This window comes from Centroberyx affinis, unplaced genomic scaffold (genome assembly GCF_046629955.1).
Source record: "Centroberyx affinis isolate AG114_WGS23_722 - 3 ecotype Tasmania unplaced genomic scaffold, CSIRO-AGI_Caff_v1 ptg006246l_1, whole genome shotgun sequence".
Lineage (NCBI taxonomy): Eukaryota > Metazoa > Chordata > Actinopteri > Beryciformes > Berycidae > Centroberyx > Centroberyx affinis.
Genome location: NW_027283178.1, coordinates 1 through 119,735, shown reverse-complemented (window position 1 = coordinate 119,735; position 119,735 = coordinate 1). Strand labels below are relative to the sequence as shown.

Here is a 119,735-nt window from a genome sequence, read left to right as displayed (position 1 = left end):
GGGGAATGCAACAATAAAAAGGGACATTGCAGTGCCTTCCATTACAGTGAGAAAAACATTATTTTCTATTATATCATAAATGAGGTAAATACCCGGTTCCTATCTACAAATTAGGAATTAGTAATTATTATGATCTTTCTATTATTATCACTCCATCCTTCCCCGTTTTTATCAATCAATTAATAAGAAAAATGCAGCGTAAAAGAGGTAATTTGGTCGGGACTAGTAGTAGTTAATCAGTATCTTTGCCAAAGACAACATAAAGCTATCACTTCATATTTGAAAACTATCTTTCAGCAAAACATAAAATCTGTTTGGTTATCAGTTATGTTATTTTCATATCATACTATCAGTATTTCTTAACCTCCCATTGAAGAAAAGGCAGATTGAAAGGGTTTTAAAATATTGTAACGCAAAAATTAGGATCTCATAGGACCAGAGTTAAATATTCTCCAAGTAAATCTTTTTTTGCCATATCACATATCACACCACAAGTGATGCCATATGTAATACCCTCTAATCTCTCTCGATGACATCTTCATTAAAACAGAGATTCTTTTACCCATCAAGTTCTTTGACTTGTTTTAAGAGCAGGAGACGCAGCTTCAACTGCAACTCAAATTTGTTCTGACAAATCATGACTGTGTGTGGGAGGAGCTCTGCTAGACGTGCACATGCAGCAGGACTTCAAAATCAGAGCAATCAAAGAAAAAATGCTTTAAGACAGTGCAGTGCCTCAAAGCGCTGGACTGAATGTAAATGCGAGGTAAAGCAGTTGAATGAATGCAAGAATAGGCCTGGTTCTTCCTGTAAGCAATGAAATGTAACTAGTCTGCTGAGAGCTTTATCCACTGGTGCGTATTCTTACCTTCTGAGAAAATACCAGGATGTTACACTGTTCTCTGAATTTGAACAAAAACATTGTGATGCTGATCAGTGTTTGACTTTAGGATTTGAATTTAGTATATTGAAATTGTCATACCCACTACTACCATGCTAGTTCTGCATGCGGGTCCATCATTACAAACACATGTTTCGCAGCCAAGCTTTGTTCAAACCCACAGAAGTTTATTTTAAATTGTAGTCAAGACCCCAAGGTTTCCAAAGATACCAAATATGTCATGCTGAATTACAAGGAAATGTGTATAAAATGATGCACAAACATCTCAGTTTTTTCTGATTTGATGTAATGGTGCAGCCACATAAAAATGACGCCTTGGGTTTGAATATTTCAGTCAATATAAGTGTGCTGTAGCTTGAAATGAAGCGTTGGAATGAGCAGATTCAGAATATGCATGTGACATTGTCGTACAGTATGGAAAAATGTGGGTTTTCTAACTTTGAAGCTACTTAAGAGGAAATTTAAGGGGAAACAGGGTCCAAGGGGATACAGCATGCTGACAACTTTCACATAATCTTTGCACTTACTGTATGTAATTACGCTATAAAATACAGTTAGTATGGATAATATTTACCGCAGCTTTAGCATTGAGTTTTTCAAACATTGCTGAAATCCCCTCTGGACTGAGAGGTTCAGTATGAAATCCTGTGATTCCGGATGATTCTTCAGTTCTGGTGTAACCAAAAGGAGTCCAATCTCACTCTAGTACATTGCTGGAGAAATGGATGGATGGATGGAGAAGCTGCACAGAGGGATACGGCATGGTAAGCAGGACTGAGCGTGGCAAGAGGAGGACAAGTCACTGTTCATCAGACGGGGGGATATGCTGCTTTTCAGCTTCTCATCCAAGTGCAAGTGTCAGAACGCATTCCATCTCTATTTTCCGCTCAGAAAACCAAAATGCGCCGTGCTCACAGCACTCAGTGGGACACAAACCCAGTTCAGCACTTCACTGTTTTACTGAGAGAGGATTGCTCTGAAAAACCAACAGTTACCACCTCCACCCCCCCTCCCACGATCACTTTGAGGAACTTTTGTTGATTACCTCTGTCATCAAATGGATGATGTCAGCCTGTCTTGAACACAGTGAATGCAGACTGAAATGCTATTACAGATGGACTAGATCAATACGCTTTTCTGCTCTTTTGCCCCCACTTCCTTTCATCTCCACTCTCTTCCAAGAATCTCACCAAGGCTTTCAAGTAAACAAGCGGCACTTAGGGCTGTGTGCCATCCAAACTCTCTCTCAGTTTGTGGTGAAATATTGGCATTGCAATTCATAAACTACTCTTATTAAATGTCAAACACCAGACATTTCAGTGAAACATAAATCTGTCTGTGGCTTCACCTTTCTATGTCTGTGTGAGTGACTGTTCTCATTAATATCATAATGTGATGCAAGGGTTTGGGTTAAATTGAGTGTCTATATAAGAGTGAAATTAGCAACTTAGGTTTTTCCAACAACCACTTGGTTTGCTTCTCTCATCCTCACTCATCCTTTCTTCTCTCCAGTCCATTCTCTCAGTCATTTTTTATATTCATCTCTTCTTATACACTGTTTTCCCTCTAACTTCTTCCCCTGTTCTTTTTTCTCCCTAGTGTCTCCTCTCTTTTCCTCATCTTTCCCTCTGTTCTATCCTTGCTTGCCCTCCTACCATTTTTTGCTGATAAGCGTGAGAGAACCAGCTGGTTCCTGGTTAGTCTGTGTGATTATCACAAACACCAAGTAAACCAATCGCATTAGCCATTTGGGCGGGGTGACAGTGGTGCGTGTGGGATTAGGCTTTCACACACACACATACACACTTGCACACACACAAATACCTCCAGTGGTCCAACACAACACACAAGGTCACGGCATTTTCATGTCAGGACAGGATGAAAATAGAAAGAGGGCCATGAGCTGGACGGACTGAGGCACAATGAGTCAGTGGGCTGATAACACAGACAGACTGAGTCAGTGGGCTGAAAGCAGAAGGCAGTTTGTGTGTGTGTGTGTGTGTGTGTGTGTGTGTGTGTGTGTGTGTGTGTGTGTGAGCGGAGAGAGAGTCAGAGAGAGACGATGTTCCCAGGTTGTGTAGGGGGAAGGCTGCAGGTGGTTAACACCGGGCCTGCAGGTCCCTCTGGACTTCAGCAAACTGTTCTTCAACCCCAAACACATGCTCAAAATAACTCCCGTCCCTTTATCCCAATTACCTCCATTCTCTCTCTCTCTCGCTCTCTCTCTCTCTCTCTCTCTCAATATCTGTTCTCTCTCCACTCATGGTCTTTCATATACCATCTGTTTTTCAGTTCAAAATTGTTTTAACACTCAAGAGTGTAAAAGGTGAGTTAAGGAGATGTACTTGTTTGATGTTCCTTTTTCTTTGTCATTGTCTGTTCTCAGTAGCAGTTTAAGTGGATTTTTCTCCTCATGTCATCATTTACTATTATGCATTGTGCTGTTTATACATTTGGGCTTGGAATATATTGCAATTTAATGTGCAAATTCTGGTGATGTCTATTAAACAAACCCTGCCTACTGCTCTGTTAAAGCATCTAATCTGCATCAAAGTGGCATCTAATGGCTGAGGTATCGCAATAGCCATTATAGGTAACAGCCTCTGAGAGGCGGAGAGGAGGAGAGGAGAGGAGAGGAGAGGAGAGGAGAGGAGAGGAGAGGAGAGGAGAGGAAGTAGGAGAGTAGAGGAGAGGAGAGGAGAGGAGAGGAGGGAGCAGGCTATAGCCTAACATTGTCACCAAGGTTTGGCAGCCATGGCTTTTCCAGTGGGAAACACTGACCTCTTGTGGTTCATGCATTGAGATGAGACATTAAATGAACTTAAAGCTACATCATGTAACTTTTTCATGGTAAAATATTGCCTTATTTTCAATCTAAGTAATATGTTGGGGCTCAACAAGAGAAAATCCACTCATCAGTGTTGCATGAGACACCACAGTTTGTCCCATTCCAGCCCTCATGATTGGTCTTGACCAGTATTTACTCAGCACACAGGAAGTGATGTGTTTAATTTGATTTTATAGGTAAACAAGAAAGAGCATTACACCACAGTCTGCAGACGACTTTGGGTGGTAGTGGGTGCAGTGTAACATGGCAGAAGCAGCTCTGCAGGATTAGCTTCACCGCCTCCACTTCCACCTTCAGCCGCCCAGAAAAAAAAAAAAAAAATTAGATCTTTGGAAACTCTCCAGGCAAAAAAGGAGACTGATAAGCAGTGCAGTAAAATATGAATAAATATCGGCCTACCTTTACTCAGTGGAAAGACCTGAAGGAGCGGTACGGCAACAGAAGCGATCAGAGCAGAAAAGCAGAGATGGCTTGTTTTTGATGGACAAGTAAAATATGTATATACTATTTATTTGTTTATTTATTATTTATTGTGACATTTTGATTAATATCAATCATTACTAGCAGTATGAATGATAAGCTGTTAGTCTTTTCGAGGAGCCAGCTGTTTTGGCTCGGTTCACATAAAGAGCCATTTGTTTGGTTCTCATTTGGCTCTTCATTCAGTTTTTTTTTTAATAAAAGTGGTTTGATTGCTGTTTGTCTGTTTGTGTTTTTTTACTTGCTAAAAAAAAGCCAATTCCACAATCGGCCAAATATCGGCTGTAAAAACAATATCAGACCAAAACCTATATTAAGCTACTTTTTAATGCTGAATCAGCCAGCCTGCTGATACATCAGTGCATGCCTAATTTTTGTTTGAACAGATCAAGTTCAAGTTCAGGTTTATTTATCTACAGCCCTTTATCACAAGCATGTCTCAAAGGACTTTACAGAGAATGAGCCAAACTAGATCTAACTGATCAGAAATCAGATGGCTGCCACTGTCCCTGAAATAAATACATACATGGCAAACAGGCAAAACATGTGATAGCCTTTTGCTGCAATCTACTTTGCTGTACAGTCATCTTTCAAACATGGATCATTAGCGATTGGGGAAACATTTCAATAGCATTGCAGAGTGAAGCTGGCAAAAAGCAATAGACTGGGACAAATACTGGGTTCTAGCTGTGTAGCTGTATACACTCCAGATCTGTGGGTGGCAGTAATGCGCCATTTAACTTTAAGCCAACCACCATTAAACAAGACTACCGAAGAAGAAAGAACACACTGCAAACCCCCAAGCCCTCCGTGTGTTGTATTATGAGTGAGGAAGGAACGTAAAACTCTCACACAAATCACAAATAAGATTCAGCCTCAGAGTGGAGTGGGGGCTTTGAGTTGACACACTCGTGAAATGAGATTCAGCAGTAGACTGTCTTCCCGGAAGTCACATGTAATCACTGCTAACGTCACATTTCCCTCAGCGCGAAAACTGTCGCTGTACTTTCACTCTTCAGCGGCACCATAACATCAATACTGACTAGGAAGTTAACTTCAGTTGAATTCAGCCACGGACTTGTCTGCAGACAGTTGATTCAGCGTAAAGAATCGCTGCTTTGTTTCACTGAGGTAACGCTAACGTTACATTGTCTTAGCTGGCTAACCGCTACCTGTGTAACTTAGCAGCAGGTCGTAGCACGATAGCCAAACTAACGTTAGCCAGTTGAGTTGATAAGGTGTCTGCCTTCAAAGTCTTAACATTCAGTTACATAAAATCAGGACATTAAAAGGTCTTAAATATACGGTTAACTTTTGCCTTTAAATGCTGTGTCAGAGGTCTTAAAATGTTTTTTAGCTAAGTAAGTTAGTGTGAAGTCAACTCTGTCATGCAGACCTAACGTTAACTTATATTCTGACAGGTCGACTGTGTTTTCTACTCTTCAGCTTTATATTTGTTGCGAAATTGGTTTCATATGTTACAAATTTCGTTCTGTCATAAAAAAAACTGTTGAATTAAACTTGCTGAAACTTGCAATTTAAATTTGACAGCATTGCGTGCTAACTGATAAGTAACGTACTAGCGGGATGATGCACGCGTCGTAAGCAGGTAGATGTGCAAGCGCGTGCATGTTTAACGTTGTGCTGCTGTGCAGACGTCAAGTCAAGAAGGCAGACTGAAAATTAAGACTTACTACCTGGCTACACACAAAAAGTTTGGTAAAGTATACTGTGCCATCAGTGCAATTCGTGTCTTTACATGACATATCGTTTACGGTCAGTTTTGCTCCAAAGATTTGACAGTGTAAATAAATATGTAAATGTGTGTGCACACAACTTTAGCAACCAGTCTCTGGATTCAGCGGGTCATCTGATGCTAACTGCGATCGCCCTGTTATTTTGTTGCTATATATCCCACCTGTTGCTGCAACCACTGGAGCAGCACAGTCATGTGGTTGCTAGTGAGATGAACACCTAGTAAAACTCATCATATTTCCATAGGTTACGCTTACTCCCGATCATCAGTTAGTGACATGCTTTGGCAGTCCTGTCTCAATTTTTACTGCCTCCTAATTTAGGTCATGCTCTCTCTCCCTCACTCTCTCTCTCACTCTCAGCTAAGCCTATCCAAGAAGCAAAAATGTCAAAGATAGACAAGATGAGCATCCTGGGGGTGAGGAGTTTTGGGGTTGAGGACAAGGACAAACAGGTCATCTCTTTCTTCACTCCTCTGACTGTGCTGGTTGGACCCAACGGAGCTGGGAAAACGGTATGGTCAGCATTAGTCTCTTCACACACGTATGTCTTTGTATTTCAAATGGAAAACAAAAAAAACTGCCTGCTGTTCTTGGGCAGCATCTCTTTTTGTTAAATCAAAAGGGGTAAAGTGTTCCAATATGAAAGCAGTTCACTGAATTTTCTTTTTAAATGTGAAAAGCAAAGTGAAGATATATATATTTTTCCAAATGCAACTGTACTATGGTTTTGAATATATATGGTGTAGTGTTTTGTTGGTATAAAAACGTGCATACTCCTAGCCCTCCATGGCACACGGCTGCCTATCCCTGGTCTACTCTGGCCTTTCCTGTAGAGTGCAATTGTGTTGTCAGACCGGTCCAATTTGTTGTGAATATGAATCCCCAAGAACTTGTAAGCTCCTTGGTTTTACCGATATTGAGCTGCAGTTAGTTCTTTCAGAGAATGAACAAGAAAGGTGACAGTGTGTCTTTAAGATGACACATATGCAAGGGGAATTGGGGTAGCTGGCCTGGAAAACATGTTTAACTCAATTGCTCTGTTAGCCTCCCTGTTGCACATGATTTGTTGATATCTACACCCCCATTTTGTTTTAAGCCTTATTTATTGCATATAACCCTTTCTCTCTTTTTTTGCAGACTATCATTGAGTGCCTGAAGTATGCCTCATCAGGCGAACTTCCCCCTGGAGCTAAAGGAGCGGCTTTTGTTCATGATCCAAAGGTGAGCTTAGTCTGTTATATCAGTGTAGGCATTGCACACTAAGTTAGTTGGCATCATCACTGCTTTAGAGCTCATTTCTGAAGGTTGTGATTTTTTTCCCCACAATGTCTGTTTTGCTGAATGTTTTCCTGCTGTTTTTTTTAATTATTCAGTGACTTTACAACTTCACCTCCACTGTACTCCATTCACACTCTAAAAAAAATGTCCCACTTCTCTGCACATTTGCAAGTTTCTCATCATGTGGTTTCATGTTTGGAAGCAACAATAAAATGTAAACAGACCATTTATTGATTAAATACTTCTGCATCTACTTCTGTTTCACTGTCAGATTATAAGTTATTCTATTTGAGCTGGTTAGTTTATGGCTTTGACCTTTTCCTGAGTAGTCCTCTTCCCAGGGACAGAACATTTACTTGAAGTGAAGTGATAATTTTTTTTTTTAGAAGTTAGTGGTTCTATCACTTATTGCTGCCGTTCCCACTAAATGGAGCTAGGCCAAGTTCTGATGGTCTTATTCTTACAACAAGCCCCTTTTTGTCCCGGTATTATCCTTTTTTTTATTTTATTTTTTTTTATTATCCTTATCCCGATCACATCACAGAACATTGAGTAGGCTACAGCAGTTTAAATGCTTGTATTATCAATAAACCTAAAAAAATACTCTGCTGTTGCCATGGCACTGTGCGTCAGTCAAAGAGAGTTGGGGGGGGGGGGGGGGTCAGGGGGTGAGACACTTCACTCCTCTATACCTGTGTGCTATCAAACTTCATCTGCATGTGAGAAAATCATTTTCTACAAATCCTCTGTTCTTAAATGAGCTTTGTCTAATTAATACAATTTAAATGTTATTGTGAAAATGTGACTTTAATTATCAATCTTCACACTAGCTGTATATTTTCACATATCTCCCATGATGGTTTTCTTGTATTCAGAAAGAACTATAAGTCATCGCCACAGGAACTGCATAATGTGTACTTGTTTGAGATCTGGTTAGCGCTAACAAATGTGCCTGAGGACCTCTTCAGGTCCCCATCAGATGAGGATTATTGAGCCCATCTGTGTTAACCTAAATCCTTAGGTAAAAAGTTTAGAGTTTAGTCCTTACTCTAAACTTTGGGGATTGCTTAATTACCCAGAGTCCCACAGTTAAAAACCTTGGCGTTACTTTCGACTCAGCTCTCTCATTCGATGCTCACATTAAGGAAATCACTAAGATAGCATTTTTCCACCTTCGCAATATCTTGAAAATTCGCTCCCTGCTAAAGAAGGCGGATGCTGAAACCTCAATACAAGCTTTTGTTTCATCAAGACTTGATTATTGTAATGTCTTACTCTCTGGCCTACCTGCAGTATTAAAAAACTACAACTCATGCAAAATGCTGCCGCTAGAATACTAACCAGAACTAGAAAATTTGACCACATTACTCCAATCCTAACCTCCCTTCACTGGCTCCCAATTCAAGCCAGATCTGACTTTAAGGTGCTTCTGTTAGCTTATAAATCGTTACATGGGCTTGCACTATCATATCTATCCGACCTCATCATCCCTTATATTCCCATTCGTGCCCTCTGATACCTTTCTGTCCCTAGAATGGGACATCTCTCTAGAACCAGCTACCTCTTACAGTCAGGGAAGCTAAGTCAGGGAAGGCAAGGTTTCTTCCAAGTTTTCCTACTAAGGTTTCTCTTGGGAGTTTTTCCTTGTGTGCATTAGGGTCTAAGGCTGGGGGTGCCGGGGAGGTTAGGCTATGTATAGGTAGATTGTTTGTTAAAATCTGCTCTTGCCTACCCTGTGTTTTTCGCTATGCTTGTCCTATATAATTTTGTTCACCATTGATTGTGTTTAGTATGATCTAGCTAGACACATCCTCTGTAAAGGATGAGACATGCTTGTGATAAAGGGCTATATAAATAAACAAACTTGAACTTAAATGAATGCCATCTGCTTGCAGGACGCCCATGAGACGGACGTGCGAGCCCAGATCCGGCTGGTATTCACTGACGTCAAGGGAGAGAAAATTGCCATCCAGCGCTCCATGACTTGCACTCAGAAGGCAAAGAACTACACCTTCAAAACCTTAGAGGGCGTCATCACCAGAGTGAAGTAAGTCCAAAGTCGAGCCTCTCCTCACTCATTTATCACTGAAACTACAGTTCACCTACTTATGATAAAGCATTCTTTCTCATTCATTGTTTGTTTAATATTGATGAAAATCTGATTGTGACTTGACACCCCCCCCCCCCAATCTCCCCAGAAATGGTGAGAAGGTGAGCCTGTCGTCTAAGTGTGGCGAGCTGGACCGGGAGATGATTTCTGGACTGGGCGTATCCAAGCCTGTGCTGAACCACGTCATTTTCTGTCACCAAGAAGAGTCTAACTGGCCGCTCAGCGAAGGCAAAGCGCTCAAGGAGAAGTTTGACTCCATCTTTGCCGCCACCAAGTAAAGCCAGCACCTTCCATCTTTTTTTGTTTGTTGGTTGTTTTGTGATGTTTTGTTGTCTTTTGTCTTGAATGCCAGCTTACAGCATCACAACACCTAAAATTAATCTAAAGCAAAAACATACTTGGGCAACTATTAATTTACCTGGGCAGGGGCTGAAAGATATTGACAAAAAATCTAATTGCGATTGACAGAATATTGCAATTACGATTTAAACTGCGATTCAGTTTTTCTCGTACATTTTTTTAGAACTGTAAAATTGTTTAAAGAAAAGTGATTTTGTTAAAAACATTTACTGAGTTTGAGTATGATGAAAGGTTTTCACCAATATTGTACTTGATTCATAGACCAAAGAAGTTCATATTGCGATTTTTTTTTTTTTTTTTTGATTAATTGTTCAGCTCTACTGGGCAGGCCGCTCAGCTGTTACCATTATATGGGGAACACTGTATTAGCATCTCTCTCTCCATCTCCCAGGTATATCAAGGCTCTGGAGACGATGCGTCAGCTGCGTCTGAACAGGGCCAGACGGTCAAAGAGTGTCAGGTGGAGCTGCGCTACCTGAAGCAGAACAAGGAGAAGTCTCAGCAGATCAAAGAGATGCTGGGCGCCAAGGAGGCTCAGCTGGAAGCTCTAAAGACAGCGTCCAACAGATAGAGAGCCAGGTGGAGCCACTTGAGGTGGGTCAGTGGTGTGTGTGTGTGTGTGTGTGTGTGTGTTCCTTGAGAAAACTGTGTGGGCTTGCTGCCAAGCAGCTGGAAGTATAAGAACACCAAAGTTAGACAGGTCAGTCAGACAGGACAGTGAGTTAGGTCTTAGACAAGTGTTCATTTATACAGGTAGTTAGACAGTTGGTTAGTTAGACAGGTAGTTAGACAGTTGGTTAGTTAGACAGATAGATAGCTGGTTAGTTAGGTGGTTGGACAGGTCTGTCAGTTAGACAGGTTCATTCAGTTAGATGGTTAGTTAGACAGGTGGTTAATTAGGTAGTTAGTTAGACAGGTCTGTTTGCAGCAAGCCCACTAATTATTTGTCTATATACAATACTACATGAGCCAGGGGAGGATGGTGTGTGCGTTTGTGTGTGTGAGGTTTTTCACACAATTCACTAGTTCTGCTCTCATATGCAAATAAATTCAGATGACATCACAGGATGGGAGAATGTCCTGCAACGTTCCTCATCTATTAGTTTGCATGGACTGATGCGATACAGTGATGTACGTCGGTGTATATAGCTAGATCTTTTTATGATCCTACGACAACATACGCTGGCTTTAATTAGGTCTATACATCATGTTGTAAAAACCACTGGAGGCTGGTGTGCAGGTGTGTACATAACTTGGCATGTGTCTGTGGGTGTGTGTAGGTGTGTGCCTGAATGAAGTATAGTGTAGTAGTGGTAGCGTATCCTTGATTTTGTTCATTTTATTTCATTTTCAGAATCGACAAATGGACATTGATGAGAAACTGGGCAAGGTGATGAAGCTGGACAGCGACATTAAGGCTTTAGACAGCAGGAAGAAACAGATGGAGGAGGACAACAGAGAGCTGGAGGAAACGATGGAACAGGTGAGAGAGAAAAGTGTATTCATTCACATACATGAACATACCATACATTTTTCTTTTACTATTTTTCTATGAAAATGTGCAGTCGCCAGTTCTCTGTCTGACTGAGCAATAGCAGGTTATTTCTAATACAGGGGAAAGAAATCATCTCATTAGTGCTCGCTGCCATGTTTTTTGTTGACATCAAAATGTAGCCGTATCCCTGTGTAATTTTGCACAGACGGCAAAAAACAAAAGTGAATACGGTAGGATGTTTACATGCCACAATAACCTGTTTAATATTGGAGTAAGCCAGGCATCTTAACCGGGTTTCTCATAATTGGAGAACAAATGTAAAGCTGCCTCTGCTGCAAAAAAATAGTGAAAATTCATCGGTTGGGCTTATTGCTCACAAAAGATAAACAAATAAAGGACAGTTTTAATAATTATATATATATATATATATATATATATATATATATATATATGGCCGGGGTTAAAAGATGTCTTATTATATACATCTTATTCTATACATACACACACACACACACACACACACACATATATATATATATATATATATATATATATATATATGTGTGTGTGTGTATAGAATAAGATGTATATAATAAGACATCTTTTAACCCCGGCCAGTACTGAAATGACCCTGTTTTATTATGTAGCAGGACAGTAAAAACAAAACGGTAATAGGCCTTCTTATCTCTTCCACCTTTCTCCACCCTGCCATCTTTGTATCTTTGTCTTTGCTCTTTTCACTGTGATTTTTCTTTTTTCTTTTTTCAAAATGATTTTGTTCAGCACTTTGTGTTAGAAATGGATGTGGGTGAAATCATGGCACCAAAATTACCACTCGCCCTCCGCAGATACCAGCAGTTCTGGAGGCAGCAGGGGATAATATGTTTTGGGAGAGGGGATGACAGAGGCTTAAAGGATGATTAGAGAGAGGAAAAAATTAATGCAATAGAAAATGAAATAGGTGCATAAGTGAAAGAGGGATGAGGTCAAAAGAGGAAAACTCTGTAAGTCTCTCTTTATTTTTCTCTCTGTTTCTCTGTCTTTCTCTCTCTAGCGAAACACCTGGTAAATAGGACCCTGAACTCCAGTCTGTTTGGAGTGTAATTAAACTGGGAAACTAATAAGAGCAACACAGACTGCAGATGGTGAATGAGGCTGTTGTGATTATGTAATGACAAGCCAGTTCATCACTAGTCTGTATTGATATGAATGTCTTTTACGACTGTTGGATTTCTGAGTGGTTACATCTATCATCCAAGGCTGTATTGACTGCTACCTGTCTCACAGTAGCCTGGGATCTCTTCCTTCCCATCTGTTTGGTGCTTCTCAGGTGTGTGTGTGTGTGGTTTTGTGACGGGGAGGGAGAGAGTGATCGTGTCACAGTGATTGAGTGACTTGGTTAAAGTACTCTTTTGTGTGTGTGGGTGTATGTATTTGAGTGACGAAGAGAGAAAGAGTGTCAGTGTGGTTGCGTGACTTGGTTGGAAATTAAAGGTGCTATGTGTAGTGTTTTTGAGACCTCATTTCCCATAAACCCTATTACTTCCTTTGGCAAAGAGGATGTGTTTACTTGCCCCGCCTCCGCCTCTGTGGCACTCCACATGTGTTTGTTTTGAAGAGTAAGATGAAGGATCAGCGCTAATAATGACCCTTGATAACAGTGAATAAGCATTCCGGCAAGGTAAACTAAGTTGAAGCTGAAAGTATGTAGTTGGAATAGTAGAACTGGAGTAAACTTCTTTATCACTTGCAATGTAAAGTAGTTCCTGTTTTGTGCTATAAAGCAATCCAAAAAAGTTCCTGTGTAATCCGACCTGGTTGTGTTTTTTAAGGTAGTTATACTAATGTCTGAAACTTAATGTGGTAATGATGTATCTTTAATGTTCTTATGTGTACTCACAGGTGGTTGTGCGTGTGTGTGCAGGTGTGTATATGTTGTATGTGTATAAGGTGCCATTTGGTGGACGTTTTATCTAAATCACTGTGCAGTACCATGAGTGCATACTTTTTTACCTTGGGAGGCCCAAGTGGGAATCAAACCTCTACACTCCTCTCACCGAGCTGACAGAACCATGCTCATGCTAAGCCGATGTTTTGTGCTGCAGGTGTTCCAGGGTTCAGATGAGCAGCTGCAGGAGATTTACCAGAACCACCAGCGGACGGTGAAGGAGAAGGAGAGGAGGCTGATAGACAGCCAGAAGGAGCTGGATAGAGCCGGCCGGGAGTGTCAGAGACTCAACAGGGTCAAGTCTGATCTCCTGGTGGAGCAAGGTGCACACACACATCTGCACACAGACACACTTGCACACACATCCGTATCCGTATAGAGATTTATTTAAAGGACAATCGTTACCGCTGCCTCATTGCGTTGAAGATGCATTGTGTTGCGTTTAAGTGTTGCCTGTGTTGTGTGTTGGATTTATTCTTATATGTTGATTATGCATAATCGAGACCAAATGTTTTACCCCATTTTTGTTAGCTGTCTCTGATAAGTTTGTTTTGAAAGCTTTTAATCAGTGTTGCAATGAAAACTTATACCTACTAATATACCTAAATATATACTACTATATCTATATTGTAATAAAATAATCAATAACTGCATTGGATCAGTTTCATCTCAATACATGTAAGTTGTTGCTGTACTTTATTGGTAGCATAATTTTCTGTGGGCACATTCTTTCCTTTTCGGCGAAGTACTCTGCAGGTTTGGCTGATAATTATGTAGACTTGGTTTTGAAGAGCAGAGATGAACTACTCCACAATTCCCCACATAAACATACACAAAGTCAAACACACAACTGAAGACAGATCTAAAACAGCTGGACTAGGGGTGTCCTTGTGGCACAGTTGTCATCCTTCCTTTCTCTCTTTACTGTGACTAACCAATAAAGCAGAAAGTGCATAATAGTCAGTGGTTGGACTAGGCACACATGTACACATACACACATTATAGGCTTATATTCCGTCAGGTCATTGGGTGAATGCATTTCTGTATAATCTGAACTGAACTGCTTATAATGTTGATAGCGGGACATTTAATTTTCCAAAATGTCACGGCTCCCATCTGTGGCCATTTGGTGGCAGCTGTTCTGTGTCCCTCCTGTTACGCATTAGCATCAGTTCATTTGTGGATGACAAATGACACAAGTGAAACCAAAGTGCTTATCAGTAAGAATTTGTCAGCTGACCTGCCAAGAAAGAAAGGAAGAAAAAAAGAAAGATTGTTGGGTAGATGGATGGATAGGTGGATGGATAATTGACGGATGCATGAGAGAGGATTTCCTTCAGAATAAATGAGCTGCTAAAATCCCTTTCCCTCTTTCCAGGCCGTCTACAACTGGAGGCTGACCGCCAAACTCAAAACATCAAGAACCGCGACGCTCAGGTGAGACAAAGGCAGCGGGGAAGCTGGCACAGTCTTGACTAATGGATTTTGATTAATATTTAGCGTATATATTTAGCATATATCCACACTAAAAATGAAATATCCTATCTAAACAGAAAATGTAGTGGTTTGCATTATGTTGAAATTCACTGTCAAGTATCAGAAACGTTTTTTTTTTATTCATATCAATTAAAAGTATGCATTTATTTTGGCATTTTTCTGACCCAGTAAAGACTTTTTTTTGAAGATTAGCGCACACTCAAGAATATTGATGGCTTACAATAATATGATGTATACTATTTTATGATTTCAAAAATTACCAAAGAACATCTATAATCTTGATAGCTGCATGTTTTATTTACATCCAACTGCTCTTTATTCTTCCATCATCCTAATATTACCTCATTTTAGTCTCTCTCCCTGCCTCTCTCCATCAGGTACGCTCTTTGTCATCCTACCTGGAGTTGGAGGGTTATGACCGGACGCCCTTCACTCAGCTGCAGCTGCAGAGTTTTCATCGCCACGTCACCGAGAGACTGGACCAGGAAAAAGAGACTGCCAAACAGATTATGGTAAGAGATGAGGCTTTGTGCTGCTCTGTAGCTGACCCTGACCTCTGACCTACCTGTGAAGGAGGCAATTAAAAAGAGAATTTCAATAAATATATTATAGGGCTTCCCAAAAAATTATAACCCTGATTATTTTGCTAAATATTGTGATCACAATTCACCATAACCATTGCCTTGGCTTCAGGAAACAAAATTATTTTATTGCTCTTTTGTATCTTTAACATATTTTAAATTTTTATGTTTTTCCAAAGATGGAAAACAAACATTAAAAACATTACAGTAGGGCCTGCAAGAAAGGGTTTCAGGCAGGCAGACCTGTCCATGCAGAAATATGCGGCAATGTAATGCAAATTTCTCCTTTTTGTCTTTCTATTCTCTCAGGCGGACCTGCAGGAAAAGGAGCAGCAGAAGCAGCAGTCTATCGATGAAATGAGGGATAAGAAGACTGGCTTGGAGAGGACAGTGGAGCTGAAGAGAGACCTGCAAGGAAAGAAACAGCAAGAGATGAGGAACATCAGGGCGGAGCTGCAGAGGCTGGAGGGCTCCTCTAGCCGGCTGCAAGAGCTGGAGAATGAACTGGCTAAAGCGGTGAGCACACACACACACACACACACACACACACACACACACGCACGCACTGGCTAAGACAGGATTTGCTTAGGTGTCGTGAACGTGCACAAGTAATTGGTGTCTAATTTGTGTCTGTGTGTGCGTGCATGCCTGCATGCGTTTCTCCCTTTCGGAACATGAAAAATGACTATTTGTATGAAGTTGTTTTTCTATTCCTTCATTCATTCATACATTCATACATGCATTTATTTATTTTTTTTATCTCTTTGTCTATTCTATTGATCAGTCTTGGACTTCAGATCCACTGGATTAGCTTTTCGAACATACAACTCCCATTAATTTTTAATGGCAGATAACTTCTTTCTTTTTGTGTTTATGGTCATATAACTGTGTGTTTTTTTGTGTTTGTGTGTGTGTGTGTTTCCCTCATCAGGAGCGTGAGTTGCAGAGTGTGGTGCAGAGCTCCAATGTGGAGGAGCTGAAAGCTGAGGTGGTGGAGCTCCAGAGAGAGAAGTCTGAGCTGGACCGCGCACAGAGACGGCTGGACCAGGAGATGGAGACACTCAACACACACACCACCGCGCGCACGCAGATGGACATGCTGAAAAAAGACAAGGTAATGTGTAACCAATGGTGACCGGCACGCACTTTGTGATGAGCGCTTGCTTCCTGTCTCGCCTCAAACTGTGAGCCTCCCAACCCCAATGACCACAAAATTTGAGTAATCTGTCTTTTCTATCTGGTTCACCACTTAAAATAACAGTCTGCAACAATTTCATATAAATAAATGTCAATTTTGCTACTCTCCTTTGCCGATTAGTGTAACGCAGTAATGATTCAACCTATATCCCGTTCATAAAAGCTTTTACATTTGCTGTTCTAAACTCCCAGTGTCTGGTCGGTCTTTCCTGGGGAAAAAGAATCCTCTCATTCTCAATAGCGAATTGTTTTGAATAAATAGACAAAGAAGAACTAGGCAGTTAGCATGAACAGCGATAGCACATTTGCTGAAAAACAGACTAAGTTATGAAAACAGATACACAGATCTTTCTCCCTCTCCATCTCTCCCTTTCTCACTCACACACAGTCAGAGCCAGCTGACCAGGCCATTCTAAGTAGAGCTGTTTGAGTGACCCTTGTTAGTGGTAATTTAACCCCCTGGACCTGTTTACTCGTCTCCTCTCTCTTTTCTCTTTTCCTCTCCTCTTTCCCCTCTTCCTTACCCGCTCCTCTCTCTTCTTTCCTTTCTCTGTTGGCTCTCCTCTCTTCTTTCCTCTTTCTTTCCTGCAGACGGAGAAGGAGGAGCAGGTACGTAAGATCAAGTCTCGTCGCAGCGAGGATCTGGTGTCGCTGCTGGGCCATTTACCCAACAAGAGAGAGCTGGAGGACTGGATCTATTCCAAGTCTAAAGAAATCAATGGCACCAGGGACAAACTTGCCAAACTCAAGTTAGTAAGATTTGTTCACACACACACACACACACACACACACACACACACACACACACACACACACACACACACACACAGTATATACTGTGTGCAGAAAATGTTAGGAACACCTACTCTTTCCGTGGCATTGACCAGGTAAATCCAGGTTAAAGCTACATTATGATCCTTTATTGGATTGTCTTCAGTCATGAAGGGGAGATCTAGATGAAGAGGGGAATGAAAATTTTATTGTTACAATGTTAACTCTTCCTCCTTGGATATCGTAATGGCATAATAAATCAACATTTTCTGAGGTAACTTTTTGACACGCATTCCTTTGCAGGAGCTAATAGCTGGATTTATAAAAGTCAAATAGGTAGAAATGTTTTAATCTGTATCAAAACAAAGTATTGGAACAAAGCATCAAATTAACGATATTGGTATTGGTATCGAAATTTTTAAACATGGACTGTGGAATTGATAAAAACAAGACTTTAAATTTTGCTTACTGATAATAATGATAATAAACCTAATCATCCAGTTAACAGAATGTATCTTTGTGGATCAATGAAGTATCGCATTGTTATTATTTGTTATTCTCAGTAAGGATCTGGCATCAAGTGAGCAGAATAAGAGCCACACTGCTGCTGAGCTGCGTAAGAAGGAGCAACAGTTGGCCAATGATGAGGAGAAATTCTTCAACGTGTGTGGTAGTCAGGATCTGGAGCAGGACCTGGGCAAGCTGCAGGAAGAGCTGGAGAAGTCGTCCAAACAAAGAGGTGAATGCTACAAAACAATGGAGTTTCAAGTGGAGGGATGAGAGATTGTGTTGTTATGAGAGGATAGCCTGACTGTGAATGGATCTTGATATCAGACTTTAATATAGAGGAAATTGTCAGAAACCAAAACCCAATTTTATCCTGGTATTGCACCTATATCTGGTATCAGTATTGGTAGTGTTGTATCCCTATAGGAAGATCTGTAAGCTGAGAGAGAAACAACTTTGAAGCTGACAAATACACAGTATTGCAGCGCTAGGTCGAATAGTAGTTGTAGCCGTAGTTGGTGCTTGTTTTAACCTGCTGGGAATACAGACGGGTGGGAGTTACTGCATCAGGGCAATTCACATACATTCAAATACCTTCCTGTGACTATCTAAACTTTCTAGCACTAAATGCACCATGCTATGCAGCAAACTCCACCCATTTGGCACCTATGTAGGCTAAAACAGTTAATAAAAATAATGTGCAAATGCTTTGGTCTCTGTCCAGCCATGCTAGCTGGGGCCACGGCGGTGTACACTCAGTTCATCAGCCAACTGACGGAGGAGAGGGAGCCCTGCTGCCCCGTGTGCCAGCGGACATTCCCCTCGGAGTCTGACCTGCAGGAAGTAATCAGCGACATGCAGTCCAAACTGCGCCTGGTGCCGGACAAGCTGAAGAACACAGAGCAGGACCTGAGGAGGAAGGAGAAGAAGAAAGATGAGATGATGGCTCTCAGGCCTGTCAGGTATGGAGCTGGTGGGTGGTGGTGAGAGAGGAACATCAGAATCACTTTATTCTCCCAAGTGCAGTAAATGTACAGGAATTTGTCATGGTGGCATTGGTGCAGACGCCAAACCAAAGACTAACACAGTACATACTTTCAGACATGGCACAGGGACAATAGGACTTCAAATACAGTGCAAGGGGAAATGCAAGATACACAATAGGGTTGGGCAATAGTGCACATTCTCCTATCAACCAGTTGTCATCACATACTGTATATGGCCAGGCAGACACACAGCGTGTGCGATGTAAATGTGATGACTTAAATGACTTAAATTGAACTGTAGCTTTGAAATGCTCAAGGAAGGGGCATTTGTACATTGTGGTATGAGTCCTTGCAGTCAAGAAAAAACAACTGATGGTTGTGGTGCATTTCCACAATGAAGCAGTAGCACAAGATACAGCAGAGGATAAAACAAGCGCACCCCGAGGAAGGCTCTGTGACATGTCGGGTGTGTTTAGGCTTGGCTACGCTCTGTTCTGGCTCTAAATAAATTTTAAATGAACTTGAGCATCATTTTTGCCTCTCTCTTGCACTAGGCTACATTCATTACCAAGGATCAAGGTAATTTCAGCAGAAAATTGGCAAGGGATCCCTGGTGTGTTTGTCCAATCACCCAACCCTAATACATGATAGACAGTAGACTATAGATATCACTCTAAAAATAGACATTAAACATTCAATTACTGTGTTTATTTAGGCAGCGCGGCATACAGTATGGTTGCAGCTGTAGGGGAAGTTTCCACCAGCATATTGAAGCTGTGTACCGCAAGGTTGTTTTACTGAATAGAATGCGTGAAGATAAATCATCATGGTAAATGCACAAATGTGAAATTCATCCTTTAAAAAGAAGTGTCTGCTACTTCTGTTCTGACATTTAAAGATGTTATTTTTCGTATAACTTGTTTCATAACCTTCCTGGAAAATACAGCAGTCATTGTTTTTGGTGATTGGCCACTTTACACCTGCCGTTCACACTCATGTGTACACCTATTTCCCAGTGAGTTTCACAAATTCACCCCATGAAGAATGAACAGTATGGACAATTGAATCAAGCAAACATTGCCATTTTTCCTCCCACCAATGTCTTTAATGGGAAGAATTGGTCTGCCTAAAAGTGCTCTCAAATCCCTTGGGTAAATTTGTGTTTTATTGTAGGATCAATAGTATTAACAATCCACACTTTGCCACCTCTCCTCTTCTTCCTTTCTGTTCTCTGAAGGTTTACACCACTAGATGGGGCTACATTCTCATATGACAGAGATGTTTCCCCTGGGTCTCCTCACACTCTCCATGCCCTGATAAGACACCCCCCCCCAGCGGGGTGTTCAGAGCAGCCACTCTCTTGTTATTTTTCAAAGTAGAAACTTTATTATCTGAACTTTTCAGCACGAGGGAGTGAAACGTTCAGAGCAATGGAATGTATTGAAATTGCAAAGCTCACTCAAAAGAAACAAACATGCAGACGCAGGGCATGAAAATAGCGTGCAATAACAGTGCAATACCAGATGCCAAATTTGGCCTGGTGGCAGTTGTTAATTCCAAGCCCTGTGCATGCACATTTTCAGTGCTCTGTACAGTGTGTCTTGCAATTCAAATGTTTTTGTTGCATGTAATGAGAAAATCTCTATACATTAGCGTAACATATTTTTGCATAACCTGCATTTTTGGTTGTTTTACCCACTTAGAAAACAATTTTGAAATCAATTTCCCTAGAGATGGCAGAGAATTAGAAGAAGCTCCTTAAAAGGAGGCACTGAATACAGTACAGACTGAAGGGGCATCTCAGAGTAGGAGTGAGGATCTCGTAATCGGTTTTGGCTTTCAGATCATAATAATTTCAACAGTAAAGCTTTTGCACACCTGAGTAAAAGGTGCATAGGAAAAGAACCTGGGTTGAGAATTAAAGAAATGGCTCCCCGCATAAAGTTTACTGAATTTTGCAATTGGAGCATGTTTTTTTTTTAAAACAACGTTTCGGTCTTAGGACCTTTGTTAGATGGTTCTCTCCCATTTCATGAAATGAAATCCCATTGTGTTAGTCTTGTTTCACTTTCATGTGGATACAGTAACCAGCAAAATCAAGATAAAAACACAATGCTATTCATTTCTGAATGTGCTAAAAATGGAAAACTAAAGCACCTTGGTTATGTACAGTATGTATTACAATTGGGGGTTGCAGTTGTGTTTAAGATTTAACAAATACATTCCAAAACATGCACAAAACTAATTAGCCTTCACATGAACAGATCAATTAAAACCAGGATTTCACTGAAAGTTTTTTGTTGCATGTTTTGTCAGTATACAGAGAAAAGCATGGGCAACCAGGCACTAACACAAGATGTTCAAAGGTTCAGATTAGGAGAGGCATATAAGATATGTGTCAAAGATCTGACGCACAGTGTGAGCATATTGAAACCCATCATCAAGAAGTGGAGGAAATATGGCATCACCAGGAGGAAGCTCATCAGTGAAGCTACCAAGAGGCCAACAGCAACCTTAAAACAACTGCAAGGCTGTATGTTTGAGTCTGACTACTGCAATTATACAACAACCATATTTCATGTTCTCTGCAATTCTGGGCTGTGAGGGAGGAAGGAAAGATAGAAGCCAGTTCTCACAAAAATGACATCCAGTACTTTCTTAATAATGCAAGACACTGGGGCGCCCTGGTGGCTCACCGAGTAGGGTGCGTACCATTTGGCTTAGGCCTTCCCGCAGCGACCCGGGTTCAAATCCAACCCGTGGTCCTTTGCTGCATGTCCTCCCCTCGCTCTCTCTCCCATACCTTCCTGTCTCTCTCTCACTCTCTCTCTCTCTCTTTAAAATAATGCAAGACACTGTCAATCTCCCAAAACCATGTGAGAAATTGTCTCATGGTCTGATGAAACCAAAATATACATTTTTGGTCTATTATATTTGGTGCAAAGTCAGTGCAGCCCGTCACCCAAAGAACACAGTGCCTACTGTTAAGCATGGTGGTGGCAGCATCATACTATGGGGTTGTTTCTCTTCAAAAAGAAAGAACATTTCTAAATCCAGATTTACTAAGTTCATAGAGACTTATCCAAACAGACTTAACTAGTGTTATCAAAGCAAAAGGTGCTTCAACTAAGTGTTGATTGATAGTTGTCATTTGTAATACATTGTCAGAAATCTTTTGGTTTACCTTGATTTTGCTGGGTGCAAGAAAAAGTCTGATTTAATGGGTTTTCGGGTCAGGTCTCATTACAATAAATCCTAGATAATTTGAAAGGGTGTGTTGACTTTTGATATGTCTATCTATCTATCATCCATCCATCCATTCATCCAAAGCTGAGCTTCAGAAGAAGGAGCTTGCTGAATTGAGAAACGGACTGCAGCTTGTCAACGCAGAGAAGATGACATGTCTGAGTTGCCGTGACATTTGTCTTTACTCTCTACTTCACATCAGTCCCTTTTCTCTTACCTCTCCTCCAGGCAGTCGATATCACAGCTTCAGGAGAAAGAGTTGCCCGAGTTGAGGAACCGCCTGCAGAGTGTCAATAGAGACATCGAGAGGCTGAAGGGAGACGTGGAGGAGCAGGAGACTCTGCTGTCTACCCTGATGTCCGAGGAGGAGACAGCCAAGGCCTGCCTGCCGGACATATCTCTCATGGACAGATACCTGGTACCATATTCCTGTCTGTCTGTGTCTGTCTGGCTCTTTCAGCCCATCTCAGTCTTTTTCCACCTTGGACTGCTGAATTTTCTGATGTCTGTTAAAGACGTAGCCAATACCTGCCAATGTTTTTTCTTTCTCTCTCTCACTCTCTGTCTCTTTGTCTTTCTATCGATCTCCCTTCCTGACTACTTAATCTATATCCCTATCATTTCACCCTGTTTCTCTTTTCCTGATATCTAAGTTCCAAATAAAAACAGTAGCTAACCAGAAAAAGTGTAGGTTTAAGTTAAATTTTCGGCAAATAAAAACAACAACAAAAAAACATTATTTGAATGTAAATGCTGACAAATCTTGGTCATGTAAAAACGGTACAGGTAAGGCATTGAAACGTCCTTGAAATTGATTATGTGTATTACCCCTGCCTAATGCATCTTTCTCCCTCCCCTCTTTCCTCGCCTAACTGTTGTGCTGTTTTTTTTCATCCAGATGGACCTTAAGGACGTGGAGAGGAAAATAGCTCAGCAGGCATCCAAGCTCCAGGGAGTGGACCTGACCAGAACCATACAGCAAGTCAGCCAGGAGAAACAAGAGACCCAGCACAGACTAGACACCAGTAAGACGGCATCACACAGGCACACACACTTAGGCAAAAGTCTTAGGCACCCAAGAGTTTTTATATAAATTGTGTCTTAGATGTTTATTCATTTTTTTTCTGCATTAGTGTTTCAGTAGACTGGTCTTTATAGTAATTTTTTTGATATTTAGAAACTTTTCATTTAATTATTTTTGAAAGCATCGTCGCTTTACTTTTTTTCTTTTACATGTGCCTAAGACTTTTGCATAGTACTGTACATGCACACACATATACATGAACACATGCACATACATGCGTACATACCAGGAAAAACAAGACCCACTATTGTAAACCATCATTTTTGTTGTTCCCCATCTTGTCCTATTAGATGGAATGATAAACTTTCCAATAATAAACTCCATTTGTATAGCGGTTTACAAATTTGCTTTACAAAGACAAGACAAAGATTTAATAAAAACAAGAAATTACATAAGATTTTGACAAAGAATTAAGAATGTAAGAATTGTTACAGAAACCAAGTTTATAAAAAATGGTCTTCAAAGTGATGTTGAACTTTGGTAGTACCTTAGGGTGTAGCTTCCTGGACATGATAAAACCTCCAAATCAGAGATTCTCTATTATCTGTTGCTCTGCTAGAGGAGTTTTGGTAACTGCGTTTTTTTCTCTCTCCATTCACTGCCATTGTGTGGTGAAACAGGTCTCAAAATCACACTTCTAGCACATAAATGAATGCAAACAACGCAGATTCTGACAGTATTTAAAAAAAATAGTCATTCTGCTGAAATGTTTTGTCGCTTTCTTTATGTTTATTAAACCTTTCAGTTTGAGCAAGTGTTACACCGAAATCTTAGTTTATAAAAGTTTATTAATAAAATGGGCTTTAAGAAGTGATTTAAAAGTCTGATTTAGCTAGCCTAAGCTCTTTGGTCTGGTTGTTGAACATTATAGGGGCCCTAATGGAGAATGCTCAGTCCCCTGTGGTCCTGCGGTCTTCAGTCTAGACAGACTGTGGGACCGACTGAAGTGCTCTGCTTGGTTATGGGTGCACCCTGAGCTAAAAGGTTTGTATTGTAGCTCGGGGCCAAGCCATGCCATGAAAATAATGTAAAATTAAAATCGACGATAAAACTAACAGGCAACCAGTGCAGGGAGTCTGTAATTGGAGTGATATGATCTCTACACTTGGCACCTGATTGATCCCTTGTGGCAACATTCTGCATAAGATACAGACATGACGGAGACTTTGGAGTGAGGCAGGCGTTAAGAGAATTACAATAATCTAAGCGAGAGGAAATTAATGTGTGAATGACAATGTCCAAATCACTCGGTCCTTCTCACAAGATTTTGTACTGTATTGTTTGTTATTGTTGTTTTTTGTTTTTTTGATTGATGTGGTTGTGGACTGCTCGGTTTCCTGTAGCTGTAAACCTAATTTCCCTTAGTTGGACAATAAAGTTTAAATTGAATTGTAAAGTTTAAATTGTTTGGTTTTTTAAATAATTCTCAGCTAAAGAAGACATGACTGCAGAACCCTTTTCACCTGATTGTCAAAGGTTAAACTGGGATCAAAGAAAATCCATCGGGCCTCAGCAACAGGTTTCAAATTTGAGGCCAAGTTCCCCTGTTGACTGCAGATTATACTCAAAGAGTCACATGGACTGAAAAGAACAATTTAAAATTTGTTGTCGAATTGTAGGAAATTATCAGGCATTTAGTATTTAATGTCTGAGAGGAGCTCATACAGACTGTCAAGACAGTTGGGGTTGCTGGTCTCTAAAGGGAGATACAGCAGGGTGTCATCTGCAACAATGGAGGTACACATTGTGTTTGCAGATAATATGACTGAGGGGGAAAAATTTAACTGAAGCGAGTGCAAAATTGCCTGTGTTTGTCTCTCTGTCTGTTGTGTCTCTCTGCATGTCCTTGTAGCGTCCAGTAAGATGGAGCTGAAACGTAAGCTGATCCAGGACCAGCAAGATCAGATCCAGACCCTGAAGAGTGCGGTGAACGAGACTCGGGCAGAGAAACTCCAGCTCAGCAGCGACATGCAGAAACAGCAGCAGCTGGAGGAGCAGTGTGTGGAGTTTACCACCGAAATACAGTCCTTAACCAGGGACATCAGGGTAAAATGTTTTTGTGGTTTTTTTGTGGAGGAAGTGCTTGCTCCAGGTACTCAGGGTTGTGACCTAGACCCAAGACCCACAAAGGGACTTGTGTGGGAATTAGCTCACACACAACAGAGACATTTACCAGTATACAGGATCAGATGTTTGCTAAAACTGCAGCTGAATGAATGTAAAAGAAACACTGGGCTTGATAAATACTTTGTGTTCTCCCCACTCCTCTCTCTCCATCCAACCAGGAGGCAAAGGAGCAGCTGTCCCCCATGTCTGCCACTCTGGAGAAGCTGCAGCTGGAGAGACAGGAGCTGGTGGAGCGAAGGAGACAGAGGCAGGAGGAGGGGCAGGACAAGGTGCACACATTCACACTTTTCTTTCTTGTCATTTTCTCTCTCCCTCTTTTTCTTTTCTTCTCCTGTTTTCTGTCTCCCTTCAAACTTCAGGACAAAGGGCCAGAAGCAGTTAGATTGGAAAAAAAAGATATAACCAGTGGAGATACTTTGTGGTGAAAAATTCACTTTTAAAATTGTGTTTATGTGAATCCTCTATTCAAAAAAGCCAAAACGGGTACAAAAATTAAGAACAAAAAACAAAAAAACGTTATTATCGTGGCTATGTAGTTAAAAACAAATGACCAACATGTGTCAAACAGATCTAGTCTTTGTCAGGGTCAAGATACAAATGAGCACCTTATATACTAACATGGGAATTTCAACAATTGGAGAATTGGGCATACCACAACAATGTCAATGCAGTGATCCTGGTCTCACACCCAACAAATGCTGCACAACAAATTAGGCAATGAAAAAAACAAACAGTAAAATAGATTAGGTTAGAAGCAGTAAGATAAACTTTTCTTTCTCTTTGTATTTTTCTTTCTCCTTTAACTTCCTCCTCCTCCTAGAAATTACAATTATTGTCATACCACACAATGCATACTGTGGTTATTGTGCATACTCATTTGTCTACTCATCATTATTCAGTCCCTTTTCTAACTCCCTGCATCTTTGACAGATCAATGCCATCAAAGACAAAGTGAAGACCATCACCGCCTTGGAAACAGACATCACCAGATACGTTGAAGAGGGCAAGGAGGAATACAAAGAGGTAAAATATAGACCATTATCATGGATTTATCTGTCTGTCTGTCCAATAAGGATTAATTCATGGGTAATTTTGATCATGCAGTATGTGTTGTCTTCATTTGCATCAAAACACCAGCTTTCTTTTTGCTTTGAATAACTTTGTCAGTGTCTCCTTTTGATATTAGCTGCAGGTGTTCAACTTTAGTTGTGTTGGATTGACTGACTTTTTGTTAAGATTGAATAACTTAATTGACACTGACTATTGTTGTTGCAGCAAAAAGAATCTGAGCTTCAGGAAACCAACACCCAGCTCCATGAGGCTGAGAAGCATAAAGAGAAGATCAACAAGGAGATGGGAAACATCCGTCAGGACATCGACACTCAGAAGGTACAGCACCCCCAATCATCATCTTCTTTTTCTTCTTCTTCTTCTTCTTTTCAAGGATAGTTGAAAGTCCACTCATCTTAGTATGTTTTTTCATTATTGTGACAGAGCCATGAAGCCAGGCACTCAACTATTGCACAGTTCCAGTTTCATTGTACCAGTTGGTGCAAATAGAGCACTCACACTCTTTCTCAGTTATTTACTTTAACTATTTGTGTTTCATCAAGTTTTAAATATAACTGACAAAATAGTGAAGCACTGTGCTGTTTTACTTTCACATTAAAACACCCACACAATTAAATCGTCCAACACTCTTGATGTCCCTTGCTCTTTTCTGCAAGTAGTCTTTCTGAAAATCGGTGCATTTAGTTTCATTATGACGTGATGCGTTACCACAGGATTAAATCCCTCATCGTCTTATCTGTCCTGTCCTGTATTTGACTCTTTCGAACAATGTGAAAGCTCAGCAGAATTGGCTACAGGTTTACCTCACCGAAAGAAATACTTTGCTGTCTAAATTGTAGGTCAGATAGGATCTAGTGACTTGAGATCACATAATTTATTATAAGATTTCAGTCTTACTTTTTACTGTTATCTTTGAGATCTGCATTTTGATTTACACTGGGATTTAGACTGGGACATTGCACTTTAGAATTTGCATTGTAATTGTAAGAGATTTCAGTCTAGAACAGTGTTTCTATTCAGTTCAAGACTTTATTGTTGACAAGGTTTTCAATAAAAAACACACAATAAAAACACATAACACAATAAAACAAATCACCATAACACATACCATAAGGATAAACATCAGACAGACCCCAATTTTTCCTTTGCCAAGAAGTCACACAACTTTTTTTTTTTTTTTTACTCAGTTCATCTAAGTTGCTTTTTGGCTACGACACTATCAGAACACCCAGCGGCCCCCTGTTGGGGCCCGATCCTCTGGTTGAGAAGTGCTGATCCAGTAGTTGAATTGTGGTCTTGAACTTTTTGTGTTTCTTAGGTCCAGGAGCGCTGGTTGCAGGACAACCTGACCTTGAGGAAGCGCGTTGAGGAGTTGAAGGAGGTGATGGCTAAACGGCAGGCTCTTATGAAAGACATGGGCAACATGCAAGTCATGCAGCTACGCCAGTAAGGCCACTACACTTTTATTAATAATCGCATTAATTGTCAAACCAAATTCCCTTTGCATGTTTTTCATTTTTTTCCTGCTGTGATTCATTACTTGTTTGCCACTTTTGTTTATCACACCATCATTACTGTTGCTCTTGAATTTTTTTACAAAATCAATCTCTTGCAGTTCTGGCATTTAGTTCTCCATAAATTAGTACTTTGCCTTTTGACTTTCACTTTCTCTCTTTCTATTATTATTATGTAATAATAATAATAACTTTATTTGTATAGCACTTTTCAATACAGGTAGCAAAGTGCTTCACAACAGTCAATATAAAACACACAAACAAATCAAAATAAAATAAAAAATAAAACGGGGAACTGACTCTGCAAGCCTGATCTCCTCTGGCAGGTTGTTCCAAAGTCTAGGGGCCCTGACAGCAAAGGCCCTGTCTCCTTTGGTTTTCAACCTAGACCTTGGAATGGCTAGCAACGCCCTACCAGAGCATCTCAGTCTGCGTCCTGGCTCATAGGGGGATAAAAGGTCAGAAATATAGGGAGGGGCCAGCCCATGCCTGGCCTTAAAAGTAATTAAAAGAATTTTAAAATCAATCCTAAAATAAACAGGCAGCCAGTGCAAGGATGCAAAAACAGGGGTGATATGGTCACACTTTTTGGATTGAGTTAAAAGCCGAGCTGCAGCATTTTGAACTAACTGGAGGCGGTGGATTGATTTCTGACTGAGACAGGTATATAGGGAGTTACAGTAGTCGAGGCGGGAGGAAATAAAAGCATGGATGAGTTTCTCCAGATCTGTGACTGAAATAAAAGACTTAACCTTGGCTGTATTTCTCAAATGATAAAAACAAATGTAAGAACACTACATCTTGGCCGATGCTCCAGTGTCATCAGGATCAGCCTGGTGGTGATATTATCAGTTTTCCTCTTTCATAATCTTTTCATCTCATCTCATCTCCTGTGTTCCTTGTGTGTTTGTCCAGAGAGCGACGTGAAGTGGAGCGCAAGTTGGAGGACTTGAAGAAGAACCGCAGCATTGCGTTGGGCCGTCAGAAAGGCTTTGAGGAGGAGATTCTGCACTACAGGTCTGACATGAATATCAAATACAGTTGCGGTTGTTACCTGGAGGCCTTGTCCAGCACCCCAGACCAAGCTGAACTGAATTCAGCTGAAATGTTCATCGCCATGCCAACCTAGTCTCTCACCACAATCTGATCCATGTCAATGCACCTGAACTGTTCATTATACTGCTCATAACGACATACTATGGAAGTTCCTTTTTGTATGATCACATTCTGCATGCGACTATATGTAACACATGTCACCTCCATCTTTGAGCCTGAAATGCATATAATAATAATAATAATAATAATAATAATAATAATAATAATAATAATTAATTATAATAAAATTTATTTGTATAGCACTTTTCTAAAAACAATGTTTACAAAGTGCTTTACATGCAATAAAATCCAAAAGCAGCAATAAAAGAAAATAGGCATAAAAGGTACTATATGAGGTAGACAGGTACAACTAAAAATAAACAAACAAACAGAGATACAATTAAAAACAGATCGAACTTTACATAAAAGTGTGTGCCGAAAAGAAATTCTAAAAAAATAGGAATAAAAGGTAATACAAGAGATAAACAGGTGCAACTAAAAATAAACAAACAAACAAACAGAGATACAAGTAAAAAGTTAATTATGCACATTATAGTTAATTATGCACATTTGCTATGCCCACTAGGGTTGTCGCGGTCTTGGAGTCCACACCGGTGTTATTAGCCCCACACCGGGAATACCGTTATTTTGTATTTTGTAAAATAAAAGCACATATTCAGAGCTTCCATGTTCAAGTTAGGCTACTAAATGATAAATGGACATACTAAAAACATACTGATCATTAATATCTGATCACTAATATGACAGATTAGGATGAATAGGTTTAATTATTTGTCCTTACCTAGTGACAGTAATGTGTCCAGTACAATCTCATGGGAGCCTAAAGAAGGGCAATATGCCAGAATCTGCACTGCACTCACATTAACTCTCTGAGTGTTGAGCAGTGTTATAAATCTCTTACGTTTACAAATGCCGTTAATACAGTTTGGAGAGGAATTTTAAGTTTCACTTTCATTGTAGTGACGCTGACTTTGCTAGCGCTTAGACCCCCTAGTGGCGACAGGCGATGTGGCAACACCGGTGTCAAAATGGCACCACCGTGACAACTCTAATGCCCACCCTGCACATGTGCTTTTGCAGTGGACTCTTTACCTGTGTGAATCTTCTAACTGCAAACATCCTTGTGTCTATAAAATTATTGGCAGCAAGGCAAAAGTGCTGCTTATCCTTTTTACCTTTTATTTATTGATTTATTGTTTGACCTTTATTGTATTGCTATTTATATTCTACTCTGTTTTTGCTATGTCTGTCTATATCTTCTGTATTTTTGATTTGTTTCATTTTTGATTTTATGACTTTTCCACTATTATGCTGCTGCAACAATGCAATTTCCCCACAGCAGTCATTATAGTCTTGTCTCGTCTCATCTCGTCTTATCACATCTCATCTCATCAGTCACTATTGGCCTGGTGGTGACCTAACCAATTTCTCATTTGGCAAACCAAACCAGTGATAAATCAAAGACAGACTTGTTATTTAGAAAATTCTCTTAGAGAATTAGAAAGCTCTTTCATCAGTTAACCACTGAGCGCTTAAAAGATAACAGTAACAGTTTCTCCACTGTGTGTCCAATAATTTTGTCAGTACGGTATTTATTGCTGATGAATGCTGTTTTGCATTGATAATTTGGTTGATGAACTGAATTTTCTCTTGATTTGATTATTTGCAGAAAGGAGTTGCGAGAAGAACAGTATAGCAAAGCTGATGAGCGCTACAGAGACAAGATGATCAAGATGAGGACAACTGAGCTGGTCAATAAAGACTTGGACCTCTACTACAAGGCCCTTGATCAGTGAGTAGTACACACACACACACACACACACACACATATGAAATTAATGTATTCAAATACCGCTCATTGTAGATTTTATATGGGCAGAGAGAATAGTGCCAGCAGAAACTGTGTTTTTATTTATTTTATTTTTTTTTCCTCGGTGCATGAATTGAATCATGGTTTGCAGAAATTGAAACTGATTGCATTATTTGAATTTGTATTGTCAAATTTGAAACTGACTGTAATGGATTGAATTTGAATTTGGACATTATTGCTCTCAACTTTAAACTTTTATTTCAAACTAGTGTAAGGTAAAAATTCAACCCTCAATATTCTTTCAAATTCAGTTCTTACAATTCAGTTTAAATTCTCTGAGACGCACATCCAGGTATTCAGGCAGGCTTGGCTAGCTAGACAAACACTGCTGGAATGGTACAGTAGGTTGCTGGAGATGTGATTAGGACAGTTTTATCACATTTTGTATGTGACTTTCTAGTTTTGTATGTCACTATCTAATATATCCAACTTCTGTAGCTAGCTGTTTATAGCTAGCCTGAAGCTAACTGCTAATGCTTGGTAGGTATGCTTGTAGATACTTGTTGACATCTTAAAACAGTTCTTTGGCGAGGCAAAAGGAGAGAGGGGAGCAAAAGGGAGAGGAAATGAAAAAAAAAGAGAGATGGGGCAGCAAGCAGAATGCAATACTGTATAAAACAACAGAAATCATACAACAATTGACACATGAAAATAAAAAGGATCATTGTGGTGGTGGAAAAACAGTTGAATGTGTCAGTAAGAATGTCCATGATAGCATAAAGCTGTTAATGAGACTAAATTGCCCAGTGTTAGTGATTATTTATGTTAATTGTCCAGTGTTAGTGATCAGATCATTGCAGTCATTGGGTGCAGTACAAATGCATCAGACAATAACACAACACAAAATCATACACAACAGACACCTGTGTGAGAACAGTAAAATCATAGATTATTGTGAGGGTTGAAAACAGTTGTTAGTAGTGGTGGTAAGATTTTGTTTGAACTCTATCAACCCCTTTGAAGTTCATCTGTAGTCTGAGATGCGCACCACAAGGTTTGTTAGCTTGTTAGCTGAGGTCATCTGACTCATGGTGGGGAAACTACATCTGTACCGTCGAAAAGCAGAGTCTGAGCAATAATGTCAATTCTGTTCTACAGACTGTTCCAGGCAGCGGTATCCAGTGTTTTTGAAATTAATCAGCTTAAAGGAGCTACATGTAACATTTTAACAATAAACCATTAGTCCAAAAGAACCCAAATGTTTCTTTAGTAAATGTTTTTAAAGTCACCAAGAATGTTTGTCGTTTTTGACAAAAAATATCGTCTTTGCAAAGACAGCATGTTGGTTAAGGAATGATTTCAGCAAATACGAAAAATCGTTGCACGAAATGCCAATGTAAAACCGTTGCAGAACAGTTCAAACACTGATTGACCCAATTGTTTTTCCGATCGAGAAATCTCAGAGCAACAGAGCAACACCAGACTCTCTGAATCGCTTGACCAAATCTGAAGAGTTGGCGGGACGCAATTCAGGAGTCTGGAACCAGGCTATGGTTGACGTACAAGATTATAGATGAAGGCCGCACACAGTCTATACAATTGTTGAATATTTATTCTAACAGCTCTCTCTTTATCATGTTAAAAGAGAAGGAAATTGAATGTTGTTGATATTTGATGGGATCTGCCTTGACAGGACCTGCTGAAAGGACCTAGTGTTGTGTTATTGGTTACAAGAAGAATAAAGGTAGTTTTTGTCATTGAAACATTTTGTGTTTTCCCCAATAATACGAATCAGAAATAAGATTCAATATGATCTGGAATCAAAAAGCACAATCTGAATCAGAACCAGTGAAATCCAAACGATACCCATATGATGTGTGAAAATTGCACTTAATGTGCTTGGAGGCACCTATCCCAACACTTTGAGAGAGTCTTATGTATGAGATACCATCCATTAGAATGAAAGTGAAGCACATAATGGGTCACTATGTTATAAGGTTGTGAGTCATCTTCTTTGCTTAAGATGTTTTGCTTACCTGTATTTTTGAGATATTGATTTGCTCAATTTCCGGTAGAATTATTTCCCAAAAAGGATACAGCATTTTGCTGTGAAAGCCCTCATATGCGCCGTCACATCCGGTGGCCAATAGTTTTGATTGTCATCTGAGGTGAGGATAAGACTGTAGCAGAGGTTGAAAGGCATCAGTGAGTCTCGGTAAGGAAGTGTGTGCTCACCCTCTGGTTTTAGATACCATCTCTCCATGAGAACAGAAGCATCATTTACCCATGTATGTGGGTGAGTTAATGCATCTGTTTCTGCACTGTTGCAAGCAGGCCTTGGAGGCCCAGCAGACCGTACACCCAGGTCACAGTTTCCAGTACGAAGAAAGAGGTTTCATAATAACATGCTTTGACTTGGGAGGGAGACTAAAGGTTAAATTACTCTTGTGATTGAATTGCTTCCATGACTACTATGCACAGATTTTCACAAATGTGAACTGGTATCTATTATGTTAAAATATGTCAAAGAAATGGCAGAACTCACTATCTCAGGCAAAAGCAAGTATTGCATTGTTGCAAGTGTTGGAACAAATGACTAGGGGTCTAGAAAACTAGAAAATGTCAACACATTGCATGTCACCATGTAATACCCAGCTGCTTTCTAGCTGACCTGGTGGCTTTCCAAAAACTGCACCTGATTCACCTTTAGTAGAGATTGGTCTCTCAATTTAATAACATAGCAAAACAAATCAATCCCCTAATTTATTGTTACAACTCAGTCAACTGTAGCTGAGCTACAAAAAGCAACAAGCAGTATGAGTCTCCAGCTTTTGTTTATTGCATTTAAACCCATTAGAAATATTTTCTTGGAGTCTCCTGTGCAGTCGGAAAACTCTTCATTAACCACACAGCTATCCATTCATTCCACTCTGTAATGTGGTCAAGTTCTCAAAGGACTCAATCACAAAACAAAATGATGCAAATAAAGTAAAACAAAAGGAAACCAAACAAAGCACAAAATAGCATGTTGGAAAGACAGCAGGCCTACCTAATCTGCCTAGGCAAGGCAAGGCAAGGCAAGGCAAGTTTATTTATATAGCACATTTCAGCAACAAGGCAATTCAAAGTGCTTTACATAAAACATTAAAAGCATCGAGACAAAATGAAAAGGATAAAATTCAAATAAAAGAAAATAAAAGAAAAAAAGAAAAATAAAGTTCATTAAAGAGCTAAGAGAATAAAAAAACAAAAAAAATAATAAAAACAAAAAACAACCCAAAAAGTAGGCTAACCGGCACCACCAAAACACCACCAAACAAAAAAATTGAAGAAACCAATTCAAAGAGGGATCCACCACCAGGACGGCTGAGCACGTAATGGGCATAGATGATGCAGACAGATCAAGAGGCAGCCCTACACTGGGTTCCCAACAGCTGGTTCCCATATTAATGCTGTCTGAACTAAAGTAAACTTGGAAGTGTGAAGGGAGGAATTGGAGGGAGCCGTAAATGTCTGCCTGTAGCTTCTCGTAGCATTCAACGTCTGGAGGGAGACAGCACCTTACCGTGGCGGCCGGCCACAGTAGAGAATATACAGGGGAAACACTGGGTTTATGTGACAAGCTCAACAAAGCCAAAAAACAAGCTGCAAAAGCCAAGGCGAGTGTAGCCGCAGGGGGAGAGATACAGCTGCCGAAGTTAGAGGTGAAGCTGCCTGTTTGACGGACAGCCTGCAAGCATATCTCCTACTTATCGAAACGTTCTGAGAAACCATGAAGGTTCAGGGCTTTCAGAAGTTTGTTTTGGGCGGTTCTCAGAAGCACTTCCGATGAAGCACATCCAAGCCTTTAGAGAGAAGACCGTGTCAGTCCTGAACTAGATAGGGCTAGAGTTGGTCATCTGATAGTAAGAATAGATACAGTAGGTTTTGAATTTCGATTTGGACATTTGCAAAGAATTGGCCTGAGTGCAAGTGGAACTTGAAATTCCATTGATATATTTAGAGGATTGGTACCTCAAAGCAAGTTACAGTACCAAGATACTCGTAATGTTAATGGGTCACAGACAGAATGCATTCAGTATAGGTCAGGAGTGTGTACCTAGTGTTGTCACAGTAACCAAAATTTCAATAGTATGTCAATACTGTTGCGAAAAATTTAATTCAGTATTAAATTTTCTAATTTTGCTTGCAGAGCTGACAAAGATGGAAATTTCAAAACCCCCTGTGCAAAGATGTATACAAAGCTGTCCAAGTTAGGTAAAAAGCACCTCAGTGACCATTGTTCTGACATTGCTTGATGGTCTTTCTTGTTTGGTATCGCAATTGGACATTAAAATTGGTATTGAAAATTCTGGTATCATGACAACACAAATTTACCCCACGACTTTAATTTATTTGTACTAATATTGGCCCAATACTTGTTCTCACCTAAAAGTTCAGTGTATAATAATAACTCCAATATGATGACTCCATGTCAAACATGTAAGCAATATATCTCATAAATATAAAACTTTATTCAACTTTTGATCATAATCCACATGGATTAACTTCAGCATAAAAAGCCAATTTCAAACCACTGTTCTTTTGACTAACATAGTACTAAATGCTGTTGTATTTTTTATTTTTCACCTTTTTGTGTATTCTAGTCTAATACCTTTTCCTTAGTAAGTCCAAAGTCATGATCTGTTTCTACAGTATAAGCAATTATTTAAATGTGATATAAATCAGATGGGTAGATAAGGAGTGCTCAGCTTTCTTTCTTTTTTTCTCTTTTTATGAACCATATATGGTTAAACTTTATCACTATGCTGCTCAGGAACCACACAGCAGTTTTTAATCAGAGGTCTCATCAATTACCTAGATTATGGAGGAAATGCTTCTTAGTTTGTAGGGAAATAACACCGAGCCAGCTGTCTCTTCATGTCTATGTATGTCACCATAGTACTGCAGAAATGTATTCAGACCGAAATGAATGCTGTCATCATTTTATCGCCAGATTTGCAGACATGGGGGCTGGCAGTAGTTTGTTGACTAATATTTTCAACCATAGGCCACAGAGCCTGGTTGATTCCAAACTCATCCCATTCTTGCTGTTTGATGTAGCTAATTTATTTTCAGAAGTCCTAAAATAAGAGTTGGTTGCCTGCTAAAGTGTCTGATACAGACGCCAAAGTCAAAATATACCAGCTGCTGGCTGGTGTTAATGAAGGTGTATACAGGATCTAGTCTAGGTTTGTACCCGAGTTCCTTTTGTTTTCCTCAGAACCATCATGAAGTTCCACAGCATGAAGATGGATGAGATCAACAAGATTATCAGAGACCTGTGGCGCAGCACCTACAGGGGTCAAGGTGTGTGCTTTTTTTTTTTTTTTTTAGTACCCAGTATCCCATTCAATTCACTTGATCCATCCATTCACACCTCCCCATCTCCTCTCCCCTCCTCACATTTTCCCTCCTGGCCTCTCTCCAGACATAGAGTACGTGGAGATCAGGTCTGATGTGGATGAGAACTCGTCTGCCGGGGTGAAGCGGCGGACTTACAACTACAGAGTAGTTATGGTGAAAGGAGACACGGCTCTGGATATGAGGGGACGCTGCAGCGCCGGTCAGAAGGTAACAGAGAACACACTTGTAAAGATAAACTCCAGATTTTGAGTCACCATCTGATCAGATCTACTGGGTGTCAAGAGTTTGACTTGTGATTGCTTTTTGGAAATGTTTTAACCTTGTTGACATTTCATTTAGCAAGCCCAGTATCTTGTATTTTTCAGGAATTAGCTAAGGAAATTGAATCCAGTAAATCACAAGTATTAAAGCAACATTTCTGCAACAGGGAGTGCCATACTGCAATTTGAAATTGGGTCTTTAATTTGATTAAATGTAAAGGTATTATAGACAATTGGAGCATAATGTATATATTCAAAATATTTTATAGATAGATATATGGAAATGTCATGCGTTTATTTATTTATTTTTTTCCTTTTTTATTCATTTCATTTTTTCAAATGTGTGTGTGTGTGTGTGTGTGTGTGTAGGTGTTGGCGTCCCTGATCATCCGTCTGGCTCTGGCAGAGACTTTCTGTCTAAACTGTGGGATCCTGGCCCTGGACGAGCCCACCACCAACTTGGACCGAGAGAACATTGAGTCGCTGGCCCATGCCCTCGTAGAGTCAGTACACACTTTTTGTTTATTTGTACATTAAAAAGACATTAAATAGTACATGGGCAAGGAAAAGGCATATTGGGCAGGTGAGGTTTAAAAAAAAAAAGCTTAAAGCAAAACCTCACCTAAAACATAATAGAAAACAGAAAATACAGACAGAAACAATGGGATTTAACAAAAAGACACAACAAGTAACACTGCTGACACAAAACAAGGTACAAAGAGAATAAAAAAATTGAATTCCAAATTAAACAAACAGAACGAAACAAAACAAATGAAAGTCTCCCACACACTCACACACACACTCTTCACCCCATCCCAGGACTGGTTTTGGCTCTTGCTGCAGTACTTTCCTATAGCAGCAACTGTATTTTGGGTTACGAGCAGATGTGAACTCTCTATTCTACAAAGTCATACACATACAAAAACAGGAGCAACCAATAAAGCATTTCTAGCTCTGCTTTATGGGAATTATCAGCACAGTTGGAATGGATGTTTGACCAGTCAGACACTTAAAGCTGAAGCTATCTATGGAAAAACGTTGCTTATTCCAGTGTGACACTGTATTTGTCAGTGTCCCTCCTCACACTGTTTTTTCATCTCCCTTTCCTCTTGCTCACTCTCCCCAGAATCATCAAGAGCCGCTCCCGCCAGCGAAACTTCCAGCTGCTGATCATCACCCACGACGAGGACTTTGTGGAGCTGCTGGGACGGTCCAGCTACGTCGAACACTTCTACCGCATCCGTAAGAACCAGGACCAGAACTCGGAGATCACAAAGTGCAGCATCACCTCCCTCTCCTCTTATCTCCACTGAGGCGGGCAGCAGACTCTTTAACTAAAAGCCTTGGAGAATACACATTATTTTCTAATCTTCTTGCCTTCATAGCAGTTGGGTTTAGTTCATGTTCAGTTCACTCAGTTCAAAATTTTGATAAAACCTGGAATTCAAATATTAATAATAATAATAATAATAATTAAAAAAAAATAATAGAACTGTCATTTTCAACATTTCCTGTTTTTGAATTTTGAAGGAAATCCACTTTCAAATCAGTCCATCTATTGATTGATTTGAAATTGAGTTAACTGTCCATCACAGTATTTTTGAGCCTACCCACAGGAAAGAGACTGACAAATGTCCATGATGCAATGGGCAACATTTTAGATTACACATGTACAGTGTGGACTAACTGTATTCATCACAAAACACCAAGTGCAGTGTGTGCAAGTGTCTCTCCTGACTGTCTTTTCTCCATCCAGCTGGAATGGAAACTACTGAAGGCTCTAGAAGCATCCCATGTTGATATTGTGCTTTTATAATTACCCTGTCAAAACACCAAAGCTGCTTGTGCTTCCTGGCATACTGCTTCCTCCACACTGCCAAGAAAGTACTCGGTAAAGTGGATGCCTCAAAGCAATCCACTAGTCCAAGTGGGACCTGTGATCTCTCTATCTCCTCCTGTGCATGTTTACAACTCTGCAGTGTAGAGGTTATGTGTTAAGATGGTTCTGTTGTTGGTTTAGGACAAGACGTGCCAAATTGCTGTCAAAATCCTCTCATACACTGCGGTATTATTGGTTGAATTTTCTTGGCACAGATGATGCTAGTTTAATTGTTCCCAATGTACAATTTTCCCTAGGTCTGTTACTATTTGGATGGAGAAACCAAAGAGTGTACTGAGCAGAACACTTAAAAAAAAATGGAAAATAGAACACTGGAACCTCACATATGAGGATCTATTTACCTGTTCATGAACTCAAAACCTGAAAAACAAACTCTGAAGTCCACCTTTGGCTCAAAATAAAGAGATGCATACTTTAAAACCAAGTCACTGAGACAGAAATTTTTTTACTTTCAAAACGTTAACAGTGAAAAACAGTTTTTGACCATGTCATTTCAGTTCTCTATGGTTTTGTAATTATAATTTGTTAACTTATTTCCTTGCTTATATGATGACTTCATCATCCTGACTCATGATATTCAAACCTAATTGGCATACAAAAACTAACACCAACGCCCAGGCTCTCAATCCATATCCTTAATGGCCTAGACAATAGAGCAGCTTGGAAAATGTTGCTTTACTACAGTGTGTAGACATTAACATAGATCACAGTCTGAGGAAATGCAGTTATCCCAGTTCCACACCACTTGATAGTGTTGATCTCTTGATAGTGCTGATCTTAATGATACACTACAGAATACTGTTCTGAGATATCCACTTGTAAAACAAATTGTGTTAATTGCTATTGAAGTGTTTTTGCAAGCTCTTAAATCTTTTCATGTTGTTCAAAATCTCTGCTCCATTTGTGAGCTAATAAAGTTCAATCAATAAGTCACTTCTGAAGTGCCCAAGCTATTATCTCTGAGTGTCTCTTGTTCCAAGTATTAAGGATGCAGAGCAGTACGTGGTTGCTTGTTAGGAGAGAGAGATTATATTGCTGGTATTGCAACCGCTCTATAGATCCGCTATTCAGAGAAAAGTCGCTCAGTTTTGGTGGTGAACTGGTTAATCAACCACATCTTAATCAAGATATCCTTAACCTTGCTCACACACTGCAGACTGACTGCAATTTTTTTTTTTTTTTTTGAGAGGAAAAAACGTCAAGGCGTGGGCAAAGTCAGTATATAAATCTTGTGTTCTCAGCAAAGACATCATAACCAACTGTAAGCCAGCGACAGAGATCAGTACAAGGGCTTCTTGAAATAGCTTCTTCCAGAGCACGACAGGCAAACAAAGCAATTATCATGAAGACGATGATGCTTCTACTGGTCTCCACTGTGGCACTGCTGGTCAGTCCAGCAATTGCCAAGCCACATCACAACCCCCACCATCCTAAATTTACCAGTATTAACCTGGACAGGGTGTTCGATTTGGCTACAAACTACAGCACGTCTCTCCCTCAGGTAAGAGCTCATCTGTTAAATAAACGCAATTGCTAAAACTTGATCACCTTCGACATGGGGAAACCACACACTTTAAATACTGCATTTGCTCATCATTAAAACAGTTTGTAAGTCAGGAAAAAGTGTTTGAAGTGCAAATTTGTCATCTCGTTACGCATTGCCTCTTTTGCACTCCAGAATGTGAGGGATTCCTACCTGGACCGTGCTAAGGACGAGGGTCCCAACCCCTGCAAGGTGAGGAGAGTGATGTGTCTTTGCAACATTGTGGGTTCATGTCCATGTCTCAGGCTGTGAGGCAAAAGTAACAATAACAATAGCATCTAATTTGTACTTCATATACTCTAGTTTGGGAGTTCTTTGCCTCAGTTTGTGGCAGAATTTTAGAAATCTTTTTTTGGTAAGCAAGTAAGTTGGGCATAAAATGCAGTGGTTCAAGAAGGTTAATAAAATGTATGAAAAACATCAGGAAGCAGCTTAGCTCTGGTGTTCATTTGACACAAATGACAATGATATATGTCTGATATATATCTTTAAAAGCTAATACTTTCTTGCTTATATTCCATACAGCATGAGTTTTTCTGCAAAGTAGAGAAGATCCTGGCAAACAGTACGCACTTCGGAGGACAGCAGGAGATGGTGCGAAACCTGGTGGTCTATAACAAAGGACACAAAGTAAGAACTGGAAGCACTTTGTTTACTGTTTGACACTAAGGCTTGACTTAAACTGACTGACTGATTGATTTTACTTGAATATGTATAGCTGTCCCTGTGATAGTGACCGGTACCATGACATTTTATTTTATATAAGTTCCAGCCGAAACCAGATATGTTCACCAATGTAAGGGCACAGATCAGCGTTGGGTATCCGTAACTATCTTAGAACTTAGATCATCGTTATTCTGTTTGCTTACAATGGACAAAGATTGTCCTCATGACAAGAGGTATTTCAGAGACTGGGCCTCTGTCTCATGATTACTGTCTGACAACAGTCCACATGGACAGCAATGAAAAAGTCAAATCTTTGTTACCAAGCTGAAAGGTTTAGAGCACAACACTGTCTCTTCAGAGAGAAGGAAATGTAAAGAGAGATACAGAAGATAATTAAAGAAGGAAAGCTGACTGAGCAAATAGTTGACCCTGATTTCTTGTCTTGCAGGCAATCTGCGACCAGGTCACACAGAGGGAGGAAGTTCTGATTCAACTCAGCGACTTCCTGGATCATCTCATCTCTTGTATCCAGCGCCAAAACTTCCATGGGAAGAGTAACAATTCCTGAAAACCTCCTAGACTTGCTACCTGACTATCAGACAGTGGATTCCTTGCATGTTTATTTTGTAAGAGTTCTGATTGAAAAATTTGATCACTTTTTAACAAACATGACACCTACCCAAAATGACAGCAAAATATTTAAAATTATGGAAATGTTTAAATGTTGGCAGATAACTTAAGTCCTTGGTTGACAAATAGATAATACGTTTACAGAGTGGGTTGAACTTTTTGACTGAATTCATCTATTATTTAGAGAAATTGAATAATAAGCTTCGGGTTATGATTTATTATTCCAAAACAGCTCAAAGCATTATGGAATAGGACTATTCATTTTGTCTTGATTGACTGTTGTGTGCATTTCCTGCTTTTTTGAACAGTAGCATGGTTTTAGAGTTGGGGTGGTAGTCTTTTCAGATCACACACCCTCATCTGTCCGGTCCGCTATCCTAGAGGGCACAGACTGCTTAACAAGTCGGGAGAAGTTGCATGGGAGTTGCACTAGACTGTGTTGTGACCCAGGTCTGAATGCTATCAGATACACCTGCCTATTTATTCCTTTTCATTGTATTTAAGATAATAAGTTAAGACAGTATTGTTTACACTTGAATAACATATTTATTTGTGATCCATATGGTACAGCATTGAAATATATTGATTTTATGGTGTTGACAGAAATAAACTTATTGTTCATCAATGAAGCGTGTATGGCAATGCTTTGTGCTGCATAACATTTGAGTCTATTTACAGAAGGATACCACACTATACTTCATTCTAATTCTAAGGTCTTAAGAAGTTTCAGATTTAACTCTTGCAGACCCCCGATGAAATTCAAAATGGATTCAGTTGAGGTTTTTTTTTCCAAAAGTCACACAAAACGCCCCATAATACCAAAGTGTTGCAAAGTGTTTGCCAATTTATTGAAAATGAAATACAGAAATGTCACATTTAAATAAGTGTTCAATCCTTTGAGTCCATACCTCGTACAAGCACCTTTGATGGTGATTACAGCTTCGAGTCCTCTTGGATGTGTCTATTGTCTTGGCACATCTGGATTTTGGGATTTTCTCCTGTTCTTCCTTGCAGATTTGTTCAGGCTCACTCAGATGTTGGATGGAGAGCGTCTGTGAACACCCAGCTTCAAGTCATTCCACAATTTCCAAAGGGATGCTGAGGGTCATGGTCCAGTTTGGAGCACAAAGCGTCGCCTTAATCGAAGGGCTTTGGCACTCTGGAGCCGGTTCTCTACAAGAATGGGCCTGTATTTAGCTCTGTTTGTTTTTTATTCTATCGGGTCTCCCAGTCCCATCCACTGAAAAGCCGCGTCACATAGGGATGGTTCGGGTGTGAGCTGTGCCCAGTTTCTGCCTGACGTAGCACTTTGTAATATGAATCCACTTTTAATTTTATCAGACCACAGAATATTTGGTCTTATGCTCTCAAAATCTTTCACATGCCTTTTTACAGTCCCCAGGCTGCTGTAATGTGTGCAGACACTTAATCCCTGTACCAAAGGGTAGGGCCAATGAAGTGGCACCCGCCCCCCACAAAAGGCTTCATGATAGTTTCTACTCAGACATGCACTGCCATCTGTGGGAGCTTATATAGATAAATGTGATTCATTTTAATTCATGTTCAATCAGTTGAATTGGTTGTAGATAACTCCAGTTAAGTTGTAAAGACACCACAAAGACATTCAAAAGAATTTGGATGCACCTTACCTCAATTTTTAATTCATTTGTAAGCATTTGTAAGCATCTAACTAAAGAAGCAAGCAGCTAGAGCAGTTGCATTTATAATGCACATGTAATCTTTGTGTTATTTATTGTAAGTTATTTCCTATGGTGATAATGTGTGGAGGGCATTTGTACAGTGCAGCAGGAGGCTGAAAGAGAAGCAGGAAAAGGAGATATATCCAATCACTGGGAAAATATGGGCACGTAAAGTAACTGAGTTAAGCAATTACTGTCGAGGTTCCCTCCCACTGAGCAAAAGACGTGATTTCAACGTTGCGTCTATGCTTTAGCTCTCATATAGCCCAGGATCATTACGGCTATGTATAGACCTATTTTAGACCAAGCAGTAAATACATTATTACAATGAATAAACATCTGTAAATACCAAAAATATGCACCAGAGAAGTCCTGTAGACTAGCCTACAAGATAATTATCTGAGCACAAGAAGTAATTTCAACATTGCGTCTATGCGTAGCTCTCATATAGCCTAGGATAATTTTGTCTATGTATAGACATCTAATAAACTTTCACTTTTCAACCCCATTTAAACTTAATTTAGCCTAGACGGCTATGGGCCATTTAGACGTGTTTTAAACGTCTAATCAACGTAAAATTGCTCAGTGGGCTTGTGCAAGATACATGACCCCCAACTAATCAGTGCAAGAGGTTGTACTGGGCAGCTCCTGGGCAGCTGTGTATATGATTATAAAGCTGTTGCTGAAAAATATCATGTGTGAAGAGCATGCAGGCTCATGAACTCATGAAGTTGCATAACTATATCCATGAAACTGTGGTTCCTTCTTTGCTCTCTGTGAGGTGAAACACAGATCCTGTCAGTGATACAAGCCTTTATCGGCAATATGATGCTACCGCTCCCCTGATTAAATGCAGATTAAAGGCAAATGGTGATTTTGTGGCTATGAGTATCTTACTAGCTGTTATACTAGCTGTAATACTAGCTTAGAGATATGATGATGGTGCTTAGCTAAATGTTGACTTACACTGGTAATGCATGGCAAAAAACCCTTTAGGCTACAGTGGAATGCAACAGAAAAGGGAGACAAAATGAATAATAGGAACAACAGTCAGACAGAAATACCTACCTTGTTTTTATACTGTTTATACATATTTGTTTATACTCTAAATCAATAGCTCTCACGACTGTGTATTCTGATGATAATATTGAAGAGGTAAAACTATGGATACTGGTTCATCAGAATAAAATTAGCGGGGCAGGGGGCACAAAAACATTGAAATTCAGTGTTCAAATTGGACCCTGACCCTCAATCCCCTTGTGTACACTTACATTATCAGCAAAAGGAACATAGTGCCAGTAAATAGTTTCTTGCCAGTGAAGATGAAAGACAGCAGAGCAAACTGACACTTAACATCATATCATGAGCCAGATATAAACCCATTCGTCCAAAGAAAACTGACACCTTGAAGAGAAGGCCAGGAGCTGTTAATGGGCCCTACAGAGCCGCCCTCACATGAATTTATAAGCCCAGTCCACCTCTGGCGAGCAAATTCACCTAGCACATCAAATAGATGTTAAATTGATTTACCTAATTTTTTATGAGCCTTGTCACATATATTTCCTGATGCACATCAAGTTCAAGCGATTTCATTTATGTGGCACCATTTTAGAACCAAACGGTTTCCCGTAGACTTTTTAAAAAACTATTATTCACACAACATGGTGTAAACTCAATGGCGTGAGTTCTAGCAGGACTCTAGTTTATCAGTAGTTCAGATGACAGATACTCAGACCCCATCGCCACCAGTGCCCACACACTGTATATGTGGAATCGCAGGTTCTATGCCATGTTCTAAGCCATATCTTTTGGTTTTTATAGAACCACTTGTGAACCACAGAACCAAATCAAGTATTTTTTTTATTTATTTGCAACCAATGTGTGTAGAACTATTGATGGTTCTTCAAATAGCACTGAAGAACCTTTTAGAAGTTCAAATCAGTCTTCAAATATTAATGGTTCTGCAAAGCACCATTCAGCCAAACAAAGCACCTCTGAAGAACCCTGTTTTTGTAGAGCGAATACTGAACCGATGGGGCTCCCGGGCGATACATGACTGGAGACGCTCTCTGCCTGGCTGTGGTGGGTTGGAAATCCTGCGATCCCCGACTGACTGAGGAGCTCTCTGAGAGGAACATGTTTCACCACTCTTCTCCCCCTTGCCTTGGACAATGTACCCGTCACTCAGTGACTTGATGCAATGTGAGAGCTATGGGGAGGCTTACTGCTCTTGGTGGTGGTTCGGTCTCTCTGTGGCATTCAGCTCTGTGTGTGTGTGTGTGTGTGTGTGTGTGTGTGTATTACTGAACCGTGGCTCCCTCATTACTAAATAAAAAGAATCACTCTCCTTTTCACCAGGGCTTTTTATAGGACTCTTGGAATATTCCCAATACTTTATATATCCTTTTCTTAAAGGAATATACAGACTATTGGGCAAAATAAGCTCTCTGATCAACTTAACACAGTGTAATGAGAAGATACATGATAATGATGTGGCACGCTGTTAAAACAATATTCCACTTCGTTTTAACATGGGGGTTATTTGGCTCTTGACCTCCATGAAAACAGAATTTAAACTACTCACCAAGATCGGATGCAGCTGGACGAGTTTGTAGCGTTAATATTTTTACCTCCCATTCATTTAAATGAAGCCAGGAAAATAGCCTGAAAACTGACATTTAACACGTTTGTGAACAGATTCAACAACAGATCCCGCTACTGTGATTTTCAACTGATTGTGGGTCCAACGTTTTAGAACATAATTTCGCCAAATAGCATTTTTATCGATAGACAGACTATTTTTCTTCTTGCCAGCGTAGGGATACCATTTAGGAGAGATGCTTCCTGTTTGGGAGACTGCATCTACTTTTATTTTTAAATACTAATTTTTGTGTAAACCAAGCATAGAAATGCAAAATGAGGACAGACCCAGGACTGCTTTGTTGTGTTAAAAGCGGGATCTGTTGTTGAATCTGTTCATGAACGTGTTGTAAGAATGTAAGTTGCACGAATGTACGTTTTCTCACGTATGTTTAGTGGACGGTACAAGCTAGTTTTTTCATCATTCAGTTGGCTAGCAGGGTAGCACAGAGAGTATGGAGACTGTTTTTAAACCAAATGGTCTAGGTTCAAGACCCTGTGACAGCCAACATCTGCCCTGCCGAAGTCACTGAATCCTGCAAGTGAAAAGAGAATTTCTCCTTTGGGGATCATTGAAGTATCACAAACAGTCTACTGAAGTGTTTTAGATACTGAACAAACTGAAGTGAAACTGCTGCCAGTGTTGTCACACAACAATAAGTTGATCCAAGAGTTTATTTTTGGTTATACTATATCACTTATCTGAAATGGTGTGATGACTGAAGAAATGCTCCATGCTCCTAAAGCATGTCAGCCCCCGGGATGACATCATTCGTGCATTTATATGAATATTTAAGTCATTTTATTACCTAAAGTATGCAGTATCAGCACAACCTGAGAGTTTGTGTCATCTGCAGTCTCTCCAGTCACTTCACAGTCTTTGCACACTAACACTAGTCTGTGCTCTCTCACCACTCCAAACAGGTCAACTCATCTCTTCATGCCATTTGTTTCTATTTAGTATTCACTACCTCAACGGTACACTGGACTACAGCTGGATACCACACCTGGATGCTCAGTACAAAGTCCTCTCGGCAGTTGCTGTTGTACCACATCAATTCTAGGTAGTTTTAGTTTAGTTTATTTATTTATTTATTTTTCATAAAGATATACATGAGCATAAACTCTGCTCCTTAACCAGTGAAAACTGCTGTGGGTGGGTGAAGATAAATGTCAATCACCAATATCCAACCTGAGCCCATTCCCTCCGCTGCCACAAGAGTCTGGTCCATTGCTGGATGATGAATATAAATATTTTAACTATCAGCTTTTTTTAGGATATGTTTGTTTGATTTTTCTTTGCGTTTTCTTTGTATTCCTTCCTTCTTTCCTTTACCTGCTCATTGCTAATCCCACTGTTGTTTGGACAAACTCTGACCTATCTACCCAGTTTGCACCATCATGAGTATTCATAAGAAAAAAAGGTGTTAATTATTCATCTTGCTTTAATATTTCAGCATTAATTCAAGGTAAACCCAGTCATATAGATTTAAGGTGATGTATTTCTCTGGAAGCTCAATAAGTAGTCTTGCCCTTTGCAGGAAAAAAAAATTACAATTAGACATATTTCCGCTCGTTTTGTTGCTTGTTGAATCAAAGGACATCACTATGGTGTATATAAGACTTTAGTCCACAGAGAATAGGCCTTAGATGTTAAAGGCCCTGAGGTTACTAATACTGAATTATCTGGGCTCAATAAAATATTAAATGTAGTCTTACACCTATTTATTCTACTATTATTAGTGTGGGTCTTGAAGGACATCTGTTCATATTCCTCTCTCTAACCTATGGCTGCCGTCCCAAACCCCACGAGGGAACGCCTGCAAGTATGATAATGAGCTCAAATCACCCTGAGGCGATATAACCTACCCCGCTATTCAACCGTATCACACCAGCTTTGTCCGTCTACCTGATCTAATGGGATCCATGCAGGTATCCCACATAAAAAAAAACCTAATACACCAAAGAATACACACTGGAATGCATTAAAACCCCTCATCATAAGAGTCCAAATCTAAGATTGTTGACCAGCCTCCTTTAAAAAACACATCATTTCATCTGAGGTGTGTAAAGCCAGACTGATCCTGGATCATTGCGTCTATTAGGAGAGGTTTGATGAATACCCGTCTTATTTTAAGCTTCTCCTTGATCCGTACACACACACACACACACACACACAGCAATGGCTGCCTCTGCTTCTTTATTGTGTTCCTGGTCGATTAGCCTCAGGGCTGTCTTCAGGGCCTGAGGCCAGTGGGAGCAGGGGGGGGGGGGGCAGGCTGCATCTGCTAGGGGACCTCCTTCAGGGGCCCCGCTGTGGCCGGGCTCCGTTTTCATGTCTGTCTTCAAAGGGAGGGAGAGAGAGAGAGAGAGAGAGAGGGAGAGAGAGGGAGACGCTACACAGCAGCAACATAGACAGTGACACCGCCATTGTTCTTTTTCCATGTTCATTCAGTCAGTATATCTAAGGTGACAGTGTCTCATCACCAGGCAGCTTTTCACCTCACTGTTTACACACGCACACACACACACACACACACACACACCGCCAAGCCTCAGATATCTGAAATTCATAGTAAAATTACATCCTGATCTTTAAATATGTGTCTTGAATGTGCTCCATGCATGAGAACGACGACCCGGGTTCATACCAAGAAGATTCTACTGTGACTGAAGTTTTAATTTTTAGCTGAAGTTTTTCTTGTTTAACATGACCGAAGCCTTTCCCTAACCTTAACCAAATTGTTTTACTTGCCTAAGCTTAACCGTTAGTGAACCTTTTCGCGTGATGAACAGGTGAAAATGGTGTGTCCAGTTTGTGTTGTTGTCACATAATCTAATTTGTGGTGGAAGAACGTAATCGTCACATAATTCTAAAGAACTCTTTAGAATGGAACGTGTCTCTCTCTTCTCCTCTCTCCTCTCCTCTCTCCTCTCCTCTCCTCTCTCCTCTCCTTCTCCTCTCCTCTCCTCTCCTCTCCTCTCTTCTCCTCTTTCCTCTTTTCTCCTCTCTCCTCTCCTCTTCTCTCCTTTTCTCTCCTCTCCTCTTTTCTCTCCTCTCCTCTCTCCTCTCCTTTTTTCTCTCCTCTCCTCTCCTCCTGTCCTTTCTCCTTTCCTCTCCCATCCTCTCTCATTTCCTCTCCTCTCCTTCTCCTCTCCTGTTCTCTCTTCTCCTCTCTCCTCTCCTCTTTTCTCTCCTCTCCTCTCCTCTCCTCTCCTCCTGTCCTTTCCCCTTTCATCTCTCCTCTCCTCTCCTCCTGTCCTTTCCCCTTTCCTCTTCTCCTCTCTCCTCTCCTCTCCTCTCTTCTCCCCTCTCCTCTTTTCTCTCCTCTCCTCTCCTCCTGTCCTTTCCCCTTTCCTCTCTCCTCTCTTCTCCTCTCCACTCTCCTCTCCTCTTTTCTCTCCTCCTCTCTCCTCTCTTCTCCTCTCCACTCTCCTCTCCTCTTTTCTCTCCTCTCCTCTCCTCTCCTCTCCTCTGGGTTTTCCTGCTGTCACAGGAGTTTACTGTCAAACTGCTCAGCTTCACCTTGATGAGATAAACTTGGAAATGAAAAAACCAGAATCCAGACAGTCAGACATTTTAACCATCAGGGAATTTCTTTCTTTCTTTCTTTCTTTCTTTCTGCCTCCCTCCATTCCTTCCTTCTTTCCTCTCTTCTTATTTCTTTTATTCCTTTTTCCTCCCTTGCTTCCTTCCTTTCTATCATCCTCTCTTCCTTTCTCCCTCTTTCCTCTCTTCTTCCCTTCAATCCTTCCTTCCTTGCTCTCTCCTTTACTTTTTTCTTTCCCTCCTTTTTCCTCCCTTCCTTTGCTTCATTCATCCTCTCTTTCTTCCTCCTTCTGTTACTTCCTTCCATCCTTCCCTCCTTCCTTTCTTCCTTCCTTGATCCCTCCCACCCTCTGTTCCATCCTTCGTTCTTTCCATCTTCCCTTCCTTCCTTTCTTCCTTCCTTCCTTCCTTCCTCCCTTCCCTCTCTCCATTCCATCCTTCATCCTCTCTTTCCTTCCTTCCTCTCTTCTTTCTTTCATTTTTTTATTTCTTATTATATTTTATTATATTTTTATTTTATTATTATTATTTTTATTTTATTTTATTTTATTATTTTTCTCCACGTTTATGTTTATTGTATGCACCTCCATACCAAAGCAAATTCCTTGTACTGTGAAAACTTACTTGGCAATAAACTTGATTCTGATTCAGATTCAGATTTCCTCTCTCCCTTCCTTATATCATTTTCCCTTCCTTCCTTCAGCTCTTCCCCCCTCCCTCTCTCCCTCACCTCCTCCTCCTCCCATCCCTCCGTCCCTCTCTACCTTCCTCCGGTCCTCTGTCTCGGTACACTACAACCACATTTTCTTGGAGAGGATTATTATGTTCAGTAGACTGTATGGTGATTATACGTTCATATAGTTTAATCTGGCTTTCTGTGAAGGCCTGCTCCTGACCGGCTAAGTGCTTTGTAGGAAAAATCACGCCACAGTGAGTTATTTCTGGCTGGGTTAATCTTATTTCTCTGGGCACTTTGATAATGGAGAGGACCTGAATTATGAATGTGTGTATAATACCGTTCTTCAGGCCCGCTGAATGAATTAAGCAGGTGCCCATAACTGAGGTTCTGTGAGTGTCCTTAATATAATACCCTGCCCCCTCCTTCATCCCTCCATTTCTACCATCACATGTTGTATTTTTCAAATTAGGACAAAGTTAAGAAATACACTTTGGCAGTCAAGGAAAGTAAATAAAACATGGCAAAATAGCTTTTTCTCCAGTTAGAGTGCTATTAATGTACGCGGATAGACCACACAATAAACAGAATAGAGACATTCAGTCCACGATCTACCGCATGCCAGCACACACACACACACACACACACACACACACACGTCCCTTTCCATGGCTTACAATAGAGACGCGATCTCTCTCTATCTCTATCTCTCTCCCTGTGCTCACACCTCTTTGCTTTGTGTGTGTGTGTGTGTGTGTGTGTGTGTGTGTGTGTGTGTGTGCATCTCAATAGCCTCTGCATAATGCATGGTGTGGTAGTTATAGCAGACAGCTTGACCTCACACACTGACGATGAGACTCTAAACGTTCCTGAGTCGCAGCTCCAGAGAAGTTACCCAGCCGCTCGTCTCTGCACAGCCACTGCTTAATATCAGGAAAATAACTCTAGGTGTGTCTAGGTAACTCCTAGGTGTGTTTTGGATTCCAAGGGAATGTTGATATTTCATAACTTAGAAGTGTCTTTCTTACATGATAAATAAGTGATTTAATTTAGAACAGTTCAAGTTTTGCTTTACTTGCTTGGAAAGTCAATGAATAAATAGTTCTGTTTGTGTTGCATTTTGAAGTCATGGAAACAGACATTTTTGCCAACTGTAAACAAATTTATTAGTCATGTCTCATGACCAAGCAAGTAACTCCCGTCACTGTACTTGAGTAGCCTAGCTTCTTTGTGTGCTTCTACATGTTTTTGAGTTAGTAATTTTGCCTTTACTTAACTACATTTTAAATCACATCCATAACAGAGTACAAATGTTGTCGCTCTCTATAAGCATCATGAACTGGACCATCGTAAATTGGCCAATTGTGGAAACTGAGCGGTCAGTCAGTGCAGAAGAGAAGAGTAATCTGGGTTTACTTTGTTTACGCACTTTATTTTGTAATTTCCAAATTTTCAAATTAAAAAAATCTAGTTTGAACTCTGTCCTCTTGTCCTTTTAGAATTGCACGGGGAAGATCACATCTAACAACGTTCTCTTTTCTAAAAAGGTAACTCATTCATTATTAAATTAGCTACTTTCTACTTTTCCTTAAGTAGATTTTTACACGGGTACTTTTACTTCTACTTAAGTAAAGTATCAGCAAAGTAACAGTAGCCTACTTCTACTTGAGTAGGCCTTATAGTACTCTTTCCACCAGTGGTCATGACACTATTCTTTGCCTACCTGTGAATCTGTCCCATTTGACAATTGCTTCCCACGGCATGGGAAGCAATTGGCTGGAAGGCATTTTGCCCGTCTCTACAGCCACAAGAAGTTGCCCGTTTGCCATCACCTTAACAGAAATACACAAACTTGACAAATAATGTAAATTTACACACACACAGACACACACACACACACACAGACACACACCAGTAAGAGGAGGGAACAGAGGAGAGAATAGGAACAGATAGCAACAGATGGAAAGCATCTCCTGCTACACCTTTAAAAGGCATCTATCATCCTGGCCTCAAGTTTCCATAGAGTAACACAATCTGTGTTTATGTGTGTGTGTGTGTACAATGTGTGTGTTCATGCATATGTGTGTGTGCATATGTGTACCATCCATATGCCTTCTCGTGTGTGTGTGTGTGTATGTGTGTATGTGTGTGTGTACCCATGCCTGTGTGAATGTAGGTATGCGTGTGTACGTGTGTGCGCCCAGGCCTGTGTGCACATATGCGTGTGTGTGTGTGTGTGTGTGTGTGTGTGTGTGTGTGCACATATGCTGTGCAGGAAGTGAGCAGTTGGTCCTGAGCCTGCTTGGCAGATGATGATAATAGAAGGTGACTAATAGAGAGCGCAGAGGTAGCTCTCTTCCTCCGCTCTGGTCACATTCTCATTTGTTGCTACTGGCATTGGATGAATTATTGAGTTTGGGGTGTCTTGGCTCTGCCACTGGCCCTGCTACTCCACCCCCCCCCACCCCCCACCCCCCCTCGCATTCCCTCACTCTGCTCCCAGGGATGACAGCCACCCAGTGTGTATGTGTATGTGTGTGTGAGAGAGAGAGAGAGAGAGAGAGAGAGAAAGAGATAGAGACAGTGTGTATGTGCGTGCAGTTGACAGCAATTAAACACAGCTCTCATCCTCATTCTGTCAAAAATGGTCTTCCCTGCATGAAAACATCTCAAGCAAATGCACACACACACACTACATCTCTGTATTTCTCTCTCACACCCCTGCCCCCCTCCCTTTCTCTCTCTCTCTCTCTCTCTCTCTTTCCTCTTTCATTTTCACTCTCTCACCTGCTTACAGATACAATCCACACCTTTCTTTCATCTTTCATCAACTCTTTCATTCAACTTATTCAATGGCAGTTGGTTATAAAGCCATTTGCAAGCGGCTTGATAAACGGAGCCAAGAGGAATTCTCATATTAAAGATAATGCACAAATTGGCCCGCAGATCCAACACACCTCAATTATTGCATGAGAAAATGCAATATACCTTTCAGCTGCTGCTGAATAATTGAAGTGCCCCCAGTCGCCACATGCTGCTAACGCTCACAAGCCTTCAGCTCAACTTACCACAGAGTGAGTGCGTTATGATATCAATACGGGTATTACAAAGATCAATAATTCACACGGCGAAGCTCCTTTTTTAACCTTATATTTTACGTCAGATCCAACTCATTCAAGTCATTTCAACTCCTTCCTCTGCAGCGATATGTAATTATTTTAAATGCCAAAACGCATTGGAAAGCATGAAATGTTTTAAACGTTTCAAACAGCTAAAACAGTTTTGTCTAAATATGTCACAATATGAGAGAAATAGGAACGGCGGATATTAATGATGACAACAATAACCATATTTGCATTTCAATCTTGCCCTCCCGTTACAAAATAATCTTTAACACCATAAATTACTATAATTAATCACCTCTCAGCATCAAAGAGAATATTAATGAGTGCCAGAAATGTTTCTATGTAATTGCAAACTATTGATCCCCTGGCTAAAACAAGCCGCCAGAGACTCGGTCTCCCTGGGAAAATCACACAACCTCCGGTTATGTTGACTGCGCTCAGTGGGCGGATTCCGGTGGAACTTAGCCATAATCTTTTTATTTTCGGAAATGTTTTGTTGTTATCAAATATCATGCAGAGATTAGTCACATATTATGGCTAAAACACATTATGAATAAAATAAGTAAGAGTGGGCCTCGATTTACTGAATGCAATATGGGACTCACACTAAATTACGCGCAGAAATATCGAAATAGCGCATTTGGTTAACAAGTTAAGAGTCGAACTTATTTCAAACGGAATTATTTGAAATAATAATAGCCTAATATAAATGATAATTATTATTATAATTTCTTATATAAAGTAGTATCATTGGCCTACCTTTAATAACAAAAACGGAACAGATCACCGGTATAATAAAAGGTCATGAAAAATAAAATAAAAATAAATGAAGAAACGTTTGTGTCCAATAAAAAAAACCCGAAAAAAAACTTGCCGCGTTGTCCAGTTGTAAAATATTTTCACCTCCTTCCTCGGTTTACCTGTTTATCCAGAGTCTCTCTCTCTCTCTCTCTCTCTCTCTCTCTCCCTGGAGTCACAGTTCCCAGCCAGACTTCTACTCCCCAACTCCTCTGCATTACTCCTTACTTCGTTTTATACCAATATATAATTAATATTGCATCGTCATTACTTAATAATTTCAAACCCCGCGACATAACCCGGTGACATGAGGGCATCCATAATTAAAACTGAACTAATTAGAGGGGAAGGGGCCATTAGCACCATGTAAAAAACTCATATATTGCGCTCCACGGTGTGAAGCCCAGGCACTGAAAATGTATATTTTCTTATATCATACACTACAATACATATTTAATCCCATCAGAGGTTTGGGGATTCATGAATAAAACAATCGGCTGACTTCCCGTGAAACAAACAGTTTACAATGATTTTATCGCCCATTGGCGCATCTCAGCATGAGCAATCCAGTTTGTTATACATTTCATAACCTTTGAAACCTAACCTTTGCTCTTTTTGTATTATAGGCTACTGTCAATGCATTTTTATAATCACAGCCTTGATTCAAATAATAGTCTACCAGTGGATAAAGCGCATGCATGTTAGAAGAAAAACAATCCAGTCGCTGATTCAGAGATTTTTTGTTTTTAGAAAATAATCAATAATTTATTAAGTTTAAACTTCACACATTTTATCAAGTGAAATCCAAGAGTGAGGAAAAAAAATACTCAAAGTAGGTTTGGGTGTTATATATAATAGGCCTATACATATACCTGTAATACTCCAAAACATGTTCACATCAAAATACGCAATGTCTAAAATATAGCAGCAGCCTTCCAAAAGCCCCACGGATGTGCCTCATCATATGATGGTGTCATTTGTAAATAATTCAAGATAAACAGACTAGGTGCGTCGTTGACTGTGAGAAGTATTTTTTTTTTTACTGTACTTGTTCGTTTGCGCGTGAGTTATCATACAGTTCACGAAGATAGCACATTCATTTGCAAAAAAACAAACAAACTGTAGTGTTGCTTCAAAAAGGTGGGTGAGTTTTTGATCCCCTCGGCGGTGAACTCACATCCAGTCAGTCATCCAGTAGTCTACACTTATGTCACGGATCCAAAAAAAAAAAAAAACACTGTACAGTGCACAGACACATTGGTAGGTGAAAAAAGTCCCCAGATATGATGGTGAAGGCTTCAGAAATGCGAGCCAGTGATAAAAAGGTGGGTGAACTAAGACCTCCAGTCATAAGGCAAACAACCACCAATATAAACAAAATCTATTAATTACACAAAAGCATCAACTTGTGTTTTTGCTCCTTAAAAGACCCTATCCTCATACAACTTACATCAATCTGATACCACTTGTGAATTAACCTCGTCAAGGCTTAATGCCAGCCTAAAAAGGTGTAAACTCTATTAGAAAGGTGGTAAAATTAGTTAAGGTAGCCTATATAGCTACATCCCTGAATGTGTGGAAATGAGTTTGAGTGGATTTGATGACAATAAAAAAAAAAGCAGGATAGTCTGTGGAGCAATAGGATGCATCGTTTCCCTCATATTCAGTGAGTGAAGATGGGTGTGCAAGATACATGATAAAAAACATCAAAATAAACCTTCCCACAGAGCTTTAGCACAATAATTTATCAGTCCCATACTAACAACCAAATCGAAAATGTGCAACAACGAAGAGTGAGCGACACGAAAATCAACTTGAAACGAAAATGTAAATAAATACTACAAAGTCTTTTGAAGATAATCCCGGATGAGACGTGACGAGATGCTGATAAATCCCTGTTAGTTAGTTAGTAGGCTATTATTAATCACTCGATCAAAAATGTAGTATTTTATTCATGATGTGTTGAAACTCAATGCACCGCAGAGTATTTCATTCTTTTCTGTTTTTGCCGCTGGTTGCAAAACCACACTCGAACCACATTCTTTTTCAGGTCCAGTTTTTCGGCGATGGCCGCGATTTTTTCCGAGGAGGGCCGGGGCTGGATGGCGAAATAAGCCTCCAAGGAGCGCTTCTCCGGCGCGGCGATGGAGGTGCGCTTTCTTTTCCTCTCGTTCCCGTTGAAAAGGTCCGGCTTGCTGTTTTTCTCCCGGTAAGCAGCCTCGGCTTCCTCCAGCCAGGCCTGGAGAACCGGCTTGAGCGCTATCATGTTATTGTGGGACAAGGTGAGGGACTCGAACCTGCAGATGGTGCTCTGGCTCAGCGAGCCCACGCCGGGGATCTTCAGGTTGGCGAGCGCCGACCCGACGTCCGCCTGGGTCACGCCGAGCTTGATCCGCCTCTGCTTGAACCTCTCCGCGAAGGCTTCCAGCTCCCTCGGATCCGACTCCACGTCGTTGACGCACGCCATGCCGCCGTGGACGGACAGGGAGTGCGGGTGCGCCATGGTGGCCATCGCCTGGTGCAGCTGCCCCATGGTCTGTAGGTGGTGGTGGGGGTGCTGGTGGTGGTGCGCCGGCGCGGTCATCCCGGGAGGCTCCGGAGCCCCCATCCCGGTCACGGCCAGGCTGGAGGAGAGGTGGTCCAGGAGATCCCCGGCCTCCAGGGTCTGTCCGAGGTGGTGGTGGTGGTGGTGGTGGGAGGCGATGGTGGAGGGGACGTGGGAGATGGGCACGGTGGTGGAGGAAGAAGAGGAGGAGGCTGAGGTGCAGGGGACACTGCTCATGGTATGGTAAGTCACGTCTGGTTTGAACGGGTGACTCTTGCCGTGAGAGACAATGCTGTCAGCAGCCGCCAGAGCCTCTGCCCGTGCCAGCAGGCTCTCATCAAAGCCTCCGAATATATTGCCCTGCAGCTGCAAGCAAGAGTGCGCATATTGGAGTCAGTGGGGAATTCTGTCAGGCGGCTCAGGATCTAAAAAACATTTTCCAAAGGCAAGCAGCGCCGAGGAGAGGAGAGAACCCTCCTCAAAGCGCAGGTCATAAAAATTAATATGAAAGCAAGAGCATTGCTTGAATAGACATGTGGATGAGAGAGAGAGAGGGGAGGAGAAGGGGTGGGGGGGGTGGGGGGGGTGGGGGGGGGGAGAGGAGAAACACAGAGAGGGGGAGAGAGAGAGAGGGAGCGGATAGGAAAGAACAAAGTCCTGTCAAATCAACTTTACAGACATTTCCAGTGTGATATTTCTTCCCTCCTTTCACCCAGTATTCTCCACAACCATTCTCCCCCGACCTGAACGTACCTGCGGGGCGGGCAGACAGACTCTGCGCATGCCCTCCGAGCCCGAGTTCAGGCCGGGATACTTGGGCTCGTGCAGGGCCGGGTGCATGGAGAAATGCTGCTTTCCGTTCATGGTCATCATCCTCCTCCCTGCACGCGGCTCGCAAGCAGCAGTGTGGCCCCTGACATAAAGCCGGGCAGCGGACAGCTAGAGAGCTCCTCTCCTCTCCTTCACCAGACTGAGCTATTAACATTGGCAGCGCCTCCCGGCATCCCACTCTCCCTCTTCCTCCCCTCCTCCCTCTCTTTCAGCCGCCCTCCTCCCTCTTGCTCCCTCCCTCCACCCCACCTGCTCCTGTACTCAACTTACAAGTTGCCAAGCGTGGCCTCCGTGCGCAAGCGTGGAATGGCTTTGTGGAGAAATAACCCTCACCAAGAAAATCACTATAATATTCCTATGATGTTCCTATAGGAACTTACAGTGTGTCAGTGAGTTTATTGTGACCGTATCGTGTGGTATTTTTAATCTCCTATGGTAGTCTATTAATATAGGATTTTATGTGTATTTTTGTTACCTATTGTAGCAGTAAGTTAAACGTTTTTTCTGTGATATTTGTTTGGTATCCTTCCAAAAATAGTTATAAGATTACTATAGATCGTTTTCGTGAGGTAAAGTTTAGTTTAGCCTATATGAATATTGATTAGCAGGGTGTGAGGCGAGATTTTGGAGCCCACTTGGCGGCCCTGTGGATAGCTTGGCCACCTATAGCGCCTGTCTTGTACTTTGTTCTGTGACCCAGGATGTCAGAGTTCATATCAAATCATGATGTCAGAGTTGTATCGCCTGTATTGGTGGCACCGCTGGTGTTTACACTCTCTTAAAAACAGGAGTTATTTTTAACTCATCCAAACAAACGCACATCTCGTGTTACTTTTTAATACATGTGTTAAAGATGTTATCAATGCATGCTGCGTTGGTCAGTAACATAAGACGTTTTGCAGCCAAGTTCATTAGTGTTGAACATGGTCGATCTGTTAGAGTAGAATTTTAGTAGAGTGTAAAACACATGAGAATTAGATCGAAGACATATTTTCTCTCGTGATATATTCTAACATGCTTCAAAAATATAACCATGTACTGAGTATTTCCACGGTGTGTTTCCATTGCATGCAGAGCCTGACTTCAGCACCATGGACAGCGCAGGAGGAAACTAAAGACCAAAACTTGCACTCGACATCATTGGGAGTATAAATAAATAAATTAAATAAAAAATAAAAATAGAACAGACAAAGGGAATAATAAATGAACACAGAAACATACCGTGTGATTTGACAACCTGGGCCTGTTCAGACATTACAGCCGTCAAAATAACACAGGCTAAATAGGCCTATAGGTAAGCAGAGCTAATTTTCAAACCTTTGAAAATGCAAAAATAACTAAAATAAAATCTCGTACGCCAGGAAAATATGGCGTAGAACCAGTTTTATTTATTAATTTTATTGTTTTACTGCTACAAACGTTTTGCATAGCCTTCCACTGGAAACAATGAAATACCCCAAACTTGGAGATTATTTAGGGTCAACAAACATTTCAGATGGACCCGATGGGTTGATCCAAAGGTTTTGTTAATCTAAAATCACAATTACCTTGATACTTGTTATTCTATAACATATATCTACCATAAAACTGAACTTTGATATATCTTTTGTAAACTTGAAGCATCAATATAATCTTACACCCTCGCCACAATAAAAACATGGATAGATAGATATAGGCCTAAATAATCAGAAAAAAAATGAATAAATGAATAAAAAATAAAAGCCTTAACAAGTAGGCCTATGAATTTAATTTCTGCTTCAAACTGTGTATCTCGGGCCTGTAGGCCTACTGCCCAGTTGACCCGGGGCCCTGGCCTGGCCTGGCCTGGCCTCCTCTATCCCCGGGCTCCTTTACAGACTTCTCATGTGGCCGCCTGGTTAAAACTCATGAAGCCGGGGCGGACGGGCCGAAAGAGGAGCCAGGCGGGCGGAGGCGGACCGATGACACAGCGGGTCCATCCGATCCTGCCGGCCACCTCTCCGGTTCCCCAGACCCTGAATAATTTAGCAGCGCGGTGGCAGGCATCCATTACCACGTTGGCATGTTCTTATTCATTATACAGATTAAAACAGCCAAGATCTTTTCTCACCATGCAAACCTGTTGCAGGCTGGGGAGCCAGACTTTACTGGCAGACCTGGATCTATAGGGGAGGGTCACCCTAAACTCTCTTTACCCACCGAGGTCACCCTTTTTAGGCTGACATAAGCATAGCCTAGTCTATGTTCATGACGTAAATTCCTTCGCAAGCAGGCTATCAAACTGATGAAGTTAGGCTATATGAAGGTAGGGTATTTTAGGCATAACCTAATAAATACTAAAATGTAGGGCCTAATTGTTTTTTGTTTAGAATGGTGTTGTTTGTCCTATGATAAGCAGACTGGAGGTCATAGTTAACCTACTTTTTATAGGCCTATACCATTGTGCATAGTCTAATTAATTAAGCAATATCACACGAGTGCTGATGTACAGTAACAGCTCGACTTCGAGTGTGATATTACTTTCATAGGCCTACAATAGTTAGGCTATATAAACAAAGCTTTATCAAGTCCTAGTAGGCTAATGGTAATTTGAGACAACAGATTATGATTTTTGTTCTTTTCTCCGCCAACAAAAACAGTTCCCTCAGTTCCACTACCAGGTGTTGCCAATTAGCCTAATAAACTGTTTATACAATTAGAACACCTGTCAGGCGGAGTGATACCTATAGCTAGTAAAACGTCCCAGTGCTGTTATCTCCAATATCAAGCCGCACTCATGGAATGCCTCCTCCTGTCCAATCAAATTACTCGTCCGAAACTATTGTATAAATGTGAAATTATTCAATCCCGACCATAGACTACTCAATAGCCTTTATAAAATCAATTTTGAGAGCCCAAATTTGGCAACTTGGTTTGGTCGCATGGACTCCATCTAAGGAGACCAGAGAAATGTAGCCTAGTTTTTTTTTTTTTTTTTTTTTAAACCATTCATCATCCCTTTTAAGATGTTGCCCTGAATAAGGCATGAAGTCCTTTTCTCACCCTCACCTCGGTCTTCCCTTCACTCCATTTTTTTTTCTTTTTACTTCTTAATAACTGTTCTATAGCCGGGCCTATTCATAATTTAGTGGTCATTGTGGAATGTTTACGACTTTGTCATCTGTGTGCATTCGCATCCAGAAGATTGCATCTGACATGTTTTATGGATTTGTTTGTGCCCAAATGTGACAGCGCTCTTCTCTTCTCCCCCCGTCTGGCCTGCACAGGCTTCACTTCAAATGACCCAGCTGCTGTTCAGTGTTCACTCCTTTACCTGGTGAGGAGGACTGTAATGATAGACTATCTTGAATTTCTGCGATAATATCAGTCATCAGGCTACTAGCCTATTGGTAGGCCTACTGCAAACTACTAGCCTAGCCTACTACTACGCTACTAGCATACTTCTAAGTCCTTACCTCCTCTAAATATAGGCCTTATATTGAAATGGAATTATCCCCAAACTAGGCTTATCTCACCACTCATTAAATTTGTTTTTGCCCTAATTAGCTAGCTAGCCGTGGTCTTCCACAATCATAAACTAGCCTGGAAAAGAAAAATAAATGGCAGAAAAGTTAGTTTTCTTGGTGGAAGTAAGATAAGATGAAACTTTATACATCCCCGTGGAGAAGATCGTGGTAGAATTGCCGCTACTTCGATTTTTACATTTTAGGCTTAACGTTACATCAAAGGTATGCTAGCCCTAGTCATCCACACAGGTGAGGTGATTGACTTATCGCGATGTTTGAAGACGAGTGGACGCCAACCGCCAACGGCCAACCGCCGTGTTACTCACCCGGGCCTCCGCCACCACAACGACAAGGGATCCGCCAAGGACGATGCGCCGTCGAGGCCCCGGTTTGACATCCCCTCCCCGGGGGAAAGCCGACAGTTCTTGCATTAAGTCAAACAGACTCTGAGTGTTTTCACTTGACTTCCTAAAGTAAGAAACGCTCATGTATTATTCAACGATATTTGAATATGTCAGAGTCGCTGGGGCGCTGGAATTAAACTCAGCGACAGAGGCTACTGCACTGCGGAGGGATTTGTTGAGGGCAAGAGTGTCAACGTGGACGGCCGATGCGAAAAAATGACCTGATATGATAGCCTATAGCCTCCTCCATAGTTAAGAAAACAATAATAAGAGGGCATTACCCCCATGTAGCCCACCTATCCATTACTTAGGTCTACTATAAGGCTTCTGCCCCACCACATAAAATCGTACTATCTGCAACGTTTACCAGCAGGAAATACAGTAGGCCAGAGTGTAAACAATCCAGCAAAAGGTTTCCCGATTATTTCCATATCAATAAACCCCCCAACTAGATGAACATTAGACTCCATTTGATAACACTTTGGCCCAAAGATGATTTATATTATGACTTAACACATAATTACATGACTATCTCTAGGTGACTTTGAATGGGAAAGAGGCAGTGAAATCAATGATCAGAACAGTCAATTTTAGCCTATAGGCCTAGGCTACATTCTCTAATTTTGCTAATTTCTAGAGAGGGAAATGATAATTAAATTAAACCGAGGACCCTCTGGAAACCCATCATGCACCCCTGGAGGTTCCCAACCCCACTTTGGGAACCACTAATCTAACACAGCAGATAACATGCAAAATGAAGAAAAGAGACCACACAGCGGTGTAAGGTAATATTTTTTGGAATGGTTTCTTTCCTCACCAATGTTGGGGTTAGTTTTTTTTTTTTTGGTCAATTTTCTTTCTTTTTTTTCTTTAACTCAAAATGTTCTTTTTTTTCTTATATCCAATTCAAATTGTATTTTAATGATTTGGTTTTTTTTTTCCTTGATCATCTTCCAAGCACCCCATTCCTCCATCTTTATTGGCAAAAGCAAACATGCTAGTAAATTAGAAATCCATTTTTACAAACAAAATAAATCAAGAAAATACATCGACATCCTGCAAATATAAACAGTAACAAATCCAAAACTATTATCCAATAAATGTTTTACATTTTTTACACTATTGTGTCATAGTAGCATACATAGTAGCATAGAGTACAAAACGTGGGGAAGAGACTTTCTCTGAATCTTCACTTACACAAGCAAGAAACCTGCCAGTATAGAGTTGTCCTTACAAAACTCTCTGCCAGTAACCTCAGAAATAATCATTTATCCGTTAAGTTAATTATTTGTTACCAAAGTGGGAGTAACAACTGATTCTTGCTAAGGGGAAAAGGTTCAGCTGTCCATCCCGCCCAGATTGACCTGCTGTTCACCTGAACCTCATTTTGACTGGGACAGTGGAGGCGGGCAGACTTTCACTTTTTGTTTTCAGAGCAGCTTAGAAATTTACATGGGGGGTAACGAGGTCACTGGCAGCGGGCCTTTGAGTTATCAGACAGTCTACAGTTCTGTGAGATATGCAATCCAAACAGAAGGGCAACCAGCAGCGTTAGGTGGGAGGAAAATCGCAAAGCTAAAAAGTGTTATGTTTCAAAACGCTGCGTATATTCTCAGGAAGTTCTACACCTTCTCACATCCGGTACCAGTGTATGTTAAATAACAAATAAAAACAACATCTGCTCTACAGCTGAGAAACTCTTGCCCATATTTCTAGAGTTACAATTTAGCAAGTACGTTTCTCAGGTCAAAGCTACAGACTATATTTACATGCAGGCAGAAATCTGCATATCAATCTACACACAGTTTTGTGTAAAGTTATGAGACTGTTGCAGTGAATTGGCAGTTAATATACAGCCATCGTTTTGCTGTTTCACTCGGACTAGTTAGGTTACTGGATATGGTCAGCTCAGTTGGCCTGGAAAAACTATAAATTGGTTCTATCAACAGATTATTAGGCTGCATGTAAACATAGTTATCTGTTTCAGAGCAGCATTAAAAGATCAAATTTTCTGAATTGTCGCCCAAAAAAAACAACAAAAAACAGCAAACAAAAACTTAAAATTAACTTGCCACGAATGTACTTCCATCTTAACTTTCATGAATTTCATTCCTCCCACCCTGAGGATTCTTAATTACAGTATATGTAAAGACAAAATACAAAATATACCTTTTTTTCATCAAATGAGCACATTCTGAAAAGCGGACGCTTGCGCTTTCAGAGTGGCTTTAAAGCACTGTCTGCCTCTTTTCAGATGCAGGCAAAACAGCACTAATGTACAATTAAGATTGTGAGCGGTGTGTGAGTCCCAATGCCCTTCAACAAAGTGTCTTCCACAGCTCAGAGGGGCTCTGAATGTTGCTTTAAAAATGAAATGTGCTACTTAGATGACCGTTTCAGTGAAGTAACAACACAAAGCCTGCTTTAGCACTAACGCAAATTTCTTGCGAATAAGCAGAGACGCTAAGCACTCTTGCATGACCTCTTCTACCTGACACAACTTCGTCATTCATTCAAAACGACTAAAAATGAAAAACAAAAACAAAAGTATCAACAGTAATTTCTCTTTCAAACATTTACAAAATTTACAAAAGTAAATCACAAATCTTGTAAAAATTCAGCCATCTGCTGATTATGTAAGGCAAAAAAAAAAATTATATATTAAAATCAACTGTTCAGTATTACATTCAAACACCTGTCTATGGATCTCAGACATTTTTGACATGGGTGATCTGATCCTTGTCCTGTCAGGCCACCTGGATGACCAGGAGACACTGGAGGAATAAAACAAGCGAAAAATGTTACACACTCTTTAGAAAATGTGAAACACCCTCCTGGGTGTCCAGGCTATATTTACAGAGAGTGGCACCAGATACTGAGTCAGCAACAAAATACGAGTGGGGAAAATTAGAATATTTCACTACAAGACAGTTAGGCTGTATCTCATTCGCATGGACATCGCAGCAATAGTTGCTACTGATGCCATTTGTAAACATTGTTAGGGTTTTTCTATTGCACTGGTATCGTTCTGTACCTGCACTGGCTCTACTACGGTTATGGTATAGTGTTGACACCCTTTGGTGCTGAGCAGGGTGGGCCTGTTAGTGTAGGAGTGCAGCATGCAAAAACGAGCATGTAACCATGCTAGCACCCTTTTGAAAGTGGGGCCACCATCAAATTTTGGATGCTTTACCACTTTGGGCGTACCCATACCAAACCGAACTGTGAGCAAAATGAAATGGAAAACCATACCGTACTGTGCCAATATAGGTAGGCACGGTGTACTAATGCAATGGGAAAAAAAAATAGAGATCTCTGGTGGCGACAGAGAACTTTTTATCGGTGGTGGAATGGCTGTCCCTGAACCGAGGACAAGACTTTTCAAAAGTGGTGAGAAAAGAGATAGCTTAAATATGTATAAAAATACCTATTCACAGTAGACACAAATGTTGTGCATTACTGATATTAATCATCTGGTAACCACACTGAAACTTACAGACATAGATTTTCTATTTATAAGAACAACTTAACATTTATCTTTCTCAGCAAAAGTGAGATGTTTTAAATAATTTTTGTTAAGTCAAGGGATACAAAAACTGTCTGCCCCTCTAAGCTTCTTTACACAAACAACTAAAGTAAAATACATTGTTTTTACTTTGATTAGAGTCTAAAATTATTTAGTCTCAAAATACTGGAAAGGAAAAAAAATGTGAGTTCCATTGTATTGACTTTAATCTGCACGTGGAAAAAATAACCAATGGTCTTTCTGGAGAGCGGGTTGAGACGGTTCACATTGCCTTCATCGTCTCCAAGATCGGCTCTCGTACTCGTCGTCTTCGTCATCATCTTCCTCCTCCTCTTCCTCCTCACCACCAGGCAAATAAGAACTGACTTCCTTCTGTTTGAAAGAGGAAAAAAAAGAAGTTTCTATTTTTGTAGTTCCCTGGACAGCCAAAATGATGTTTAACGGCTGTAACCAAAGACAAACTGCGGCTTTTAGTGTCTTGGTTCTTTGTATCACATCATATATTTGCTTCACAAAACTAGGGGATTTAAGACAAATAAGAGTCGTAGTCACCCAGATTATTTTACAGCAGCAAGCTAACTGAGCCAACTATTTTGAGTAGAAAGACCACCCTGCATTGGAGGATCTGGATTCAAACTCTGTATCGAAAAGTATCTGCTCTACCAAAGTGTCCTGGAGCAAGACACTCAATTCCACCACCTCCTGCTCTGTAGCTGAGCCTGACCTCTGACCTCCCTGTGGAGGGGCACAAGGAAAAGGGATCACATTATCTTTTTAGCTAATATTATCCTCAATAGCTAATCACTGAGGGAAGCAAAGACCATAAGCAATATACAGTACATACAGGAGGATATTACTGACACTGGGTGACTGACATCAAATAAAAATGCACATCAAATACAGCTAACATACTGTACAAAACCAAACTGTTAATGAGTTGTAAAATTGTATAACATGACGGACATGACTATCATTGGGACACAATTAGAAAATAATAAAACACAACAAAACAGAAAAAACAGAACCTAAAACTGTCACTTTCTAAAATCAACTCAAAAAGCACCAAGCCCAAGTTATTAGCTGGTAAAGGTGGCTGTGAGAACTACCAGCCACTGACCTTCCCTTCAAGCAAGAAAACTTTGGTTGGGTGTCACAAAAGGCACCTTGACACCAAAAATGTACATAAAGGAATAGTTCATCCAAAACTGAAAATTTGGTCATCATCTCCTCTTGGACTTTTGGACCCACAGTGCCATCGTTTGGCTTCAGAACACTTGGATCATGCTGCATGAGCTGATTGAAGTAATTTTATTTTTATTTTATGATTTTTGCCCTTTTTGGAACTCTAAAGAGCCAGGACCTGGCCACTCTAGTTCTTTTGACTGATACGGTGCTGTGCTAGCAAACTCGCTTATGTTTTGAAAGGATTGCATACACCCTGGGGTCATGAAACTTGCTTGCAAACAAAGGAGCATGCAACCTCAAAAAAACTTAAAAAAGTGGTTTAAAAAAAAAAAAAAAAAGGCTAATTGGAATTACAGTACGAAGTAATGACAGTAATGCAGTTTTTTACTCAAAGGGGTAAGATGCTCTTAGTACTAAGAGGCTTGCCCTGTTTTTCCATGGGGAGCAACAGTGAAACATTTAGAAGCAGTGGAAAGAATATAAAAAAAAAAAAAAAAAAAAAAAAAGGTAGAATATGTGAAAATAATTTAAGGTTCCAAAAGTTTCTTACTTTGAAAAGGGAGCCCATGTGCAACGTGATATTCAATTTTCTAGGTGGTGAATATGTAATTGTAGGTGCATATGCGACTAGATGATTACATGGTAGAACCTTGTTCTAAATGTTCAAAATGTGTGTGATGCTTCATACCGTATTGTCCTCCTCCTTAGCCTCTTCCTCCTCTGGCTCAGCTGCAACAGAGGGAGTCTTGGGTTTGTACCAGGATATTTGCAACACGCGACCTTTGAACTTAGCCCCCTGGTTTGCTGCCTAGAAAACAAAACGGGAGAAAAACAATTAGCCTACAATTCATACTTACAAAACATTTTAATATCTTACTAGTTTATGTGATTAGAAGGAGCAACAGAGAGAGGCAGAGACTGAGTTTATATGACTTACATTCTCTGCTTCGCTTCGTGTCTTAAAGGTCATGACGACGCTGGTGGCGTCTTGGTCACGGAGATCCTCGATCTCACCAAATTTCTGAGACAAAATTAAAAAAAATAATCAGTATGCACTCTATACTCATTTCTCACGTGTGTTCCAACAATGAATAAGCTCAAGCTGTCACCAGGCCAAAAGGAAATTATGCATCTTGTTATCTTGATGACTTAACAGCGGGTTCAGACCGCAAGCGGAAGCGCCGCGAAGCGCAGCCAGTTTCCTTTCGGCGCCCATGTTAACCGATTTGCTTTGGTGGCTGTTGGAAGACAATGTCAGCAGCTACAGCCTGTTTCCACGGGGTTTTCTCCTCCTGTAGAGCAGAATCGCTTGGTGACCGGCGCGGAGAAATGCGCTTCTGGTGTGAACAGCCAGGCTCCTGCTCGCATGAGAATTGACGCTTCGCGGCGCTTCCGCTTGCAGTCTGAACCCGGCGTTATGCAACTAATGTGACCCTGTGTCGGTGTGTGGAATACACAGCAAAGCTACAACTGTCATGATTACAAACTGATCAATGCAATTCTCATCTACAATATGATTCCATGTTTCCTGGATTTTTAGCTTAGAAGAAGCAACAAAAAAAACAAATATACATCAACAAATAAGTTATACATCGACAAACATGTGACCCATCAGTGGGCGATTCATCAATGGGATATTAAAACCTCAATCAATACCTCTAAAAAAAATATATATATTAAGAGTATACAATCTGTAATGGAAACATTTTTCCTTTTCAAACGGTGGATATCACAAAACTCCTATTGCCAGGCTACATGCTGTCCTGCTCTCACCACAAAGTGCGGCATCAGCTCCTCCTTCTCCTCCTGAGTGACCCCCAGGATGGCCAGGGCTCTGGGTCTGTGGTCCACCACCATGCGGTTCATGGCCCCACCGCGGGGCATCATGTCCCGGCTCCGGCCCCTGCCGCGGCCCATGTGCATCGCTCCGGGCTCCAGGGCCAACTTCCCCCGGCCCCGGCCCCGACCCGCCGGAGGCCGGATCAGACCCAGCCGCGTCGCCTGGAAGAGGATGGATTGAGGGACTGATAAGTTTAACATCAAAACGTTTCTTTTGGTTTGTTATAATGTTATCCTTCAACTGACCTGCTGCTGTTTTTTTTTTTAAATACATATCATCTCTTTAAAATGTCAAGCCAAGAAAAGCAGCCTTGGTTAAGCTTGACCATATATTTTTGAGTTTATCCAATGAAAGGGTTTCATCAGACCAAGGAGGGTAGAATTTTGTCAAATCACAGTGGAGCATGTAATCCTTCAACTGAATTTAAAACATGAAAATCACCAAAATTGGAGTTATGAGGTTTTCACATGACAACAGCGACATGCATGTGCTTGGGCACACACATTTGCATGCACACACTCACACATTTATTTTGTTACCTGCTGTATTGCATAATTTTGACTGCAATTGATTGTTGATTAGTTAGATCTAGGTAGGCTTGTTCTTTGTAAAGTCCTTAGAGACATGCTTTTATGATGAACACACACATAGAAGCATGCACACACAAAACACGAGGGGTGCCATCTGGCAGTGTTGAAAAAATCATTAGAAACAGATGTGGAAAAACTATGAACCAGACTGCGCTGCCTCGATGTTGGTGTTGCTTTTCAATGAGCAAACAAGAAGCAGGAGGTAGTGTGAAGGCAAACACGCAAGGAAACTGCAGTGGTATTCCTCACTTCTCAACTCTGACACAAAATTAATCAACCAAATCTTAATTCATACAGGAGATTTCATGTTCACGGAAAAAACTACATTAAAAACCTTCAGAGCCTCCACACTCCCAACACCCCTCACTCTTGTTCCTTCCCTCCATCGCCCTCTGCCCTTCACCATTAGTTGTCACTCCTCCATTTTTTAAAAGCGACATCTCCTCGCTTCCTAACCGCTCCGCAACCTCACAACCTCTCTCTGTTCCATTTGTCCCTTCCTCACTTCTCCCACTAATTGTCATCCCGCGATTTTTCTTACAAGGACCGACGGCTCAAACTTTAATGAGACGGGGCTCCATCAGTGTAGGACCTGTGTCTGATTTGGCTTCGTTAGCGGGCGTTCCTCTGGGCTTGCTTAAGTGGCTGCAGTTTAATGTGCAGAAGGAGGGTTGGGTTGGGATGGATGGAGGGACATGCATTTTTAACTACCAGCTAATTTAAGACCCACAGGGAGGGAGAGAGAGAGAGAGAGAGAGGGAGAAAAAAATGCTAGGTGGGGTGTTGCTAACAAAAGCTATGTTCTTGTTAAGGAGGCTGATCTTGTGACACAGCCGACGACGTCTGTGTGTAGGTGTGTGTGTGTGTGTGTGTGTGTGTGTGTTTGCTGCTAGCTTGGATGGGAGAGGAGATGTGAGGCAAAGCTGAGCTGACAACCATGGTGCCTTGGATGCAACATAGAGCTGGACAGTATACCCTATACCAAGATACAGGCATTTAACTGATGCTCTTATCTACAGAGACTTGCAACAGTAGAATAAGCTTAAATTCCTATGCCTCCATATTATCCATATTACAAGCAACCAATACCTATGTACAAGTATGGATTCACAGAGAGGGATGCACTGTTACAATACCGTTGTTGTGGTATTTTATTGCTACACTTACATTTTATTTTATATAAAAAAATTTGTATATAATAGAAAAACAAGTTATTTTGATTTTCTTGCACATAGCATAAAAAGCAAACAGCCTGACAGGAGGACAAGCCTGTGTGAACTCATTGGTAGGTTTCATTTTGCATTGCAAAGATCATATCTCAACCAAACAATTGTTATTCAGTCAATAACAAACAAAGCATTGCGACGATCTTCTGTCCAACCAGACCTAACTCCTCCAGACCTGGATTGAACAGTATCTGCAAATAATTCTGAGCATTTACTTCAATCAGTTTGGAATACAAAATGTCTGGGGTTTTTTCTCCCACACAGGATGATACAAGGAGTGCCAAAAGGTTTAGACAATCACAGTCAAGTATTTTTAAGTCTGTGTACGTTAGTATACTTTTCAAATTATGTGTCCCAGTGTGGCAAACCCCACCCATCTTACTGTCCTGGTAGGTTAATAAAACGCCAAAAATTATTTGCGAACACGGTTTGACTCGGGTCTGAATAAGACTGATTCCTCTCTGCTTTTCCTCCTTGACTTGCTAAAACAAGAATGCTAAAACTAGAACGTGAAAATGCATTGAACAACTGAGAATTGTGTTTGTATTGTCTGTCCCTCTCTTAGGTCAAGGGTGTGTATGTCAGTCTAAAGTATCTTTGTGTTACTAACTCAACCTTTTGCTGTTCTACTATAATCTTCTCCAGTAAGAAGTGGTGTGTGTAGGTGTGTGTGTGTGTGTGTGTGCGCGTGCGTTTGTTCCATCTATAGCGGTCCCAGCCTCGGTAGGCAGGGCTTCACTGACAGGGGATTTCTGGAACTGATATAATATTTAAAGATCACAACTACAGATTGCCGGTTTATCTGCCGATGTGTTTCACCTCATTTCCTGGTTATCACCCCTTCAAATTCAACTTTCAAGAGAAATGCTGACGACAAGATCCTCTGATCGCTGTCGATACCTATCTCTTGTGTATGTGTTTGTTTGTGTGCGTGTCTCTGAACTCTTGTGTGTAACTGTACTGGCTGTCTCTTCAAGTCGATGGTCTGTGTGTGTGTGTGTGTGTGTGTGTGAGTGAGTGTGAGTGTGAGTCCTACCTCCACCTGCAGTTGTCCCAGTTTTCTCCTGAGGTCAGTTGTGTCTTCTCCAGAGCTCATCTTCTTGTGGAAGTCCAGCTCAGCATCCAAAAGTTCCTTCTGGGCCTATTGACAGAAACAAATGGTTACATTATGTAACACACACATTACAAACCATTAGATTCTTTAATAAAATAGGGGACAGGGCACACAAAATTGACCCAGCCAGGGCTTCTGCTATAGTTAGTCTCTCTCTTAAAAAAAAACCCCTTTCAACCCTTCAAATGAAGTTGAGTCCCAAAGAGAAGCAATAAATAAGCAAAAAGATTAAATGAATACTTTTAATTACTTCATAATATCAACTTGCCGTTGTGAGCCTGGGTATTTAAATATAACAAAGGGAATAGATTTCTTTTTTACTATTTACCCTTTATTTAAACAGGCCAGTCAATGAAAAAAGCAAATCATTTAATTGGTGTTGGGCAGATTGAGTGTTATTTTCCTTCAAATTATCCCCTAATTCACACCATTATCTAGAGCACCACATGAAGGGAATCACTGTTTTTGCACCATTTCTGTTTAAGGGAGGTGCTGCACCCCTCATGTCCGTGGCCTAAAGGGAACCAGACTTACGTCAGTCTTGGTCTTGGGTTGGTTGTGGTTGGGGTTGGCGCTGGAGGCCTGCGAGGCGGGGTTCATCTCGTTCTGCAGCTGGGAAATCTTCTCTGTCAGCTCCTTCAGCGTCTTCATGATGTTGGCTCTCTCCTCAGGCTTCATCCCTCGGTTCTTCTCCACACGGTTTATCAATGCCTGGAGGAGGACAGAAAAGGAGGGAGAGTATGGAAGAGAGGTAGACAGAGGGGGATTGAGGACAGAAAGCACATAGCAGAGTTGAGATGACATGAGCGGAATAGGAGAGGAAAGGCAAGCGTGAAGAGAGCGCAGGGGGGAAAAGGAAGGAGAGGAGAATTGCAGGAAATTGAATTGAGGAAAGTGAAGGAAGGTGATCATGAGAGTTACTGATATCAACCAGTCTCGCACTAAATACACACAATTAATTGTAGTTTTGTCCTTCAACAATTCCTGCATGGACTGTCACATCAGCAACATGCCCCTCTTACCTTCTGACACTCAATCTGCGTCTTCAACATCTCTTGCTTCTTCTTCCTCATGTCCTGCTGGAGCTTCAACGCCTCCTAGATTAAAAAAAAAAAAAAAAAAAAATGTTGAAAATAACAAATCATATGCCGTTTTGTGGACACTTTCACTCATAGCACCTTACAGTACGTGACAGCCTACATTTTAAACATGGGTGGTCCCATTGAGAAACACACAGCTAACCCGTCACTCTCTACCCAGTGAGCTGCACCAGTCCAAATGTACATTCATATCTATGAGAAGGTTGTACGGTTAGTGCACAGCAACATGCCTGCTTCTTCTTGAGGACCTCCTGTGCTTCCAGTGCTTTGGCAGTTTTCCCCAGGCTCTTGGAGGATGACTTGAGGGGTGGCGATGTGTAGGGGCCCTTCTGGGTGGTGGTCAGTGCAGACGCCACCTAGGAGACAGAACAGCACAGTTAAGGTCAACAGAGAGGGCTGCTGGACGGCTGCAGACATGGACGCCAACAAATCAAACATGAAAATCATATCTTAGGAACAAAGCAAACACATATTTTCCTGTATCCCTCTTACAGTCTGATTTTCTTTAGGGACATCTGATATTTTGACATTGATAATGGGTTGATAACTTACATGCAATCCGGCCTGGACCAAATAGTATTTGCAAATAATTCTTGGTGTTTGTTTAAACCTGCTTTAAGTGGGCATGGTTTGCCACACATGATAATGCAATGAGTGCCAGAAGGTTTAGACAATCACAGGAAAATCAAGTGCAAATCAACTGAAAGGTAACTCAATATACTTTACAGCTTACCTGGGTTTACCTACATTCAGTGAGCCTCACCCATCTGGCATTTTAAAACAAATGCTAAGGCTTATTTGCAAGTACATTTTCACCCAGGTCTGGCATCATTTAACACACTCACACATACACATGCACACACATGGAGAGTATAACGTACAGCGACAGGGTCTGTGGTCGGGTGCAGGCTGTCCGGCTTGCTCGCAGCTATTGCCCCGGTCGCTCCTGCTAGCCGATGCTTGGGTACAGTCTTGTTCAACACGTAAGCCGCTGGATTGTGCTGCTTGATCGCCTGCGGATAAAATAAAAGAGGAAAAAATGGTTTGGTATTTTACATAAAGTAAAACATTATGGCAACACATCAGCACTCAATACTAACTTTCCTATTGGTGGCATTCTTCTAATCTGACTGATGTTTGACTCTGTTTAATTCATAAAAGAGAATATGACTTTCTAAAACAAACTTATTAAACTTACAAAACTAATGAAATAAATCAGCTTCATATGAGCATGTCTTTAGCTCCCTATACTAACCTTATGCAGGCTGCTGTGCGGCGGCCCCTGCCCGGGGCCCGGCCCGGGCCCCTGGGTCCCTGAGCTCTGCTCCTGCTGCTGAAGGCCGGTGCCGGTGGGTCCGGGCTCGCGGTGCCAGTACACCCGAATGAAGCGGTTGTTGAGAACTGCCTCTGTGCTGGATATGGCCCGCCTGGCCTCCTCGTTTGCTGTGTACTGGATCAATGCCGCCTCTGGGTCTCCTCCAAAAACCACCTGGATGGAGAGAGGAGAGCATGTGTGTGTTTATGTGCCAAAACAAATGAATTTCTCTGCAGATCCTCAAAATTCTACCCTGTATGGACTCGGTCAATGCTGGCCACCAATATCTACTTATATTTATTTTTTGGCACAAATAAAGTCAACACATTTATAAAAAAAAAACCCCATCAAACAAACATACAATGACTAAGCCAAATTACATCTAGTGGATTAGGCCATAATCCAAAATTGCATGACTGAAATGCAATCAGATAATATTTAAAATATTTCCGCAGTTAAATTTTGTGATCTTGAGAAAGACTTGACTTGCTCTGGTCTCTGCCATCTACTCTCCAAGCTGTGCTGAGAGAGAAATGTACACTAGATATGAGTGTGAGGTCACGTTATGCTTTGTCCTGCACCTAGTGTGTCAAACTGCACTGTCTTGCAATGTTTCAAAACCAATTTAACAAGTCAAATCCCTTGTGTACTTGTTGTATTTGACAAATAAGTGATTCTGAGTGTTCTAGTACTTGTATTACTACTAGTCTTGACTATATTTCCTTTTTCAAGCAATGTCTTACAATCGCTTCAACAGTGTAAATCCCTTTCCTCCATGCCTGTTTGGTGCACAGCAGAATAAAACATTTTACTACGGTTACCTGGATATTGACAATGGTTCCGAACTTGCTGAAGTGCTCATTGAGCTTGGTGATGTTGTTGAGATCGCGGGGGATCTTGCGCACCTCCAGCTTGGTGTTCACATAGTGGTTCCTCTTGGGGAAACTGGGCTTGTGTTGGTTGTTAAAGCTTGGCCTAAAACAGAGAGAGAGAGAGAGAGAGAGAGAAATCATGATGCTATGTACTTAGGCTTGCAGAGGGATTATTTTGTGAGAAAATAATTTTAAAAAAAGCAGACAAAGAGAAACAACATCATGCTAATCAACTTTTTGGGCAAGAGTTCGAACAAAGATAGCCAGTGGAATGGAAACCAGATCTATGGCCAGGTGGTTCAAATGTCTGACCCACTACTGGAAGGTTTGCAGTTCCTATCCTGGCCAAGCCATATTACAGTCGTACTTAACAAATGGGACCTGATATCGCTCGACATTCAGCGTTAAGTGATGGATTAGGGGTAAGCCCTTGCGATGGACTAGCATCTTATCCATGAGGTGTTTGTGTACACCTGCGTCACACCATAGAAACAAAAGATAAGTTCCTGGCCTATGAGTCACCTTAACAGCGCTGGGAAATGGGGTGAGGCACCAATTAGTTTGATCAAATTTCAACTGGCAACTAGTTTCATCACATTTCTCAAACAAAACAAGAAGCTGTGAATATAAATATATAAAGTGTCTATCATCAGCTTTAGGTTTCCACGCCATAACGTCATTACTGACACATCCAGAGGGCTGAAGGCAGTAGTCCCTCTCTGGGTCTACAATGGCAAGTCTCAAGTCTCTTCAGTTGCAAACTGTCTCCCTGTGGGTTTATGTTTCTACGAGTGATTCCTCCTAAACTTAAGGTGGTGATCACTAAGCTTTAAGTGGGCAAACTATAAATATATACATATGAAGGCTTCATTCCAAAACGCTGTATATTTCTGCAAATATCTGCAACCTTTTCTAACCGAAACTCGGTCAAAAACACAGATGACTCTACCCTAGACAACGGAAGCATTTTGTAAGCAAAAATCTTAAGATGACTCAAAACCTATGCAGTAAGCCTGTCATATGATTATTATCAAATCTTTTCTAAGTTGTCGAATGCATTACTTATGTAGTTATCACTACCATGAGTATGCTCCATTGCAGATTCATGTTGCGATGAAGGTATCACATGCATTGTTTTTTTTCTACTTATGCTGTGATAATGCATGCGTTAACTAAAACAAATGTCTTTTTGGCCCATTTTTTGTCAGCTCTTTTGTCAGTTTTAGCAATGAAAACATTTCAACAGGTTACTGGAATTGCAACCATTTTTTTTGTTGAGACAGTATAACTGAAAACCACATCTAAATCAGTTTCATCTCAATATGTTTGAGCTGGGGATCCTTGCAGAGAACTCTGCACATAGTTTGCAGCAACACAAATGCATTACAGATTAAGCGTGATCTTCGCTTACGAGGAGGCGTCAGTTTTTTCAAATGTAAATATTTTATTTTGGAATGAAACTTGTCAAATGTGGGTGTGTGTCTCTGAAGCCTTACTTATCCATCCAGGGTTTTTTAGTCGGCGGCCCCTCGGCGGTGCTGGGTCCCATGGTTCTCTTCCTGCTGTCCTGCTCCGTGTTGAACCGGGACACGTTGCTGGCAGGAGTGCTGGTTGCGATGGCAGGCTCCGTCTGGATCACTATGTTGGCAGCTGGGTGGCATACACACAGACACGCACGTAAATCATAATGATAATCAATTTTGTGTATCCACCACAAAGCTCAACACACATTACTCAGCTCAGAAACTCTGCTGCATCTACCTTCTTTTTAATTATGTATACATTTACGGTTTTCCAAATCACACAAGTTTTATAGGGCCCAGGATTAGTTTGGGCTACACAATCCAAGGTGAGCAGGTGAGTGTGAGTAGGTGTGTACTTTCTACCTCTGGAGCCTTGTCCTTCTCCTGAGGTGAGTCCGATGAGGTTGGAGCGCTGGCTCTGGACCCGGGGAATGAACTGACGGTACGGGTTACGACCTGCTACGGTCAGGGCAGGGGACTCCGGGTTGTAGCCCTCCGGGTCGTAGTTATCTAGTGGGCAAGAACGAACACACACACACACACACACACAGACACACACATATATAAACACACACAGACCTTTAGAAAAAGGAGTAGCAAACAGTCTTTGAATGGTCATCAAAATGTCATAAAAAAAAACAACAAAATAAATGAATAATAGTAATATGCATCATAAAATGAAAATATGAAATAAATACGTAAACAGTTCCACATAAATTAAAAAGTCGGTTGGGTTAATGACTTCTTCTTGCAAAAATTAATCTGGAATTAAAGTTGCTGAGTTTCAGTTTGTCCATTGACTGACAGCATCCTGTGGACACTTGTTCCATCTAGTGTTAAATACAGCTCAGTGAAATGATGAAGAATAAACATTGAAATAAACACACAAATGAGCAAATTTTAAGAAAATTACAAAAATTGCATAGTTTAGCACCTCGGAGGAACATTGTTGGGAAAACATAGTAAGTTGCTTCATATCCTTAATATAGTGAATATGGAATTAAAGTCTTAATAACACAACCAAATATGTAATGATCTTAAGGGAACTGATTTGTCCCCCCCTCCTTACCTTAATTTATTCACTGAATACCCTTTTAAATAATCTACATTTATTTGCAAAGCATCATGAAGAACATTATTATTATCCTGAGCCATTGTGTATTTTAAAAAGAAATGATGTGAACTGAATAATATAGGACCTTTAATTACAGTTGAGACTTTGGCAGTCTTTTGTCTGGGTTGAATTAAGGTCAAATAATTAAAACTAAAACTTTAGTTTGCAATTAACTAAAAATAGACCCTAGTCCATTTGAACTAAGACTTGACTTTTTAGAATAAATGCAATTATTTATGAACAGGAGTATGGGAAAAGCACTCAACAGAATAAGACTAAGCAGAGTTGATGTTAATCAACTGCTCAGAGCCACTTTTCTCTTAGGTTAATAAACAGTGCTACCCTCTGGTCAAAAGCCGTTACTGCAGCCTGAAGAAATTGCTAGATCACATAACACACACACACACACACACACACACACTGCAACGTCACACTGACACCAAACAAAACCAACTACATGAAAAGATGCAGAAAAAAACAAACACAGGCTACTTAAAAGTCCAGAATAAGCAACTTGTCAACTAGTTATAGCAAACTTAAATAAAGAGCACACACTTAACATCTATTTTAATTAACTCTGAACACAAATGAAAACTCAATTCACAATGAAAGGGAAAACATATGAAAAGCCGTATGCAATATTGCCTCCAAAAGACACAGTCCCAATCTGAATAGGAAAAGCATTGCTGCTTACATTCAGACTGGACATATTGGGGACGAAGAGACACAGATGAGGACGAAGAGGGAGGAGGTGGAGGAGGTGGAGGAGGAGGAGGAGGAAGAGTAGGCGGCAGCCCCACGCCCGGCGGTCCAATAGGAGGAGAAGAAGTGATTGCCGATTGGTGGTTGGGGGTGTCAATCCCACTGGTTGCTATCAGTGGGGGTCCTGAGGGAGACACAAGCCCAAGCTAATGCCTCAGGTATATTGCAGATTTAACATTTAGGCCTAAACTTCAACAGCAAGGTCTGGGCTATCATCTGTATTCTGTATTCATCATACGGGTTAAAGGCGACGCTCACAAAACTGAATGTAAAAAAGGCTCGTACAGAGTTTGGTAAAAAGGCGTTTCAGTTCTCAGCCCCTATGTCATGGAATGAGCTCCAGAAGGACCTGAAATTACAGGAGCTGGTCTCATTGAATGTTTTTAAAACAATGGTTACAGGTAGGGAGGATGGTGAAAATTGTAATTGTTTTTCCTCATAGTTTAAATTGCTTTTATATAAAACATTGAATGTTTGTTGATCGTGTATAATGCTGTAATGTGATGAGATGTTTGCTGTGGCATCTGTAACTTTGTGCTGCTTTTCTTGGCCAGGTCCCTCTTGAAAAAGAGATTCTTAATCTCAATGAGGCTAACCTGGATAAATAAAGGTTAAATAAAATAAAAAAATAAAAAAATAAAAAAATGGAGGTGGCAGGAAGTGGAAGCACCTGTTCCCTGCAGTGTTTTAACTTCACAATAAAAGTACCTCTTCCAAGAACCAGAATAATCAAAAACAACAGGCAGGACAAACCACTTCAATTACAAACTCATAATTAGACTCTAAATTAGACTCCAGTGTTTTTAAACCACCATCGCTTTTGTGTTTAATTATGTATGGGAGTGAATTAGTGGTTTGCTTATTAACTTGTGTTCATGCTGAAGCAAGAAAACAAGGGTGCCAAAAACAAAAAGGCATCAGCAATAATGTGACTGTATGCAGTTAAGAGAATGCTTCCCATGTGTCATTTAGGAATTTTGATGCCTGAAATTATTTTTGAGTGAAACTGACATCAGTCATTACATAATAGTCCTCTTTCCAATTTAAGATGTGCCCAAGGGAAATATTAAAGCAAACATCAACTGTTTTATCATCTGTATTTTAAGTCCAAATTGATTTCTCAACCATTTTTTTTTAAATCCTGCTGAATGAGCAATCAATCAATAAATTGTGGAAAATTGAGCTGTAATAAATGTGGTAAAGCTGCTCTGTAATTGTGGAAGTGAAAGGCAGGATGGCATGAAAAGGAATTATCCAGGCCAGCACATCACAGCCTCATGTCAGCACTGGTATGAAAGGGCATTTTCTTCCAACACAATGTGACTGGTGGGTGTATAACCCACAATGTAGTTTATGTTAAGTGAGTATTTCTGCACTTAGTCACAAGGATCACAAAAAAAATAAATTCTTACTCATTCCTTACTGTTTCTTCTACATTCCTATCCTAAACTCACCCAACTGTAGAACATTAGAGTGATATGTTTATTGTGTACCTGTATGTACTGTATGAATACTGTCCATGGTATGTCTTGCTTTGTCTCTTTGTACGAGGCTATATGTCAGGCCTTTTATTCTTTGTACCATATTGTGCGAGGATGCATTGTGAAACTCTGTAAGTGTCACCAGGACAAATTTCTTTACATTTATTGTGAATTAAGTGCATTAAGTAATTTTGATGGATGCAGTTTTGGTGAACTGTGCACTGCAGCTGTACAGAAAAAAAAATACTAGCGAAGACACTGAAATTGAAATTACAACCATGAACGACACTCCCCGTTTTCAAAATAAAAATATAGATAAATCAAGATAAATCAGCCTCAAGAATTATCAGTGTTTTGTCTGATGCCTTGAATCAGCTATAGATTAAGTATCACTTAAAATTAAGGGCTACACCAGAATAAGTGATTTCTGATCAGTCGTTGCACCACTCCACACTTATTAACCTACAATAACAATGATCAGCTGTATCTGTATGGGTGGTGGAGCCAGAAAAAGTGTGTAGTCACATACTTTTTCAAAGATGCCAAATACATGCATATTGAGAAATTGATGTGGGAGCCAGGTACAAGCGGTGTGGAGGCAAACATTGTTTTTGTCCACTAGCCACAGGGGCTGATGGACACCAACAGTCACCAGCCACTTTCACAGTTTTACTAACCAAATTATTTAAAAATAGGACCTCTGAATGTTAGCTGACCTGCCAAGCTGGCTGCTGCAGTAGATAAACCTGCCAGCCACAGCAAAGCTATACCAGCAGTCGGCTACAAGCTGGTGTTAATTTCCCACCCTGCTTGGGGCAAAGTGAAGCATCATAGTATATGTAGGCCCTGTAGACTGACAGCGACCATTTCCTATTCGCATTTAAAAAGAGATATCCAAGCCGCTACTTACCAGTCAAAGGGAAGACGCCAGGTGGTGGCGGCTGGCCATAGGGGGGCATCGGAGGCATCCTGAGGGAGGGGGGCGGCTCTGTGATGGGGGGCATGGGCAGGCCGGCGGAGGGCATAACAGGCGGGGGCGGGAACGGAATTATGCCAGGTAGGTTCACGTCGTCAACGATGAGCGGGTCGTTGCCGTGGTCAAATGGACAGAGGTCGCCACGGACACAGAACCCTTTCTCTGTGAGAAAGAGATAAAGAGAGAGAGATGGATAGAAACAAACTGTTGAAGACAAAACCAGCAAAACAACAAGAATTTAAAAAAATTAAAAAGTCACATCTTGTTCAAACCTTTTATGGCAGAACTTGTACAATTCAAATCAATATATTTTATAACTTCAGGACACCCTAAAACCAAATATTTTCTACACAAGACCTACATATCCTCTAGGTACTTTTTTCTCCAGGTCCTCTTGAGTATCCATTAGTAATCTGATCCTGCTAAGGGGTTGGGTCCCTGATGATCAAGTGCAAGTGAGTCAGGAGAAGAGATGGGGAGTGAAAGAGAGATAAGAATGGAGGAAAGAGCAGGGCGAGACTAGGGTGAGAGAGAGAAATAAACAAGAAGATGGATTGTCCAAGTTCAAACCAGCAATGCCTGAGACAGATTATCTAACAGCCTCATTAAGGGTCTGGGGTCCCTGGTGGTTGGGTTGAGCACTGTGACAGCTGAGCTGTGTGCTTATGGGACAGCGGGGTATATAAGAATAAAACCCACTGTGTCTCTGTGGAGAGGTGGATGTAAGCCTGCCTGCTCTCCTGCCTTTCTCTGGGGACAAGAGAGGGAGCACTAAACAGGAGTCATTAGTGATGAACTAAACAAGGCACTCAACCACCCTCATGGGAAAATAACAGTAGCGTTTATAAAATAGCCAGAGTTAACTTTCCAGTTACTCATGTAGCGGTAAGTATTTCCAATTGAACAAAACAAAATTGCTACATCTGCCACGCAACATTTGGTTCAAATGATTTTTTTTAAGTTGAAAGAATGCTGAATGGTTTAGTGTGATACTCATCCAGTTTAATAAATAGATAATACCTCCCTACAGCAATAGCTTGTACAATACAAATAGCTATTAAGTCATATCAGATAAGTGACTCTGAGATGGAGGGAGGAATGCTTGAGGGAGTGAGGATGGAAGAATGGAAGGGAGGAAAAGGAAGGAAGAAAGGAAGAAAAGACTGCTCTAAAAAGGAAGGAAAAGATTAATTTTGATCAGGTTGTGATGATTGAATCCATTCCTACCATCGTAGTCCCTGCAACGCTGTTTGAGTGATACGCTCTTGTTGTTGAATGGCTTGCTGCCGCCACCATCTTTCCTCTGGTTGCCGTAGTAACCAGACCAGCTGTCTGTGGTGCTATCGGGCAGGTGAGCCGACGTTGCTACGGGAACACCTCCAGCTACTGAAAGTCCAGCGGAGGAAGAGGAGGAAAATGGGTGCGGCGGGGTGGGCAGGGGCAGGAGAGGGGGTGGATGCTGCTGCTGAGCGGTGGATGTGGTGGAGGAGTTGTAGCCGTCAGAATCCTTCCTCTCCGCCTCAAACTTTGACTTGAAGTCTGTTAGAGACAACCAGAAATAGAGACGGATACATTAAAAAAGCATGAAAACATACCACAGTAGAATAGCAGACCACAGCTGAATGGTAAGACCTACAAGCAAAGAACTGAGCCTTTTTAAACCTAAACTAAAGCAGCTACTTCTCTCATCACTGCAAAACATTCAGTGTTGAAAATCGACTCGACCTTGCAGGTGATGATACGGCCAATTCCAGTCTGTGCATTTAAATCCCCACTGAAGTGTCTGCAACGCTGTCCACATTGTTCCTTTGCAGGTAGCGGCTTCAGGCAACACTGACCAAAAATCTCACAGAAAATCATGCAGTTGGCTACATCCAGCCTCTTCACAGTCTCTTCTCGACGGTCCTAAGCACCTCTATGCACTGCACACCCAGGGAAGTCCTAGGCATTGCACTGTGCATCACTAATGTAGTAGTGGTAACAGTAATGCTGCAGCCGCAATAACTAGGCTACACTGGCAGAAAACAAACAGTGAACTGCACTGACAGAAGCTCCTTCACTCCTGGGTCTGGGTCCCTGTGTTGTGTGTGTGTTTGTGTGTGTGTGTGTGTGTTTGTGTGTGTGTGTGTGGAGGGAGGTGGTTTGGCTTTCTCACCTCTGCCTCCTCTGTGCTCCCTGTCCCTGCTCTTCCCTCGGCTGCCGCTCCTGCTGCGGCTGCGGCTCCGGCTGCGGCTGTAGCTCCTCCCGCGGGGGCTCCCCCTGCGGCGCTCGTGCCGCTCCCGCTCGCGGTGCGCGTCGCCACCGCCACCGCCGCCGCCACCACCACCGCCACCGCCACCTTTCCCGTGGCGCTCGAAGTCACGCCGCTTGCGCTCGTCTCGCCTTCTGTCGTCGCGGCTCCTGTGTGGTTGATGAGTTACAGGTAATACATATGAATTAATATTTCATTCAATATCTCTTTCAATAACGGAGTGGGCAGTCAATTTTTTTTCTTCATCAGTAGTCAGTAGGGAGAGGGATTTTAGCAGGATTTAATCCTTGGTAAGCAAAGGCAAATGTGGTTCCTAATGGCTATACAGCCTCGGGCCACATGAATACATATTTATAACTGTGGTCAGAATATATCCTCATAGGTCCATATAGCAAAATATTTGTGTATTGCACCTGGAAGTAGGAAGTAGTTAACTACTGACCAAAAACAGTAAGATATGACAGCTTTGCATTTGCAGAACTGAGCCCATTTTGTATTTTAGCGTTACAGTCATAGAAAGTATTTTTTTATTTGCTTGTTTGTTTTTGTTTTAGGTGAGTCAGAGACAAGGGGCGGGCTATTGGACACCAGGGCCTTAATAAAGCTAAGGACTCATGGGGGTTTGTACTCTGAATACTGAACCACAGAAATGTACAAATGATAAGATCCCTGCACAGTGACAGGGAAAACTGTATGTTTATCTAGATGAGGTAATCAAGACCCAACAGAGAGTTGAGAGACAAAGTTTTGATGTGGGGAGGGGGAGTTTTCTTGTGTGCTCCATTAGCCCATGTAAAACCATATGGCTGGTGTCTGCAAAGAAGAAATTAAGGCCCTGCGTATTTGAAATCTTAACACAAAACTTGAATTAAGGTCTTATACATCTGGCATATCTGCAAAAAGTATCTGCATATATATTAGCCTAAGCTTTGTGATTAACCAGAAGTGAAACACACCCCTGGAGCCAGAGCCATACCTGGACTCATTGAAGTCAGAGCGGTTTCTTGGAGGACTTCTCCTCCGCCTGTTTTCTCTCTCCTCCTCTGCTGTTTCAGCCTTGAGGAAAAACACAGTTTCAAGTTAAACTCTTCCACTATTTCATGGTTCCCCAACACACTGTATGGAAAGAATAATGGTTATTATTCAAGATATTTGAATATAGTAATAATGCTAATAATAACAATAATAATAATAATCTTTATTTATACAGCACTTTTCTAAAACTGAGTTTACAAAGTGGTTCACAGTAAATAAGATAAGATAAAATAATAAAACAATGGCACTGCAACACGAAAACACAATAAGGTAAAGGAACATAGAATTTGATAAAACAAGACACAAGGCAACATAGGACTAGATAGCACAGGAATTAATAAAAAAGAGCATAAATAAATTAGAAGGCCTGGCATTAGAAAAATCCTTAAAATTTAGCCTGAGGACGAATAAAACCAGTGTGATCGATAAATAAACATTAAGATAAAGTAAAAAATCTGTCTAATAATACGTCACAAGATATTTATCTTTCTGATGAATGCTTTTATCCAAAGCGCTTTACTCAGCGCTCTCAATGGAAACTGAAGACCTATTGTTTGTGCCATGCTTTACACACTTACCTACAGAACCACTTTAGAGATGCTTGAATGTGACAAGACTGACTCATCACAGGCCAGCTATTCATTTACAATGGCCAAATGTAGCCAATAAATTCTTCCCTAAGGCTCCTTACCTCCACCTCAGATTTGATGGCCGGTTGTTTGACCTCCTCCTTGGGAGCGTCCTTGGCAGGGGGGTTTCCCAGGTAGTTCTTGGTTGTCAGACATTCAAAGAGTTTATCGACAAATCCTGTTGTCTCTGCAATAAGGCGTTGAATCATATAATTAGGTTTATTCCTTCACTAAAACCAACTTGCTCATTTTCCCTTGGTGAAGAAATCGACCCCGAGGACTGAAGTGTACTGACATTTCTCCTGAATCATTCGCACTACTCTAATGTTTCTCTGCTCTTCACATAATAAATATAAAATGAATAAGGAACACAGAAACAGTAAAATAAATAAAATAGGGAAGCAGCTCGATAAAAATTGTATATAAAAGCAGGTATATAAATATAAAAACAATTAAACATAGGGAATGAAACAATAGGAAAAGCAACTCAATAAAAGCAATACATAAATGTAAATGTGAAAGTGCATTTTAGGAAGTGATTTTAAAGGATGACAGCCATTTTGTTACACTGAAATCCAGCATGTTATTCCAAAGTCTAGGGGCTCTGATAGTAAAAGTGGCCTATGACCTTCAGAGTTAGTTAATTTCCCTGACAGCCCTGCCTCATGATGTTAGTCTGTGCTCCAACTCAGAAATGGTTAAAGTTTCTGGGGATTTAAATGGTGGCCAGTTTTATCAACCTCCATCGGCAACTGAGGATTTGCAACAACATCGAGTTTTTGTTCCAAAACAGAGATTACGGGCTAGAAAGTGAGTTTCAAAAGCCAGAAATCTGGTGAAGTAATTGTTGAGCCATTGGCATTGATGAGCAACCCTATAAAACCTATGCAGACGTATAATGGTGACTTTGTGCTGTGGGACACTAAAATCTAATAAGTAAAACCATTAAATTACCTCAGACAAGGGAAGAAAGCATTAACACTGATGTAATGTCTTAACACCAGTTGAAAGAGTTGGTGCTTCATTTAATACGAGATGAGAGGGGTAAAATAGGGCTTTCAGGTGATGTAAGACACCCTCTGGTGGCCATATGAGCGGCCTACAGCTCTTGGGCAACAGTGGTTGTAAACAGCTGATTGCACTATTAAAAGTACAACTTGACCATCCAAGACACAATTAATTTCTGTGCTGATTTGACTAGGAACTGATCACTTCACCACTGATACAGTAGCCCCGTAGTTATGACGCAACAATCAGATTTACTCCTAGGAATCACGCTAATGAGTATGACTAGGACTAAAAATACTCCTACCTCAGCTCAGAGTGGGACTTGTGAGTTAGTTATGAAACTTCCTACACGCACACTCAGCAAGAAGTAGGACTACTCCTATGAGAAAGTTTCACATCACTGTTTTATGACGCTGTGAGCTGCAAATTTAAATATTTTGTAGTGTTTTGACAACAGGTGGCGCATTCAAATGAGCTACTTGAGTGGGCACACTGCACAATGTGGCGCACTGAACTTAGGAAATTCAAGGACTTTAAATACATATTTGATTTTGTTGCATCAGTTTAGCGTAGGCTGTAATTCTGCAGGTTCAAGGGTGGTTTAAATTTGATACATTTGATACATCACTCCCAATTTATAACAAATCAATTATTGTTGCTCAGCTGTAGCATGTGCCACCACCTCAGACAACCAATCACCTCGTGTTTAAAAAGACTGCACAAGATCTAGACGTAGATGGAGAGATGACATCCCAGATAAGGTCAGTCATAACAAGCATTCCATTTCGATCAAGTCAATATCTTTTAATAAGCTCTGTGTTGTCATGCACATGCACAAGCATTCCCAGCACGTCCTTGCTTCCACAGAACGTGCATGCATGTCATCTCAATGCCATCTGCTGGGATGGGTTAGGACACCTCTGGAGCTCTTCTATATTCTGGTAGAGATAGGAGCTCTTTCCTAAGAAAGGAATGTTGATAACATGCTCCCACTCCTAGGAGTAAAAGTAGGGCCATATCTGCGTCACTCTGATAATTTCCAGCCTGTTTGGACCGATTTCCTACTCTGAAATGTTTGATACTGAGAGGCCCTGATCAATTTTTTGTTTAGATAATGCCAGCTTGTTAGATGACAAATTATAGTATCTGGCCAGATCATTGTCTTGTTGTTAACACATCTGATTTGCAGCCAACGTGTCTAGTAGAAGCAGTACTAGCAGTAGTAATGGCTAGTGGTTCTATGTTAATAACTTTAACACCATTTGCTTTGCTAAATTAGTATTAGATAGCTAAGTTTAGGTTAATGGAGCTGACTCTTCTCAAGCTACAACTTGTAGTGTTTTGGAGCAGAGACTAGAGCAAAAGACAAGGCAGTTTCCTGTGTCACAGTTAGCCTCCCTAAAATTGGAAGCAAATCTGCCTCATCAGACTGTTTACTCTTTATTTATGTTACTGAATGGACCTAAATCCGTGCCAATATCTTATTTTTTATTTATATATCAATATCCTTTCAGATATATTTATTTTTCTAGCCTGGTTATTATATATTTAGCCCTTATTTGCAGATAGCCTCTAATGGACAGAATATTCTCTAATGGACCTCCATGATGCTGCCAGTTGTGGTTGCTAGGAGATTTGTGACTCGACTGCAAGCCACTACTGACTGTGGGATGTAGGAAGAAAGTTAGACAGATAACTTTCTCCAGTTCACTGTATGATGGACTGCACAACTTTCTTGATCTACAACAATATTTGATATCTAGCAAAAATTGCATCTACATTCAGTGACAATGGAAAACAAGAGGAGACTATACCTTTCTGTAGGAAGACATCGAGTTGATCAGCACAGAGTGCTTTCAGCTCTTTCTCCGGTTTGTCCTTCTTCACAAGGGCCACAACATAGTTGGCTAATGCAGACGGGTCAGCATCACATCTGCAGGTTAACACAAATTTCACAGATTTATTATCAATTCCAGCTACACAGTGTCTTAGTTCAGCAGAGATAATGCAACAGGAAAAGCCAAACCATTTAATGAGGAGAGAGAGAGAGAGAGAGAGAGAAAGAGAGAGAGAGACAGAGAGAGAGACAGAGAGAGAGAGAGAGAGAGAGAATTCAAATCTACCTCACCAGTCCACTAAACAAGCAAGACTTAATAAAATGGGATCAACACCCAGAAACCCTGCATACCTCATTCTGCAGTTATGCTTAGAGTGGAAAAGAAGACCCCTTACAATAAGAGTTGGGCCAATAACGCTTACTAATAAACATTCAGAAACAAGCCATCAAATTGTATAACCACTTGAAAGCAAGCAACCCTAACACATAACATTACAAAGCCCTCACATGCCAAGAGATAAGCGGTAAGATAGTCCTGGGGCTATTAACACAAACATCTAGCAGCCACACCAAGCCCCAGGAAAGTACTGAGACAATTCCCAACCAAATTATAAGCAAACAAAAAGAAAACTATTTCAAATATTGGGAGTACACTGTAAACTCTCAAAACAAACTTCTATGCAATGTGACCTTAAACAACTAGTACACAGTGGCAGATTACCTGATAACTGTACCTGAAGGACATCTAAGGAAAACAATAAACAGGTATAGACTCAGTAATCACAACTAAGCCATTGAAAAGGGCAGGCATCAGAAAACATGTCTCCCCTAAAGAGGCCAAAATTTGTGATCAATCTGAGATTAATGTGTCTGAAACAGAGTTGCGTTTCCCCAACTACATGTGAGAAATATAAAGGTGTAAGAGAGAAACACTTGTGTAAATTTGAAGCAACCAAAGCCTCCTCAATGGGCATCCAGAACCTCCCGGATGAAGCAAAACACCCCTTTTTATTGGGAGAGAGCAGGGAGTGCTGCACCCTGGCAGCACTTTATACAACAGCCTGACATACCATGAGAGAATGGGTGACTTTTACTGCATTACCTAAACAACCAGTGTCTATGTGTCACAGCATCTACTGCATTCAACATCTCTGCTTGTAATAACTTTGTCAACTCCTCATTCGCTCACTACAAGCTGGATTCAACAATGATTCTGTAACCTACACCCTGTTATGATAACATAAGTGTTCTCTTGTTATGCTAATAAGGCATTTTTGAATTTTGAATTTGAGAGAAAGAGGGACAGAGATAATATGTGTGTATGTGAGTGTAACTATGGTAACTCAAAACAAATAAACGACACAGTTAAGTTAACCTATTAAAAAGTCTCTAGTGGGTTAAGCTTCTATATAATTCAATAAAGTACATAGTAATATGCCCATGGATTCAGTAAGTGATAGCATGTAAGTTAGGCTATCTGTTGCAGCTAGCTAGCTGGCTACAGAAGTGTGATAAAGTTACGTTAACGCTGCCTAACTACATGTCTAACTACCCTGAAGATCACGGTGCGACAAACATAACGGCAATAACAAACTACACCGTGTGCAAATACCATTTCTTAAGTTAGTGAAAAGTCAGACTGCCTCTCTTTGCCATAAAGCAGCAAGCTAGCGGCCATGGTGGCTAACTCGTGCAAGAATTTGCCATCAGATGCGAGTAAGCCCCATAGATAGTCTAACCCACTGGCTAGCTAGCTAGCATGCAAGCTAAATGTCATTTCAATTCATCACTCACATTGGCTCCAGGAGTTTTGCCAGCCACGACTTCAAGGCTTCCACATTGTCTATGATCATCGTGAGAAAGACTATAATACTGTCTATAAAATGAAAGTGCGTTTTAATAATCCTACTTTCATCGTCTATAAATTTATAAGCTTTAGGCCTTCTCTCTCTCTTCACTTGCAGGTCGGACAAAGTGTTTTACGGCATGGCAACACAAACGGCGTTGTCGCAACGCAAGCCTGACGATGACAGTGGCAATCATGTACCTAGGTCCCTACTGGAATCATCATTCATCTATGAATATCATATCAGCATCACACCAGCTATGTATTAAAACATATTAATTAATATCCAAATGATTACTGCATAAACCGAGGTTCTAGTTGACCAGATATCTACACAGTACGGTGTTTGAGAAGCTAGAAGACACACTACATTTCCCAGAAAACAATGCGCACGAGTTTGCGGTAGGTGTCATCAGCCGAGGCACCGGTGGCGTGGGTTTCCCTTGTCAAATTCACAACTATCTCTGCTGTTTCTTGTGATTAAATAACAGGATAGTAGCTCATCGTTTGAATCAAAATGACGGTAGGTTCAGACTGCTAACTATATCTAATTTGCCTGCAGTTTGGGATGGTTGCTGGCGGTTAAGAAAGATTGCACAACGTTATACCACATTACATTAACTTATTAGCTAAGTTAGCTAACGTTAGCTAGCTGTCGAGCCAACTGCAGAAATGGACTTGAAAGAAATCTGACTCAGCTGGACAGGAGATAGCAGCTGTTTTCTTGTAACGCTACATAAAGCAGAGCATGTGTGTATCTATAAGTGACTGAATGTTTTTTAGACATGGTTAGGAAAATGCTATTCTATTGTACTCTATTCCATCCTTATCCTATATTATATTCTGTTCTGTTGTATTGTCAGACAGTCCTATTCTCATTAAGTATGAATTCAGCTCACCTGCAGCCACTACTAGAATGAAATGGGCTTGTGGGATAGTAACATCATATCCTGTGTATTGATAAGTGCTATTGAACTAAACACTTACCATCTTGCTTACCATTGTATTATTCTAGGAGCGAAAGGGAACAGCGAAGTTGGACTTTCTGAGAAAGATTGAGCTAGACATCCAGCAGAAATGGGAGAAGGAGAGGGCATTCGACTGCGATGCACCGACGACTATTGGGGAAAGCACCAAGTAAGTGGCTGTCTCTGCTGCCCATGCTTGTTATTATCGAGAGGAGACTAACTGCACTGTTTGTGAAGGATCTCATACTCCTTTACACTCCTTACACACGACCTGGGAATTTTTCAGTATGCTGATCCGGGTCCATCTTGTGTAGGAGGAAATTCACACCGAGTCTCATACACAGGAATGTCCCACGTCACTATCATTGGCATCAAACCTGCACACATGATCACTTCTCTCTTCTCCATGCAGCTATGAGCACACAATGCTGTAAAATATCATAGTTTCTCTGTTGTCGCCACAGTAATGTCTATACAGCTTTCTCATGCGCCAGAAAAACGAGCCAAGCAGGTGTGACCCCACAACAAGGGTTAAGCCCTGAGCTTCCACGCCAAGCAGAGCAGAGTTGTTTTCTGGGGTTGATTTACCTGGGGCGAACCTTTCATACTAATGGTCGACCCATGTATTTCCCAGTTCACTAGTCGAGTTATGAAAGGGGTATCAGATATCAGCCCTTGTTTGTCTGAAATACATATTTTGTTTCATTGTTCTTTGTCTCTTCCAGCAAAAACAAGTACCTTGTCACCTTCCCCTACCCTTACATGAATGGCAGACTGCACCTTGGCCACACATTCAGCTTGTCAAAGTGTGAGGTAAGTTCGCATACAGAATCAGAATCAAAAACTTTTATTCGCCAAGTACAATGTACAAGGTAGACAGAGACAGATGGTGAGAAACTAACTTCTCCATCCAGCAGCCATGATAGCTACCTGGCACAGATGCAAATGTTCAACTCAACTCAACCTAATTTAATTTCTTACCTGGTGTACAGGGAGATTTGCCTAGAGGGAATAAACTGCACTTCGCTGTGATAGTCCATGCATTATGGCTCTCGCAGAGTCTTATGTGTAGTTGATTCAAATCAATCTGTATTATACATTTTTCCTCTGCAGTTTGCTGTTGGTTACCAGCGTTTGAAAGGGAAGCAATGCCTCTTCCCATTCGGGCTGCACTGCACAGGAATGCCCATCAAAGTGAGTGTCTCGTTCAATCCATCGCAGAATTTCTGCGTGTGTATTTGCAATGACAAACAGAGGTGAGAGATAATTTAGGAATTTCAGGTATGATAATTATAGGCGTTGCCATTAAGCATAAATCAGCGTGGATTCTTTTTGTGGACCTATGAACTATGTAGTCTTCTCATTCTGTGTTCACCAAACATAATATGCAAATTGTCACCAATTACATGCTTTTCTTAATTGACCTGCCTAGTTATAGATAGAACAACTAATGGCATTATAACAGTGATGCAAGGATGACTAGAATCATTTTGCTGATATTCTGCTTTTTAACACTGATTAGTTAATCTTCCGAGGTTGATTAGGCTGCGGCCACACTGATTCTTTGTGTCTGTCCATCTCTGTTCATTTCAATTAATTTTCAATAAGAGCTGTCTGTTGCCCAGACAGGGCTGAGGACGTGTCCGTTTTGAAGGACAGAAAGTTAAACCCAGTTTAACTTATTCTGGACGCACAGATTTGTCACTATCTGTTCAGCCAATCAGAGGCATTCGTATGTTTGTTTTGGAAAAAATAGCGGCGAACACAGAGACAACAGTACAACCAAAACAAAGATAAAAAGCAGATAGAAAGCAGTCATAACATTGGGATAATTGTAGGTTTTCCAGTTCAGTTTCTTATTTAATTTATACTGTATAGTCTGTTTCTTCTTTTTTCTAAGTAGCACGTTACACGTTATGAACAGAACTTTACTGTCCTGTACTTCTGCCTCGCCCACCATGTTGACGTTCCAAAACAAATCAATGGACACAAATCTATCTGTCAATAATTTTGTCCGTTTGCCTTAGTGGGATGGAGGTGTACGGCAGGCAAATACCTCCCCAGTTGCCAAACACTGCTGACTCCCCTGCCATCCCTCTTTTCTACTATTCATACATCTAACTGTTTATCCACCAGGCCTGTGCAGACAAGCTGAAGAGGGAGATGGAGCTGTATGGAAACCCTCCGCAGTTCCCAGACGAGGAGGAAGAAGAGGAGGAGAAGCCCAAGGTGTCCGATGAAATCATCATCAAGGACAAGGCGAAGGGCAAGAAGGTCAGGGTCTTTTGGCTGCATGCATCAGCCAGTGTAAAATAGGATATGCTGATATTTTTTATGCTTCTTTACAACTTACTTAGGATGGATGGCATTTGCCACATAGGAAAATACAACGAGTGCTATGGGTCAGTTTAGTATATGTTTTTTACGTGACACTTTCTGAATTTTATGACATCAGGTAAACCCCACAAATGCTAAGAATTCCTTACAAATACTGAATTATGAATGTCTTTGTTATGTGAGTGTCTGTTTTATGAATTGCCCCCCTGCTTTCTTACACACATACCAATTCATTCAGCATCCACACAGGTATTTCCTTTTGCAATATCCTCAACTCTCTTCTTCTTTTTTTCCCTCTGTTAGAGTAAAGCAGTGGCTAAATCTGGGGGCTCCAAGTTCCAGTGGGACATCATGAAGTCTCTGGGTCTGAGTGACCAGGAGATTGTCAGTTTTGCCAATGCTGAACACTGGCTGGAGTACTTTCCTCCCCTAGCTGTCAAAGACCTCAAACTGATGGGTGTCAAGGTAAATGATTCTAGTAATCTAACTCTCTCTAAACTACACTCTTTTCCTCGTTTTGTGTTCTTGCCTCTGCGACCTGTCGCACAATGAAAGATGGGGAGTGAATGTATGCATTAAGTCACAATGCTTTTGTTTGCAGATACAAAGATTTATAGGAGTTAAGGGATACAAGAGTTAACTGTTGTCACATATGTCACTTGATAACCTTTCCCTCTGACATCCAAGCCAGGTGCACAAGGGATAGTTAGATCACATCCTTTTGTTTTGTTAAATTGTGCCTTTCCCTCTCATCTGAACCATAGTGTTTTACCTCACACCTCACAGGTGGACTGGAGGCGCTCGTTCATCACCACAGATGTGAACCCCTTCTACGACTCCTTCGTTAGGTGGCAGTTCATCACACTGAAGGAGAGGAAGAAGATCAACTTTGGCAAAAGGTGAGATGGTGGAGAGAGTTCTTCTGATACCGGTTCACTAGTTAGGTGAGGAAAGGAGTGAGGAGGATATCCCACCAGAATTGACTTTTAGGTTATTCTGCAAAAATTGAAATTTTCCTTAAATTTCCTATGGTTTGTCTGATTCCTTATACTGTATCTTAGTTTCTATCAAGGTAGACTGAATTGTGTTGCCTGAGATGGTATACCAATATTTCCTATACCACTATATAAGACATTTAGAACCATGAGGAAAAAAAGCAAGTGGTGATTTTTAATGTAGACATGGGCACATGGCATTTGTAGTACATTGTAACTCTCACCGACTCCCTGCAGGTATACCATCTACTCCCCCAAGGATGGACAGCCTTGCATGGACCATGACAGGCAGACAGGAGAGGTACAGTTGTCTGGCTAACTGTAACTGCACTTTATATAGTTCAAAAATGTGTGGAAATGTTTTTGCAACCACAGCCATTTTTGCTAAATCTCCAATTATAGCAAATGAGGGTTGCAAGATAATAGCTAAAATAATAATCTTGATTATTTTGTTGGATAATTGTGGTTAACTATCATAATCACAATATATATCTCAATGATTTGAGGAACAAATTATTTGATTGCACTTTTTGCATCTTATATCAACAGACTTCATTATTTCAACTACAGCAGACAATCTAAACAAAATGAAATGTTTCAGTATTGCTGACATTCCAATATTATACAATCGTTATTTGTGGAAAATACATTTGGGATATATGATTATACATCAGTAATAATTGTGCAGTCCTACTGCAAATATTGTAAGAGCACTAACTGCTTATTTGAAGCACTCATCAACCATGGGATCATTAGTGATTTTTATTTGACTTACAGTTTTTGCCAATACTTGCATTTACCACAGAACTTGCCACCGATTGCATTTCTTACAGAAGCTAGTACAAAATCAAGAACAATGACAGAAAACCAGCAAAATCCCTGAGAGTCTTATTTTGAATTAATCTCACTAGAGAGGAGAATTAAACACTTTTAACCCCATTTACAGGGAGTTGGACCACAGGAGTACACTCTCATCAAGATGAAGATTGTTGAACCATACCCAGCAAAACTCAAGTCCAAAGTCTTTTATAGCAGGTAACAAATTCTGACTGTTATTTTTTTTCTGCGAGTAACTCATGTTAGGAAGGATAATGCTGTGTGAAAGAAGTATTGCATGTAGTTAAGTTTATTTCTCATGTTAATAAACACTAACTATAGTTTTGAAACAGCATTACAGTATTGGTACTGTCCCTCTCCTCAGTGGCTTGAAAGGCAAGAACATCTACCTGGTGGCAGCCACTCTGAGACCAGAGACCATGTTCGGCCAGACCAACTGCTGGGTGAGACCGGACATGAAGTACATAGCCTTTGAGACGGCCAACGGAGACATCTTCATCAGCACCAAGAGGTCTGCCAGGAACATGTCCTTCCAGGGCTTCACCAAGGAGAATGGAGTGGTGCCGGTGGTTATGGAAATACTGGGACAGGTACTGCATTTATTGTTAACCTTTTGCTTTGACTATGAGTTCAACGTAACAGCACCTGAGTGATGATAAGAGTGGGGGGAGTCCTACACACCTTGCCTGATATTCAGACTGAATGGTCATTTTCAACTTAATTATTCACTCTGAAATTCAGACTTATTTAAAAGAGGCCAAGCACTGAGTCCTCTGGGACTGGTTTATCCCATAGCCAATCTTACGAATTCTGCCAACGGATGCTGATTGGCAGATTTTTATTCAGCGAAACCACCGTCAATGGAAGTGATTCCAGACTTAAGCTTTTCAAAGGCAAACTAGGCTGGACTATTAGCTGTTAAGTTTTAAATTGTGGTGAACCATGATGGTTCTGCTATAAATGATATACAATAAAATAACATTGAATCGTGAAGTCACCTACTCAAAATTATCCTCCACATCGCTTGAGCTGCACTTGGGCTACTGTTTTACGGCGCCAGTATGCGCAAATATATAGATTTTGAATTGCCATAATGACTATTATGGGTGTGAATCTTGTGGGACCAAGAGTCCAACAGTAGTGTTTCCCTATAAAATGTAGCCAGGATATTTTTGAGGTTTATACCTCTAGATGACACTTGAGTCTTTCAATAAGGGAAGTTACCAAAAAGCTCATGATGTCATGTCAAATGATGATGCATTTACGCTTTTGTTTAATTCAGAATAAGGCAAATGCTATTATCAATTTAGGTGCTGATAAAAAAAATTCAAGCAGTGTTACAGGAATAATATATTCAAAATATCTTTTATATTGACTTTGGCGGTGTAAGAGGCAAATTTGTAGAGCACGGATAGTTGGATGGACTAATGACTATGGCACAAATGGCCTGTAAAATCGACTCCTTAATAATGGAGATAAAGTGAACCACCAGGAAAACTGCAGAAATCCTAATTTTACAGTCAGACTTCTGCTTCACTTTTAGTGAAGAAACACTGGTGCAACTAAATTTGTTTTGTTTTCTCTCCCTCTAGGATATTCTAGGCTGCGCCCTGAGTGCCCCTCTGACCTCCTATAAGACCATCTACGCTCTGCCCATGCTCACCATCAAGGAGGACAAAGGTACGAGTCAAGAAATGTCTAGAGCGAAGAGTTACATTTCACAGAACACACTCACAAATCTCTGGAGAGCAGCAGCTGTTTGATTTCTATTGATTTTGTGGGCAGCAAGTTGCCAGGTTGGTTGGAGAAGCATCCTAGTTCTCCGGTGCCAGCATTTCCTACAACTGTCAAAGTGCATTATTCTCTTTCTATTTGTGTCAATCTGCACTGTACTGAAATGTAGCTTGCAGTAGCTGAATACTGCAATAAAATGCAATAGACAGATACTTGGAATATGTCATTGTGTTTTATTTGTGTAAAAAAAAAAAAAAAACGAAAAACTCCTAGATATACATATTGTAGATTCCATTGCTTTAAGTATTACTTCTGCAAAGCATCTGCACTGTGCTTTATCTCTCCTTCCTCCTTCTCTTAAAGCTTCTTGGTAGGGCCTCAGGTAAAATATTGGGATGTCTCAAAATAGCAGGCCAAGGTCGATATAGAATTTCAAAAGTATTGCGCTCTGAAGCCAAAGGATAGAGGTAATGGCTGCTGATGTTTGGCCTGAGGGAAAACAATTTCAAACACACACACACACACACTCACACACACACACAAAATTCATCCAAATGTGCTCAGAATGCCTCTATTTTCTTATGAGTCAGTACTGTGTGTTTTTCTGGTCTGTGTCGCTTCAGGGGTGTAGTTTGTCTGTTTGCATTTATGTGTGTGTCTGTTGGTGAGTTTTCTTGAATCGTCTTGGCTAAATTGAAATGTCAGAATTCAAATATGAATGACTCCGCTGTGTCCTGTGGCTGTCATCCTGTTTTTTAGGATTGTGGAGAGTAACGAGAGAGGGTGACCTAATATCAGGGTGGACTGGGGGCATTTGGGAAAAGTTTTTAGATTGTGTTCGTTTGTTCTTCCCTCCTTCAAGAACAACCGTCAAGGTGCTCTTAGCCCTCAGTGGCTCCTGTGCTGCTGTTCAGTGTCCAATGGGCAGATCCCAGGTGTGCGTGTGTGTAATGTGAAGCAGGGTGTTACTGAAAAAGAGCATGCGTGCTCAGCAAAACCCTGTCCTGGATAAGTAATTAAAGTTTTGTATGTGTTGTCCTCTCTTGGCTTCGTTTTGCTCAGGTACTGGAGTCGTAACCAGTGTGCCTTCTGATGCTCCTGATGACATCGCTGCCCTCAGGGACATCAAAAAGAAACAGGTTTGCTTATACGCCTACAATTATACAAAGTTCTGCAATGCTACCATTGAAGTAGCTTGTGTTCCCACAAATAAGTCCGTGCTGCATAGAAATATGGAAAAAGACCCCATATGAAACTTCAAATTCAGAGTAGAAAAGAACATTTTCAATTGCTTTAACAATTCTCTGAAATTAGTTTTCTGTGTTCATTTTTTTTTTTTTTTTAATTCAGGTACACTAAGAACCTGACTCTTGAGGAAAAAAATTTCAATGTAGATGTCTCTGCTATTGGATTATTTGCTTATGTCCTACTATACTTGTATTATTGGATTACCATTTCTTCCTCAGGCTGTAGCTTGTCCTCTTCCTAATTTTGATGCTCTTTTTGATAGACTGTTGATGTACTGTATTTTGCAATGTTGATGCTCCTGTTTCCAAAAGGCCCTGAGAGAGAAGTATGGAATTGAAGACAAGATGGTGTTACCTTTTGAGCCGGTAAGCTGATATCCTGAAGTCAGTTTGATTTCAGTCATGCTGAATTTAACGCACCTGGTTCCCTGTGTTCATTTTAGTAAAAAGACACACAAAAAGAAAACAAATTCAGTCTGAGTTGTCAAATTCAGGCCTTAATGTGTGTGTATATTTGTGTGTATGTATACACCAGGTCCCCATCATTGAGATCCCGGGCTACGGGAACCTGTCTGCTCCTCTGGTGTGTGATGAGCTGAAGATCCAGAGCCAGAATGACAGAGAGAAGCTGGCGGAGGCCAAGGAGAAGGTCTACCTCAAGGGATTCTATGAGGGGGTGAGTCTCCTTACTAACTGCTGAGTCATGATCACCAGGACTCCCTCTGCCAACCCTCTGTGGTTTGTCCCTTCTGTTTGATCTCCCAAGCACAAAATAAGTGATCTTCAACTTAAAACTACAATTAATAATTTATTTATAGTGTTGTTCGCTGTTGGCTACTTGCTGCCCTTAGACAATTAGGCTCCATCCACCACTCGAAGACTGTTGATAGCAGTGGGTTTGCTGTTGTACTGTTTGGTCCACACAGAGAGGTGGAACTAAGCATAAAAAATTAACAAGACAAAGTAGGCTAGTGTATACACTTCCCTCCTTGCAGATTCCCATCTGAAGTAGCCTATTTATTTTTAGGTTATCTGCGACCCAAACCCTATTTTGTAGTTATACATTTTTGCCTGTCATGATGTTAGCCATGTCAACTTTTTACAAATTTGTCTGTCTCCGCTTTCAACTGTAAAATTGAAAGAATTAGTAACTTAATAATGCTAGCAGGAATAAAGAGAGAGTGGTAGAGTGATTAATGAGTTAGCTGTATCCCATAAGTACCTGGATGGCCAGTGTGTATCATTATTATACTATTAATGGTGTTCCTCTCTCCTCAGATCATGCTGGTTGATGGCTACAAAGGGCAAAAGGTCCAGGATGTGAAGAAGCCCATCCAGAAGATGATGGTGGAGAAGGTACAACCTGCTACTTTGTCAAAATTGTGTAGTAACTCTTCAAAAACGTGTAAATGTGTCTTTGAATTTTGACTTTATCCTTGAGTGTATTTGCCGTTTTCGAAGAGTCTGTGCATGGTTTTCTTTGTACTGGCCTTTTTATAGTCAGCCGTACATGCTGTGTACGATAGGAGTTTACATTTTGATTTATATGGAGGTGTAACGATGTGGCCTGGGCATTACTCTCTCACAGGGCGAGGCCATGATCTACATGGAGCCAGAAAAGCAGGTTATGTCGCGTTCAGCTGACGAGTGCGTGGTGGCCCTCTGTGACCAGTGGTGAGCGCTGCATGAGTTATCATTCAAACCTTTTTTACAATTTGAAGTTAACATCTTAGATCAGTTTTTAAAGGATTTATCTGCTTTTGTTGGAATAGAAATGGAGATAAGTTATTTGACCTGTTTGGAGGGATACGGAGGAAGCGACATAGTTCTGAGACAGAAATTGCATTGATTCTTTTCTATAGAAAAGTGAGCTGTAAAGGAATAGAAGTGAACTTGGTTGTTTTCTTTTGCGAGTCGACTTTTCTTGTTAAATGGGTTCACTTCATCCTGGTCACAAAACCTTTCACAAAGTGATGACAAAGTCAACTGAAACGGAATGGAAATATGTCTTTCCCAGGACAGAATATCTGATGCCAAAGTTTTCAGTAGTGTATACAGTCTATGACAAGCAATTTACTAATAATTTATTCAGCCTGCAATGTTTCCGGCTACCTTTGAATATTTAGACTGCATTGTTACCGGTCTGTCTTCCAGGTATCTGGACTACGGGGATGCAGAGTGGAAGCAGCAGGCCAATGAAGCCCTCAAGTCTTTGGAGACGTAAGACCCTGACATCTGTCAAACTGTATCCCTTGTTTTGTGATATTTTGCATTGTGCATTGTGTGTGTGTGTACTACAGGGTTCCTATGCACGTCTGGAAAAGTATGAAAACTATTTGATTATTTCCACATCAGGCACCACAAGGCTGGAAAGGTCTGACAAAATGTTGTTGCTCAGTCTTGATGCACAACTTATATAATGTTGTAAACACACTGTCATATTATATATTGTGATATTTATGGAGAGTAATCTTATGCTGCAGAATGAACTGGGCTAGTTGATAGTCATATAGCCTTGCCACTATCATATTGAAAACTGACTAAAAAACATAATTTACAGTAGAGAATTTTGAAATGGAATCCTGACTTCACAAAACATTGCCACTACTTTGGCTGCTATTATCTGCTTCAAAATGTAATGAAAGGAAGCAACCCTTTGCTCTACTTTGTAAACGGACTCTGCATGCACTGTGTGTGTATGTGTGTTAGTATCTGACAGTTCTGTCTGTACAATACTATACAGGTTCTGTGAGGAGACCAGGAAAAACTTTGAGGCAACTTTGGCCTGGCTGCAGGAGCATGCCTGCTCTCGCACCTACGGCCTTGGTGAGTGTGTGTGTGTGTGTGTGTGTGTGTGTGAGAATGTCAGGACTGTATGACCTAGGTAACAGAGTGTTGTAGATTTTGGTTAATGAAGGTAGGGAGATGGGAAGATGGGAGATGGGTGTTGATTCATTTGGTTTGGTTCTCTGGTGTGATGAATGTTTTTGAGTTTCCCATTTTGACATTGAATCAAAGTGAAAGAAAGAGATGCTGCTTCAGTGACAAGACGCATGATCCAAATAGCATGCTCTCTAGTCTGAAGTCCTGACATCATTTGTGTTTTGTTTTTAACCTTTCCACTGCACTGCCAAGAAGCAGTGGAGTAGCACAGATTTCCATGATATTGGCTATTGACAGTGCGGGTGACATACACAATCTTGGTTTTGTTGCGGTATCTGTCATTTGGCTCTAACGTCCTGTTCTCTCCCAAGAGGAATGTCGCTTCTTGTGCTGATATTATATTTACCCCCACAGAATATGAATTAGATGTAGAGCTTTTTGGACCGGTGCACGACTGATCTCTGTGGACTATAGATGGAGACAGAGGACTGGTGATAAAGCAGCTAGCAGCAGTCTGTGTATTTCTGTTTATACAGGAATAGATGCACACTAAAGGCCAGCTGGCATACATGTGCTCATTCTAGGCCAGTTATAGACTCCTGCTGTAGAAATCTCCCCACACATTTTCATAATATGAAACGCCAAGTCTCACTAACCAGCATGCCACAGGGACAGTCAAAACCTATTCAGAGATGTTTCCATAAAGCCCAGGTTGCACTCATTCCTTTCACTCCTGTGCCACTCATAGATGCAGTACACATTGATATATTTTTTACTTTTTTCTTCCGAGCAAGGCGCCGTCATTGAAAGTTCAAATGGAATATGTATTTTGTTTTATATGGCTACAGAGAAAAGATTTGTAGCTTGCGTTTTTCTTTTCATTGACAGAAATCTATGAATGTTAGATGGAAACTCAACACCGATAATTATGTAAATAATGGGAGGCGTAGTGGTAGTTAAGTTTGCAAATTGCCTGGTGCATTTGAGACTGCATTAATATTACCTCTTTTTTAACCACTTTTCTGTCGGTCTTTGGTGTAAAAGTTATCAAAAATAAGAATGATTTTGTGAAAGGTGTGCTTAATGAGTAAAATATGAACTGAAGTTGCTAGTGTCAGTCAAGGCAGCAGGATAGCCACTTGTCATATATAGATTCTCAAGGACCAATACGCTCCATTCTCTTCATTCTCTCTCTCTCTCTCTCTCTCTCCCACTCTCCCCCTCCCCTCCCTCCCTCCCTGTGTGCGTGGCTGTGTGTGTGTTCCTCCTGGTTGCTATAGGAACGCGGCTGCCTTGGGACGAGCAGTGGTTGATTGAGTCGCTATCGGACTCAACCATCTACATGGCTTACTACACTGTAGCCCACCTCCTCCAGGGAGGCGTGCTCAATGGGCAGGGACCCTCGCCTCTGGGTATCAGGTACGGACACAATGCACAGACATACATGCATGCACATCAGAATACACAAGGATTGAGCCATAAACAAACACACTCCCTCCATCCCTCCCTCTCCTCTGTCTCCCTCTCTTCCCTCTCTTTCTACCATCCAGCAACCACAGACCTGCTTCACCTCAGGGAGAAAAGTCTCTGATTTAACAACCAAACTTAATCACTATTTCCAGTGACAAGTGGTGCATTTCAGAAACTATTTTTTTAAAAAGTCAATTTGTTGCCTAAAAAGGTATTCAGCGACAATCGCTGCATTTCAGAAACTGTTGAAAAAAAAAAAAAAAAAATCAATGCATAGCTCAATATTCATCTAAATACCCTAAAAATCTACTCCTTAACAATGAGGTAAAATGGCAGCAAAGTAAAGTGAAACACACTGAGCAAACACTGCAGCACACACACACACACACACACACACACACACACACACAAAAGCCACAAGCAATTAATGTAATATCAACTTGTAACATGCAATAATGCATCTCTTTCTTCATCCATCTCACTGTCTCTCTTTCTCTCTAACCTTGACCATTCCTGTCTTTTTTTTCCCTCTCTCCCACAGGCCAGAGCAGATGACCAGGGAAGTGTGGGACTTCATCTTCTTTAAGACGTCTCCTTTCCCAAAGACAAACATCCCTAAGGAGCACCTGCAGAAGCTGAGGAGGGAGTTTGAGTATTGGTACCCGGTGGACGTCCGCGTATCTGGCAAAGACCTGGTGCCAAACCACCTGTCTTACTACCTGTACAACCATGTGGCCATGTGGCCTAAAGACAGGTGAGTCTGCTGCCTTGACTGGCTGATACTGACAGAGTGAACGAATGAGGGGGTGCGGTGTGTGTGTCCCTGTACTTTTCTTTGTGAAAACCTATTTGAACTTTAACCCTTCAGAGTGAGGACATTTTTGCAAAACTAGGTCTTTTTTGCCGGTCCTCACTTCTTCAGTGGGCTATTTTAGGGTTAGGACTTTAGGATTAAGGTTAGGTTAATTAGGATTTGAATGTAATCCGTGGATGGTCCTCATGAAGACAAAATTACCTCTGTGTTTGTGTGTGTGTTTCTTGGGGATGTAGTTGAGGGTAAATTTGCCTAGAGTCAGTTTTTTCACCTTTTTTATTTGCAGAATAAGAGAAAAAGAGTTTACCCACCGTTTTTATGCAAACAAAAATATTTCTGCTGTAAATTCGCAGTATGTTAGTAAGTAGCATCAAATTGATTTAACTTCTGTGAGGATTAAGGAAAAAAGAATAAATTAATGCTTTTCTGAAAGTATGACTGTTGTTTTATATTGGTGATTGTTTGCCTCACAAGGATCACCAACTGCAGGCCATAATTGATATTTTTATTGAAACTACATCACTTGATATGCCTCATGTGTTCACTGATTCTGGAACTGATGATTATGATTAAAGTGGTTATAATGACGATGAAGATGATATTGATGAGAACTGTCTTTTTCTCCACAGTGGGAAATGGCCGCAGGCAGTGCGAGCCAACGGACATCTGCTGCTCAACTCTGAAAAGGTGCCTCATTAGTATTTCTCGTGAAACATCTTTTAATTTGTTATTGGATGTATCTCCTCTGGAGAAAAGGACAAGTCACAGCTGACATGATCACTCCTCTGGCCAGTCTGAACACTGACAGATATTGGAAGTGTAACACCTTGCAGCACAGAGATAATGCTTTAAAAACGTTATTTGCCTGAAATTAACTGATGTTCTCTGTTTTGACCCAATGTGATTTTTAATTAGTGTATTGTTGTGCAATTGACTTGTTCTCTTATTTGGCTTTTTTCTAGTTTTAAACACAGTGGATCTCAGACTGTCTTTGAATTGATATTTTTTTGCCACAATACTTTATAATGAACTTGTGTGTGTGTGTGTGTGGGGGGGGTTGTGTGTGTGTGTGTGTGTGTGCAAGAGAGATCCCGCTAACATCTGTTTTTCTATTCACCAGATGTCCAAATCAACCGGAAACTTCCTCACTCTCAGCCAAGCCATTGACAAGTTCTCAGCAGATGGTACACTCCTTTTTCTCCTTGATCTATCTCCTTCCATTGTTCTTCCTCTCATCCACTTCTACCCTTCTCTTTTTCCTCTCCCTCCCTCCCAAGATTTTCTCTCTAACCCTCTCTCCCATATTCCATTGAAATTGATTGAAAAACAATGCAACACTTGAAGTGTTAACAGTATTTTGTTACATCACCACACGGCCATCTTGGTAGGAAAATAACAGGTGATTGCAATAAATTAACAGCTGATTATAATCAAATGACAGCCACAGCCAATGAGCTGTGTATAATGTAAAGCACCATATTGGTAGGAAATGCATGTGACATAATGGGAATACTATTAATACATTCAGCACAGATAACAATCTGTTCTCATAGTGCATGGGCCATTATGCTCGATTATACTGTAAAATGTTTATGACATCTTATGTCTCCCAATGAAGATAATTAAAATAATTTCTAATAATAATAATAAATTGACCAAGGTGTGGATATAGGGTGTTGTTGTTATGTCAGACCCCTCATGCTGCATTGTAAGTTAAGAATGTCCATGTAATAACTAATAATGTGTGCTTTAATGAAAGTGTTAGCGAAACAGCAGTGGGTATTCCAACGTGATTTGTCCACCGAAAGCAAGTAATTAATGCACAACAGCATTAGGATACAATAACGAAAGAAACGCTCAGATTAGTCATTTATCACCGTGCATTTGAATAATTGGTGAGTCTCTCTGCCGTTCTGGAAAGGCTGCACCTCCTGTTGGTCACTCCACAGGAGAACGAGAGACGGAGAAAAGAAGAAAAGGATAAATGGCAGAAATATTTATAGCAACATTAGAGGAAGACAAGATTTTTCCCCCCCAGAGAAGTTGTTAGACAAAGTGGCAATTGTGTACAAATGAGGCCTGATGTAAGCACAGTGGCAGAATTTAACGCAAAATATTCCATCAGGCCCTACATTAACGCAATGCTGAAATCTGACAGGGGGATTTAAAATGAAGACCTTGTCATTGGGCTTCCCTGTTTGGCATAATTAGTAATGATTAGTCATTCTGGATATGTTTTATTTATTTTTTCTCCATATGTTTATTTGGTTTCCCATATCTAGGCCAGGTGGGGAAGCAGATTAACCTGCTTACCATCTATTCAGTTCAGGATTAATTCACTCATGTCACCTCCTCAGTGGGATTTCTTTGTGTTGTGTTTTTATTTCTCCCTTCTCTATTTTAATCCTCTGAGTAAGCGGCCAAGGTTTCTTCCATTTTTTCCCAATAAGGTTTTCTTGGGAGTTTTCCTCGCATGCACAGAGGGTCTAAGGTTAATGTTGCCGGGTAGACTAGAGGCTATGTAGGATAGGTAGGCTTGCTATATCTTGCTAAAAATCTCTATTGTGTTACTATGACTATGACTGTTACGGTGACTGTTGCTTCTATTTGTGTTGCATCCTTCTTTCTATGACTGATTGCTGATTAGATAGGTCTAGGTTGTCCCATGCTCTGTAAAGTCCTTTGAGACCTGCTGCTGATGAAACACTATATAAATAAATGAACTTGAACTTGAATAATAGATAAATAGACATGTCTGTTGTGTCTCCAGTAGCTGTCCTACTGTGTGAGAGAGTAAATGATTTCATGATCCGACAGCAGATAGATGAGTCATTCTAGGTTGACTTCCTGTCTAACAGCTTGGAGTGACGTTGATGTTCTGGGTACTTGAAGTTTTCTGGGATTGTGGAAATTGCCACAAAGCACACTCACTCCACCTGGTTGTTGTTGGAAAAGAAGGAAAAGTGAAGGGGAGAGAAATGTTGTGTGCATGTGTTTTATACAGTTAAAGGGATTCTTACAGTTGGTCATTTCCACATGAAGCCATGATGAGAATTGAGGCGTTGGAAATGCAAGGTGTCTTGTTCTGAAATGCAGACTAAGCAGTTCTCTGCAACAATCTAGCAGTTGTTGCTAAATTACCATGGAGAACCCAGTCAAAGTTTTGTGTACCAAAGATGGAAGTTCATGTCCAACACATGTTATCCACCGCAATACTCTTGCTTGTGAGAAACGCCGGGTAAAGTCTGAAACCATAGGACATGTAAGCTAGTTCATCTGTTTGTGTTTGTCAGTGTGACCACTGCCATACAGCATATCCCACCGTCTCAATGCGCCCGCTGCTCTCTCTCCCTGCCCTCTCCCTGCCCTCTCCCAGGCATGCGTCTGGCTCTGGCTGATGCAGGCGACACGGTCGAGGACGCCAACTTTGTGGAGACCATGGCGGACGCCGGCATCCTGCGCCTCTACACCTGGGTGGAGTGGGTGAAGGAGATGATCGCCAACCAGAACAACCTGAGGACGGGACCAGCTGACACCTTCAACGACAGGGTCTTTGCCAGGTAGACAGAGGGGTTCATTGAGGGGGTGGTATGTATGGATAGATGGATGCCTAAACAAAATATTAAGGGGTAAAAAGGGTAAAGGCATCACATAAAAAGCAAGTCTATAAACATAGATTTTAAGATCATCAAGGTAGGGGATACAGAACTGAACTCCATCTTGAAAGACATCACCCACCCAGTTAACCTGAGATGATTCAGCTACCGAGCACCTCCAGCACCCCAGCACCAGACCCCCCCCACCCCCCCTACGCCCACCCCAACCTCACCCTAACCTCACCCCATAAGCAACACAAAGTGCCTCTCAGCTAGAACAATCTGATGACAGAACCTTCTGTGACTTGAAACTACAAGGTCTTTAAAGGAAAATCATTTTTACATACCTAAAAGTCTTTGAGTGACAGGTGCGTAGGACAAAAACCAAAAAGCTAGACACTGAGAAAGAAAAATAATCCCACACGCTGTCTACACTTGCATAACACTTTATTGCGACACTTCGGTCCTGGGACCACCTTCAGGCAAATTTAGTATGCAGGGTTATATTTCATTCTCAACAGCAAGGTCTTTGCCACGTACATCGATGCATGGATGAGTGAGAGGAGAATGGAGCGGTGGTTAGATAGATTCATGGATAAACAGATATTTATATTTGATGGAATATGTCTTTACTGGGTAGAAAAAAAAAATCTGACATATTAGTTTACACACCAGGTCATGAAATGGGACTGGGTAAATTTATTAGAGTGGGCCAGTCTGTTCCGCTTTGCATGGCATCCTTTGAGCTCATGAGCTTATGAATGCAAATTAATTTTTGAATTTCAAAATAAGATATCAATTCTGTGATCAATACTCATCGGCCAGACTAGTTGGAACTCAAAGCCATGAGATGAGACCAGGTAACTTTAAGTGGGCCAGTCCTTTAGAGTTTGGATGACTTCCCTCTGAGAATCATGACCTTTTTGCCTATGCCAAATGAAACTGTACTGACTGACTTGAATGGGTTGTGTGTCCTGTCCAGTGAGATAAATGCAGGCATCCTGAAGACAGAGCAGCACTATGACAGGATGATGTACAAGGAGGCTCTGAAGAGCGGCTTCTTCGAGTTCCAGGTAAACAACATGTCCTTTATAGTGATGGCTCTTTATGGTGTTTTTATTTTATAGGTGAGAGGGCAATCAATCCTCCTCAAGCATTTTATTAGATGATATTATAGGATACTGCGAAGACGGATAATAAAGTGGTAGAGAGAGCATAACATGACTCAAGAGTCAAATCCTGAGTTATGTGCTATTTTCATTGGTGTAAACTGACTGTTTCTTGGGTTTAATGAAATCTTGCTCCGTATTTTCTATAGTATAACATATTGTCAAGAAGACAGGCAAAACAGATGACAAGGATTTAGATTGTTCAGAAGATAGTTAAGGAGTCAGGTAATAAGCAATCAATATGACTTCCCAAAGCCTGTTCAGCTCTTTATTCAATAGAGAAAAGATGGCTTACACTCAAAAAGAAGAAACATCATGCACAAACCTTTCAGCTAGTGCTGGAACATTTCTGCATTTACTAAAAAAAAAAAAATGTGCATAATGACATAATGACAACATAAAAGGTTTGGAAAACCTACTTCATTTTGAGTGTGAACCATCTTTTATCTACTGAAGATATTCTACTGGTTTTTGTGCACCAAACAAAGCAAGGGTGAGTACAGTTTATTCCTTCTACAGACTCTGCTCTTTATTCCAACCTCCTCACTGGTGTGTGTGTGTGTGTGTGTGCAGACAGCCAAAGACAAGTACCGGGAGCTGGCCATCGAGGGCATGCACAGAGACCTGGTTTTCCAGTTCATCGAGAGACAGACTCTGCTGCTGGCCCCCATCTGCCCACACCTCTGTGAATACACCTGGGGTCTGCTGGGCAAGGTAAGAAACATACGGGCTTGGGCTCGTCCCGGGGGTCCAGTGACCTCAGGTGCTGCTGGGTACTGACTGTGGGTTCAAATTCAATATCTGACTCGCGTTGCATGTAAGGCCGGGCAATATTGACAAAATCAAATATCACAATATTTTAGACGGAATACCTCGATATCAATAATGTGATGACATTTTGGGGATGAGTGTTTGTGCTTTTGTAAGATATTTACACACAAGAAAATTAGTAATCAGTAATCTCTAATCAGTAATAAGTAATGTGGACATGATGAGTCGGTAAAGGCAATCATTGTTCATTTGTTCTCACAGGCTAATAAGTTCAGAAAATTGTATCACTTTACTGTAACACAGCATTTAAGACCAGGAAGAAGTAGAATTTAAGTTATTTCACAGGGTTATATTATGATAACCAAAATCCCAGGCATCATCTAGTCTCATATCACAATATTGATTTTATACGATATATCATCCAGCCATCTTTCCTGATTATCTTGACTCTATACAATCAAATAAAACAGGAATACAATAAAAAAAAAAAGAAACATTTAGGCTGCCTGTGCTACTATTTACATTTGTGAATACACCTGGGTTGTGCTTGGCAAGGTGAGAAACATATAGCGTTCATGTAAGCCCACAGGAGCTGTGGTTCAATGCTGTTAAACCTGTGTGAAATGCCTACCAACACTTCTGTTCCCTCTGTTGTGCAAGCCTTGGTTTACAAGCCCACCAGGAGCCTGTCTTCACAGCGCTGCCTTCTTTTTCTCATTATCATGAAAGGAAAGGATGCGACGTTGCACGCTCCCAACAGCACCGAGAGCACAGAGCGTGTTTTTAACACTAGAATTTATAAAATCCAGAGGAGTGCTGTGCTTCAAATGGGTTTTCAATCGTCGCTTAGCAACAACAAAAGCCACAGCCAATGTTTTCGCCAATCATTTGCTTAGCACTGCTGGCTAAAGAGCTAAGAGTGGACACAGGGGCGTATACATCAATGTGAGATTCCTACACAAATATATACCCTGTTGATAAGAGAGGTGTGTGTGGGTGTGTGTGTGTGTGTGTGTGTGTGTGTGTGTGTGTGTACTACTACCTAGTTTTGTTATGAAGGTGGTGTGACCTGTACCTGTCCAGTTTAGAATCCACATTAGAATAAGATTCTAATGCGCTCTTGTTCTTAACACCAGTGCAAACTTTCGTAGTTCTCCTGGAAAATTCATTAACAACTGTCAACTTTCCCATTCTTTCATCCCTCCATCCCTCCCTCCCTCCCTCCCTGATAGGCCAGTTCTCTGATGAAGGCGTCTTGGCCCGTGGCGGGTCCAGTTGACGAGGTTCTGATCCGTTCCTCTCAGTACCTGATGGAGACCGCACACGACCTCCGACTACGACTCAAGGCCTACATGCAGCCCCCCAAGAGCAAGGTAAGATGTGTGTGTGTATGTTGTTTCACTATGTGTCACTGCAACTTCACCTCGTTGGAATGTTTTTTTTAAGTAATTGCAAAAATGAATATTGAGTTCTGAATTGATTTTTTTTTTTTTTTAAATCGTTTTTTGAAATGCAACGCTTGTCCTAGAAACGTTGATGAAGTGTAGTTATTAAATCGGAGCCAGCGTCGTGTCAGAGTGTTTTCTCCCTCAGGTGTTGTGTATCAGTTTCATGGCTGTTTGATGGGGAAACACAGTGAGGCAGAAAATAATAAAAGTTGATGCATTAGGAAGCCTGAAAATATCAGGCAGCAGTAGCTCGGAGACATTTTAGTCTAGCCTAAAATGTCTCCGGTTTGAATCCCTGGACCAGCTGGGAAGTTGTGGGTGGGGAAAGTGAATGAGTAACGCTCTCTCCTCCCTCAACAACTGCTGTTTAAGTGCCCTTGAGCAAGGCATTTAACCCCCATCTGCTCCAGAAAGCTGTTCAGTTGGTCAACAGTAGAAGACTGGTTGTACTGGGCAGATCACAGTTCTGAATGTGTGGAGTGGTAGGAATGTGAAGCGGGGCATTGATGGAAAAGGGCGAGTGTGCTTAGGCAACTTTTTCTACATAAATAAAGGTAATAAAATCAGCAGAATATCAGTATTGGCCAATATCGGCTTTAAAAAGCCATCTGTATGAGTCAGATATTAGTTTTAGTGCCGATATTTTGCTGATTGTGTAATTGCCATTTTTGTGACCTTTTTTTTCTTGGAGTGTGTCACTAATATAACTGTTAAATTAGCAACATAATAAAACTAACATGGTCTTTTATTTAAACTATTAATTATCTTAAGATAGGCATGTCTGAAAAGCTTAGCTAACCTATTTTGCACCTGCATTTGTACTAAAATTCTTACAAAAATGTGTATCAGTACTGGCCGATATGGGTGGAAAAATATTGGTATCGGTCTCAAAGAAACATATCAGTGCTTTCAGCTACACCCACTGGGGTCCTTATGCTGATATGCAGCAGTGACATTTAGGATCTGGTCACATGCTGCAGCGGGATGAATTATTAGATTAACAGATTAACGAGTGGAGTTAAATCTGTGTGTGCTGGGGGGGAAGGGCTGTGCAATGAAGAGTCATATTTTTTTAACCTCATCTTTGAAAACAGTTCCAGTAGCAGAGATTAATCCCTTTCATTGACCTACTTACACATGCTGATCTACGCATAATTTTCACCTCTGGACAGTTGGGGTTGCTACAGCCTCGTTCACCGAGCAATAGTGACGCATGATTGGTATCTTTTCTTCCCTATTAGAGAGGATGATAGTGAGGAAGTGGGATCAGAAAAGACGGAGAACACTCGCTCTCTCATCTTCTGTCTTTTCTGTCACATGCCGCAGTGTGCTGTCTAATAAAGCAGAAATAACAGCTTGAGTTTCTGCACCGTCCCACAGCGCAATACAGACCCAATTAATCAGCAGTTTGTTTGAATATGATGTCGGCTCTCTGGCTCTGTAGTTGATCAGCTGCCTCCATTTCCTCTGTGGTGAATATACTTTAGGCTACTCGGCTTGCTAGTTAACATTAGCAACTGAACCGAGAGCAAATCTAGCTTATAGCATATTCCATACATACACTATATAATATAAAGTACATGCACTGCTGTGAAATGCCAGAATATGTACTGTCTTACAACCATAGAAAGACTTAGCTCCATTCATGGCCATACATCACTGTATCACAGCAGTCCATGCAAACTAATCAGCAAATTCTAGGTGTTGTGTGATTTCATTTACATATGAGAAGATGATTGTGCCAGTTGTGTGAAAACTCAACTCATAAATAACCAAACTGAAGATTGATAGCTGCAGTCATAGTTAGTTAAATTTTCACAATAACACAAATTTTATTTTCTGTTATTAAGTAGATACTCCTCAATAAAGAACAGAGAGGATGAAAAGATGTAGAAAATGATTTTGTTAACCGTGGTGAAGCGAGTAGCTATAGTGGAGTAAAGTGTCTCACGCTCACTGACTGACATGAATTTGCCTCTTGGAAGACCACTGCACATAAAAAATAATAATAAAAAAAGAAAGAGAAGTCTACCTTGGAGTCCGGCCCTCAGCATTTTTTATGGTCTGTTTTTCCAGAGAAAGGCTTTTCTGAGGACACACACTCTTTAACGTGAATCAAGCAGACACACAAAACAAGCAGAAATCGTCTAGCAGTTGTTGAAGTTATCAATGTTCCCTCCCTCCGTCGACCCCAAGGCCTTCTGGATCCTCTTGGATACACTTGAAGACTTTCGGGCGGTGTTGTGTTCACAGCGGGAAAGTTAGGGTTATTGTTCATTAACAGTTCGGCACTTCAATAAGTGGCTACAGGCAGACGGGGAGAAAAGTAAAACAAGTATTGACAAGATTTGAGGCGGCAGATATCTCAGGTCTCCAGACTGCTGTTATCGATCCGCTGCAGATGTTTTGCTGCCATGGAGGTAAAGCTGGAGTGATGATGGGGGAGAAGAGGACAGGGAAGAGGAGAAACAGGAGCGGGGGTAGTCGGGGAGAAAGAGCTATATTTGTAAGTGATGTGTCGAGACATCTTATTATAAGAATCAACAAGGTTTTAATATGTTAATAATAAATATGGTACTGTATGTAATAATATAAAGAATGTGTTATTAATCACACTGCCTAGTTTAAAAAAGGTTAAATGAAATAGCATTCCATACATTTTTCAGTATAGGTGGCATGACCATAAGATTGACAGACATGGGCACAGAAAGGGGGAGGGGAGGTGTAAGCATAATTTTGCAGTATCCACCAAAAGATTTTATGAATGAGCACAAACCATCCATCCACAAAAAGTCAACTTTTCAGAAATTTCTACAAAAAAAAAAAAAATCAGATTGATTATTTATTGTGGAAATAGTTTCAAGTAGGGATGGGACGATATGCTTGTCTCGCGATACGGTCCGATACGCGATATGGGGGTTCACGATTCAATACAACCATAATACAAGGTAAAAAATACAAGTTCAATAATAACAAAGTCTGCAGAATTATTATTTATTTCTGAGCCACAAATCTTTCTAGTGATGGAATTGGGAACTTGAGAAATTGTGATGGGCAAGCCATCTAATTTGTGATTACTACAGCAGAATAAAATGGAGCCAATATCATGATTAATTTTTCTGCACCACAATAAGCATTGTCACATTTTTGTACTGCGATATATTGAATTTCGATATATCGTCCCGTCCCTAGTGTCAAGGCTTTTCAGTGGTTTTCATGCACCCTTTGGTCTTGAAACTTGCTCTACTGAAAAAAGACAATGTAAACCTCCAGTTCAACAATATCAATATATCACCAAAATTAGAGGTTTTTCTGCAACAGCATTGATAGGGTGTAGATACATATACATCATGGGTCTGTTAAGCTACTGTGAAGGCAAAATGGTTTTGTTTTTACAGAATGTGCCTATTTGGCAGCTTCATCTTTTATGTTCATAAAATAGCTGCAGCTTGCTGTCACATTTGTGTACACACACACACACACACACACACACACACACACACAGTAGGAGAGAGGAGATCTTTAATTTATGGTGGTATTCTGTTGTCACATCACCACTCATTTGTGGAAATGCACACACACACACACACACACACACACACACACACACACACACACACACACACACACACACACACACACACACACACACACACACACACAGAGGCATGCACACAGTACGTGACTGGAGTAGACTTGACAGCTGTCATGTAAAATGAGTTCATGGATGCCCAGCTTCATAGTAAAGGGTGACACACACACACACACACACACACACACACACACACACACACATATACATATATATACACACACACACAGGCATCTTGAATAATCCAAACATACTTTAGAGCTCCGTCTTATGTGAACAAGTTGGGATGACAGCCTGGTCTATCTTTAGGAAAAGGTCTCTCTGGCATGTCAGTCTCAAACGTAGTCCTTTATTGCTATAATAATGATAAATTATGACAAAAGTCCTGAAAGTAATGCTCCTTGCTCCGGTTTATGTCCTCTACAAACAAAAGAAAATACCCTACCAGCTTGTTTTTCCCCCACACAGCCCCAGTTCTCTGGCTGTTTCTTTATTCAGAGGGCTACTTTCATGTAATAGCGGGGCTGAGGGACTTTTCTTAAGCAGTGTGATGATGGAAGTCCAAATGAATCGGCACTCGCAGCTTTGATATGAGAAAAATTGCTTCCCCAGAGTCGCCTTGTTGGGTTTTTAAAAGTATAAAGGGATTGTCTAGACTGTAGCTAGGTGTCAATTCAAAAGGCATTTCACTTGGAAATGAAGTCAGTCAAGTCAAAGACCACACCATAATGTTTGATAATGAATTATTTTATATGCTTTCCATATATTTTTTTTTTATCTAGGGACCGGTTTTGCTGAGCATGCATGCTTTTTCAACAGCTCCCTGCTTCCCATTCATATATTTACATACATTCATACCCGGGAGCTGTCCAGTACAATCACAGTTTTCGAAAACAGGCTGCTGAGCACATTCAGGGGAACACTTTGGAGGTGAAGTGCCTTGCTGGCGAGCACATTGATGGTCTAAGTTGAATACTACAGTAGTGCTGTATTCACAAAGGCCGTGAACACAATTCAGCCATGTATCTTAGGTAAAATAAGGTAAAGGTGTAAGGATGCTGTTTTGGTCAATGGGTAGAGCATGGCCCCAACACTGCCAGTGCTATGGGTTTCCCACTGGGGCCCCCCATACTAGAAATGTATGCACTGCTTTTATCCAAGTGCCTCCAAGTACAAATACTTGTAAAACCTTGTAGCTCCGATTCTGGTGAGTTTTCACTTCAATTGAAGGATTACATCTATCCTCTATGGGTTGAGAAAATTCTCCCACCTCTTGGGTTTATGAAACCCTTTCAAAACCCCATTGGATAATGTCAACAATGCATTGTCATCGAGGTAAAAGCAAGGCTGTTTTTCTGAGTCCCTGAAGAGTTTTTCACCGACAGCAATACTCTTTTGTGCCTAAATGCACTGATTAAGAAGGCTAATCTGAAGTACACCTCCGCCTCTTTCTCTCTGTGTCTCTATGCTTTCTCCCTCCAACAGAAAGGCGACTCCAAGCCCCTGGCGAAGCCCTCCCACTGTACCGTCTACGTAGCCAAGAGCTACCCTCCATGGCAGCACAGCGCCTTGTCCCTGCTCGGCAAGCACTACAAGGTGAGAAACATGCACACTCAGTGTTTCCTCTGTAATTTTATGCAGCTGTGGTGCTTGGTTGGCGGGATAATTCATTCATAGCTTTGCTCCATATCTGTCGCTGTTTGGGTCTAAGGTAAAGTTCCAAATTGAGGTTGTAGTGCTAAAAATGTTGTTTAATCATAATAAAATAGTTGCTTACACTTATTTTAGTTTCAGATGATAGAATGCATTTCAAATTCACATTTTCTCTAGCAGTGGTGCACCACTGCTGTAGTAGAACACAGAGGAAACACCAACAGTGCAAGTACACACACACATACATAATGGGGATCCATTATATAGCATAATGGTGTACTGAAATAATTACTAATTTCTGTCCATCCATTCAGCTTGTATCTGAAATGATCAGGAATATTTGTTTACAGCAGTAGGGATGGGACGAAATTCAGTATATCGTCACAAAAGAGAGCTCTCCATCAAAATGATATTATTTGCACTTTATAGTGACATTTTTTAATTGTTTACGTTCTAGCAAGTCAATGCCATTGCTAGAAACATTTGTGGCTCAACATGTCTGACTTTGTTGTCATTATTACATCGTATCGTGGTTGTATCGAATCACAAACCCCATATTGTGTGTGGAATCATATCGTGAGATTAGCATATTGTCCCGTCCCTATACAGGAGTTTTATTTCAAATCCCATGGTTTTCCAATATGTGCATGTCTCTCTGTTCCTGTCTTGCTCCATGTCTGCCAGTCCTCATCTGTTTTCGTTGTGTCTGTCCAGAGCAACAACGGGGTTCTTCCTGACAACAAGATGATAGCGAGCGAGCTGGGAGCCCTGCCTGAGCTGAAGAAATACATGAAGAGAGTCATGCCCTTTGTAGCCATGATCAAGGTAAGGCTGGAGGAGGCAGGGGTGACTGTGTAGTTGTTGTGTCTGTCTGTCTGTCTATCTGTGTGAAAGCATAATATGGACAGAGCCTATCCTCCCTTCTCAACACATGGTTGCTCATTACAACTTCTGTGGACAATGGCTCCATTTATGTTCCTCATTTCAGTGAAATGTTTGAGATTTGATTATAAAGATTGGATTTTATGACACATTTTATGATGGCAATGTACACACATTTTGGCCTGAAAGTGCCTACTATGCACCTCCCCCCTCCCCAGCTGGCTGTATTTCAATAAATCTGTGCCCGCTTTACTTATTCCCACTCTTCAAATTGTTCATATGCACATTTTGGCTGGTTTGCATCCAGACTGTGTAGAGTCATCATCACATTGCGAGCCCAATCACTTCCAAATCTAGTTTTCTCGATCCAATAGGAGCATGAGCAATATCAAGTTTTTGTGTGTTCAGACTAGGCCTGTTTTTTTCTGATTTTTTTTCTGATATAGATATATATCATGATATGGATCACATTATGCACGTTAAATAATCAAATTAATGTTCATCCCATTGAACCGTATGGTAATGTAAGGTGTAATGTCAAACAAAACTGAAATTTTCCAATAAAATTCCTCACATACCTTCAGGAGTTTTTAACTAAAAATTGCTTGTAGTCATCAATTTAGGCAGCAGAATTGTGTGTATCATGATATCCCAAAATCACCATATCATGACGATATGATTCTGATAATATTATCGCCCAGCCCTAGTCCAAGCCTGTCACTGAATTTGTTCTGGTGTGATGGGATGATAAATATGACATTGAAACAAAAGTGTCACCATAGTCATTGTGTCTTTTACCCCAGTAGGTTACACAGTTATGGTCCAGTTGCTAATAAATAATCGGAAGTACAACACTTAAAATTTGAGTCACTCTATCTCCCAGTACCTCAGGGCCTTGTTCAGGTGTTGTTGTTTCACTGCAATGATCAAACAGAATGAAACTAATAAATAGTCATGAATAATGATGAGCTGTGTGTTAGCCCATGGTTTGTCTCTCAAGCTGGTCTTTCAGCTTTCAAGTTTTGTTTTCCCTCCCAGCTCTTCTTGTTTGAAGGTTTGCTTTGGCATGGACCGTGGCATCTTGTGTTCACAAAACTAGTTTTTAGTTATTATTTCTTTTATTTTATTTTTTTAATAATTGTTGAGTCTCTCCTGATTAAAGCATAACAGTGTAACATTGAATTTGCAGTTGCCGTTGGCCCATAAACTAAAAAACAGATTCCCTCTGTGGGTGGTTGAAGTATTCTCATTCTTTCTGTTCTTCTAACTGCAGGCTTTGTGTAAAATGAAACCATAAATATTGATGATCTCAACTTGGTTCCTGTTTTGTGTTCTTCAGGAAAGATTAGGTTATTTTTTCATTCACTCTCTCACTCATTCACTCTTTTTCACTCACTCATGCTTACTGCTCTGCGTTCCACAGGAGAGCCTGGAGAAGAACGGGCCCAGGGTTTTGGATCTGGAGCTGGAGTTTGACGAGCGGACGGTTCTGATGGAGAACCTGGTCTACCTCACCAACTCTCTGGAGGTATGTTACGTTATATGATCCCACTGCACTCTGAGCCAAAAAGTGTCTGTCCCAACCCAAACCAAGCCTGAGGAGTCTACATTTTTGTAAGCCCGACCTGACAAAAGGCCAAAATTTATAATAATAATAATAATAATAATAATAATAATAATAGATTCCTAACAACAGTATTTTCTACCATGTTTAGCTTTGTGTATTTGCACAGTGATAAAACACAGAAGCAAAGTGATTTAAAAACAGTGATAAAATACAATGATCAACAATAAAAAAAAAATAGATGGAAGAGTAAAATTTACCAATTTGTTCAACCCCAAGGAGCTTAGGAAAAACTCACCTCTAGCAGTATTTTATAACCCAAGCTCCACTCAAATCTGAGCAGTTAAGTGACAAGTTCACCTAATTGGGTTCCATTTATTTTTTTGCATAAAAGTCAAGCTGTGGCATACTAGAGTTTGTCGGTTTACTCCAAAGGTCTCCTTGGGTTTTAAAGCCGTCTGGTTTCCACTGCCTTCTGTAAAAATCAGAACGAGATATTTGATTGTCAGTTGGCTCAACCCTGAACTCAGTTGTCAGTCAGTGAAGCCTTTAATACTAGTTGTGTGTACAAACCTCAGTGCACAGCAGTACAGTTTTCTGAATCCAATTCCCACATTTCCTCTATAGTATAGATCATAGTTCATGGGCCAGTAAATTTAAGATGGCAGCGGCACAAAATACAGAATGACACACAGAAACACTAGCAGACTAAAAATGGGTGATGTAGTTTGCAAACCATGAACAAAACTAAACCAATGTAAAAATCTCCTATTCCCTCTCTTTTGCAGTATGGTGTGCCACTCCTTGAATAAAAGTAAACCATATTTTGACTAGACTGAAATCCTGCCACTCTATTCCCTCTCACACTTAAATGACATCCCAGGTTGGGGATGTGGGATAGATTAGCGTAAAGCCAGCTGTCAGGTCTCTGATCGCTCCAGGTGTCTAGTAAACGCCATCACCGTTTGCCAGTGTGAATACCAAACACACCTGTATACACGCTCCCTGTTGGACAGGACTGAACGGCTTGCTCCCTGTCTCTCTCGTATCCCCCTCCACAGCTGGACCAGATAGACATCTTGTTTGCGTCTGAGGCGGATGACAAAGTGAAGGAGGACTGTTGCCCAGGGAAACCTTTCAGCGTTTTCAGATCAGAGGTAGATGCTGTTCTATCAGCTGTTGCTTGTTCACAAAGGAGGCTATACGTGTGTGTGTGTGTGTATGTGTGTCTGTCTGTGTGCGCATGCATGTGTGGGCGGACAGGTGTAAGCTCCTGCCGTTTTTTAATAGCTACTTTGTCTGCCACCCAGTTATCAGTTTTCAAGAGTTAAATTTGTAAGCTCTTTGTGTAATTGCGGTATGTGCATGCATGCTTGTGTCTCTGTGGGTGTTTGAGTGTGTGCTCTCTCTGCAGCTGTGTGTGTCCCTGATTAACCAAATGGGCTATTATCCACCGAAATTGTCATTTTTATCGTGTGTGTGTGTGTGTGTGTGTGCTGTGCCTCTCTCTCCCCAGCCTGGTGTGTGTGTGTCCTTTGTCAACCCCCAGCCGTCCAACGGTCTGTTTTCCACAAAGATTGACATCCGACAGGGGGACAGCAGAGACGCCATCGTCCGCAGGCTGGCCAAGGTCAACAGACTCATCAAAGGTCAGTAGGCAACATACATTCATAAACTATAGGTTGAACATAAAATGGGCCTGTTTCTGGTAGATCCCCACTCTCCATATACCAAGAGTGATGTGTTCCAATGAGGGGGAAAAATTTGCTCAACTGGGGGTGAAACTTTTAAGAACTGTTGGCTCAAAGTATATACAGTATGGGTATGCTCACATTATTCTGCTTTTTTGTAGAAAAAGAGCTACCTCAGGCAGATCATTTGGCTAAAACACATATCATGTAATTGTGATGTCCTGTGGTCGAATCCGGCCTGGGACCTTTATCACATGTCACCCCTCCCATCTCTCTCCCATCTTTCCTGTCCGTCTTAACTGTAAATTGTCCAGTAAAGCAGAAATGCCATGAAAATAATATTAGAAAAAAAGGTAAAAGCACTGGGGGGAAAAAAGCAGCTCTTTTTTGACTCTTTATGACCAGAGTAACAATGATTACAAAGTCTTTTTTTATCGCTACTACTTTCATTCTGGTTGTTGTTGTTGTAAACTGTCAGCTGCCTGCGTACCGTGAAACACAGCCTCTTCTTTTTTTTAAAGATTTTATTTTTGGCATTTTATGCTTTATTTGAGAGATATAGTGAGAGAGAGACAGGAAGGTATGGGAGGGAGAGCGAGGGGAGGACATGCAGCAAAGGACCACGGGTCGGATTCGAACCCGGGTCGCTATGGGAAGGCCTGAGCCAAATGGTACGGGCCCCACACACACAGCCTCTTCTTCACTGTGATCGCCATCATAAGCGCTCCTCTAAAAAGTTGAAGTGTTCTCAACTTGAGAAAGCGTTGTGCTCTGCCTAAAAAGACGCCAGGTGCAGCGCCTCTCCAGAGTGGTTGCTTTGCAGCCGCCTCAGAAAGGCGCTGGCAATTTGCAAAAAGTACAGCATGTGAACCAATTTGCTCACCAGCCTGCCCTCCTCTTCACTCTCTCCCTCCATCCCTGATTCTCTCCCACCTTCCTGCCCCTCCTGCCCCCCTCCCTACTTCCTTTTGTCACTCTCTCTCCCTCTTTACACTCATCATCTCCATTGCCACCCTCCTCTCCCCTCCCTCTGTCTCTTTTTTCCCTCCCACCATTCCTTCTTCCCTCTTCTTACCTTTTCTCTTCCACCTCCAACTCCTCTCTCTCTCTCCCTCCCTCCCTCCCTTGTTCCTCCCAGACCTGTCCAGAGTGAAGTTGATGCGGTATGAGGACCCTGTGCTGGGGCCTCGCCGGGTGCCCGTCCTGGGACGCGAGGAGCAGGACAAACTGCCCATCTCCAACAAGTCTGTGTTCAACATTCATCTGGAGGAGAAGAGGGTCACCCTGGCCGACAATGGCCTCACTGTGGATATAGGGGACACTCTGGTTTATCTGGTTCATTAGAGTAACATACATGCAAGCACACGCACACACACACACACACGTACACACACATACACACACATAGAGGTGGGGGCATGTTCAGCAGTGTTGGGAAAGGGTCAAACACATCATGAAATGTTACAGTAACATGGGTCATTTTGACTCAGTGCCATACAGCAAGGACCTAAAAACAATTCTTGCCTTCATAACTTCAAAACAAATCCATGCTGATAGGGAAGTGTGTACATATGTGTTTTGTATGTTTCTATACTCACACAGTCTGCAACTCTACATGGTGTTGGACCAGACAGATATATAAGGCTTCATAAGACACATTTCTCTATATTTCACACCTTTTCACTGCTGAATGTGGCCCCAGGGAATATCTGGAACAAATGGGACCTGAAAAGGTTAGGCTTCCATCTTCCTTTTTTGAAAGCCACTTGCAGCTCTGCATTCAGGTCTGGCAACAAATTGAATTTGGTATGCACAAAACGGGGGAAGGTTCAGGATCTTTAGAAGCCTATCCTATCCGATTTTGAGAATAATGGGTCCGTAGTATATCTTTTTGACTTAAACTAGGATTGCTAACAAATCCTAGCAGGGGGCTTGTGTCAATTTCACAAAAACTCTGGCGTGAAAACTTTCTAAATATCCAAATAGGGATCATCATATAATTGGTGATCAG

General features: G+C 41.0%; 4 protein-coding genes across 4 annotated transcripts; 2 read left to right on the top strand and 2 right to left on the bottom strand.

The window, feature by feature from the left end:
* The first annotated feature begins 5,220 nt into the window (after positions 1-5,220).
* rad50 (RAD50 homolog, double strand break repair protein) lies at positions 5,221-39,140 on the top strand. Its single transcript, XM_071512342.1, is given in 30 exon segments — positions 5,221-5,360; positions 6,347-6,498; positions 7,124-7,207; positions 9,160-9,311; positions 9,463-9,648; positions 10,126-10,160; positions 10,163-10,273; positions 10,276-10,328; positions 11,089-11,217; positions 13,335-13,500; positions 14,556-14,614; positions 15,052-15,186; positions 15,565-15,771; positions 16,187-16,369; positions 17,044-17,201; positions 17,787-17,962; positions 18,455-18,692; positions 22,191-22,380; positions 22,861-22,987; positions 24,899-25,092; positions 25,332-25,442; positions 26,104-26,196; positions 26,449-26,562; positions 27,563-27,690; positions 28,674-28,775; positions 30,544-30,666; positions 35,948-36,033; positions 36,155-36,297; positions 36,720-36,853; positions 37,477-39,140. Coding segments are annotated over 29 exon segments (3,933 nt in total). The 5' UTR covers positions 5,221-5,360; positions 6,347-6,369; the 3' UTR covers positions 37,664-39,140.
* A 16,407-nt stretch (positions 39,141-55,547) lies between these two features.
* pou4f3 (POU class 4 homeobox 3) lies at positions 55,548-56,996 on the bottom strand. The gene is made up of 2 exons (XM_071512345.1): positions 56,877-56,996; positions 55,548-56,489 (listed from the first exon to the last, which is right to left on the bottom strand). The coding sequence occupies exons 1-2, from the start codon at positions 56,994-56,996 to the stop codon at positions 55,548-55,550; spliced, it is 1,062 nt and encodes a 353-aa protein (XP_071368446.1).
* Positions 56,997-61,634: 4,638 nt separating this feature from the next.
* On the bottom strand, positions 61,635-88,179 carry rbm27 (RNA binding motif protein 27). Its single transcript, XM_071512344.1, has 21 exons — positions 88,022-88,179; positions 86,205-86,323; positions 83,445-83,569; positions 82,695-82,774; positions 81,623-81,867; positions 80,695-81,006; positions 79,402-79,629; positions 76,943-77,134; positions 75,498-75,644; positions 75,108-75,261; positions 73,561-73,714; positions 72,680-72,913; positions 72,306-72,437; positions 71,655-71,780; positions 71,347-71,421; positions 70,859-71,035; positions 70,247-70,351; positions 67,328-67,555; positions 66,492-66,575; positions 66,243-66,362; positions 61,635-64,741 (listed from the first exon to the last, which is right to left on the bottom strand). The coding sequence occupies exons 1-21, from the start codon at positions 88,078-88,080 to the stop codon at positions 64,643-64,645; spliced, it is 3,195 nt and encodes a 1,064-aa protein (XP_071368445.1). The 5' UTR covers positions 88,081-88,179; the 3' UTR covers positions 61,635-64,642.
* A 315-nt stretch (positions 88,180-88,494) lies between these two features.
* Positions 88,495-119,729, top strand: LOC139638270 (leucine--tRNA ligase, cytoplasmic). Its single transcript, XM_071512343.1, has 32 exons — positions 88,495-88,596; positions 89,089-89,210; positions 89,767-89,854; positions 90,155-90,235; positions 91,178-91,315; positions 91,682-91,843; positions 92,165-92,277; positions 92,611-92,674; positions 93,320-93,408; positions 93,575-93,800; positions 94,803-94,890; positions 96,007-96,083; positions 96,504-96,557; positions 96,727-96,867; positions 97,470-97,547; positions 97,780-97,865; positions 98,346-98,411; positions 98,935-99,017; positions 100,355-100,493; positions 101,086-101,298; positions 101,988-102,045; positions 102,479-102,542; positions 104,735-104,918; positions 105,937-106,027; positions 106,697-106,837; positions 108,127-108,267; positions 113,420-113,530; positions 114,302-114,412; positions 115,893-115,997; positions 117,095-117,190; positions 117,550-117,682; positions 118,863-119,729. The coding sequence occupies exons 1-32, from the start codon at positions 88,591-88,593 to the stop codon at positions 119,066-119,068; spliced, it is 3,555 nt and encodes a 1,184-aa protein (XP_071368444.1). The 5' UTR covers positions 88,495-88,590; the 3' UTR covers positions 119,069-119,729.
* Positions 119,730-119,735: the final 6 nt, after the last annotated feature.

Coding starts and splice junctions, on each gene's coding strand:
- pou4f3 (XM_071512345.1), bottom strand. CDS start 56,996: ATGATGACCATGAACGGAAAGCAGCATTTCTCCATGCACCCGGCCCTG. Junction 56,490..56,876: donor TCTGTCTGCCCGCCCCGCAG/GTACGTTCAGGT, acceptor TCTTGCTTGCAG/CTGCAGGGCAATATATTCGG.
- rbm27 (XM_071512344.1), bottom strand. CDS start 88,080: ATGATCATAGACAATGTGGAAGCCTTGAAGTCGTGGCTGGCAAAACTC. Junction 81,868..82,694: donor TCTGACTTCAATGAGTCCAG/GTATGGCTCTGG, acceptor TCAACCACACAG/GAGCCGCGACGACAGAAGGC. Junction 73,715..75,107: donor AAAAAACCCTGGATGGATAA/GTAAGGCTTCAG, acceptor TCTCTGTTTTAG/GCCAAGCTTTAACAACCAAC.
- LOC139638270 (XM_071512343.1), top strand. Junction 92,675..93,319: donor ATGACAGGCAGACAGGAGAG/GTACAGTTGTCT, acceptor CCCCATTTACAG/GGAGTTGGACCACAGGAGTA. Junction 102,046..102,478: donor TGCTGCTCAACTCTGAAAAG/GTGCCTCATTAG, acceptor TCTATTCACCAG/ATGTCCAAATCAACCGGAAA.